This window comes from Schistocerca americana, chromosome X (assembly GCF_021461395.2).
Source record: "Schistocerca americana isolate TAMUIC-IGC-003095 chromosome X, iqSchAmer2.1, whole genome shotgun sequence".
NCBI lineage: Eukaryota > Metazoa > Arthropoda > Insecta > Orthoptera > Acrididae > Schistocerca > Schistocerca americana.
The window spans coordinates 280,618,684-280,720,252 of record NC_060130.1 but is presented as its reverse complement, the minus strand read 5'-3'; the positions used below and the strand labels follow the sequence as shown (position 1 = coordinate 280,720,252).

The 101,569-nt window shown below is 42.4% G+C and overlaps 1 protein-coding gene across 1 annotated transcript; it reads left to right on the top strand.

Moving 5' to 3' along the window:
* The first annotated feature begins 13,201 nt into the window (after nucleotides 1-13,201).
* Nucleotides 13,202-68,950, top strand: LOC124556664. Its single transcript, XM_047130634.1, has 4 exons — nucleotides 13,202-13,365; nucleotides 21,616-21,810; nucleotides 46,489-46,745; nucleotides 68,566-68,950. Exons 1-4 carry the CDS (start codon nucleotides 13,309-13,311, stop codon nucleotides 68,822-68,824), a joined length of 768 nt encoding a protein of 255 aa, XP_046986590.1. The 5' UTR covers nucleotides 13,202-13,308; the 3' UTR covers nucleotides 68,825-68,950.
* Nucleotides 68,951-101,569: the final 32,619 nt, after the last annotated feature.

The window sequence follows — 101,569 nt, the reverse complement described above, 5'->3', positions numbered from 1 at the left end:
TCGATCTTCCTTTACGAAAACCCATTTATTCTTCACGTAAATATTACTGTTAATCTGTTGTCCAACTTAGCCAGTGACAATTTAATAATATAATTTCTTCAAATAATTCTGATGTGCAACGGCATAATGCCAAGGATCTGCCGTCTAGACCTTCCGATTTCATGCTTGAGCGGCTTATTGTCCTGCTTCGACAGGTAGTCCTATATTTACCAAACGTTAGTAAAACAAACATTATATGAACTATTATGCCAGCATTTCAATTCAATCAGTTAGAATGCTCCAGATCTGAGCTAAAATGGTAAGTGAAGTTGTGTGGATGTCGTGTTAAAAATCACCTTTTACTGTGATTACAGCGTTTTGTCCAGTATGGACTTGTTGCTGCATATTTCCCTTTTATGCCCACTAGCTTCCTTCACACGAGTATCTGTCATAGCAACACTTAAGTGTAAACTGAAGGCCAACAGAATGATAAACCTAGGGACCATCATTCTGTCCTTTTAGAATTCGCTCACATACTGATATAGCATTCTTTGATGTCCATGAGGTATTCTTGCTTACAGGTTTCCTTTCATTTGACAATATGAGGCGTCCATTGAGCTGTTTAGCAATAACCTAATACGCTAAAAGTTCGATCCCTGGTGACCTACAGGGCGGGAAACTCCTTATAAGATCTTGCAAACGCAAAAGATAACGTATTATTAAATGGAAATTACTAAGGGCAGCCCAGTCATGGATGAAAGCACAGGTGCCACACATCACATAGATGTATCAATGAACTACAAAGTAAACTTGTGGTCACTATAAAAATTTGGTTTATTACCATAATACATCACAAAAAATTATTTACCCGCTAAATCAAGCATATAAACATTTAATAAGTGGACAACAGGTCGTAAATATGAACTACAGCCATAACAGGTGGAACATGAAAGAATAATCTGAAACTATGTCATGGATGTGACCAATGATTTAAAGGAAGAAGCCCTGAAAAGCAAGTATGAACAGCAACAGATTCGCCAAAACTCATGATGGATTCGACTAGCAGGCTTCAAATGCTAGAGCTGCGCAGTTGAACCCTGTTGCAAATTAACTAGGTTCACGTCTCCCTCAGCTCGGTGACGGCTTCGATAGCACATACTTTCCACCCACTCTTAAATGGTCTATGTTTGGAAGACAGCTGCAGTAATAGGTGGAAATTCTGAGTGCAGCTTAACCTCATTAATCTGCTTTATGTCAAAGACCTCTCTCGCTCTCTCTTTCTCTCTCTCTCTCTCTCTCTCTCTCTCTCTCTCTCTCGTGTGTGTGTGTGTGTGTGTGTGTGTGTGTGTGTGTGTGTGTGTGTGTGTGTGTGTGTGTTCCTACAGTGAAGTGCGTTTGTGATGGTGCGCCTGAAGTAAGTGCACCCATAGATCTCTCTGAAGCAAAAGTCCTCTGACTTTACTCACTGGATTCAGCTAGTTCTGGGAGCGTAAGGATCTCGCTGGCTAATTCCAGCAGATCTTGTGAGTTCCGACAAATAATAATTTTGTAAGCTAGTTTAACAAATTTCTACCATCGGGGATTTTGTCATCATAAACCAATAACGGTGTTATGCAGGAAGGTAGCCAGAAAATCTCTTAAACTGCATGGCAGGTTCATCCCCGGCCAGCTATAGCTCACAGATATGCACAGTAAAACGCTCCTTCTACCTAAATAATTACTGTGAGGCAATCACAGCCCCTATTACTTAGATTCAAATGAACGTTCCTGTGTGGTGCAACCAATGCATGGTCCCACTGTCTAAAGCTCCACGTGTTTCACCTAGTTTTCAGATCCTATCTTGCCAAAAGGAATTTCTACTAGCATCTCTCACAACGCAGTTTTATGGAATGCAGCCGCGCGGGGTAGCCGTGCGGTCTCAGGCGCCTTGTCACGGTCCATGCGGCTCCCCCCGTCGGAGGTTCCAGTTCTCCCTCGGGCATGGGTGTGTGTGTTGTCCTTAGCGTAAGTTAAAGTTATCTTTAGTAGAGCGTAAGCTTAGGGACCGATCCCCTTAGCAGTTTGGTCCCATAAGACCTTACCACAAATTTCCATTTTATGCAATGCACGATGCCCTCCTACTCTCCTGTTGTGCAGAGATGGGAGACTGTGACTTCGCTGTCCTATACCTGCTCATGGCTGGCTTTCAGCCCTGAACAAGCTTATGACACTCTGTTCCTTCTAGCCTCAGGCTGTGCTCACCACTGGATACCTCCAGTTCCAACCCCCATTGCCATTCGCAGCCAATGTTGTGGATGTATGGTAGACAATATGTGGTGCGACGAATGCTGTAAACATCATTGGCCATTTGAGGCCTCGCACTCAGAGGGTTCCTTGTAAGTTAACTTCCCTGTCATGAGGTAGCTAAAGTAAGCTCCCAGGGCTGCAGAAGATAACAACTTCCCCTCACTGTACTAAAAGGAAAGGGGAGGAAGAAGAAGTAATTAGCTGTGCAATTATTGGCAGTAGCGAATACTGTCTGCACTTTTCATGCATCGTTGAAGAATCGAATATACTGGCTATTGAAGTGTGCATATTACATTATAAAATAGGTTACGTGACAGTTTTGTCATAAACTGCCACTTAACAATGGCCCTACAGTGACAGAGCATATGCCAACTATAAACATTCTGGTCAGACAGAAGACATCGTTTCTGGACCTTTGCGAGTACTATATATTTTTAATCCTAATATATTTTTGCTGCTTTGCTATTCTACAAATCTTCTGAGCATTATTTTAATTGATCTGGCTGTCTTTATTTCTACAAACGTTAGTGTATTTTATATGTATTTTTTTGCCTTCTCACTTTCCTGCTTATTGAAAATCCATAAAAGACAGCGTATTATAGAAGTATAGTACCACCATTACGTAACTGCTTTCGTTATTGATGTAAAGAAAATCATAGGAATATGGATAATTCTCTTTTGTCTGACAAGAACCACGTTAATCACTTTCTTTCAACCGACTGGCAAACAGGGCAAAGCACTCACAGTTCCTGTAAGGAGCTAAAGGTGCTGACAGACTTCTGTGAAACATTCTTGGTATTATAAGCTTTCAAGACATCTGTTTCACGTTTCTGCACTGATCATCCAGAAAGTTATGACCACCTACTATCGATATAAACCCGTCCAGGCGATATCAGCGTCACCTGCCGGGGAATGTCTGGTAGTCAAACACAGGCGTGGTGCAAGTAGTATCAGTGAGCGTGCTGTCCGTATGTAGAATGGGGAAGGCTCGCGATCTGTCTGAGTTTGACCGAGGGTAGACCGTGATGACCCGGAGGCTCGACACGAACATTTTAGAAACTACACTATTTATCGGGGTTCGAGGAGTGCTGAGGTGACTGTCTTCAAACCAAGGTGAAAGCACGGTTTCGGCAACTAAGACTTACATTGGCACGTGGCCATCGACACGGGACGGTGGGGCAGTGGCAGAGCGTTGCATGGTCTGTTGACTTCCGATACCTTCTTCATCATGCCGATGGAAGGGCGCGAATCCGTCGTCTTCCAGGGGAACAGCTCCTTGACACCTGTTCTGCATAACGGAGACGAGCTGGCAGCGGCTCCATTATCTTCTGGAGAACATTCACGTGGACATCCACGGCTCTAGTGGAGCTCGTGCAAGGCACCATGACGACCAAGGAGTATTGTACACTGGTAGCAGACCACGTACACCACTTCATGACGATCATGTTTGCCGCCGGCAGTGGCGTTTTTCAGCAAGATGAGCCGGCCGTAGTGGCCGAGCGGTTCTAGGCGCTACAGTATGGAACCGCGTGACCGCTACGGTCGCAGGTTCGAATCCTGCCTCGGGCATGGATGTGTGTGATGTCCTTAGGTTACTTAGGTTTAAGTAGTTCTAAGTTCTAGGGGACTGATGACCTCAGAAGTTAAGTCCCATAGTGCTCAGAGCCATTTGAACCATTTGAACGAAAAGAAGTTCGTCCGATGGAGGAATTACTTACTCATTTGCACATTGCACAACCCATGTCCGTTAGTACTTTAGAGGAAATTTTGGGATTTAATCCAAAATGTTGTTACGTACATTTGATGAGATCGTCATGTTAAAATCTTCTTGTAACTTGCCGGACAAGTAACAATTACAAAATTTCTTTCTGTCTAACAGGTTCATGCTACGCAGTGTAGTTTTGTGGACGTTCAGATTAACTAAAAACGATGTGTATAGAAATTACTGGTATCTCTTAGTTTCTCAGAAATGCTGAGAACACAGATTTCAAATTAGTGGACGGTGATGCCATCACTCACAGACTGCAACAAGTGAATTATCTTAGAGATCGAAGTTGAACATACAATATATAGTTCAGTTATAGAACGAGAAGAGAACAAAGTTCAGACATTTATTGTTCAATATTTATGATAGCTAACTCGTATATTGCGAAAAATATATTGCCTATGCTGCATGGACTTGTCTATTTATGAAGAACGAAACCACTGCAAATTATTTGTATGTCGTTGTACAGTACCTAGATCTCTTATTCGTTGAGGAAATAAAAACTGAACAATTTAAGTGTTACGTTGTACACATAATCTTCTGATAACGACAACAAACTGCATTCCAGTACATTCTATGACTTGAATGTATGCAACTTGTTGTGTGATGTTTTTCATGGCTGTCTTATCTTTCACGAATTTTCGTTATTTACACACACTGGTCAAAAAGCTGGGCAATCAGTCAAGACACCTTGATGCAACCGGAGGAGGACATTCTGACTAGGGCAGCTTGGAGTAAAACAACGCAGCATTGACGCAAAAGTTCAAAATTCCCTTCCTCTCACCTGAATAGATCAGCTATGGAGCCATGGAGCAGTGTTTAAATGTTAGAGACGTCAGTACTGGTGCTAATATTTAATTATAATTGATAAATCTTTGTTTTGTTCTTTTTTTGGTACGCTAAAAATAGTTGCACATAACTAATGATTAAATATAAATCTTGAGAGATAGAAGTTATTGGCTTTTTTTTATATATCTGTGCTCTACTTTAAAATTGTGGAAAGGGCTCTGTGGATTTCATATCTCGTGTTTGCTAAAATACGCTTTGTACTATGAATCATATCTTCTGAGCTTAAAAAGTAAATTTCTGTGTATGATCGATTTTTAACACACGAAGTAAAATGTGTTTTAATCTCCTAAAAGTACTATCGTCTCAATTAACAAAACTCGAATATTTTATTTTCGTCTTTAGAGACGGGCCGTAAAAGTGCCATGAGTGAATGACATCCTAAAAATAGAATTTCTTATATTCCTATTTGATTTGAAATTTGGGAGCTATGGTATACTTGCAGCGTCGGTGACTTATCTATATATTATGGAAACGTGGTTGTGCCTTGAGCAAATACAGATTATTTTTGTTTTAACATCAGATGCACTGGACAAAGAAGGGCTAAGTACGCTGCTCACCTTATGGATATGGAACACAGAGCAACAGACGTAAATACGAACTTCATAATTCTTAAAGGCAGCAATAGCGCTCCACAGAAACTCATAATAGAAGAAAGTTACCTTATCAAAAAGCCATAGTGGAAGGAAAGAAAATAATGAATGGATTCACAGCACTCTGCAACGGAAACCACCTGTTCTCAGCTCTAAAAAAGTCGTCAGGAGAAGCGATTGTCACCGCAAAATTCGAAATTACCGTGCCGAACACATGGGAAAAAATGGGGGAACATATGATATCACAGTGACTCTGTGTTATGAAGCATGAACAAGCCTCAAAAAGTAATTATACTCAGTTTATATAAGTACCCACATTCCCACTCACCAATTTACAAAGCCCATTCGTAATCAACATCTCTCCACAGAATTTTCGAAAACTAATTCTTTAACTTAACAAACGATAGTTAAAGAATGAAACAACAATTCTTTGTTGACAACAAACAGGGTATAATGACAACAGTACTACAATATAACATTAGAAAAGCAAGAAAAGGCAAATTTTTCATTTTCGACAAAGTATTTTGACTAATTATATAACGTAATGTTGAAGAACCCTGATTATTTGCAGATGAGAAACTGGAGCAAAACAATATCATCTGCAAATGCCAGACTGACACATTAACATCAATATGTAATACCAAGGTATATATCTGTTCTGTTAACCGTTTTCAGCTAACACTGATATTCGTGTAAACACCATATTCTAAAATATTTGTTATGTATTGTGATGTAAAAATTCTTTACGTGTTATTTGACTGAGAATAAATGATCGTGCTGTAGATGGAGAAAGTTCTACGAAGCATGTTTGGGTATTAAAACAAGAATAATTTGTTTTCTCAAGTCAAAACCACATTTCCATAATAATTATTACGAAGCAGAGGCGGGCAAGAAGTGAGCTTCAACCACAAGGTGAATACTGACTTTTCTGTTTACTGCAATTATTCACGAGTGTTTTCATTTTATAGACTTTTTTCTTTATTACTTTAAGAAAATCCGTGTACAGGAGCTGAATACGGATAGATATTAGTGAACGCAGTTGTACGTCTCAGGAACCTGGTTTACCAGATTATGTGACATGCGCGCATTGGCGGAATATTTGCTGGCCGGAGGTAGCGAGACGTAGCAGGAGAATGCAAATTCAGTGAGCTTTACGCGCAGTAACAGAATGGTAATCCCCACTGTTCTCTATTGCCTTCGTCAAGGAAGGCTATATACACTTAGGCTGATGGTGTTTGCTCGCTAGCTGCACGGAGAAAGTAGACGGCAAGAAGTAAGGAAGATTGGGGTTTAACGTCCCATCGAATTCAAGGTCATTACAAACGGAAAATAAGCTCGGAATGTTTCAAGGATGGGGAAGAAACTCAATCGAGCCCTTTCAAAGGAACCATCCCGGCATTTGTCTGCACCGATTTAGGGAAATCAGGGAAATCTACGTCCGGATGGCTGGACGCGGATCTGAGCCATGTCCTCCCGAATGCGAATCCAGTGCGCTAATCAAAAGTCGGAGGACACTGAATATTGGCATACCGAAGTGGGCGCAACGGCATTAGAAAGATACAGATTCATGTCCCGCCATCCATAATTAGATTTTCTTTTATTTTCCTAAATGGCACCAACGGCGTAAATGGCAATGGGTCTTTTAACATGACTGTGGGCAGTTCTCCCATTCCACTGTCCAGGTTAGTTAGTGTTCCATCTGCAGTGACCTCAAATCGACGGGACGTTACTTTTAGCGTTTTTCCTTCTGAACTGAGCAGTACTTTTTTCATTGATGGTATCGGTTTAGTGTCGAGCCTAAAAATCTACACATTTTTACTATATGTACAGAACATGAAATCGGAGCAAGTCCAAATTTTTCGCAAGACTCGTCTTAATATCATGTGAGATGGATCAGCATTGGTGACCGTGCGAAACATATATTTTAAAGTTTCCAAGGAGAGAGCGGACCCTTCGTGTTCTGCCGTATGTTGCTCTGTTTGACAACTTTTTGTATTTTTTTGTTTCGTTTTCTCGTCATAATTGAACTGAGTTGTTGGGAGACGTGCAGGGAGGTGAGCATATCATACCACTGTTACACCATGGTCACTACACTCCATAGACTGGGATTAAATCCTACTGAATACTTGTGAAATTGTTTTATGAACCTTATGTCTGATTATCCTATAACTGTTGTAGGCTTGGAGAGTGCACCTCTTACGAACTTCTCATCAGAAAATAATCAAAAGGGAACGACAATGAGTTGCTACTTCGCGGTAGATGTGCAACATAAATGAGTAAAATGATCGTAGTTAGTTGTGATTCACCCTCTTATGAGCTACGCTACTTTCGTTAAGTTTATCGTCTTGTGTGTGAACCATACAGACAAGAGATAAAGGGAACTACAGGACTGTATCATAGTACATCTTACTACATTTGAAAGTAACACTTTCTATGAATTAATTTTCTCTTTGTAAACGTACTTTCTTAATATATTCTATCCACAGCTACCTTTAAGTGCTGAACGTTAGGGAGCTAGCAAATCGTTTTCGGAAGTAATCTTGCTCAACCATTTTGTTGTCCGCAATGGTTTATGACGGTTCCTGCTAGAAACGTGAAGTAACGAACTGAGAATTATTCAATACTCGGATGCGGAGACAAAATGACGCGTCCGTGTGGGGAAAAATGTCACGGTCCCATACAACTCTGTGAATTTACAGCTTCCTTCTACATATCTTCGTAAATAATTTAAATCTGCCTCTAAAGGATGGTTCAAATGGCTCTGAGCACTATGGGACTTAACAGTTATGGTGTTCAGTCCCCTAGAACTTAGAACTACTTAAACCTAACTAATCTAAGGACATCACACAACACCCAGTCATCACGAGGCAGAGAAAATCCCTGACCCCGCCGGGAATCGAACCCGGGAACCCAGGCGTGGGAAGCGAGAACGATACCGCACGACCACGAGCTGCGGACTCTAAAGGATGAAAACAGGTAAACAGAATCGACCTTTATATTTTCATTTTGTCAAATAATATTCACTTAGTGGACAATTGATTTGGTACTAGTACTGAGGGTTACAGGCATGGTCAGTTAACTTGTTCAGTATTGATTAGTCTAACTAGTACTTCTTCTATAGAAAAGATCCAAAGAAGAGCAGTGTGTTTCGTTACACGTTTATTTAGTAAGCGTGAAAGTGTCAGCGATGCACTCATTCAAACGTTACGAGAGAGCCGTTTTACTTCACATTGTGGTTTACTGTTAAAATTTCGTCGGCCGAGGGGGCCGAGCGGTTCTAGGGTGCTAGGCCCTACAGTCTGGAACCACGCAATCGCTACGGTCGCGGGTTCGAATCCTGCCTCGGGTATGGATGTGTGTGATGTCCTTAAGTTAGTTAGGTTTAAGCAGTTATAAGTTCTAGGGGACTGATGACCTCAGAAGTTAAGTCCCATAGTGGTCAGAGCCATTTGAACCATTTTTTTTTTTTTTTTTTTGTTAAAATTTCGACAGCATGCGTTCCGAGAAGAGCCAACCAGTATACTGCTCCCTTCTACGTATCCCTCGCGAAAAGACCATGAACGTAAAATTAGAGACTTTAGAGCTCACACGGAGGCTTACCAGCAATCGTTCGTTCCGTAGACCATTCGGGACTGGAACAGAAAAGGAGGTAAGCAACAGTAGCACGACCAGAGCGTGAAACATGTCAGTCGCACTACTTTTTCCGAATGTTACGGCACCATCAGGTATACCACCAGTGTATCTAGATGTTATTTCCTGCTGTTTACCTAATAAAAAATTTGTAGATAGTACATTCGTGTATGCATTACTTCTAGATTTACGACCATCTTCCATTGCGGAGCATAGATGTTGATGAGATGTAGAAAGAGAAAGAAGCTATAAGTATTGTCAGCGAAATTTTACAACATTGCTAAAATACGACAGAGTGAATGAAATGGAAACTATAAATCATCCTATCAGTCAGCAAGGTAAAAAGGAAAACTATCTCATACGTCAGAAAAACTCCCTAAGTTCAGCACTTGGTACAACCAAAGTTATCATTGCTTCTAAATCAAGAAATTGTACTTACATAAGGTAAACATTTGAACCTATCTGTAGTACGCTGAGCTGAGTACACTTAACCGTAGACTGGAAAAGGGTGAAAATGAAGAGACGTCAGCAATCCATGGGCATTATGGTCACAAACGCCAGAATAAAAGCATAAAATCTTCTGCGTCTGTATTTGTTACTCGTGATTTCGCAGTTTAGTAGTTCACTGAGTGTGCACGTCTTTTTATTGTGAGGTGCAGGGATAACGTATACTCTGATGTTATGGGAAATGTCACATTATGTTAATAGTGAACCGCAGCTATTTGGATGACTGTGATTAATATTTTTCAATGAATGGTTTTGTTTGTGTTGTTGTGGAAGTTTATAGTAATGAAAGGAAGGTAGAGGAAGGAAACTGATGCCTACTCTCGAATAGGGCCAGTCGGGTCACGGAGCGTAACATTCCCATCCAACAGACGAATCCTCATCATCAGTGTGTTATTTGACAAAGTAAAAAGAATTCCCAACTATAGCGGAAAATTGGTTGACTATGTGAGTAGGAATAATCCTATTCTAGCACATAACAGAGCATACTGTACAAAAATGGAAAGTTTAAGCGGAAAATATCTTTTGCGCACAGGTACATTGTATTAAAATTAACGCCATTCCATTAACTGGCAATGAGTATCTTAAAGCTGAGTAAATTGGTAGTGAGAAAATTACGGAAGGAGGAATAGGATGCTGATGGGAACTGGAGTTTGAGTATATAGCTTTCGAATACAAGCATAAATATATTGTTAATAGGAAATTTGAGACATAAAAAGAAGAATGCTAGCTCTATGAAAACTTAACACCTGTTATCTCACCGCAGATCTGAACTACAAGGTTTGTAATGAAACTAAAAATGTCTATTAAGATGATTTCACTTTAATAGGTACAATGTTAAGCAAACGGTGAACCACTGTTATGAACAAATGATGCGCTGGACTATAAATGCCTAGCCATTTATGTAAACGATACATGGATTCACAGGTACTATATTGTGAACAAACGGAAGGTGGTCGTGTATCAAGAATTATGTCAAGCAAAAGTACCGATCAACGTTTAATTTCTGCTAAGCATTTAGCGTAGAGCCTGACAGGGATCTATTTGTAATTAAAAAAAACTGAAAAAGAAAAGCTGTCAAATGTTTTGTGGAATGATTCGTATAAAAGTAAGAAATAAAATATTTGACGTGCCTCATTTTCTGTACATGATTTCGAGTACCATTTAAAGGCATGTCAAATGTTTCTCTAATTTATTTTATTTCTTACTTTTAGGCAAGTCATTTTACAAAATATTTGACTTTCTTTATTTTTAACTTTTGTTCAGAAAGCAGCAAACACAATATATTCCAGTATTGGTCGATATTCTATTAGTCCCGGCGGAGGTTCGAGTCCTCCCCCGGGCATGGGTGTGTGTGTTTGTCCTTAGGATGATTTAGGGCAAGTAGTGTGTAAGCTTAGGGACTGATGACCGTAGCAGTTAGGTCCCATAATATTTCACACACATTTGAACATTTTTTGATATTCTGTTATTATTAAGTGCATGTCCATTAAGAAAAGCAGAGAAGTTTCCGTTTATACTGTAATTTGATAATTAATTTATTTTTTCAACATGAAAGAAAAAATTCCGCAATTTCAACTGCAGTGTAACTTTTTATTCGCAAAGTAACTAGTTCCTGAAGAGATGAACTTCTTGACAATTCATTTACAAAGCTAGCAGCAGCTGTTCGTAAAATATTTCAATTTTCCCTCGTATCACGTATTAAATTTTTCTTAATTTCTATGGTTCTCTCAAGCAATTAAATCTTTTATTTGTAGAGCTACCTCTCACACTGATCGTTGTGATATCCCATATGTTCATTTCTCTTCTTTCGTTAGTCTATGAAAATTCCTACAAAAATGCATTGTGTGATTGCTAGGGAGTCTCGTTTTCACTCCGCTTGAAAATTTGATAAAAAAGTCAGACTGTATGCAATTGGGTTTTAGAGCATATACTGTATTCAAACATTATGAATCAACTCGAAGGGAACGATCTATTGATACGTAATCAGCATGGCTTCAGAAAACATCGCTCTTGTGCAACGCAGCTAGCTCTTTATTCGCACGAAGTAATGGCTGCTATCGACAGGGGATCTCAAGTTGATTCCGTATTTCTAGATTTCCGGAAAGCTTTTGACACCGTTCCTCACAAGCGACTTCTAATCAAGCTGCGGGCCTACGGGGTATCGTCTCAGTTGTGCGACTGGATTCGTGATTTCCTGTCAGGAAAGTCGCAGTTCGTAGTAATAGACGGCAAATCATCGAGTCAAACTGAAGTGATATCAGGTGTTCCCCAGGGAAGCGTCCTGGGACCTCTGCTGTTCCTGATCTATATAAATGACCTAGGTGACAATCTGAGCAGTTCTCTTAGGTTGTTCGCAGATGATGCTGTAATTTACCGTCTAGTAAGGTCATCCGAAGACCAGTATCAGTTGCAAAGCGATTTAGAAAAGATTGCTGTATGGTGTGGCAGGTGGCAGTTGACGCTAAATAACGAAAAGTGTGAGGTGATCCACATGAGTTCCAAAAGAAATCCGTTGGAATTCGATTACTCGATAAATAGTACAATTCTCAAGGCTGTCAATTCAACTAAGTACCTGGGTGTTAAAATTACGAACAACTTCAGTTGGAAAGACCACATAGATAATATTGTGGGGAAGGCGAATCAAAGGTTGCGTTTCATTGGCAGGACACTTAGAAGATGCAACAAGTCCACTAAAGAGACAGCTTACACTACACTCGTTCGTTCTCTGTTAGAATATTGCTGCGCGGTGTGGGATCCTTACCAGGTGGGATTGACGGAGGACATCGAAAGGGTGCAAAAAAGGGCAGCTCGTTTTGTATTATCACGTAATAGGGGAGAGAGTGTGGCAGATATGATACGCGAGTTGGGATGGAAGTCATTAAAGCAAAGACGTTTTTCGTCGCGGCGAGATCTATTTACGAAATTTCAGTCACCAACTTTCTCTACCGAATGCGAAAATATTTTGTTGAGCCCAACCTACATAGGTAGGAATGATCATCAAAATAAAATAAGAGAAATCAGAGCTCTAACAGAAAGGTTTAGGTGTTCGTTTATCCCGCGCGCTGTTCGGAAGTGGAATGGTAGAGAGATAGTATGATTGTGGTCCGATGAACCCTCTGCCAAGCACTTAAATGTGAATTGCAGAGTAATCATGTAGATGTAGATGTAGATGTAGATGTGGTGTCTCCGTTTTTTCTGACTCTGGGGCGTTAACACGGCGGTGCTGTCGTTCTGGCTCCTCTTGCCGGCTAATAAAATGCCCTTGCTCCTTTGAAACATTGCAACGACATTTTGTGTTTAACACAGAGCACTGGCGCTCAGGCTGAAGATGAAGATTAGTATGCAATCGTTTCCCCTTCTCTCGGAAGCTAATTTCTGACGGTAAAAAATTCTTACAACACCAGGATTCGAACGAGCTACCTCCGCGGGGGTTAACACAACACTGACCTCGCTTCAGCCACTGTTAGCAGGGAGGCTTGCGGTATCTTGAATAGAGCACGGGTGACGTGTCTCTGTGCGCCGGAGCCACGACATACAGCTGGCGGCAGATAGCGGGACTTGATGGCGAGCGATTAGTAGCACTCCGGCCGTGCCAGCGTTGTCCTATCAGCACATGTTACGTGGACTTCTGGAGCAGAGCCGGCGTCTTATCTGCTCACGCTTCTCCTTACGGGCACCTTCAATCGGCGTAGTGTACACGGCATGTTTGTAAAGGTGTTCGCTCTCGTCCTCATCTCTGCGCTGCTCGTTACTTCGCAGGTAAGTTCTCTCGAATAACATGTCAACATTCCATTTGACCTTTCCGCTGTATCTATGGAGCGTCACGACAGTAGCAGGAAACATATCTTACAGGGTATGAGGTTAAGCGTGATTTTCCTCAGCATTCTAAGCTACAATTGCAGCAAGTACCTATTTTCAGATTGTATCGAACGTTCAACGCAAAGGTGAAATGGTAACTAAAATGTTGCTGGTACTGACCAGACAAAAATAACTACTTGCGTGATGGACCACCGTGTTGTTGCTGTTGTTCATGCTACTGCTTAAAAGGAACGATTTTTTCCTTAACCATAATTATCCCACCAGTGATTAGTCACAACTGTATACACGTGCTGTTATTTGGAGCGCATGGTGATTTGTCAGCATGATATATCACGATCTACACATTGGACCCGTAGAACCTTGTATTTTCTGTGTGTTTCGCCCATATAAAGAAATAATATTACACAAGGAAGCCCTTATGTTCGCATGATACTTCATTTTCACCACAACTTAAAATCTATCATCTCGATGTCTATTTAAACTATAGTGAGATAATGATCTACAATGCAAAAAATGTAATTTTGCGAGATTTTCGCGTTTGTACGTAAAGGATAATTTGAAGTTTTTGGTTACGAGTTGATAGCCACGACGACTGTTTTATTCGACTATGTTCTAATCGGTACAATAAATGGACGACACACATTCCGCGGCCAGAAAGTTTTTGGAGGCGTATGTGGGCTACGTCCGAATGAAAAAGCTTTCTTCAGTCGTAATTACGTACAAAATATTTATTTATGTGATCACAGTTAAGTGAGAATGTGATACTACTAATAGTAATACTTACCTGGAGTTTTTAAAGCACATCTGCGAGTCTCCAAAGTAAATTATTCCCGAGTGGTCTCAATCAATTTTTAAAGAAATGTTTAGTGAAAATGACTTACAATAACAAGAGGAAGATAATTCTCGTAATAAAGAGAGAGAAACCTATAGTACCCGGTCCGATGACAAGATAAGTGGCGAACCTCCGAAGAGCATCAATCGTATAAATTTTTGGGAGTAATAAATGGCTCTGAGCACTATGGGACTTAACATCTATGGTCATCAGTCTTGGGAGTAATACTAACAAGCGATATTAAATGAGAGGAATCCAAAAATCAGTGTTACGAAGGTGAATGGAAGATTTAGATTTGTTGTAAGTTTGCTGGCGAAACGTTGGATGGATGTGTTAAGAACATCACATAAAATACGTTAGAAGTTACGAAGTGGCTTAATAGCCCTAAATTGAACGAGTTCAGTTGGCCGTTGTAACCCACTCGAAAGTCTAACAGAGATGCTCACGGAATTTAAAGGTGAATCCTTGGGAGAAACACTACGTTTCACTCGAGAAACTCCGTTGTGTGTAGAGTAGACTACGGAAATTCTACCTCTACAATTGTATAGCTCAAGTAGAAATCTTAAGAATCTTAGAGATTAAGGCTCATCTAAAGGAATGTAGGTAGTCATTTTTCTGTCGTGGAATGTGCGAATGTGATAGGACTCACTATTGGTAAGAAATGTCCTCCGCTTTACACAGCCCAGTTGGTTGTTAAGTATGTACGTAGATGTACATATTCAGTGCAATACTTACGAATAAATCTTAATTACTAATGTCGGAAGGTCGACATATTTATTCCTTCCTAGTGGCTCTTGAAGTATAGTTACTGCAGCACAAGCTGCAGAAGTAATAACTACACAGTCCTCTTACAGTTGACCTTGCCTATAGCACTGTTGAACTTCTAAATCATAGTGATTACTTTTGGCTGTTTAAAATTGCCCGTCCGGGCATGCAGTGGGAGAGGGGTGGGGGGAACTTTCAAAAAGCTTTCGGATCTTTGTTAAGTGAGATACACCAACATACTGCCCTGCATAATATAGTCCATACTTTATTTAATCTAGTTGTCAGGAAGATAACCTTCAGTTCAAACATGTCGTTCTTATAGAAATATTAGAAGAAAGCATCAGTGGATATACCGTTGTCCTAGACTCGCTAGGCACATGCTTTATCGTACGACCTCCTACAATGTTGATCGAAAGTAGCAAGGTTGGCGCAAAATGGAGGGAAAGCAAATGCTGCAGTCACAGTGAAAACTTTAAGGAACTTTGGCTGTAAGCGCAACACTGAATGTTCCCTAAATTCAAGGTACCACTAAAGCTATATTTAGCAATTTTTTTGCAAATCATTATGAATATTTTAGTTCGTCATAGGATACTTAACCCGTTCGGAGTGTAAATTGTAGATTTACGTCAGAGACCTCGTGAAAACTTGGACAGAATGGGAGTACGTCGCATGTAGAGGCTCTCGATATAAGGAAATGTTTCCACAGCTGTTCCTTGTTTGCTTCGGCTGTGCGGCGCTCACACGAGTGCGGCAGTTCAGCTACAGGGAGCTATTTGAGAATACAACTGCACTAGTCATCAATAACAGAGGCTGAAACTTCATGTAGTGTGTCACGGAAGGCATGGTGCATTACAGGTACGAATTCCTAATATGTAAACTGAAGTGTTGGCAGAAGAGCCAACACCGTGTTGCTAGAGGAGGCCGAAATGCACGCTGTTAAGCTCACGCAGATTGGCGTGAGGTCTGGAACATTACAAGGAAATGAGAACTTAGAAAAACGGACGCAGTTGCTGTAATACTTAACTTTAATCCACAATTGTAGAACATCTCTCTTGATTGTACATAATTTCCATTTTAATATACACTGGTAATGGCGCCTTGCTAGGTCGTAGCAAATGACGTAGCTGAAGGCTATGCTAACTATCGTCTCGGCAAATGAGAGCGTATTTGACAGTGTAGCATCGCTAGCAAAGTCGGCTGTACAACTGGGGCGAGTGCTAGGAACGTCTCACTAGACCTGCCGTGCCGGCCGAAGTGGCCGTGCGGTTAAAGGCGCTGCAGTCTGGAACCGCAAGACCGCTACGGTCGCAGGTTCGAATCCTGCCTCGGGCATGGATATTTGTGATGTCCTTAGGTTAGTTAGGTTTAACTAGTTCTAAGTTCTAGGGGACTAATGACCTCAGCAGTTGAGTCCCATAGTGCTCAGAGCCATTTTTTAGACCTGCCGTGTGGTGGCGCTCGGTCTGCAATCACTGACAGTGGCGACACGCGGGTCCGTCGTATACTACCGGACCGCGGCCGATTTAAAGGCTACCACCTAGCAAGTGTGGTGTCTGGCGGTGACACCACATAAACACTAGCTGATACAGCCAGAAACTGTTAGTGAGGGTGCTAGACAAGTACGCTTTGAGAACGACTGTAACCCATTGTTGATACTCCTTTACGTAACTGAGGCCTCTAAGACACACTTGTGACGGCGCTCGACTCGGAAGTAACTGTTTTGAATCTTCATATCAGAAGGATTTTTCATTGTCAATATTTGATCTATGAGTTAAATACAGATGGTGTCGTAACGTTCTTGATCAGACTTTCCAGATACGTCCTGCATTAAATTCTAAACCACTCTGCAGCGCTTGTGGAGTGGACTCCTGAGGTATTTTGCAGGTGATCCGTTCATCAGAGGGGATCTTGAAACGCATTGGTCTCCTCAGTGGCGTTAGTACTGACCAAACGACGTAACGCATTATTTAGCGCACTGAACTCGTATTCGGGTGGATGACGGTTGAAAATCCCGTTCAGCAGTCCAGAATTACATTTTTCGTGATTTCCCTAAATCACTGAAGGCAAATCTGATACGCACACGGCCGATCTCCTCACTCAATCTGAGCTTGTGCTTCATCTGTGATAATTCGTCGTTGACGGGACATTTAACGCTAATCTTCCTTATTTCGAAAGTAGTAAGCTATGTGCTGGCGCCGGGTTTCACACACGTCTCTTCTGTAATTATCGACACCTACCTACACTAAAGAAAGCCTTTCCGATTTAGGATGCCAAACCCTGGAGGATATCATCTGCAACAGTGTCATTTGCATTTACTATGTTTGGTGCAGTAGCTACAACGTCCACTTTTATGTAGGTGAGGCGTAATGCTGGGTATTAAAAAACTGACAAGTTACTTTATGTGTGTTATTGATTTTACGTAACGTGCGCAGATTTGCAAAATGGCACATGAAATATTGATTCCGTACTGATATGGCAGAAAAAATACGTCTATGAGTGTCGGTTTTCTGTGTGAGCGAGGTGAGTAGATCATCGATATCTAGGTACTACAGTACCTATGAAGAGATAAGCAACACACATGGCAATATGCAGACCAATTTCTCATAGATTCGTAGAAATGTATCCGCTTTTAAATTAGCATTATCAATTTCAAAGTACAGATACAGATTACCATGCCATATGTAGAAAATCATATTTTAGAAGTTACTGATCATAACAACGCCAACAGTACAACACGACCAGAGCGTGAAACAGATACCAGTCAGATAACAGTTTTTCGAATGTTTTTGCACCATCATATATACCATCGTTATATCCAGGTGTCACCCGGTAGAAAATCTGTAGATAGTACATTCGCATATTATTCCATCATGATTGTTTGTGAGCACAGAATGGTACCCATTTTTGTGGACAAACAACTTTCTGTACTGGTAATTGAAAAATTACCACAAACGGCGATGTTTCGCCAGTGCACGGGCATGACTATCTGAGAAAATCATTAGGCATGCCACAGAATGCGCTAGCTAGTATGTTCCAAAACGCCACACATAAGAAGGGGATTTTTCCGGGGGTCATATATCGGGTTCTATTGATGACAGAGAGGGAAGGTCAAGTGCTTTAGATAGCCTCTGGGCTAGGGACAATTTGTATACACAACGGAAAGATCATCTTACTGTAACTATCCTACAGTACACGGTTGACTTTTGAATATTACATACTACCTTCAGCTTAGGCAAATGGTACAACTGGTTGGTTCTTTTTGCATTAGATGTGATCTATAGTGTGCCTTAAGGGGCTTATCGAAGTACCATTTAGTTCATGGGCGGTTCTTGACAAAACCCGAACTACATGTTTTTTGGGAACCAAAAACGAGCCGTGGATTCGAAAACGGCGACGCACAGCAACTGACTGAATTTTTACGATATATTCTTACTATACTGATAGCGAACAAACTTGAAAATTTACTTGATAGCCCAGTCAACGAAGACCAAAAAAGATCAAATAGGGGAAAGCCTCGCGTAGTGGCAAATTTTTGTACATTGGTGGGAGGGTGTGTCATAAAGAACGCACTAAAAATACCGACCGGTGGGGTGTGAGCATAAGGTGGGAGGGGGCGGGAGTATTTAAAGGTTATTTTTTTATGTTTTTCTTTAGTAATTAGAATATCGCGGCTTCTAGAGAAAATGTTTTCCAGTACTGACTTAAGGAAGGCATTTGACACCGTCCCGCACGGTCGTTTAGTGAGAAAAATACGCTAAAAAAACGAAGGATTTATCAGAGCGGATGGGACGGAAATTGGTAGACGTGATTTACATGTGCAGACAAACAAACTATTACTATTTCAGAAAAATTGGATTATTTATTCAGGAGAAAGAGCTTCACAAACTGAGCGAGTCAATAACGCGTTGGTACACCTCTGACCCTTACGAAAGCTGGTTAATTGACATGGTTGCTGGATGTCCTACTGTGGCAGTATGACAGGAGACAGTGGCAGTTAAATGTTGCGCTGAATTAGTGAGTAAGAATGGGCAAATGGGAGTGGATGAGTCTGAGTGATTTAAGAGTGCAGCGATGGGCTAGTGGATGTGAGCGAGTTAACAGTTTGGGGAGATGGTGGGAGTATCTCCTGTCTCACAGCTAGCCTCCTTCGTTCTGTCCTACTACTACACTCTGTCACTATTTCCCTCTTAGTCTTTCTTACTGCTTCTATCTCATTCATTCCTTCCCACTGCTTCTGTCTCTTGTCAGTGTCAGTACCTCTCTTCCTCGTTCTCATTGTCGTAGACTCCATCTCTTATTATCACTAGCTATCATCCTACTCTACTTTCTCATTCTCGTTATTCCTCTCCCATTAGCACTTCTTCCCTCCCTCTTTTTCCAGCACTGTTCTGTCACGGTGAGCTATGTTCCACTGCCATTGTCTCCTTCGCTCTTCCTATGCCGCAACCACTGCCTACTATCTTCCAGTGTTTATTACTTTTCCTTCTCTTTCCCACTGCCACTGCCTTCTTCTCTCTCAGCATAAAAAGCGCTAAATGCCAAAATTTTAGGGAAAATTTTTAAAGGTGCTAAGGACGGTAGAATGAGGCCGCTGATACCCCATTTTTCAGTCGGTCTTTTAAAATAGGTGCATCAAGCATTTTTTGTGCTCCGATAGGAACATTTTTCCTCTGGTGAAAATATTGCACAAAAAGTATGGAGTAGGGCGATGACTCGTATTAGAAACAGTCGGGATTTTCCTTGAGATGTATTTTCTTGATAGCTGTCTTTGGGATTCTACCATTTTTCGCAAACTCTTCAAATTGGGGTTAGCAATCTCTGTATTGTTCAGTGTCTGTATAGTGTAATGCAATGGCCTTCAGCCATTCATGCATGTATGTCTGAAGGAACACATTGCCGACGGTCTACAGTCATACTAAATTGAAGAAATTTAATCGCAAATTGCTAAAATGATTCTACACTAGCTGTACAAATGATTAGCGACAGATGAAAAACTGTACCAGAACGGAACTAGAGCCCTTTAACGCGAGTTGTCAACTTAACCACTTTGGCTATCCATGCTCGCTTCCGAGACTGACGCAAAGTACCATACTGGCACGTATTCTGGCGGTTCCCGCACGGGGAGAAACATTGTTACTCTCGTCGTTTTGCCTTGCCGTGGTCTGAAATACAGGTTGATAATGTCTGTATTGAAGTTAAAATCTTCTGGGTTATTGCGTCACGTCATGTTTCTTCTAAAATGATGGACGTTTCGACCCCTCTGCTGGGATCTTCCTCAGAATCTTCTGGTGTCCACCACTACTAGAACAGCTAGTGTTCTAGCAGTAGTGGACACCAGAAGATCCTGAGGAAAATCCCAGCAGAGGGGTTGAAACGTCGTTCATTTTAGAAGACACATGACGCGGCCTGATAACCCAGAAGATTTTAACTTCAGTGACGACGGCCACGAAAGCCTGCAGACTTACATAATGTCTGTATAGTTCAATGTCTGTATAGTCTAAAGTAACGTCCTTCAGACGTAAAATATGGGTCGCTCTGCGAAGCGTGCACGGATAGCCAAAGTGTTTTAGGCGACCGCTCGCATTAAGCGCGAGATCCGGGTCTCACTCCATCTCCAACACAGATATCCATCTGTCGCTAATCATTTGTACAACTGGTGTATAATAATATTTGCAGTTTGGGAATACATTTCATTATTAAAAGTAAGTTACAGATTCTGCAGAAGAGATATCGCACAGGAGTTTTTTTGTTGAATAACACCTATAGCGCGAAGCGAAACCGCAAGAGCTGTATGATGAACACATTCAATCACTGATGATAAAATGATGATACAAATTGTCGTGGAGTAACTGTTACGTTATGTATGATTCATTTTTGCGGTTTAGGATTTCGTAACAGCAATTTTGTCAAATATTTCTATGTTCTTAATTGTACGTAGCTAGATAACAGAAATAATACACATCTTTTACCGACGCACTCATCGACACATCAGCAGAGAAGTCAGTAAGTAAGACGAATCTTTTTTCTTTAGGCTCAAGGTTTACCTATTATGGAGTTGGTGACAGAGACGTACACATATTATCACAGCATGTTACTCTAATGAGCGGAGCCATTGACTGTGCTACTTGTTTCTTAAATAGAAAAAATACTTTATGAAGAATAGGAACGTTGGAGGTGTGTGCTTGGGAGAAAACCCATTCATGTCACACCTACAGGTCATATGTAGATCTGAATGATGGATCACTACACTTCCCTGGTTTTTTAGCCTACGATTTAAAGTACATAACGCATCCTGAGATTTCGTGGGATTGGTTGAATATGCAAAGACAACTGCAGTGGATTTAAATAGTGCTCTTTAGCCCAAAGCAAATTTTAAAGTTATTTGCACATAAAGTACGTTTAGTTCTATTTTCGTTTCTTTATGTTGCTTCATGTAGGCTATGCCGTGTTTGCAGTTAAATTAAGTTAGACGGATACATGAGTTTTGGAGGAAGCCATACGACATGAATCAATGCAAATGTTTGCTCCTGTGGACTGTACTTAATGTAATGAGTTTCTGCGTAATTAAATCTTTGTCTCATGCTTCCTTTCAGGATGTGGAAACTGAATCTGAAGAAGGAGAGCCGGCAAAAAATAAGATATCAAAAGAGGTTATACTGCAGAAGATAAATGAAGAGAAACGTTTCTTGATCGATAACTTTGAACATGTGCGCGCCATGACGGAGAGCTTCGTGGAGCAGATGAAAGAGTCCGTTCAAGTCTCGTTGCTGAAGGAACTTAATCAACTGGTAAGCAACAGACCTTCTGCAAGGCTTATGAAACTGATAAATAAGTCACTCTCATTCTAGAATATACTTCTCGTCTTTCAAATTAAGTCACTATGTGACACATTGTGGCACATCTCCTCGCTAATGGGAGTATCTTTGGAGAAACGCCAATTTCTTCAAATGCTGTGTACGTCGGATATCCATCGTAAGAATAATATATTCCATTTCTTGTGTTTATATAGTTTTTCACTTCATGCTTTTGTGTGTCGGTGGAGTCAGTGCACGACTATTCGTGGGGTCTCCCACACCATGTAAAATGTCAACTGTAGCTGATTTCTAATTTCGTTTTAATCTTACGTTGGTGCGATAGTCCGACACAGCTAAAACGTGTCACAACATAAGTAAAGATTTGGATAATGCACTATCAAGCCCTATTTGAGTACCTCGTTCTACGTGAATAGACATCAACTTTGGGGCAGCCGTGGGACGGATCACTCTGTGTTTGCATTGTTCCACAATAAGTAGCTACGTTGACGGCTTAATCTATGGTATTAACGATTCTTGTTTCACACGCAACAATTAGTTACACAACATAGTCTCCCATCATTTATGGTGTCCTTCTAAATAATTGTCATACATTTATCAACCAGTAATGGGGTTCGAATACCAATAGCTGAAGGAATTCTTTGCCTCTGAAACGCTTATGGCAACACATTTTACCCTCCTACATCATATACTATTTTAGTTCCATAAATACCTGAAACACAAAAAGCAGTACAACGCTAGAGGACAGTATCGATTTGTAGAATGACCTGCAGAGGATTGATGAATGGCTGTTGACCTTGATCGTCAGTAAATGTAACATATTGCACATAGACAGGAAAAGAAAGCTACTGATGTACAACTACACTGTTGATGAGAAACTGCTGGAAATAGTATCTACCGTAAAATATCTCGGAATAACTATCCAGAGCGATCTTAATTGGAGTGGCCACATGAAACTAATGTTATGAAAAGCAGATGCCAGACGAAGATTCATAGGAGGAACCTTAAAGAAATGTAACTCATCCACGAAAGAAATGTCTTCCAAGGCACTTGTTGGACCCATTCTTCATCAATATGGGACCCTTACCAGGTATGACTGATAGAAGAGATAGAGAAGATCCAAAGAATAGTGGCGAGTTTCGTCACGAGATAGTTTAATCGGCGCGAGAGCGTTGCAATGGTGCTCAACTCCAATGGGAGACGCTACGAGAGATGCGTTATGCACCACAAAGAGGTTTATTATTGAAATTTCCAGAGAGTACTTTTCAGGGAACAGTCGGACAACATATAACTTCCTCCAACATGCATCTCGCAAAATGACCGCGACAAGAAAATTCGAGAAATTAAAGGTAATACACATGTTTACCGACAAGCATTATTCCGACGCACCATTCTCGAGTGGAACTGGGAATGGGTATCAGTTAGTGGTACCCTTCACCACACACCATCAGTTGGCTTACGGAGTATGAATGTGTTTGATTTGTTCACTGGTTTGGATTATTCTCCGAATAGCTACTGCAATCTAAATCCATTTTAAACCCTTTACTGTATTCATCACTTGGCCTCCCTCTACAACTTTACACCATTCTCTCTCTCTCTCTCTCTCTCTCTCTCTCTCTCTCTCTCTCTCTCTCTCTTCCCTTCATCACTAAATTGACAATTACACCCTGTCTAACGATGTGTCCTATCAAACGATCCCTTTTTTACTAATGTTGTGGCATAAATTTATTTTCTTCCTCATTTCGATTCAGTACCACATTTCAAAAGGTTCTGTTCTCTTCTTGTCTGACCTGCTTATCGCCCACGTTTCACTTCGGTACATGCCAACACAAATTCTGCTTCAGAAATGCTTTTCGTACTGTAGTCAGTCTGCATTTTTATATCTTCTCTACCTCGTCCATCATGAATTATTTTGCTGTCCATATAGTAAATCTCATCTGTTACCTTATCTCAATTCCTAATATAATTCCTCCAGCATCGCCTGACTAAATTTGATTACATTCCACTGGCCTTGTTTTACTTTTGTTATTTGTCTTACAACCTCTCTTCAAGACATCCATTCCATACAGCTGCTCTTTCAAGCCTCTTGCTCTTCTGAGACAATTACGGTATCATCGCAAACTTCAAAGTTTTTTTCTTCTCCCTGAACTTCCATCCCCTCTCCATATTCCTCTTTGGTTTCTTTCAGTGTTTGCTGAAGGTACAGATTGAATAACATTGTGGATGGGCTACAACACTGCCTCACTCACTTCTCAATCACTGCTATCTTTCCATTTCCTCAGACTCTCATAACTGCAGTCTGGTTTCCGTATAACTTGTAAAGATAACCCTTCGCTCCGAATACTTGATCTCTGCTACCGCCAGAATTTCTGGAAGTGTATTCTAGTCAACACTGTCAAAACCATTCGCTAAATGTACAAATTTTGTAAACGTAAATTTGCTTTCTTCACTCTATCTTCTAGGATAAACCTTAGGTTCAGCATTGCCTCGGATGTTCCTACATTACTCCGAAACCCAAACTGATCTTCCCCGAGATCGACCTCCATCGGTTTTTCAATTCTTATTTAAATAATCTACATTTATACACATTGTATTTGCATGGCGCACGATACCTTGTGCCGTCCTGTTCTACTCGCAAATGGTGCTGGGTAAAAACGATTGTATGTATGTCTCCGTACGAGTCCTAAATGCCGGCTGCTGCGGCCGAGCGGTTCTAGGCGCTTCAGTCTGGAACCGCGCTGCTGCTACAGTCGCAGGTTCGAAACCTGCCTCGGGAATGGATGTGTGTGATGTCCTTAGGTTAGTTAGGTTTAAGTAGTTCTAAGTCTAGGGGACTGATGACCTCAGATGTTAAGTCCCATAGTGCTTGGAGCCGTTTGAACCATTGAGTCCTGATTTCTCTTAATTTGTCTTCACGGTCCCTAGGCAAAGTGTACGTTGGTGGCAGTAGAATCATTCTACAGTCAGCTGCAAATGCCTGTTCTCTAAATTTTCTCAAAAGTGTTTCACGAATAGAATTCTTGATTTCTGAGGTATTTCATCTGTCTCACGTATCTTGCACACCAGGTGGAATAGCTGAGGGTTTTCCATGGACATGAAACTCTTCTCGCTTTCTATAATATTACCTTCAAGTTAATTTCCTCAGTATAGCCTCCACTTTCCAGCTCTTCCTTCTTCCCTAAGTACTGATTTTTCCATCTGGTCTCTTTGACATTCATACAGCTGCTTCCCATTTCTCCAAAGGCTGGTTGGTTGGTTGTTTTGGGGGAAGGGACCAAACAGGATGGGGAAGGAAATCGACCGTGCCCATTCAAAGGAACCATCACGGCATTTACCTGAATCTCCAAAGGTCTGCCTAATAATTCTACAGGCGGTATCTATCTTTCCCCTAGTTATATATGCTTCTATAGCCTCGCTTGTCCTGGAAACATTCGTGCTTAGCTATTTTGCAATTTGTCAGTCTCATTTTTTTGACGTCTGTAATACTGTTCACCTGCTCCATTTACCACATTTTTATATTTTTTTCTGTTATCAATTAAATTCAACATCTCCTCTGATTCTGTGATCTCCAAGGATTTCTATTAGGTCTTGTAATTTTACTTATATGATGCTCTGCCTCCTTCAGTATTTTATCTCTCAAGGCCACCAATCCAGCTTCTATTGTATTTCTTTCCACTGCTTCAGACAATCGTTGCCTTATGCCTCTGTGGCATTCTCAACAGCTTCTGGTTGTTTCAGTTTATCTAGCCCCCCTCTTCTTAATAATGTTCTGTATGTAAAACCAAAACAACAAAAATTGTGAGAAGTCGAGCATTCCGGATAGTTAGCCCACAGGACCCTCATACGAGTGGATGATGGATCAGATCTCACTCTGCGCATCAGCTTCGGTTTTTCCGAGGCATGACTAAATCATCAGGTAAAGCAAATACCGAGATGGTTTCTTAGAAACGACACTGTCGATTTCCGTCCCCATCGCTTCCAAAGTTCGTCTTCGTCCTATGTCTCTAAAAAATCTTGTCGGGACGCTGCTCTCCCAATCCTCCCTCCTACTCTTGTGTAAACAGTTTTCAGCTACGAATTTATGATATTTAATAACCAGGGAATATTCACCCATTTCTGTGAAATACGTTTCTTTGCATTTCTACCCAAACAGGTTTGTTTTTCTGTGCCTCCATCACTGGTTCTTGGCTTTATCACGGCCAAAATTTTGCTTGAAATGCTGGGTTTGAAGCTGCGAAGAGTTCCAGACGGCAGGATTGTAGCTGGACCCTTCTGCAGTATATATTATTAAGGGAAGCCATAATTGTTGTACTTCGTCTCTAATGGTATCGCCATCGTCGGTACGTAAAGCACCATTGCACCCACCGTCACATCAAACCACTTATCGATTTGTCATGAGAGCAAAGTTGCCATCAATATGGCATATTATTGACATTTCGTGGAAGGACAGTATAAGATTATGCAGAAATGGACCGGTTGGTGGAAAGCAGAACTATTAGGAAAAAATTGAAAGTATTTGTGAATGAAATAGGTGGTGCGAGATTGATCAGTGGGATTATTCAACTAATTAAAGAAATAAAGTGAGACGTAATTTCCTTGATAAAAAAATGAATTGTATTCTGATCCATGAGAAAAAGCAGTAAGCTTTGAGAATATATAAAAACAAATGCTTAGCCAAAGCGAGCTGCATTTTCCAAAAGCCGGGAAAAACAGCCTGAAGTGGATATTACGAGGAGGATGAGCAAATGACACACTCGGTGTAATATATACTTTTGAGTCATGAATAGACTGTATATGAAAGAACATTTCAAAGGCACAGTCTGTACTTGGCCGAATAATTTGTGGATAATGAACTCGGCAAATACGCTTCTAAAACTTATCGTGAATGACCACCGATACACATGCATGTATGCACACACACATACACACACACACACACACACACACACACACACACACATACTTACTTACTTATCGCGAATGGACCCAGAAGGATCACGCAAAGCTTTCTGACGTCGTTTCTTCCATACTTCTTTCATTCGTTCTCCATGTTTTCTTTTTCTTTCTTCTGTCCATTTTGTTCCTGGTCTCTTTAGTGCTTCCTTCTCCGACAATACAATCCACTTTTCCACCTTATTTCTAAAAGTTTTTCTATCTTTGACATCTTTAAGTTCAATATTTGCTTTTTGTAAATCTAATTTTACTTGGCTAATCCATGGTGTTGTTGATTTGACTTTTTCTATGTAAGTGAGAATTCTGTTGGTGAGTCGTGTGGGGGGAAGTCTAGTGACATGTCCATAAAATTTTAATCTTCGCCTTCTTGTCTGCTGCCAGGTTTGATATAGTTTCTGTGGTTCTTCTTGATTGTATCCGGTATCCTTCTTCTGTTAATTTTGGACCTAAAATCTTTCTCATAATTTTGCGTTCTTCTTTTAGTATTTTTTCTAAATCACATTTTGTGTAGAGTGTGAGCGTTTCACTAGCATATAGTGCTGCTGGCTTAATTACTGCGCAGTAGTGTCTGATTTTTGTGTTCGAGGAGATGCATTTTTTATTGTATATTTCATGTGTCATACCATATGCTCTCTTCATTTTCTGTTGTCTGATCTTCTGTGCAACTTTCTCTCCTCCGGTTGGCTCCAAAATTTCACCTAGGTATTTACAATGTTTTACTCTATTTATTTTTCCATATTTTGTGTTCAAACTGTGTATATGGAATTTCGTACAGAAAAATTCTGTCTTTTGAAACGAAATTTGTAAACCTACTTTATCCGCGCATTCCTTAAGGATCTCTATTTGTTTGGTGGCGATTTCTTCATCATCTGCGAGTATGGCCAAGTCGTCCGCGAATGCTAAACAAGATATCTCCACGTTGTCTTTGGTTCTACCAAGATGGATTGGTTTCCAGTAGGATTGATTTTTTAATTCTTTTTCCCATTCCTTAATGACTTTATCCAGGACTATATTAAACAGAAGTGGAGATAGCCCGTCAGCTTGACGTACTCCAGTTTTTATGAGAAAAGGTTCAGAGATTTCTCCCCTGAATTTAACTTTAGATACAGTGTCTGTCAGTGATTCTTTGATAAGCCTTAGTGTTTTGGAGTCAAGTCCAAGTTCCTCTAAAATGTTAAACAAAGATTGCCGGTCACTTGAGTCATAGGCTTTCTTAAAATCTACAAATGTACAAATTATGGGGGCATTTCTAATTGCTTTGTGTTTTAATATTGTCTTTAAATTAAATATTTGTTCTATGCATGAGCGACCGGGGCGGAAGCCTGCTTGATAATCACCAATTTGGCGTTCCAGCTGCTCTTGTGTTCTTTTCAGCAGGCATGTTGAGAGAATTTTGTAGGTGACTTGTAAAAGTGAGATTCCCCTGTAGTTATTGACATTTGTTTTGTCTCCTTTTTTATGTAACGGGTGAATAAGGGCACATTTCCAATCCTCTGGTAATTTTTCTGTTTCCCATATTTTTGTTATTATTTTTGTGAGCTCTTGCAACGTTTTTGGTCCTAGGTTTTTTAATAGCTCTGCAACAATGCCATCTTCGCCAGATGTTCTATTATTTTTTAAGTTTTTAATGTGACATTTGATTTCTTCCTGTGTTGGTGGTAATGAATCCGGTTGAGCGTTGGCACTGATTTCTTTGGGAAACCTTAAACTAGGTTCTGGGCAATTTAGTAGGTTAGAAAAATATTGAGCCAATACTTGACAGTTTTCCTGGTTTGTTAGGGCTAATTTACCATCTGGTTTTCTGAAACATAAATTTTGAGGGATATATCTTCGTATTTTATCTGCGAAAGTTCTGTCGAAGTCTCTTGTATTATAGTTTTGGAAATTTTCTTCTATGGCATCCAGTTGTGCCTTTGTGTACTTCCTTTTTGATTGCCTAATAGATTTTGAAACCTGTTTTCTAACCTCGTTAAATAAATGTAGACTTTCTTGTGATTTTTTACTGTTATATTCTTGAAATGCCTTTTTTCTCCTTTCCAATGCATTTTCACAGTCTGAATCCCACCAAGGGTGTTTGAATATCTTTTTCAAGGGAATAGTTTCCTTAGCTATTCGCGTGATTTTAGAATGAAATTCTTCCCATGTGTTTGCCTTTTCCTTCTCCCATTCTTCTTTTACTTTAGATTCTTTAATCTTCTTGGTGTCATATTTCTGTATTTCTGTTTTCTTCTGATGACTTCTTCGTGCTGTAAACTTGATTTTAATTCTAGTTAGGTAATGGTCTGAATCAATGTTTGCTCCTCTGCGTACTTGGACGTCGTAAATTTCTTTTTGTACTGAGTATGAAATCGCCACATGATCTATTTGAAACTCGCCAATTTGTTGTATAAGAGATCTCCATGTCTTTTGTTTTCTTGGACATTTTCTTAGAGATGTTGACATTATCTTCAGGTTATTCTGCTTACATAGTTCGACGAGCCTTGTACCATTTTTATTGGTAAATTTATGTGCAGGATATTTGCCTACGGTTTTTTGGTGGATTTTCTCTCTACCAATTTGGGCATTAAAATCGCCGAGTAGAACTTTTGTATCATCTTTTGGAATCTTGGCCATTATATTCTCCAAATTTTCCCAGAACTTTTCTGTTTCTATGGGGTTTTTCTTGTTGTCTCCGTTTGTGGGAGCATGAATATTAACCATTGTGTATGTTTTGTTGGCACATTGTAAGCGCATCGTCATTATCCTATTATTTACGGGAGTAACTTCCTTGATGGAGCTGAGCACGCTCTTGTGTATGATAAACGCCATCCCGAGATGGGGGGCTCCTCTTCCGATTCGTTTATCCGTCTTGCTCTTAAAGATGCGATAGTTGCCATAATCTGATGTTTCTTCATCTGTAAAACGTGTCTCCTGTAAAGCTAGTATTACTATCTTTTGCTTTTCAAGTTCTGTTGTAAGGTTTAGAAGTTTTCCTGGTTGGATTAATGTATTTATGTTAAAGGTTCCAATGTATGTAGGTGTTTTAAGTGGAAGTTTGCCAGAGAGCTCCGAATTTCTCTGATGTAATCGTGTAAGTCCAGGTTCCCCAGAATCCGAATTCCTGGTTGCCATCTGTTGATGGGTGGATTGGTTACCACCTGGGGTAATGTTGTTATTACTTGCACGAGTCATACTTGCTTGTAATCAAGTTGGTCCAGTGTTTCCACTGGGTGTTTAGAACCAGGGATTGTTAGTTCCTGGCGCATTATGACCAGCCGCACATTGTGTGAACAGACGCTGACCAGGATGCCGATGGTTCCCACTTCAGACGCGTCCTGGATTTGGGTGTTGACAGTGCTTATTGTAATGGCGGCACTTACTCGCCATGACACAGCAACGTCTTCGGGTTCTGTGGTTTTTGAATGAGTGTGACCCTTGCCAAAAGTCACCCTCCCACACCCTCGTGATGCTGCCGCCTCGGTCCGGGACTGCTTATTTGGGTTTCCCCTTATTCGCAGCTGTCCACCATATCTGATGGATCGATCGCTATCCGCCACCTGCGACCCGCCCTGTACCTGAGGCTCGGCTAGGGCACACACACACACACACACATATATATATATATATATATATATATATATATATATATGTGTGTGTGTGTGTGTGTGCGTGTGTGAATATGAATGTACTATCTGTCAGAGAGGGGTTGAAAGTTTTGGTGTTCAGCTGATTTGAGATTTGGCTTGAACGTTTTGTCGGGGATTCATGGACAAGTGATTGGAAAGAGGTTGGGTGGTATTCTTATTACGATAATATGCCTCTGTTGGAGTGTCACTTAATTATTTTATCTATTATTGCAAAAAATGTCATGTGTACTTCATAATTAAACAGGGTTTTCTTTTCTGCTTTGGTTTTCTGCATGTGGCAGTTTTCTTACAGGGTTAGGATGTTTTTTTTAATTGTTAATTCTAATTATTTTCATGTCTTCTCTTTAGAGGCTAGTTTTTGATTGTGTTATTTTAGGTGTTCTACAACTGAGGGGTGGTCTGTCCCATCCTTCCAGACGTTCATGTGTTCTCTGTATTTGACATCAAATATGCTGCCTGTTTGTATTTTGTATCTGCCATCACAGATGTTACACTGTAATTGATGTGTACATGTTTTCTGGTATACATCTATCTCTTTTGTCAGTTTTGGGATGTATTTTCGAATAGAACTATCTGTTTGCATGCTATGTTTACGCCTTGTATTTTGAAAATGTTGGTGTTTTTATGTGTGAGTTGGTGTTTGCATCTCATTGTGTACTTTCTTATGTTTTCTCTTATATTTTCCTGATTATTCGGTGTAGTTGTTACGGTATTGAGTGTTTGTGATTGTGTTTGGTCCTGTTGTATTGTTGTCTGTGGTTTTTTGTTATATGCTTTTATTGTATTTTTAATTGCGTTGTTTACATTTATAACCATTGATTTTGGTTATTTGCATTATTATGTCATGTTCTTTTTGGTAGTTTTCTTTGTTGAGTGTCACTGTGTTGAGTGTATGGAGCATGTGTCGAAGTGCTACTTGCTTTTGTAAGTGTGGGTGGTTTGATGATTGGGGAATGAGAATGTCAGTCATTGCGAGTTTACAGTAAATTTCAAATGTATGTTTATTGTTTCGTTCTTTGATTGTTATATCCAGAAAGTTAATTTCGATATTATGTTCTCTTTCAATTATAAATTTTTCATTTTTATGCATTTTGTTGCTGTCAGTATGTAATTTTTCTGTTTTTGTGGTTTGTGGTTCATCTATTAAGCAGAGGATGTCATACATGCACCTGAATCAATATAATATATTGTATTCTTTTGCTACTGTTTTTTTGAAAATGATCTGTTTAATGTGGTTCATAAAAATATTTGCTAAGGCTCCTAAAACTGCGGAACCCACTGGTAATCCATCCTTTTGTACATCAAATTCATTATTGAATTGGAAGTAATTTTGTTCTGTTATGAGCTATATTAATATGAGCATTTCATTAATCTGTTCATTGAGTTGACTATGTGTTTACAGGTTTTTGTCTACGATGTCTATTGTTTCTGGTACTGGTATGTTGGAATACATGCTTTCTACATCAGATGACGGGAGTATTGCTGTGTCTTGGGTTTTTATATCTTTTATTTGTTGTATTAGCTGTGTGACGTTTTTAATGGGTCTGTCTTCTTGTACTTCAAAATTTTCAAATATTAATTTTAAGATATGTCCTGAAAGCTTGTAAGTGGGAGATTTTTCTGAAATGCAGTATCGGCCTCGCAGGGAGATTCCATTTTTAAATGTTTGGTAGGCTTCTGAGGACAGTAAGAGGGAGATTCATTTGTGTCAGATTTCCTTCATTCGTGTTATACAGTATGGTATCTATATTTTTCTGAATGTTTTTTACTTTTGCCTGGAATCTGTTTTGTGGGTTTGATTTTAATTTTGTGACGTTATTTTGGGAGATGAATTCTTGTGTTTTTTCAATGTATTGTTATTTAAAGTTCGAGTCTCGGTCGGGCACACAGTTTTAATCTGCCAGGAAGTTTCATATCAGCGCACATTCCGCTGCAGAGTGAAAATCTCGTTCTGGTATTGTTATTTGTCTATACGTACTACTGTTTACCCCTTGTCTGCTTTCCAAATGATGACATATTCATTTTGAAGTTTTTTGCTAAGTTTTCTGAGTGTTGCAGATTTTGTGTGAGTGTTGTTTTTGTGCTGTTATTTCTTCGTGTTGGCTCTGATATTATGGATTTCTTCTTTTACTAGTTCTCTAGTTAGTACAAAGTTACCACTTCTGTTTCTCTCCTATGTCCCCTTGCAAACATACTTTTTGCTTTTATAATTAGATTCCCTGTGTAATCTTCAGCCATTTCTGAAATTTCATTTTATTTTAATCCTTTCTCCAATAGGTTTATTTGTGTAACTGTAAGGTTTACTAATCTTCGGTAGAATTTGTGTGTGTGTGTGTGTGTGTGTGTGTGTGTGTGTGTGTGTTCGTTGGTTGTGTTTACAGTTATTGTGTGGTGACTGAAGATTCTTGAGTTAACTAATCTTTCTTCGATGAACTGTTTCCATTCTTTGTACAGCAGTTTTTGTGTGGCTTTCGGGTAGATCAGATGGGAGAAAACATCAATACTACTAATGGTGTTTCCAAGTTCCAAATGTGTCTTATATAACTCGTAATTTAGCTCCTCTTTTGTAATGCATAGGAATTTGATTTCGAATACTGACCACAATTTCTGGGCAGCACACATTGCTTTTTGGGCGTTGAGTGAACTGTTTCACTGATCCATACTAACGTCCATTCTCCAGTATGCTCCTTTCTTGTAGTGATAACACCGGCCACATCTGCTTCAAACCATAATAGTAGTCTTACCATGCACTGGCTGATTTTGAAAACAAGCAAGGGCACTGTAAGGCAGCTATTGTGTTTTGAAACAGACGTGGCCGATGTTACCACTACGGGAAAGTTGCACCCTGTTGAATGGATTTTAATATGCAGAACTCTGATGATGTCCCATATGTCCTCCACTGGAGACAATCTGCTGATCCAGAAGATCAAGGCCATATGTCGACACTCTGTAGGGTCTGTTGAGTTACAACAGAGGTATTTGGACGAGCGTTATCTTGTTGGAAAACACCCCTTGGAATTCCGTTCATGAATGGCAGCACAACAGGTCGAATCACTAAACTGACATACAAGTTTGCAGTCGGGGTGCTTGAGATAACCAAAGGAGTGCTCCTACTGTCATACGAAATCTCACCCCTGACCATAACTCCAGGTGTAGGTCCAGTGTGTCTAACACGAAGACAGGTTTGTTGCAGGTTTCCTTCTAACCAACACAGAACCATCACTGGCACTGAGGCAGCACCAGCTTCCATCAGGAAACGCAAACATCCAGTGAGCTCTCACTTGACGCCACTGAAATAGCAAATGGTGGTGGGTTGGGGTCAGAGGAATTAACGCTAAAGGGCGCCTGGCTCGGAGCTGTCCTGGAAGTAATCGATTTGTAACAGTTCGCTGCGTCACTGTGGTGCCAACTGGTGCTCTACGATGCGCCAGAGCTATACGCCGAACACGATGGTCTTCTGCGTCGGTAGTGCCACGTGGTCGTCTGGAGCCCGGTCTCCTTGCGGCCTACATTTTCGTGAAGACCGCTGCCAGCAATCACAAACAGGGTGTAAATTTTAAGCTGACAAACCGGAATAACTAGGAAAATAAGCTTCATACGAAAAAATGTGTAGAATCCAAAGTTGATTATTTTCGAAGGAGACATCTTCTGCTGCTATGATTAGCCCGCCATCCCAGCTCCCTGGGGATGAGGCGGGAGGCTACTTTAAAACTTCAAATAGGAACTCCCAATTTTTACTGCAGAATCAGATTCTACATAAAAAAATTACGTTCATTTTGCCTTAAACATTTGTTTTGATTCTTGGTAGTTGGCGCTGTAATTCAAGAAAATCCATGTTCTCATTTTTGCGTGGAAAATGGTTACGGATGAATAAACAATATTCTCTGCCTCGTGATGATTGGGTGTTGTGTGATGTCCTTAGGTTAGTTAGGTTTAAGTAGTTCTAAGTTCTAGGGGACTGATGACCATAGATGTTAAGTGCCATAGTGCTCAGAGCTATTTGAACCATTTTTGAATAAACAATACTTATTTACTTCGTAAATTTTGATTCGCTAAAACTAAAACTCTCCCTCTTTCCCCATAGGGTGGGGTTTGAGAGAGAGGAATTAGAGTTTTACAAAAAAATGGTTCAAATGGCTCTGAGCACTATGGGACTCAACTGCTGAGGTCATCAGTCCCCTAGAACTTAGAACTACTTAAACCTAACTAACCTAAGGACATCACACACATCCATGCCCGAGGCAGGATTCGAACCTGCGACCGCAGCAGTCGCGCGGTTCCGGACTGCGCGCCTAGAACCGCCAGATCACCGCGGCCGGCAGAGTTTTACAAATGTTGACTCAAACAGTTGGGAAAAAACTAATATTTGGGTCAACATTTGTAAAACTCTAATTCCTCTCTCTCTCAAAACCCACCCTATGGGGAAAGAGGGAGAGTTTTAGTTTTCGCGAATCAAAATTTACGAAGTAAATAAGTATTTTTTATTCATCCGTAACCATTTTCCACGCAAAAATGAGAACACGGATTTCCTTGAATTACAGCGCCAACTATCAAGAATCAAAGCAAATGTTTAAGAAAAAATGTACGTAGTTTTTTATGTAGACTCTGATTCTGGAATAATAAATGGAGGTTTGCATTTGACATTTTAGAGTTGCCTCCCGCCCACCCCCAGGGGGTTGGGGTGGCGGGCTAATTTTAGCACCAGCAGATGTCCCCCTCGAAAATAATCAGCTTTGGATTCTACACATTTTTCCGTGCGAAGCTTATTTTTCGAGTTATTCTGGTTTGTCAACTTAAAATTTACACCCTGTGTAGTGGGTACATTACTGCCAAATTTTTCAGTAGTATCGCAGACAGAACAACCAGCTTCTCGTAGCCCTATTACACGACCTTCTTCAAACACAGTGAGGTTTTGATAATGGCGTCTTTGTTGCCATATGTAGAAACACGCCTACCAATTTTCATTTGTGTCGCACAACTCCTTCTTGGTGTTTAGATTTTTTTCATTTCATGGGTATAGCGTTCTGTGCACCCACCTAAACACACCCCACGCAGACAGTCTCTTCAGAAGGCACACCTTTCACTGATGGTAGATATATGGTAACGAGTTCTGGTTTCTTGGAAGATCAAAACAAATTTGTTGTCACTGTTCCATATAAAAGAGATCTCTTTCCTGAAAGGAAACTTCCTTACATTGATCACAAGTCAACGTGACATGCCACTTCTAATGCTTCTCTGAGATTCGGGTAGTGTGCGGTAGTCATGTAGCTAGGCACCTTGGATACAGCCACATGCATGAAACCTTTTGTGTGTGGTGCTCAACGCTGTCACACCCTTTGTGATTATACAAAATGTAGACTGTAGTTGTGCTGAGGTCGGTGTCCTTCCATCATAACGCTTAAGAGCAAACATGGTACATCACCGCATATCTTTGGCTGTGCATCATTAAATCTGTGATCGGAAGTTGCTGTCAAAATCTAGGAACAATACAACGAATGTTCAACTATTCAGCGGCTTATGTATTGAATTAGGTCACCCTGAAAAGTACGAACAACCGTCCAAGCTGCTAGTTTGGCAAATGGTTCATTAGAGCCATTTACACAAAACGTCTTGCGATAAGCTCACGGTTGTCTGTTATGTATACATGACGAAATCGGATTGTGGAGCTGCTGCTACGTATGATGTATTTCTGTGCAACGCTGCTGTTGTAACAGTATGTTCACATTCTCGTTAACTGCTTTACCACTTACAGAGTTGGTAAATTCTCTATATGTAATCCTAATACTTGTATATTATTGTTTTCCTTTTTTTAAAAAAGAAAATTAACTGTTAGAGCGTTCGTCTAATACTGTAATAGAGACCCTCCATTTAATAGCTTCTTTGACCAACTTTATTACATGGTAAAGCTGCAGTTCTTATTTACAGGAATTTTCTTAAATTTCACGGCACAATGTCAGTACTAAGATAGTACTAGACGTCAACTATCTATTTGTACAGTTCTAGTAAATTTAGCAGTAGTTGTTCGTGGGCTGTAAGATGTTGATAATGACATCTCACATCAGATGAGTTACATATTAAGTGAATCTGGTGGCCAGCATATGAACTGTAATTCAACATAATTCTTCTCAAATTACTGTAGTACGATTGTTGTATTGTGTAGACAATTGCTGTACATCAATGGAGGAGGTCAAACTGAGGTTGGAAATACCAGCAACGAAAGGATGCAACCGTTAGAAATAATACTGATGAAGATCGTAGAATTCACGGCGCCTTTTGAAACTAAAGCTTGTGCTTTTGGGAATCCAGATGATTATGATCCTTACATTTGTACGTTCCACAGTGCACGTGCCTAGAAAGTGTTGTTATTGAAGACAGAATATCCACACAGAATAACCTATATCAGGTAACCACTTCATAAAGTACATTATTTTCGTTGAAGATGTTGCTATGCTTTTCTGACATAAGCGACAGTGTCACTGTGTTATGAAATGCACCTGTACTATGTGATCAAAAGTATCCGGACACCCCAGAAACATACGTTTTTCATATTAGGTGCATTGTGCTGCCACCTACTGCAAGGTACTCCATATCATCGACCTCAGTAGTCATCGTGAGAGAACAGAATGGAGCGCTCCGCGGAACTCACGGACTTCGAATGTAGTCTGGTGATTGGGTGTCACTTGTGTCATACGTCTCTATGCGATATTTCCACATTCCTAAACATCTCTAGTTCCACTGTTCCCGATGTGATAATGACGTGGAAACGTGAAGGGACACGTGCAGCACAAAAGCGTACAATCGATCTCGTCTGTTGACTGACAGAGGCCGCCGACAGTTGAAGAGGGGCGTAATGTGTAATAGGCAGACATCTATCCAGACTATCACATAGGAATGCCAAACTGCACCAGGATCCACTGCAAGTGTTGTGACAGTTAGCCCGCCAGGTTAGTCGTGCGGTCTAACGCACTGTTTTCCGGGCGTGAAGGCGTGCCGGTACCCGGCACGAACCCGCCCGGCGAATTAGGGTAAGGTCCGGTGTGCAGACTAGTCTGTGGATGGTTTTTAAGGCGGTTTTCCATCTAGCTCGGTGAATGCGGGCTGGTTTCCCTTATTTCGCGTCAGTTGCACTATGTCGGCGATTGCTGCGCAAACACTCTCCACGTACGCGTACACCATAATTACTCTACCACGCAATCATTGGGGTTACACTCTTCTGGTGCGAAACGTTCCCGTGAGGGATCCATTGGGGGCCGAACCGCACAATACCCCTGGATTCGGTGTGGGGCTGCTATGAGGTGAGTGGACTACTGTATCCTGTTGTGTTGAGTACCACTGCGAGCTACGGCGAGGACGAAACTTGGGTTTCAAGGTCGAGCGGCTGCTCGTAAGCCACACACCAGGCGGTAAATGCCAAACGACGCTTCGCTTGGTGTAAGGAGCATAAACAATGGGCGATTGAACAGTAGAAAAACGTTGTGTGGATTGTCGAATCACGGTAAACAATGTGGCGATCCCATGGCAGGGTGGGGGTATGGCGAATGCCCGGTGAACATCATCTGCCAGCGCGTGTAATGCCAACAGTAAAATTCGGAGGCGGTGGTGTTACGGTGTGGTTCAAATGGCTCTGAGCACTATGAGACTTAACATCTGAGGTCATCAGTCCCCTAGAACTTAGAATTACTTAAACCTAACTAACCTAAGGACATCACACACATCCATGCCCGAGGCAGGATTCGAACCTGCGACCGTAGCGGTCGCGCGGTTCCAGACTGAAGCGCCTAGAACCGCTCGGCCACACTGGCCGGCTGTTACGGTGTGGTCGTTCGACACGATCTAGCACCTGTTCATAATGCACGGCCTCTGGCGGAGTGGTTACACGACAATAACATCCCTGTAATGGACTGGCCTGCACAGAGTCCTGACCTGAATAGTATAGAACACCTTTGAGATATTTTGGAACGCCGACTTCGTGCCAGGCCTCACCGACCGACATCGGTACCTGTCATCTGTGCAGCACTCTGTGAAGAATGGGCTGCCATTCCCCAAGAAACCTTCCAGCATCTGATCGAACGTACGCCTGCCAGAGTGGAAGCTGTTATCAAGGCTAAGGGTGGGCCAACACCATATTGAATTCCAGCATTATCGATTGAGGGCGCCACGAACTTGTAAGTCATTTTCAGCCAGTTGTCCGGATAATTTTGGTCACGTAGTGTACCTGCCGTGAAGCTCCAGTTATACGAGTAACAAATTAAGGCGAACAACGTGCTCCAGAGCGCTTGCTTTCATAAGCATTCGGTTTCACTGTCAGGTGCTCCAGTGACTACCACCTACACTGCTATACAAACGAGTAAACCTCCGCTCCCATATTGCTGAATAAGGCATATCCCTCGTATTTTGTAGTCTATTAGTTGTCCCATCATTATGTATCGTAATTCAGTAGATAACAGTGATGGCAACTGTAGACAATCAGAAAATCTCGCCGTCTGACCGTACTTGTTAGCTCATCCGGTATAACCTGCCAATCTTTAGAGACCCTTAAACCTAGAACTATTTTCCATTTTATGCACGCCGAGTCCGAACGATTTCTGTATAATCCTGACATCTACAGGATGGGTCCTCGTCCGGGCTGACCAGAGCCGAAAAGTGCCAAGAGACGAATGGTGATCACTTTTAGCATCTACTATAGTCAGGTTAGTCCTGTATTTCCTTTCGTCTGCTGTGTTACTTTGTACCCTGGAACTCTGTTCTCTCGGCCACTTTTATTTGCCCCACTCTGTATTATGTTTCTATTAGACTGTGCCTAGCAATACTCAGTTCCACCGTAGACACATATTCGTTATGTTTTGGACAAGCGTTATTGTTTCCTAGACATACAGTAGAAAAACAGTAACTTCTCATCTGGAATATTCTCAACATTCAAAATGTGTAAATAAATTGCCTCGCGCAGCTACACTTATTCTTACCACGAGTCAGTCTACAAGTGTGAAAATACGTCTAAAGCAGTGTTACGGATGATACTCTTTGATAAAAATCGTGTAGAGTTGCCGGTGGTCGCTGGATATTTCGGGGCCTCACTGAAAAACTTGGCGGAATGATAGGTCACACACAGATTATTTTTGGCTAAGAAACGTATTCCTCTTAACATACAGTTTGAGTTAGGCGCATGAGCGTCTGTCAGATGCTGAGAATGTGTAACAGTGACTGTCAAGCACATAACGCACGTGGTGAGACTACAGCATCTGTCCAGACCAGCCCCAGCGCAATGGAAGAGAGAGTAATAAAACTAATCATTTTATTGTGATCACAGACACGAGCACCCAATAAAACTGTGAGTGAATTGAGGCCAAACAGAGTCCAGTCGGTCAATTGATTAACAAGTCGTCAGTCTTAAATACTCAATTATTACTACTAAACTAGTTTTCCCAGGTCCGCAGGCGCTGCAGAGCTATTGTCTACATGGAGAATCATCGGTTGCAGGGGGCAGGATAATTTTGGCATTCCCCGTTTATTTAATATAGGGGACGCTCAAGATGACGAAATCTAGCTTGTTTCCCTGGCCGTTATTTCGAATGCTCCTTGAAGCCACATGGTGACGGAGACATGAAAATTCTCCTGCCATCTGGGAATCCGCGCCATTTCGGAACACCCAACTTGAAGGCAAGAACTCGGTCGTTCCAGACGGCCAGAACAGCGGTACGCTAACAAATCCAACTATTGTTAAAGTGGCCAAAATGATCTTTTCGTATACTGCGAATGTGCAATGCAGCTCGCGGAACGAGTCTTCAAATAGCTCGGAGAGCAGCTCTCCATCGCTTTTCGTTGCAGTTACTAATAGTGTCGACGTCGCGAGCTTCATCGTGCAGCAGTTACCGCCATTTTGTGTCAAGTGTTATGTTCCATTTCCTTGGGAGCAGCCTTGTGTTACGCAGGTTGACTGTGTTGTTTGCAGTTACGAAGCAGGCTGCAAGTAAAACTGTTGCGGCTGGCCGGAGTGGCCGAGCGGTTAAAGGCGCTACAGTCTGGTACCGCACGTCCGCTACGGTCGCAGGTTCGAATCCTGCCTCGGGCATGGATGTGTGTGATGTCCTTAGGTTAGTTAGGTTTAAGTAGTTCTAAGTTCTAGGGGACTTATGACCACAGCAGTTGAGTCCCATAGTGCTCAGAGCCAAAACTGTTGCGTCTGTGCTGTCGTATATTTACGCCGCGAGGTACCGGCGCTGCAAATTGACATTTATCGTGGTAAGATCTATTGTTCGACTCCTGTTACTGTGACCGCATTCTTGACCCATAGCTTGCTTCTTTGTTGTAATGATTCATGTTAATTCATTTTGCGCTCTCTGTAGAGAATGGTCTTTATTATGAAGACATTAATATTTGCGTGAACTTTTATTCTTTTGACTTATCCTACAGAAAGTCCATTTGTTCGTCTAGTGGCTACTTTATTAAGAGTGATACGTTAGGAAACTTGTGACAGGGGTACCTCTCATTTATGTATCCATTTGTGAATAGATGCATTGCTAGATGATACTGAATTTCATTGGTTTCTAGCTTTCGCGTTGTCCCTTTAATCCATTTTTTACTAAGCGGTGAAATACTTGCTGTAAGAATCAAAGTCCGACGTCTGGGACAGGAGATCAGCAGTCGAGTGGTTTGCTACTGAACAATGATAGTTGGTACAATTAATTCAGATACTTAAGAGGAGAGATAACAGAGACCCCATCCATAGCTATAACTATTAGCCCAACAACCAACACACACGGTACAAATGAAAAAAATTGGTACAAATTAAATTTACTCAACTCATACTATAATAGATTTGAATGTTCAGAATGGTTCAAATGGCTCTGAGCACTATGGGACTTAACATCTGAGGTCATCAGTCCCCTAGACTTAGAACTACTTAAACCTAACTAACCTAAGGACATCACACACATCCAAGCCCGAGGCAGGATTCGAACCTGCGACCGTAGCGGTAGCGCGGTTCCAGACTGAAGCGCCTAGAACCGCTCGGCCACACCGGCCGGCAGATTTGAATGTTTTCAGACACTCCGTTCTGAGCCTCCTTATAAGCTTGGTACCTTCGCGTAAATGATACTGCCTGACCCTCTGTAGCTGGTACATGTGTGCATTATACTCTTCCATAATTTTCAAGCGGTTACCTAATCTACGCCTTACTACGGGCCACAGAATTCATACAGACGGTAAAAACTCTGTGAGCACCCTACTCTCACCACCCAGAGTCGAACCCATGTTCCGAATCTTGATATCCCGAGAGTATCGTTAATTGCGCTCCACCACATAATAACACTTGTTCAAGTCGGTGAGCTCGAACAATCTGTAACCTATGCTCGATCTAAAAGGTCAAATGAAAAGAACTCGTAAGACAAAATCATCAAAACAGTTAAAAGTTAACTACAGTGTGTTCCGTTTCACGAACAACTTACTTCTCTCCTATATATTCTCGTAAGTGACGAGCTAGAAAGGATATGTTCATTGATAAAAATAATTCTTCATGTGTACCCTATCGCCCTTAACGCTTGTAGGTGAGGTCGAAGACACCCTGTTGGCGCCGACAGACATTTCTCGAGTATAGTGGTGTACATAAATTAACGCCAACCAATTTGTGGACGACATGGTGAAACGCCACTGGAGGTAGCGATTCTCGAGACCAAGACGTTTCCAATTCCTGGAATTACAACGTGGGGAGATATTGGAAGGGGCAACAGGACTGATTTCTTATTTTAGTAAATATAGAAACCACCCACTTCGTTACCTATTTTTATTTAAGATAATACGTGTTTCGGGCTTTCACCCATCTTTCATTATCATAATTCATAAACTATCGTTCAAAAGTTTTCGAAACGCCCTGAAAGGAAGACAAAAAAGGTACTTTCCTCAATGTCATGCTCAACATGACGTTTAAGAGAATTGTTCCACGTTTTTAAAAATGGAATCGTTCAAAACATAACTTTCCGTCGGTATGCTGTTCAGATTCCAAGCATAGCATGCCACTAATTTTGTGTTTTGGTGGCATAAGATTAGTTTTCCTCACTAGAAGGCGTTCATGGGACGACAACAAATCTGTAAACAGGGTTACAGGTAAGAAAGGGGTATACAGTTATGCACGAGATATAAAAGAGTGAACTTGTGTGAGTGCTCAGTGTAAACATCGAAAATTTGGCGAAGAAAGGAGATTCCAACAGAGGAACGTTCTGCAATTGTGTCTTCACGTTGAGCCGGTCTTACCATGCGACAAACAGCGCGTCAAGAACATATTTCGTCCATTATATCTTGCAGAGGCATGCGGATACTGGCCAGAATATGGGCCGACATCGAAAGAGTAGGCCAAATGTCACATCAAAAAGTGATTACATATATATAGTGGTCACAAGTAAACGTAATCACTTCAAAACAGTGCCAGGTTTAGAAGGACAATTCAACCATAATAAGGAAAAGCGGGTGAGTGTAAGTGTAGTGAGAAGACGTCTCCAGGCAGTGAACCTTAACGGGCGTGTGGCGGCTAAGAAACCATTACTGACGGCTGTTAATAGGGAGAAGAGGCTACACTGGGCAAGATGACATGAAAATTGGGCAGTAAATCAGTGGAAAAAGGTACTTTTCATTGACGAAACCAAATTTGAGGTCTTTGGCACAAAGCGACGCAAGTTTGTTCGGCTTTTGCCAGGATAACGAATGTTACACCAATGAGTATCTCCAACATTACAGCATGGAAGGGCTTCCCTCATGGTCTGGGGATGTTTTGGAAGTGGTAAGACTGTTGATGTTGAGCAAATAAGCGGAACGATAAAGAGAGAGGGTTACCATCGCATTCTACAGTACCATGCAAATCCACGTGGCAGACGTTTCATTGGCAAGAGATCCGTCCTATAGCAAGATAACGATCCTAACCACATTAAAAAACTGTATAAAGCGCATTTGGCAAATTTAGAAAAGAAGAAGGAACTGAAAAATATGATACAGCCGCCTCATCCTATTGAAATGCTTTGGGATCACTTTGATAGAGTAGATAAATCAAGACCTATTACCAACGTTAATCAACTCTCGACCAGACTGCAAGAGGAATGGTGGCATATCACCGAGGAAACTCTGTTGATGTCGACAGCGAGAATGCCTCGCGTACGCAGAGCATTGATTAAAGCCAAAGGAGACTACTTTGAGGAGAGTAAAATTTGACTTCATGTATTTGGTTTCAATAAAAGATTATTCCAAAATTGACTTATGAGTATTTCTAACATTTCTGGTTTCATTTGCATTTGTATTTTTCCCTCAAAATCACTAATGGTTAAAAACCTTTGAGCGATAGTCTGTTTGAGTCTTCAGTCAGTACATGTTTCGCCGGCCGCGGTGGCCGTGCGGTTCTAGGCGCTGCAGTCCGGAACCGCGGGACTGCTACGGTCGCAGGTTCGAATCCTGTATCGGGCATGGATGTGTGTGATGTCCGTAGGTTAGGTAGGTTTAAGTAGTTCTAAGTTCTAGGGGACTGATGACCTAAGATGTTAAGTCCCATAGTGCTCAGAGCCATTTGAACCATTCAGTACATGGTTCAAACAAACACCGACAGTAAACTGGACGCTGCAACTGCCTTGTGCAAAATAACAACTTTGTTTAACTACTACACTTTGCGAGTGGTATATTTACGATGTATTGCTGTACTTACTTTCTACTCTGCTTGTTGTTGTTCTATATAAAATATACTATATTTTTCTTTTTTATGGTATAATATATAACGCACTCATTTAATAACCATATAAAATTCTCAGCACATTCATGTTAAACAGTGTCAGATCTTTTTAGTCATACGGAAACCGTAAGCAAGATATAACTTTGACTATAGCTGACCTGTGAGTAAAATGTAATCTTTGACCATAGATGTATTTTCGGATGTAAACAAAGAATGGCGAATACAAGGCTGTTTTAGTGCTAAACGGAAGTACAAAAGAGTTTGCTCCACATCCATAAGGGTGAGGATCGGAAAAACAACAAGCAGAGAAGAATGTAAGTATCCTCGACAGCAATACGTCGTATATAAACTACTCGCGAAGCGTAGTAGGTAAGCAAAGTTGTTATTTTGCACAGGGCAGTTATAGCGTCCAATTTGATTTAGACGTTGTAACTACGTACTGCACGAAGACTCAAATCTATATTACGCTAACTGAAGAGATATGAAAGCCCAAAACTAGTATCAACTTAAATAAGAATACATAACAATATGGCGGTAGCTGTATTTATTAAAATAATATATTACACAGCCACGGAGCTTAGCTGCGATTAAAGTGGATAAATTATTGTGAACTGTCTTGGTAATTGTTGATGGGATGTTGAATGCTCCTTGGTATGTAGCAAGAATTCACTTCATGACCAGGGTACTAAATAACATTTTCCGGAAAGATAAAGCAAAACCCAACATTGCAGTTCACACCACAAACGCCTTGTGGAATGTACGGATCCTTGACTGGCATTGCCTTTCCCCTGATTGTCACTCATAGAGCATGTCTGGAATATCACCTTTCAGCCAGCAGTGCGGTGAAGTGAGACTAACATAGCAAGAAATTCCCCAAGATAATATTCGGAAGCTGTTCGAGTCCCTGGCTCAACCAGTACAGGAGTGTATTCGTTTCTCCAGGTGGCCACAACTCATGTTGATGTTGACGATAGATATCGATTCCGAATATAGTGGAAATTTAACCGTTTCATACTCGTTACGTGATTAAAATTACCTCTAAGTTTAACAAATATGGGTCTGGTGCTTTACGGTGTAACATTTTTTTCCCGTCAGTGTAGATTCAGACACTTGTATTTTGAAAACGTCTAGATATACAGTGAGAACCAAAATTCACGCACGCGGTTGCAACAGCGCGATTCCCAGTACACAACAGTACAGAAAGGACGCTAACAAAATTTCGTCCCGTCCATGTTTTCGGTGGGAAAGTCTAAAGGCAATTTAACAACATTATAACTTCATGTACGACGAGTATCTTCATTCAGTACTGTCTGGTTGTGTTGCACGGTTAATGCAGTGGGTACTGTTTCCCGACGGTATGCTAAGAGTTAGAGAATTCGATTCCAGGTCTAAGTAAATTTTTTCTAATTTTTAGCTGCCGCACTAATTGCTATACAACAACTACAGCAGCCCCTACATGAAACAGTATCGGTTACGTAATACTAACACAATAATGAGAGAACAATGCTTTTTATTATTCCAATTTTAAGGACATGTTTTGCCTTTAAACGTTTACCGTGTTCTAGTCCTTGCATTACACCCTTCCATGCCTTCCACCCGTAGTGAATATAGTACGTTTGTTTAAACTGTCCTCATAGATTTTATAGTTGTCATTATCCTTCGACAGTTAATTTATTTATAATTAACTATGATCGTTTCTGTCATGCTTGACCAATAATTATTGTGTAGTACACCATTATTTGGCAGATGTCCGCCCCCGGTAGCTGAGTGGTCAGTGCCACAGAGTGTCAATCCGAAGGGCCTGTGTTCGATTCCCAGCTGGGTCGGAGATTTTCTCCGCTCAGGGACTGGGTGTTGTATTGTCCTAATCATCATCATTTCATCCCCATCGACGTGAAGTCGCCGAAGTGGCGTCAACTCCAAAGACTAGCACCCGGCGAACCGCCTACCCGACGGGAGGCCCTAGTCACACATTTGGCAGATCAAAGTTAGAAAGAGAACTGAATATTGACCTGGATTCGAGCTCCCGAACTTTAGTATTATAAAGCAAAACTAGCCACTGCACGAACGAAGCAGGACAGCTACAGAATATTGAATGACGACACTTGTCACATTTGCAATTACAGACTTGCCGAATTGCCTTTCTTTGACATTCATTTTCTACCGAAAGTATGCAAGGAATGACATTTCATTACAGACATTTTTATATTGCTATTATACAACGAGTCGTGCTGAGACGTTAGAGTGCCCGAATGTGTTCGCCCTGTACATGGAGTAAGAATGCCAGAGAGAGAGAGAGAGAGAGAGAGAGAGAGAGAGAGACAGAGAGAATATGCTTGAACAACGAATGAGACACATTTGTTGGGGCTGCAGCTATACAAGACGCAGGAGCTGGCGGAGGACACGTTGATCGAGGCGGAGGACGCGGGCGTGCTGGCGTACGAGTGCGTCACCAAGCTGGAGGAGAAGGCACGCGCGCTGTCCCCCGACGGCGTGGAGCGCATGCGGCTCTGCGTCGAGGACGAGGCGCAGGAAGGCTTCCGCCTGCGCGAAGACGTGCGCGTCGCCGTCGACACTGTAGCGCCGCTGCTGCTCAACCTGCAGCGCAAGTTGCTCGACTGCATCGAGGAGTACGTACGCACGCCTGTGCCTTTGTCCAGTCTAGCGGAGGCGGTCTGTGTACCGCCAGTGAACGATTTTTTTTAATTTTTCTTCTTTCATTTTGCTGTAGAAGAACAAGTGAACTTGTGGAAAGCCCAACGTCCTCAGAAGCCTTGTAATACTTAATTAACGGGTTCCCGGCGAACTGCAATTTCTTGGACGCATTTGGATCATTTTTATTCATTACTAGCTGAGCACCTGTCTTTGCCCAGGTATATATTTATTCCAGTCTTCTGTTAGTCCATCACTGTCCACCTACTGCTCCACACTTCTAGCCCATCTTAGCCCATTCCCTTAAGTGGCACAAAATGCATATACTATATTTACAAATTTATTTATTTCTATTCAAGAATTCATCTATGGTATAGAAGGAGTTGTTAAGGAGATATGATTTCAATTTATTTTTGAAGCTATTACTGCTGTCTGTCAGACACCTTATTTCATCTGGTAATTTGTCGAAAATTTTTATAGCAGCATACTTTACAAAGATAGGTTGAGGAAAGGATAGTGTAAGTATTTCTTTCTTCTGGTATTATAATCACGAATGTCACTGTTGCTTTTAAACTGGTCCGTGTTGTTGTGAACAAATTTAATTAGTGATTAGATGTATTGTGAGGCTGTTGTAAGAATTCCCAATCTTTTAAAAAGGTGCCTACAAGATGTGCGACTATGAACCCCACACATTATTCTAACCACTTTCTTTTGAGCAGTGAATACTTTTTGTCTAAATGTTGAGGTACCCCAAAATATTATTCCATATGACATCAGAGAGCGAAAGTATGCAAAGTATGTTAGCTTACTAATTTCTGTATCCTCAAAATTGGCAATTATTCTGATCGTAAAAGTTGCTGAACCTAGTCGCTTTAGAAGATCCAAAATATGAATTTTCCAATCAATATTCTCATCTATATGTACAACCACAAACTTAGTATGCTCTACCCTGTCTACTGACTTCTGTTGATGTGTTATATTTATTGATGTAATTGTACTTTTTGCAGCTGAAAATTGAATGTCCTGTGTTTTTTCAAAGTTTAGAGCAAGCCCATTTGCAGAAAACCAGTTAATGACTTTTCCAAAGACCTTATTTGTATCATTTTCAATTTGATTTTCTTTTACTGGATTAATAATGATGGTTGTATCATCAGCAAACAGTGTCAGTTCAGCTTCCTGTTTCAGATAGGAAGGGAGGTCGTTCACATATATCAAGAACCGAAGGGGACTCACGATTGAACCCTGTGAAAAACCTAATGTAATTTCACCCCAGTTATATGAAGTGGCAAAGTTATTTAAATCACTTGATCCATATAAAGAATCTTTTTGCTTCCTGTCCTGTAGGTATGACTTAAACCACTCAATGCTATTCCATTTATACCATAGAATAGTAGTTTCTGTAATATACTGTCATGGTTCGCACAATCAAATGCTTTGGACAAGTCACAGAAAATTCCTATTGGTAACATTTTATTATTTAGAGACTCTATTATGTGGACAGTGAAATTGTATATTGCTGTCTCAGTGGAACAGCATTTTTGAAATCCGAACTGTGATTTACTAAATATCCCATTACTGTTGAGATGGCTAACCACTCTTGAGTACATTACTTTCTCGAAGATTTTTGAGAATGCTGTAAGCAAAGATACTGGCTGATAATTATTGACATCTGTGGTGGCCCCCTTTTTATAGAGAGGCCTAACAATGGCCTATTTTAACCTGTGTGGGAAAATACCTTGAGTTAGTGATGCATTACATATGTGACTCAGAACATCAGCTGTAATTGCTCCACATTGTTTTAATATCTTATTAGGGATGTAATCTACTCAAACAGAACATTAATTTTTCAAAGATTTAATAATTTTACTTATTTCACAAGAGGTTGTTACGCGAAACTTAATCTGACTAAATTTTTTCAAAACAGACTCTTCCATGTACTGCCTAGCTTTTTCTTTTAAACTGTTCTCACCAAGAACCACTTAAGAAACGGTTGTTAAATACATAACTACTTGTGTACTATTGGTTAGGATGCTCTCGTTCTCTTTAACAGTAATACAACCTACCCCAGTGGTTACTTTTCCTGTCTCCTTTCTAACAACATTCCATGTTGATTTTACTTTATTGCCTAGCTCCAAAGGAGATTGCTGATTCGTGCACCCACAGTATTCCTTTCCTGAGCATATGTAATATGTGTACCAAGTTTGGTTGGAATCGATGCATAGTATAGGAGATATGATACATATACAGGATGAACGTTAATAAAACCGACAAACTGCAGGGACAGATTCCTGACTGGGAACGGAAGAAAAAAGTCCTATGAACATGTGTCTGGAAATGGACGGTGTGCGTGTACCGATAGCAAACCGTCCTGGAACACAGTACAGAGCTGTATCGCATCCACGTCGCAACAGATGTTCAGAGTGGCCTTCATGGGATTGCGGGTGATAGGGATTGTAGCGGTTGTCATGCGGGATGCACATAATTTTACTTTGGCTTACACCATGTTGATGGGCCACTTGCCTGGAGCTTGTACTAGGGTTTGTCTCATGATCCAGTAGAACCTGGTCCTCCAAATCTGGTGTACGCACAGTCTGCTGCCTCCTGCACTTTCGTTTATCTGAAAGGACCCATTATCACAGAAACGTGGTACACCCGTCCTGTCTATCGTCCGTATCCATCTGCTTGGTCGTATACAAACACCATCTCGGCTTGTCCCTGGCATGAATGCCGGACTATCCTGCTGCTTGCAGTACGCTGCGTCAATCACACAGCCTGCAACACGTAAGGAACAGACGGCACGTGGTCAGAGGAACTGTCATTCGTCAGTGTCATCTACCATGGCAACGATGTGTTTCCGAACACATGTTTATAGGACCTTTTTTCTTCCATATTCAATTAGGAAACCATCCGTGAAGTTTGGAGGTTTTATTAATGTTCGCCCTGTATACATACATACAATTTTATGATATACGGGGTGTTACAAAAAGGTACGGCCAAACTTTCAGGAAACATTCCTCACACACAAAGAAAGAAAATATGTTATGTGGACATGTGTCCGGAAACGCTTACTTTCCATGTTAGAGCTCATTTTATTACTTCTCTTCAAATTGCATTAATCATGGAATGGAAACACACAGCAACAGAACGTACCAGCGTGACTTCAAACAGTTTGTTACAGGAAATGTTCAAAATGTCCTCCGTTAGCGAGGATACATGCATCCACCCTCCGTCGCATGGAATCCCTGATTCGCTGATGCAGCCCTGGAGAATGGCGTATTGTATCACAGCTGTCCACAATACGAGCACGAAGAGTCTCTACATTTGGTACCGGGGTTGCGAAGACAAGAGCTTTCAAATGCCCCCATAAATGAAAGTCAAGAGGGTTGAGGCCAGGAGAGCGTGGAGGCCATGGAATTGGTCCGCCTCTACCAATCCATCGGTCACCGAATCTGTTGTTGAGAAGCGTACGAACACTTCGACTGAAATGCGCAGGAGCTCCATCGTGCATGAACCACATGTTGTGTCGTACTTGTAGAGGCACATGTTCTAGCAGCACAGGTAGAGTATCCCGTATGAAATCATGATAACGTGCTCCATTGAGCGTAGGTGGAAGAACATGGGGCCCAATCAAGACATCACCAACAATGCCTGCCCAAACGTTCACAGAAAATCTGTGTTGATGACGTGATTGCACAATTGCGTGCGGATTCTCGTCAGCCCACACATGTTGATTGTGAAAATTTACAATTTGATCACACTGGAATGAAGCCTCATCCGTAAAGAGGACATTTGCACTGAAATGAGGATTGACACATTGTTGGATGAACCATTCGCAGAAGTGTACCCGGGGAGGCCAATCAGCTGATGATAGTGCCTGCACACGCTGTACATGGTACGGAAACAACTGGTTCTCCCGTAGCACTCTCCATACAGTGACGTGGTCAACGTTACCATGTACAGCAGCAACTTCTCTGACGCTGACATTAGGGTTATCGTTAACTGCACGAAGAATTGCCTCGTCCATTGCAGGTGTCCTCGTCCTTCTAGGTCTTCCCCAGTCGTGAGTCATAGGCTGGAATGTTCCGTGCTCCCTAAGACGCCGATCAATTGCTTCGAACGTCTTCCTGGCGGGACACCTTCGTTCTGGAAATCTAACTCGATACAAACGTACTGCGCCACGGCTATTGCCCCGTGCTAATCCATACATCAAATGGGCATCTGCCAACTCCGCATTTGTAAACATTGCATCGACTGCAAAACCACGTTCGTGATGAACACTAACCTGTTGATGCTACGTACTGATGTGCTTGATGCTAGTACTGTAGAGCAATGAGTCGCATGTCAACACAAGCAACGAAGTCAACATTACCTTCCTTCAATTGGGCCAACTGGCGGTGAATCGAGGAAGTACAGTACATACTGACGAAACTAAAATGAGCTCTAACATGGAAAGTAAGCGTTTCCGGACACATGTCCACATAACATCCTTTCTTTATTTGTGTGTGAGGAATGTTTCCTGAAAGTTTGGCCGTACCTTTTTGTAACACCCTGTATACGGATTCTATTTGGTATTTATTTCGGGTACGATAAGTATCACAGGTGTGGAATTTCCATTAATGCTGATGACAGACTTCCCTAAAATATCCATTTACATATATGTGGTGTCTGTTCTCTCAGACATGTCCAAAAGGACGGCCACTATTTTGATTCTGCAGCCATTCTCAATCGAGACATAAATGAATTAAAGACATTAGCTGCCAGTATGCACTGCTTTGTATCATTGGGGAAAGTTGAAGATTTGTGTCGTAGCTTCAAAGAACAGACACCATATATATATGTATATGTTGATGGCGGTCATTCTTCCCTTCGGTGCAGATGCACACCAAGTACGGCAGTCGGCGAGATGCCGCGAGTAATGAGGATAATGAGCAGGGGCAGGGGCACTACGTCAGTAGTGTGTGGTATAAGTTGAGAATTAGGATCTGACGGAAAGGGGGATAGGGCAGTCCGTGTCGGTGTTCTGACTACTGTGTGCAGGTGGCGTAGTGGTCAGTGCAGCTACTTAGTAAGCAGGAGACGTGGGTTCGAATCCCATTCTCGCACAAATTTTTAATTTGCCCCATACCTATAAATCAGTCCCCACTGGCAACAAATGTCTTCAACTCCTTTGTGTCTTGATTCTTTTATTTGGCTTATGACGATTTGGGTTCTTGTGCACTGGTTTGCTTCAGCTCCTTCTTCATAAGTGCGGTTCCAAGGGGTGAGGGGGCGTTATTAGGTTTATGACACACTTTAAGACAGTGGTTATAATGCTTCATGTGTTCTACATGGTCTCCGCCTACAATGCAATAGCGTGAAACAGACAGGAATGTCCTTCTTTGGGATGCTGTGAAACGCACGTGTCACTTTGGCTTGAATGTTGGTTATGCACTTGACAGACTACGGCTGCATGTCCACGACTTAACACTGCCGCACACTGTTGTTTGCAGTTGTTAGTTCAAGCTTCCACCATAGTTGCTGCACTTACGTCGGTTATGTATCATGAAAGAAATAAGCCTGGGAACTTTTTGGATGGACTGTCTATATTAATTTACAAAATTTTCAACCACCTTTTGGAGACTACAGTGCCATGAGAACTACCTCTCGTAAATGGTAAGGGATTATAAAAATATCACAAACTCGGTTTAAGAGAAGATACTTTCCATTTGCGTTGTTGAGCGTTACCCCACATAGATTTGCGGCCTGACTGGATGTAAAAACGTTTCAGCCAGGAAAAAGTGTCCATTCACAGGCTGTGGTCATACCTGCTGCGATATGGGTCGTGATCTGGAATTGACATAACGAAGGAAGTCGAGAGAAAGCAAGACAGAAGGGAAAGACGCTCCGCTAAGAAAAGAACTAACGGGAACGCTGACTGTTCCGATTTATATGCTCGTACTGTCATAGTCCATAGTCCGCAAACCTGTGTTCACAATCTTAGAGCTCAGTGAAATACTGATAAACGTGACTGCAGACACTGTTTAATATTGCATAAATTACGAAGTTGTCGAAGTTAGGAAAGTTTGTTATTATTAAGAGAATGAAGGCTTTCACGGACAGTAATAGCGATATGGCTGATTTGAGCTTTATAGGTATTACGCCGTGGTCTAAGACATAATTCACTGTCTAGCTATAATAGCGAATTTTCTTGCTGAAAAACTCTTGTAATTAACTGTGGTATAAGACTCAATCGTGTTCGTGTGGTTTGAGGACCACTAATGTCGATGTCTTGTTCATTAGTTTCGTCTAATCTGAACACATCCGGAACGTTATTTCATGTAAGCTCTATAATCACAATTTACGGGAGTTGTATGTAAACATCCACCGCCAGGCACCTCTGAAACAAACCAGCGTACAAATGATTCATCTGCTTGCCCGATCTGTCGGCAATCATATGCCTGTACATGCAGTGTAGTGTAAGTCATAACAGCAGACTGCTAACGTTTTTCTGACAAGGAATGCCTTTGAGCGTGAGGTCGAAAGTACAGTCTTTAGTAAGACTCATTTGAAAGTGCTGTGTTGGCAATTATGACAGGAAAAATATTAGCTGATAATGAATCACCATGTGCACCAGGAAAGCGATAGAAAATTGGTGCCCAGAAGATGCAGAAATTAACCTTCTGTGGGCTTTATGTATTACAGTTCACAAAATGGAAGTCGTTGACATTCAAGAAATGTTCAAAACAAACCATTAACTTGTACCATAAACACCAAATGAAAAATGGCGCGCCACAGTGATCACAAAGGTTCACACAATCAAGATAAAAGGCGAACTCCTTGGGAGTTATAAACCGTGCAGGACGTTTAGTTAAGTATCAACTCTTGTTGTTGTTGTCGTGGTCTTCAGTCCTGAGACTGGTTTGATGCAGCTCTCCATGCTACTATATCCTGTGCAAGCTCCTTCATCTCCCAGTACCTACTGCAACCTGTATCCTTCTCAATCTGTTTAGTGTATTGATCTCTTGGTCTCCCTCTACGATTTTTACCCTCCACGCTGCCCTCCAATATTAAACTGGTGATCTCTTGATGCCTCAGAATATGTCCTACCAACCGATCCCTTCTTCTAGTCAAGTTGTGCAACAAACTTCTCTTCTCCCCAATCCTATTCAATACTTACTCATTAGTTATGTGATCTACCCATCTAATCTTCAGCATTCTTCTGTAGTACCACATTTCGAAAGCTTCTATTCCCTTCTTGTCCAAACTATTTATCGTCCATGTTTCACTTCCATACATGGCTACACTCCATACAAATACTTTCAGAAACGACTTCCTGACACTTAAATCTATACTCGATGTTAACAAATTTCTCTTCCTCAGAAATGCTTTCCTTGCCATTGCCAGTCTACATTTGATATCCTCTCTACTTCGACCGTCATCAGTTATTTCGCTCCCCAAATAGCAAAACTCCTTTCCTACTTTAAGTGTCTCATTTCCTAATCTAATTCCCTCAGCATCACCCGACCTAATTCGACTACATTCCATTATCCTCGTTTTGCTTTTGTTGATGTTCATCTTATATCCTCCTTTCAAGACGCTGTCCATTCCGTTCAACTGCTCTTCCAAGTCCTTTGCTGTCTCTGACAGAATTACAATGTCATCGGCAAACCTCAACGTTTTTATTTCTTCTCCATGGATTTTAATACCTACTCCGAATTTTTCTTTTGCTTCCTTCGCTGCTTGCTCAATATAGAGGTTGAATAACATCGGGGAGAGGCTACAACCCTGTCTCACTCCCTTCCCAACCACTGCTTCCCTTTGATGTCCCTCGACTCTTGTAACTGCCATCTGGTTTCTGTACAAATTGTAAGTACACTCCTGGAAATTGAAATAAGAACACCATGAATTCATTGTCCCAGGAAGGCGAAACTTTATTGACACATTCCTGGGGTCAGATACATCACATGATCACACTGACAGAACCACAGGCACATAGCCACAGGCAACAGGGCATGCACAATGTCGGCACTAGTACAGTATATATCCACCTTTTGCAGCAATGCAGGCTGCTATTCTCCCATGGAGACGATCGTAGAGATGCTGGATGTAGTCCTGTGGAACGGCTTGCCATGCCATTTCCACCTGACGCCTCAGTTGGACCAGCGTTCGTGCTGGACGTGCAGACCGCGTGAGACGACGCTTCATCCAGTCCCAAACATGCTCAATGGGGGACAGATCCGGAGATCTTGCTGGCCAGGGTAGTTGACTTACACCTTCTAGAGCACGTTGGGTGGCACGGGATACATGCGGACGTGCATTGTCCTGTTGGAACAGCAAGTTCCCTTGCCGGTCTAGGAATGGTAGAACGATGGGTTCGATGACGGTTTGGACGTACCGTGCACTATTCAGTGTCCCCTCGACGATCACCAGTGGTGTACGGCCAGTGTAGGAGATCGCTCCCCACACCATGATGCCGGGTGTTGGCCCTGTGTGCCTCGGTCGTATGCAGTCCTGATTGTGGCGCTCACCTGCACGGCGCCAAACACGCATACGACCATCATTGGCACCAAGGCAGAAGCGACTCTCATCGCTGAAGACGACACGTCTCCATTCGTCCCTCCATTCACGCCTGTCGCGACACCACTCGAGGCGGGCTGTACGATGTTGGGGCGTGAGCGGAAGACGGCCTAACGGCGTGCGGGACCGTAGCCCAGCTTCATGGAGACGGTTGCGAATGGTCCTCGCCGATACCCCAGGAGCAACAGTGTCCCTAATTAGCTGGGAAGTGGCGGTGCGGTCCCCTACGGCACTGCGTAGGATCCTACGGTCTTGGCGTGCATCCGTGCGTCGCTGCGGTCCGGTCCCAGTTCGACGGGCACGTGCACCTTCCGCCGACCACTGGCGACAACATCGATGTACTGTGGAGACCTCACGCCCCACGTGTTGAACAATTCGGCGGTACGTCCACCCGGCCTCCCGCATGCCCACTATACGCCCTCGCTCAAAGTCCGTCAACTGCACATACGGTTCACGTCCACGCTGTCGCGGCATGCTACCAGTGTTAAAGACTGCGATGGAGCTCCGTATGCCACGGCAAACTGGCTGACACTGACGGCGGCGGTGCACAAATGCTGCGCAGCTAGCGCTATTCGACGGCCAACACCACGGTTCCTGGTGTGTCCGCTGTGCCGTGCGTGTGATCATTGCTTGTACAGCCCTCTCGCAGTGTCCGGAGCAAGTATGGTGGGTCTGACACACCGGTGTCAATGTGTTCTTTTTTCCATTTCCAGGAGTGTAGCTTTTCGCTCCATGTATTTTACCCCTGCCACCTTCAGAATTTGAAAGAGAGTATTCCAGTCAACAATGTCAAAAGCTTTCTCTAAGTCTACTAATGCTAGAAACGTAAGTTTGCCTTTCCTTAATCTAGCTTCTAAGATAAGTAGTAAGGTCAGTATTGCCTCACGTGTTCCTATATTTCTACGGAATCCAAACTGATCTTCCCCGAGGTCGGCTTCTACTAGTTTTTCCATTCGTCTGTAAAGTATTCGCGTTAGTATTTTGCAGCCGTGACTTATTAAATTGATAGTTCGGTAAATTTTACATCTGTCAACATCTGCTTTCTTTGGAATTGGAATTATTATATTCTTCTTGAAGTCTGAGGGTATTTCGCCTGTGTCATACATCTTGCTCACCAGATGGTAGAGTTTTGTCAGGACTGGCTCTCCCAAGGCTGTCAGTAGTTCTAATGGAATGTTGTCTACTCCCGGGGCTTTGTTTCGACTCAGGTCTTTCAGTGCTCTGTCAAACTCTTCACGTGGTATCATATCTCCAAATTCATCCTTATCTACGTCCTCTTCCATTTCTAAAATATTGTCCTCAAGTACATCGCCCTTGTATAGACTCTCTATATACTCCTTCCACCCTTCTGCTTTCCCTTCTTTGCTTAGAACTGTGTTTCCATCTGAGCTCTTGATATTCATAAAAGTGGTTCTCTTTTCTCCAAAGGTCTCTTTAATTTTCCTGTAGGCAGTATCTATCTTACCCCTAGTGAGATAAGCCTCTACATCCTTACATTTGTCCTCTAGCCATCCCTGCTTAGCCATTTTGCACTTCCTGTCGATCTCATTTTTGAGACGTTTGTATTCCTTTTTGCCTGCTTCATTTACTGCATTTTTATATTTTCTCCTTTCATCAATTAAATTCAATATTTCTTCTGTTACCCAAAATTTCTACAAGCCCTCGTCTTTTTACCTACTTGATCCTCTGCTGCCATCACTACTTCATCCCTCAAAGCTACCCATTCTTTTTCTACTGTATTTCTTTCCCCCATTCTTGTCAATTGTTCCCTTATGCTCCCCCTGAAAGTCTCTACAACCTCTGGTTCCTTCAGTTTATCCAGGTCCCATCTCCTTAAATTCCCACCTTTTTGCAGTTTCTTCAGTTTTAATCTACAGTTCATAATCAATAGATTTTGGTCAGATTCCACATCTGCCCCTGGAAATGTCTTACAATTTAAAATCTGGTTCCTAAGTCTCTGTATTACCATTATATAATCTATCTGAAACCTGTCAGTATCTCCAAGCTTCTTCCATGTGTACAATCTTTTTTTATGATTCTTGAACCAAGTGTTAGGTATGACTAAGTTGTGCTCTGCCCAAAAATCTACCAGGCGGCTTCCTCTTTCGTTTCTTACCCCCAATCCATATTCACCTAGTACGTTTCCTTGTCTCCCTTTTCCTACTGACGAATTCCAATCACCCATGACTATTAAATTTTCGTCTCCCTTCACTATCTGAATAATTCCTTTTATTTCATCATACATTTCTTCAATTTCTTCGTCATCTGTAGAGCTCAACTCTTAAAGAATGCATATCATATTGGTGTAACAGGGTGATGAGAACTGATGGAATGTGATGGCATGCAAACGAATGCGAAACAGTCTGGCGTGGAACTTAACGTGAAACTGGCTATTATTTAAGGCGTAGCTGTAGATTGTGCGATAATATATTTTAAAGGCACGGAAAAAACAAACATCCAGAGACTGAATTTGTCCAGCGATTCCAGGTGGCAGGAATTGCAATGCCACACACATTTCAGGAGGGATTGTTTGCTCTATAGGAGTATGAGTTTTATACGCAGTCCAAGAGTGAAGCAAAAGCATGTCATTTTGACCAGCTGTTGGCCAAAAGCATTGCTCATACCGTAACTATAGTTCTCTTACGCCCATTTCCCCACTCTTGCTTGAATCGTAGTTGACAGAGCCCCTCTAGCTTCTCACCGCGCAATAAATAACTTTCTAGCCAAGTTACCACCTAGATTAACAGTCGGCATAATTGTATACAAATGAGTTGAGGCGTTGATGTTAGTTGATCTTCACACAACCCTCTTGGTACCTGTAATTTCCAGGGTTCCTTTCATATGCATTTCGTCTTCAAATCCCGACCGGTCGAAGTTGAAAACAAATTCCTTACTGAAGAATCGGGTAAGTCTGTTTATCTCATTTACAACTTTTTGGCCCGAGTCCACAGTTTACTGTGCATAGTCAAGTTGACGCTTTGTTTGAAATTTCGTTATCTTACGTATTCCAATTCTGTAGCACTGTATGAAGTTGTGCAACCATCCACTGCTTCCCTCGAAATCACCGTAATCTATGTCGTGCGCAATTTGATGTGCATAACGTAATAAACCACTATCAAGCACAACTCCCATAAATTGTATAAAGCATCCTTAAGGCGCGTAAATTCCAGTTTTTGTAAGAAGTGCGCCTTGTGCTCTCTTGAATATCCACGGTTTTTCTTATGCACTACACGATCATATTTCAGCCGACTTATTCGAAATCTGTTTATAACTTTTTTATTATTCTTATGGTTCGGATGATCTTCCATGTACGTAATTATGTTTAGTACTCGCAACTTGGACATCGATTGTTCTTTAGTAAGTTTCGCTGAAGACAGGATTTGTGGATCTCTGTCCGACAAGGATGATAAACTACATGGCTCCACACCTGTTTCAATGTCGATGTCACTTGTTAAACACATATCATCATCATTGTACTCCTTGTGCACACTGTTCGCACAGTTGAGCATATACGACACCACACATTCCACTGATTCATGCGACTGCCACGGTCGCAGGTTCGAATTCTGCCTCGGGCATGGATATGTGTATCGTCCTTAGGTTAGTTAGGTTTAAGTAGTTCTACGTTCTAGGGGACTGATGACCTCAGATGTTAAGTTCCATAGTGCTCAGAGCCATTTTTGAACTGATTCATCTGTCACTTCTTTTACACTTTGTGAAACTCCTTGGGTTCATTTCTGACGATATGTGAACTTCGGCAACTGTTGTAGATATACACTGATGGGACAAAAGTCATGGGATAGCGATATGCCCTGTTATACACAAGGTATAACAGGACAGCGCATTGGTGGAGCTGTCCTTTGTACTCAGATGATTCATGCGAGAGATTTCCGATGTGATAATGACCCTACGACAGGAATTAACGGACTTTGAACACAGAATGGCAGTTGCGAAATTTCAGGTATTGCTTCTCACAGACAGCACAGTGGCCTACGGCCCTCACTTAACGACCGAGAGCAGCGGCGTTTGCATAGAGTTGTCAAAGCTAAGATACAAGCAACAATGCCTGAAATAACCACAGAAATCAATGTGGGACGTACGATTAACCTATCCCTTAGGACAGTGCGGTGAAATTTGGCGTTAATGGGCTATGGCAGCAGACAACCGACGCGAGTGCCTTTGCTAACGGCATGAAATCGCGTCTACTGTTCTCGTGACCATATTGGTTGGACCCCAGACGACTGGAAAACCGTGGCGTGGTCATATGGTCCTGATTTCAGTTGGTAAGAGCTGGTGATAGAGTTCGAGTGTGGCGTAGATCCCACAAAGCTATGGGCCGAGGCTGTCAACAAGACGCTATCAAACCTGGTGGTGGCTGCATAATGGTGTTGGCTGTGTTTACATGGAACTGAACTGATCATTGACTGGAAATGGTTATTTGGCTACCATTCATGAACTTCATGTTCCCAAACAACGACGGAATTTTTATAGATAACAATGTGCCATGTCACCAGGCCACATTTGTTCGTGCCTGGTTTGAAGACCGTTCTGGCCAATTCGGGCAAATGACTTGGCCACCCAGATAGCCCAACATGAATCCCATAGATCATTTATGTGACATAAAATCCTGCACTGGCAGCACTTTTGCAGTTATGGACGTCTATAGAGGCAGCATGGCTCGATTATTTCTGCAGGAGACTTCCAGCGAGTTGTTGAGTCCACGCCACGTCACCTTGGTGCACTACGCCGGGCAAAAGGAGGTCAACACATGACAAGACTCCCGGCGTACTTCCTCAACTTCATCTACAGCGAATCAATGTTTTATTAAGCGACTCAGCATATCGCAAAGTCGATAAGGATCCTACTACCCGAGTGGTGTGTAAAACAGCAGAACTTCTGACTAACAGTTCCTTACCAGAGGGGGTAATTAAGAAACTGAAACCAAATAGTTCAGTCCCACCTAGGCTATATGGATTGCCGAAGATCCGCAAGGATAACGTGCCATTACGTCCAATTATGAGTAATATTGGAGCAGCCACCTACGACTTAACAAACTGCTTGACGTCTTTGTTCAAACCAATGGAAGAAAAATTTCCACATCACTTAAAGAATTCTTGTGATTTCATCAGCAGACTTAAGTTATTGCTGCTGCAAAGTTATCAATTGTTGGTCACTTTTGATGTGGTCTCACTTTTTACAAATGTACCCCTTGTGGACTCATTACGTCTCATTGGCAATAGGTTTGGAGCTGACATTACAGTGCTGTTTGAGCACACCCTCTCCTCTAGACATACTTTATTTATCAACGAGTTTTATGAGCAATCACACGATGTCACCATGGGGAATCATTTACCTCGCCTGGTGGCCAATCTTTTTATGGAAGATTTTGAGGAGCGAGAACTCGCCTTAGCCACTTTTGAACCAACAGTATTTTGGCGATTTGTTGACGACACTTTTATAGTTTGGCCTCATGGTTTGGATCGTCTGCGAGAGTTCCTACAACATCTGAACTCCATACACGAAAACATAAAATTTACTCAAATGGTTCAAATGGCTCTGAGCACTATGTGACTTAACAGCCGAGGTCATCAGTCCCCTAGAACTTAGAACTACTTAAACCTAACTAACCTAAGGACATCACACACATCCATGCCCGAGGCAGGATTCAAACATGCGACCATAACGGTCGCGCGGTTCCGGACTGAAGCACCTAGAACCGATCGGCCACACCGGCCGGCATAAAATTTACTATGGAGTTGGAGAAGGAGCGACGTAAGAGCGATGGCACACTTGGTCATTCAGTATATAGAAAGCCCACTCACACAGACATTTACTTGCAAGCCGCTAGTTGCCACCGTCCGCCACAAACGATGGGGGTTTGGAAGACCATGATTCACCGAGCCTACGTCATCTCTGACACCGATAGTTTGCAAACGGAACTGGAGCACCTGCAGACTGTGTTTCAGAAGAATGGGTATTCGTCCCAGCAAGTGGAGAGAGCGCTGCAGACCTGTAAGCGACAGAGCAAAGAAGAGGAAGAGGCCTTTAAAACTACTGTCTATTTACCATATATTGGTAATATCTCTGCGCAAATAGGCAGAATACTAAGAAAATACCAAGTGAAAGCAATCCTTAATCCTCCTGCAAAAATTTCGTCGCTGTTGGGATCTGTGAAAGACGACCTAGAGTTGCGCAAGGCAGGTGTTTACAGGATTCCGTGCGATTAAAATGGCTCTGAGCACTATGGGACAACTTCTGAGGTCATCAGTCCCCTAGAACTTAGAACTACTTAAACCTAACTAACCTAAGGACATCACACACATCCATGCCTGAGGCAGGATTCGAACCTGCGACCGTAGTGGTCCCGTGGTTCCAGACTGTGGCGCCTAGAACCGCTCGGCCACCCCGGCCGGCATTCCGTGCGACTGCGGCAAATCTTATATAGGGCAAACGACGCGTACTGTGTAGCATTGCATTGTAAAAGATCAGTGGCATACTCACCTCCTTCCGCCTTGTAAGTCTTCCATTGCCGAACACTGTATTTCCGTGGTCATATAATCAATTAGAGTGGGACCAAATCTGTGGCCCATATGTCTATCTTTTGTAGTTGTGTTATTAATGAATCCGTGGAAATACGACTGTCTGACAGTGAGTATCTTATTAATAGAGACGGAGGTTTTCAATTGAATTCGGCATGGAATCCAATCGTTGAAAAACTTCGTGTCCTCCGTAGCCGGCGTAGTTCCGTGATGGAACCGCGGGAAGACAATCGAATTGATATCGATGCGGCGAGTTTTCACCACGGGGGGCGCGGCACAGCAGAATCGAACGCGCTCAAGTAGCCCACGAGTAACGCCAAGTGAATCTATCACGCACGTGCCGGCGGGGCCTTACATACCAGAGCCCAGTGCGCTTTCGCCAGCATCACCTGAAGGTGGCCAGAAGACTCTGTGCCGAAATATTGTGGTAGGAAGTTACAGGCATCCGGCAGTTCTGTCCGCAGCTCGTGGTCGTGCGGTAGCGTTCTCGCTTCCCGCGCCCGGGTTCCCGGGTTCGATTCCCGGCGGGGTCAGGGATTTTCTCTGCCTCGTGATGACTGGGTGTTGTGTGCTGTCCTTAGGTTAGTTAGGTTTAAGTAGTTCTAAGTGCTATGGGACTGATGACCATAGCTGTTAAGTCCCATAGCGCTCAGAGCCATACAATACAATACAAATCCGGCAGTTCTCCCGAAATTTTGTAGAACAATGAAGTGATTGCTTCGTTTATCGTTGCCATTGCTCTGCTTTGTATCAACACCACTATCACTGTAATACTGTTGTGAGTTAATCGTTGAGTAATCAGTTCAACTACGCTCCGTAGCCTCATGCTGTGCTCACCGTCGGATACCTGCTCCGTGTTGCTATTTGCAGTGAATATTATGGTTGCATGGTAGACAATATGTGGGACGTCGTAGGCCGTAACGTCCCTGCCTTTTGCGGCCTCGCACGCAAGTGGTTCCTTGTCAATGTGGTTGACTGATGGTATGTTTTCGAATTTTTGTACAAGCGATTCGGCTTTGTTCGCCATATTTCGACATCTGGCTTTGTTGTCTTCTTAAAGTGCTCTGATGTGTGTTCTAACGTGTGCCACTTCAAGTTAGTATTTCAAAAATCTAGTGTACATACATGCTCTGCAAATCCTTGGGTCAAATGGCTCTGAGCACTATGGGACTTAACTTCTAAGGTCATCAGTCCCCTAGAACTTAGAACTACTTAAACCTAACTAACCTAAGGACATCACATACATCCATGCCCGAGGCAGGATTCGATCCTGCGACCGTAGCGGTCGCGCGGTTCGAGATTGTAGCGCCTAGAACCGCTCGGCCACCCTGGCCGGCTGCAAATCCTTCATACAGTGCGTAGTGTAGGGCGCCCTGAATCACAGATAATTATTCCCTCTTTATTCTAGTCTCAAATGGAACGATTTAATAACGGCTATATGCTTCTGTCTCTAGCTGGGACCCATTCGTTGGACATTACTTTTGTTTTGGAAAGGTTCATGTTCAAGCCAACCAGCTGACATTCCGATGCAAGATCTATAACTAAGTTTTGGAGCTTTGCGAAGTCTTTGGCCAGTAAGGCAATATCATCAGCAAATCTCAAGTTCGTAAGCTTTCTTCCATTAATTCTAATTCGCTTACCTTCCCAGCTCAGCTTTGACATAGCCATTTCCAATACAGCAGAGAACAGTTTTGGGGAGATGGGGTCGCCTACTACTAGTCTACTAGAAGAGGTCAGTGAATACGTCTACCTTGGCCAGATTATAAATATGAAGGGAGACATAAGGCCAGAAATCTATCGACGCATCAAGCTTTGCTGGCAAGCATTTGGGAAGAATTCAACAGTATTTAGATAAAAAATGCCAGTAAATCTGAAGAAAGCAGTATTTGATCAATGCATTCTTCCTGTGATGATGTATGGCTCTGAGGCATGGACACTGAACTCATTTACAAAAAGGAAACTTAGGACAGCACAGAGAGCCATGGAGAGATCAATACTGGGCTATACAAGAAAGGATAGGAAAAGGGCAGATGACATCCGGTCTGTGACGAAGGTTAATGACATCTTAGAGACAGTAGGTTCCTAGAAATGGCAGTGGGTCGGCCTCGTCGCAAGAAGAAAAGACAACAGATGGACGAAGCTAGTACTGGAATGGAGTCCGAGAGGGCACCGGAGGCCTAGAGGAAGACCACCAGACAGATGGGACAAAGACATCAAGAAGATCGCTGGTAACACCTGGCAGAGAACTGCCCAAGGCCGTCCCACTTGGAGAAGACTGCTGAAAACCTACCTGAATCGACGACTCGAAGAGGCCACATCATTTAATGATTGAATTGGTTGATGATGATGATGATAATGATGATGATGATGATGATATTGATGATATGCTTCTGTAAGAGTTCTGATTTTTCCTATCTTCAATCCTAACGTGAGATGTGAATCATTCCACTGTCTATCGCAGATGTAAGTTCTGTAAACTTCACATTACTGTTTTGGAAAAAGAATGTCCACACACCTCTGAATTGCTTCGATATCTTGCTTTCTTCAGATTATCGTGTTACACAGTTTATCACGTTAAATTTACATGGCAGTAGGTGTAGAAACCGTTGTACTGATCGTCACATTTTCCAAGAACTCTCATTGCAAACGAACATTAACAACAGTTAACACGGCATTTATAGAAGTGTACATGGGTCGTAGCTATTAGTGAGGTCATGTTCGTTGTGGGACAGTTTTAATTTATTCAGTATGGAGGACCGTCCACCCACGCCTGCCTCTACCCCATGGTGTAGGTGTGGCAACATCACACTTATGAGGTGTCCGATGACGTCGTGAGTTTTTCTCTGTTCCCGCTCCCTTCCCTCATTTTCTCAACCCACCCCACTCCCACCACCCTCCTCCAGTCTCCCATCCCGCACCTGGGAAATGGAGGAAAAACCGGTCAGTCTGTCCTGAGCTGAGGAATCTGAAGGACATAGGGTGGTTTTTTCCTTATTTTTGGTGTTATCCTGTTGGAAAATTACATTGCATTGCTGAGTACATGATAATACTAATAGCAATAACAATAATAATGATAATAATACATTCATTATTTTTTAAAAATTCAGTTTGCATATCGATGGTGTGGAAGGATGTAGGGTACTCTCTTTATTTAATGTGGGTGAGAAATGAAGGTCACTATACATTCAACTACCTAGTTTCCACTGCTTTTCAAAGTCATCCTCCTCCTATAAACTCCCCCCCCCCCCCCTCAATCCAAAAGTCACACACCTCCTTCACTGTAAATTGGAGACTCTCTCAGAATGTTTGACTGGGTAGAGACTATGACAGCAAAATTCTTGTACAAAAATTTTTATTAATTTTTGCATATACATTTCCACACAGAAAACAACTATTTCTTTATTTTTATTTGGTGTAGTTTTAATAACATCCAAGTCAATTTGTAACTTATAATTTAACTCTACATCTGAAATATAAATTTCATATCCAACCAGTAATTTGACAAGTAGAAAGACGGTATGTTCTCGAATTCTAATACAGATCTAGTTTTTTCTCTGTAAACTATCTCCTTTATGGCCTCAACAGTTATTTCCGTTCCTTCTTGCAGTTCTTCTAGCCGAGAGCATTCTAGAATTTACATTTTTCCTCTTGGTTTCTACATAACATATTTTTTTAAAACACTCCACGTTGTTCTGGGTGTATATTGACAAATCATCAGCTCCACATTCTCGCGGAATTTCCGTATGGAACTTTAACTTCACAATTTTTGCAAACTAATTACCATTAAATGTAGTTACTCTATCAGTTTTAAACTCTGAAAACGGTTGCTCTGCTGCTACGTGTGCAACAATGAGTCCACAACATTTAGAAACAATGTGACCATCCTTTTTAAGCAGATTCAGATGGGAACGGAGCTTTACAAACATATTTTTCGAGTGTCCTTTAATATAGTAAACGTTCTCGTTACTGACATTTCGGCCAGTACTCCAACATATGACCACTTACCACTGATATTTACAGTAAATGCTGATATCTTGTATTTTACACTTGTGGCCATACTTTTCCAAATGCTGTGTTTAAAGTAATATGTTAATCTTGCCGGTACATCTGCCATGCCTTCTTCTTCTTGTATTAGCAGTCTGTATCCATCCTATGTGGTAGTCGTTTTCGTCATATACTTCAATTTTCGTTTTTGCCTGAACCTCTTCTGTTTCCAATTTTATTTCTCCTACACTTAATCATTACCTGGACTTGAAGAAATAATTTCTTTAATAGGGAATGGCTTAAGTCTATTTGACACAATGGTTCTTTTTTTTTACGACTTGTGGTATAACATTAGTTACAGGAAGCAATGTCTGAAATACCTATATGTGATGGTATTGTGGAGAACAATGTCTTGGATTGTTTCTCCTGCTTTAATATAGCACTTCCGTACAATAACTATATCGTCTTTGTTGGGGCCTGTGTTAAGAATCTTTACGTAGTTTACAGGTAGATAATTAAAACTGTATGCAGACAGAACATAATTTATAAGATTTTCTCGGTCTTGAAAGCCTGGGAGGTTTATTTGTACACCACTCAATTTTCGGGTGTTCTTGTTATCCCAGTAGACAAGCTGCAGAACGTTGTTAAACACCACACTTCAACTATTCTGTAAATTATTAGTTAGCCATCACCAAATGAATGTGATTGGCACAGAGTAAAATGGAGCACATAGAAAATACTGATTGTTAGAGTTTAAAATACTTGAACAAGCTCCAACAGGGTCAAACACACGATCCATTTTGTAGTTGTACACTATAGCCTCCAGTCTGGTAAGAGGACGTAGATGTTTCTCGTAGTTGAATGTCTGGACACTTTATAAAATCTATGAAATGGTTACCAGTAACTTTGTTCTTACCTGGCCTCGTGATTTGAAGTATAAAGTTATTATACATATTTAGCATACAATTATACAGGATGAAAAGTATTTAAACCGACAAACTCTGGGAGGTTGTAGGGGACATCAAAACAAATATTTTTCCCTAATGTCATTTTTTCCTATGAGTAGCATTTAAACCGGTAGGTGAAGATTTCTCTGGCAGCAAATTAATTGAACCAACAAGCACTTTTCCATTTTTTTGTAACCAAGAGACAACACATTAACACAACCCAATTTCAATTACAGTAGATTTTCAAAAATGCCTCCATTGACACGTAAACAAAGGTTACACCGTCGGATCATGTTCTGTCTGACACGGGCAAAAACCCTATCCGGACAACCAGATCCTCTTCTGATGCAACAGGAGTAGCGTAAACAAGGTTGCGCATCTCTCCCCACACAAAAACGTCCAGAAGGGACATATCCGTTGAGAAGGCCATGGTACAGGACCACCTCTGCCAATCCACGTTTCTAGGAACCGTCGGTTTAGGAATCGGTGCACACGACGACTGAAATGTGCTGGCGCCCCATCTTGTTGGAACCGCATGTGTTGTCTTGTAGGGAGCGGGAGTCTTCCTGGCAATGCTCTTGTGAGAACATTGTAATAGTGCCTGCCATTTAATGGCCTAGGTAGGAGATATGGCCCAATTAAACAGTCCCCAACAACACTGACCCACGCATTAACGAAGAACGGCACTTGATGAGCGCTAGTAACTGTGGCATGTGGGTTACCCTCACTCCAGACATGCGAATCGTGCATGTTGAAGACTCCATCATGCCCAAACGTTGCTACGTTGGTAAACAACACAGAGGATGCAAATGTAGCATGCATTTCACACTGTTCCAGGTACTACTGCGAAAACTGTGCTCTGGGTGGATAATCAACTGGTTCGAGGTTGTGGACACGATGTAAGTGAAATTGACGTAACAATTGCTCTCGAGGGACTGTTCTTACATTCGTCTTATTCGTCCCCATGTTACGTGCAATTGCACGACTGCTGATTGAAGGATTCCGCTCCACATGCTGCAAGACAGCTTCCTCAAATTGCAGCGTTCTTACCGTGCGACGGCGTCCCTGTCAAGGTAATCTGCTAAATGACCGGGTCTCAGGCAGACGTTGGTGCACAGCAGCAAAGGTCGTATGATGCGGGATACGGCGATTAGGATATTGTTGTTGATAAACCCGCTGTGCAGCTCGTCCGTTGTGGTGCGCTACGTAGAACGCACCAACCATATCAGTGTACTCACTCGGGGTGTATCGTTCCATTACTAAACAGAGACAATACACTGCTACACTGGTGGAGAGCAGTTGCCTACAACTGAAGAGTGTAATACGGCCTCTAACAACTGAAGAGCGTAATATGGCATCCACCGGTTTAAATAATCCTCATAGGAAAAAATGACATTAGGAAAAAATATTTGTTTTGATATCCCCTACAGCCTCCCAGAGTTTGACGGTTTAAATACTTTTCACTCTGTAGATCATCCACCTCAAGCAGTCTATTCTAGCTGTCTTATCGTTGTCAATCACATTCTTGCTTCCCTGGTCATCTCCTTCCATAAAGAATTTGTGGTTTGATGTAAAGTAGTCGCAAATCTCGACTTTATTAAAAATACTGGCAAATCTTGCGCTATGATGAAATCCAAAAGGTAGTCGATTACACGTAGCTGCTACAATATTCGAGGCAGCCCTATCATTAGAACATTCATTTTAACATCAGCTAATTCTACTTCGTATGATGGGTAAAGAATGAAGAGTGTTTACCTTTTTGTATTTGGCAGGTCTGAGAAATCCGATCCGTCGATGAGCGAAATGGAACACATAACGAAGTGCGTGAAGTCGGAAGATGTGACGTCGGCGTCCAAGGAGAAGGAAGTGGCGGACAAGAAGCTGGAGAAGCAACTGCAGCGAGCCCGCGAGAAGCAGAAGCGGGGTAACCGCTGCCTGGCCGACGTCATGGACCAGATGCGCCTCGAGTACGACGCAGTCCGCCAGGAGATCCGGGCTTGCGCGCAGCCTGCGCCCAAGGAGGAGCTCTGACCCGCAGATGCTCCATCTATATTATGCTCTCTCTGATTTACAATAAATCCAATCATTTTACATTAAAATTTTTGCCCCGTAGATATGCTGATTAATAAAGTGTGAAATTTTTTGTAGTTTCTTTGCTACATTTTGTTGCATTTTGTCACGTGTTGTGAGCGTGGGATTGATCTGAGATGTACCCTTTCCCTGTGGCTCCTGCAAGATGCAATTACCACTCCCACACTACTACAGAAGGAAGATAGACGCTCCTAACGTTCTAAAGAGAAATGCCTGAAAAACTTTCAGCAATAAATATCTTCTGGAGTCGTTCGCTGTAAGGAAATGACACAAAAATTCACACAATTTCTTACGTAACTAGTGGGATACTTGGGTACTGGAGTAGTGCGAAACTAACGAAAATTATTATTTATTTGGCAAAAATTCTGAGAAATCACAATGGCACTTTTAGTTACGAATTGAACATGTTGTTTCCGGGTTCTTTTCGGAATGGGAAGTTACCTCTTAAGGATAGGATTCGCTAATGAAATTTCTATACAAAGTTTAAGATTGTTATTGACTTGGCAGAATGGCTGAGAGCCACACCTACTCAACTTGAATAATTATCCATTAGAATGTTGCTATGTACGGTCGAGGCTGCCGCGTGTGAAATGCAGTGAAGGGTACTGCTGTGGAGGAAATATGGGGCTCGCAATAGCTGTAGCGCACAATACCGTAAGCTGCGATGACTGTTGTCTGCGCCGCTCGTTGCTGACAAATAAGATAACTCTCCTTCTATCTAGATTGACCTTCGCCAATCAAACTCTCCCTACGCCTTGATGAAGTCAAGGACTCCTATTCTCTCCTAGTCTAACTATTGGCGTGGCACACCGGTCAGATAACCAGTCCACCGTGATACCACTCAAAATTTGCTCGCAGGCGTTTAACTATAACTCTGTCCGTTCACACCGCACAAAAAGTGTGGCGGCCAACACAGTGAACAACGCTTAATCGCAAAGACTCAATATAGAGTTGCACTTCGATTCGCTCTCAACAGAGGTGCTCTCCCAGTGAAGTACTGAGGAGAGACTTGTTACTCGCTCTTTGAGCACATGTACGAGCGCGCATGCTCTCGTTACGTGTTCTCGCTCCAAGAGCGACAACGGAACGGTCCCTCTCCATGCCAGACGTGAAGGGATATATCTTTCGGTCTCTTCCATTACTCCTTCAGCTCAGGGCATCAGAAACATTGTCTGCCAATCAGCGTTGCTCTTCTAAAACGGGAGAATGACGTATCGTTTAACGCGACCAATCCGGAAATCTGTAGTATCGGCGTTTGGCGTTTGCTGTCTCCCTGTGAAAATCTCTGAAACTGCGTGCTATGTGTAGAGAATGTGTAGGGTGGCCGCTGCCACACTATGTAGCGGAATTTGCTTTTAAGCTGAACATGGGGTCGTCCTTTCACTCGGGCAAACGCTGTCTGCTCTACGGGCGGTCACCGGCCGATGTAGATGGGTTGGGACCGGCCTCCTGGCGTGCGGTTGCCTCTCTCGAACTAAAAGCTCCTGTGACCGTCGTGTCTTGAATGTATGTGTGAATACCAGTCTCGAGTATTTCAACCACGGTGCGCACTTGCGATTTATTAGTTATTTGCATATCGTTTACATGAATTCATACAACATTGACTTTATGTTATCGAGTTTGAGTTCGAATGAAGCGTCTTGATGTGCCAGTGTGACTGCCAGAAGAATTTTATTCTGGATCAGCGTGTTATATACACTGCTCAGCCAGAACATTACGACCACTGACCTACTATCGATATAAACCCGACCAGGCGATGGCAGAGTCACCAGGCGAGGAATGTCTGCTAGACAGACACAAACGTGGTGCATTCAGTATCAGTGAGGGTGGTGATCGTGTGTAGAGTTGGGAGGTGGTACTATTTGTCTGAGTGTGATCGAGGGCAGTTTGTGATGGCTCGGCACGAGTATTTCGGAAATCTCACGACTTGTCGGGCGTTCGAGAAGTGCTGTGATGAGCGTCTTCAACACGTGGCGAGACCAAGGTGAAACCACGTCCACAAGTTGTGGGGTTGGGCGGCCAACCATCATTACACATGTCGAATGTCGTAGGCTGGGCAGACCGGTAAAACATGACAGGAACCGAACTGTGGCGGAACTAACATAAGACTTTAATGCTGGGCAGAGTACACGTTTGTCTGAACACACAGTGCACCGAACACCACGACATCGACAGCTAAGACTCAGTCGAGCACCGGAAGTTGGGGCAGTGCCAGAGCGTTGCATAGTGTAATGAATCCTGATAACTTCTTCATGATGCCGATAGGAGGGGACGAATCCGTCGTCTTCCAGGCGAACAACTCCTTGGTAACTGTACTGTGGGACAGAGACAAGCTGGCGGCGGCTCCATTATACTCTGGGGAACGTTCGTGTGGGTGTTTATTGATCCAGTGGAGCTCGTGCAAGGCACTATGATGGCCAAGAAGTATCGTACACTGGTTGCAGGCCACGTACACCCCTTCATGACGATCATGTTTCCCGACGGCTGTGGCATTTTTCAGCAAGGTGATGCACCACTCCACAAGGCTAGGGTTCGAGGAACACAGTGTCGAGTTCCAGTCGATGTCTTCGCCCCAAACTTGCCAGATCTGAAACCAATAGAACACATCTGGGATGTTATTGAACGTGGGGTCAGAGCTCATCCCCCCTTCTCCAGAATTGACTGGAATTGGGTAACTAGTGTGTGCAGATGTGGTGCCAACTGCCTTCAGTGACCTACCATGGCGTCATTGCTTCCATACCATAATGTGTCGCAACTGTTATCCTAGCATATTAGCTAGGTGGTCATAATGTTCTGGCTGATCAGTGTACTTCATATTCTTGTCAGTATACCAGTAGCCCACTGACGCAAAAGAGATAAATATACATCCATCCTGAAATACTGATTGCAAGATTAAACACGATAGTGTTACATGCAGATATACATAAATGATCTGACAATTGAATTTCAGAATATGCAAATTATACCCATTTTGCAAATGGTAGGAATGAAATGAGTCGCAGTTAACTTACTGTATTAAAATAAATTAGTTGGAGGACTGACTTGAATAGCCTTCGCAATAGGTAAATAGCAAATAAATTCAAAAGTAATATGTATGGATACATTCACGTTTATTATCGTCGTTCACAAAAAAAAATGGCTCTGAGCACTATGGGACTTAACTTCTGAGGTCATCAATCCCCTAGAACTTAGAACTACTTAAACTTAGGTAACCTAAGGACATGACACACATCCATGCCCGAGGCAGGATTCGAACCTGCGACCGTAGCGGTCACGCGGTTCCAGACTGTAGCGCCTAGAACCGCTTGGCCACTCCGGCCGGCATCGTCGTTCACAAATCAACAATAAAAATATAATCTCAAGTTTGATTTGAGTGGGCATAGACAAGTCTCAGTAATTAGGGAAGTAGTGGGACGGCGGAGGGGGATGGGTGACCGATAAAAGTAGACAGGAAACAGACTACTGTCTTTACACAAAATTGAGGAAATGTCTACTTTATGGTTACCCATCAAGGATGGTTAAGAACATGTGACTATTCATTCATTTTAAATACAGAAAACTGCAATCAGTCAGTTTTTTCTAATAGTTATTAACTCCATGAACCGGTTTTCGAACCTTTTCATGAAAACCAGTAGCTTTTTAAAAATAGTTATTTAGCCCATGAAGCGGTTTTCTAAACTTTTATTGGCCATGAATTCTTCATAAGTCATCGGTTTAGTCGTCCATTTTCAAAACATGGTTCAAATGGCTCTGAGCACTATGGGACTTAACATCTGAGGTCATCAGTCCCCTAGACTTAGTACTACTGAAACCTACATACATCCATGCCCGAGGCAGGATTCGAACCTGCGACCGTAGCGATCGCGCGGTTCCAGACTGCAGCGTCTAGAACCGCTCGGCCACAGCAGCCGCGCGTTTTCAAAATAGGAGAATGACTCGATTAAGCACTCGAACTCGCACGAGAAACTAGAAGAAATCAGAATGAAGAAGACAGTAATTTGTTATCATTCGAGTATTGGCAGGAGCATTACTACTCACTTTTGCACAAATGCAGACAAAATCGATTCATGTAGCACTTCCGTATTTATTAGCAGGAATACAAGATGAACTCAGCAGTACACTTTCCAAAGAGTAGAGAAGCAATACAATTTTTTTTACTTTCATATGTTCTTTCTTGCAATTACCAAAAATCATCATCGAAAGAGAGCAATGTGTGCCACACTGACAATGCTGTGCTGAGCAACAAACATTATCACCTCTTCAGCTCATAAGCACAGTCTAGTGGTAGATTCTTTTCAGTTACTTTCATAAAGGAACACTGCCAACGTGCACTGCAGATTCTTGTGTTAAACTCCTAGGACGATTAAAGCAGAGTTCAAATTTTTCTTTGGACGTGTGGAAAGCAGCGCATAAGGGATTATAAAGACATGTTAGTTCAATTTTTTACGAGCAGAAAAGAATATTGAGATGAAAGTTCAAACGTAATACACAATTGCACAAAATCAACAAAGGTGGCACTGCAGTCTTTGTATGAGTTACAGTTGCTAGTTGCCAAAAAGAAATCACCTTATACTGCAGCTGAATCTCTTGTTATCCCTGGTTCTTTGATTACAGCGAATAAAATGTTACACAAAAATCCAGCTTAAAATAATCAAAACAATTACGTATTCTGACACAGATTTAAGACGTAGAATTCATGGTAAGGGCCAATGTATTGTTGATCAAACAGTGAAATTATTGAAATCGACAAAAGATTTGCGATTCAAATCGATTAAATTGTGATGTATCTGAGGATGCTGAGCTACTTATATACACTCATGTTCAGAAAAAACAGAAAACTTTGAACGACTAAAATTGGACGTTCGTATTCACAGGACAGGTACATTAGTATGTTCTGCAGATATGATTAGCATTTGAACCATGTCGGCACATGGGTACAAGGTCGACATTGATATCGCGGGGCAACACCACCTGTCGGTAAAATGTGCCTGCGGCTCTCGTTGTCGATAAAAACCGAAGATAATGGATCAGTGTGAATTGAGCAGACTTGCAGGACGGCTCACAGACATACGCGCGAATCGTACCGTCAAATCAGTGAGTTTGAAAGAGGGCGCGTTAGTGGAATGAGAGAGTGTGATGCATCTATACGGGAAATTGCTGCTCCTGTAGGACCAAGTGTTTCGGCAGTGCAACGGGTGTGTGCAGAATGCGTGGCTGAAGGCCGTAGAACATGACGAGACACCCAAGTCGCACCACCCAGGCCACGTCCAAGAAGATCGACACCTCATACCAGTGGTATTGCAGGGCAGATCTGCGTCGTCGTCGGCTCTGGCACAATAGTGGGAACAGTGTAACACATCTTGCACTTTCAAGGAAGACAGCCCATCGCTGTTTATTACGGCATGGGTTACTTGCGCGTCGTTCACTTCTCCGCCTATCATTGACGAATTTGCAGGAACGTGCTAAACGGCAATAATGTAAAGAACGATGTCAGTGAGGATAGGGGTGGCATCAGATAATGTTTTCGGACGAATCCAGGTTCTGTTTGTTTGAAAGCGATGGCCGTATTTTGGTTCGCCGCAGACGGGGAGCGGCATCACAGTGACTGCATTCGCACAAGACATACAGAGCCAACTGAAGGCCTTGCAGTGTGGGGTGCTGTTGGGTAGAACCTCAGATCACACTTGGTGCGTGTCCAGGGCACTGTGACTAGTGTGACCTGACGCCATTTTTCAGCAAGACAATGCACGACCAATTGTTGCTGCAGGAACACGTGCCTTTTTGGTGTCACAGGATGCCAGCCTTTTGCCCTGGCCCGCCACATCAACAGACTGCTCGCCAATCGAAAATGTGTGGGATATGGTGAAACGACAGGTGCAGCGCTGTGATACATCGCCAACCACCACAAATGAACTTTATAACCACGTGAATGCAGCATACATGGCTATACCACAGGAAGCCATTCGTGACTTATACGCGTTGGTGCTATCACACATGGAACAACTTATCGGGGACCATGGCAGACCCTGCGCCTACTAGGCAACAGGACACATGTTGAAGCGAGGTGAGTGAAACGCTAATCGTTTCTGCAGAAGATACCATTGTACATGTCCTGTGAATACGAACGTCCTAATCTCTAGTCGTTCAAGATGACCTGTTTTTTCTGAACATTAGGGTACGTTCGGCATTTTGACGCTGAAAAAGGTGCTATTGCTGATGAAATTCTAGGATTTAACGAATTACCAGAACATACAGCATGAAAGGATATTTTTTTAAAATCTTTATAATTTTATACAATTAAAATTAAATTTGCTATGGAACTTGCCTATATGCTTGGCAACAGATGGTGCTGCATCACTGACAGGTAAAAGAAAAAGGGTTCCTGTTACTCGTATTGGTTAAATTTCAGAAAAAGTGTTAGTAGATGGGAGCTACGTACACTCAACTGTTTTTGGACACAGAGGTGCGCCGATTATCACGGGGACGCGTATTGACTCGTCTTTTTTAACTGAAGAAATGGGATAAAATGTTTCTTACAGAACAGAAATCCGATTTGGTAAAGCATTTTGAAGATGAAGATTGGATATGCCACTTACCTTATTTGACAGATACATTCAACAAATTTAGCGATCCCAGTCTTCAACTCCAAGGTTTTGACAGAAATATTTTTAATGCTCGTGAAAAAATAAAGAAGTTTTATAAGAAAGTTTTATTTATATTGATTACATCAATAAAAGGAATACTGCAGTTTTTCCAACTGTGTTGAGACATAGTGAATAAAATGAAGTTAGTATTATTGGTGGACTTTTGAAAATACAGTAGAGCGTCGATTATCCGAACGTCGGTCAACCGAACGACCGCTTAACCGAACTGTGTACTCTCTCACCCTACCGTCCATCATCCCCCTCACTCCCAAACCAAGTTTCCCACAGTAGTCGCCTCACTGGGCCACCGCTGGCGGAACATTGCTTCTAATTGGGCCTTCACAAGGCGCTGCTGACCGGCCGAACCGCCAGTCGCTGTGTTTCAACAATCAGCACACTTCTGTCGGTTTGGCACTGGCAGTAGAAGTAGCGGCAGTATCAAAGCTGTCCACAGCAACAGCTGCGCCAGCTTAGAGTTGAGGCGTGCCGGAGCGGCAGTTTGAAGGATTGCGCGCCCACAAGAAGAGCTTCGGTGCAAACAGTCACCTTCTGTTCTCTGTTTCGACCACTTGTGTGCTGCTGCGTGAAGAAGAGAACTTGACTATACAAAATGCTTAAACGTAAAAGTGTTGTCCTTTCTATGAGGGACAAGTACGAGATTATTACTATATATTCCTACTGAAGTTGCCTTTGTATGTTACTTTGTAATACTAAACGAGATGCCTGTTTTTTTATGAATAAATTTACTGTACAGTACTTCGTTTTGGCGAATAAACATGTACAGTTCGATTATCCGAACAAACCAGTTTTCCGAACACCCTTGTCCCCCAATTACTTCGGATAATCGACGCTCTACTGTAGTCAAATTCTATGTACAAAAACTCAGATTACAGGTTTTAAAGTGCTTTTCAGACAATGAGAAAGACGATAATACACAAGAACGGATTAGGTATTCGTTTTTCACCACCGCCATCAATTCCTCTGGTCTTCCGGCAAAACAAAAGAAAGTCTTTTACAAATGTATGTTGACAGTTCACTGAAAATATAAATGGTTCAAATGGCTCTGAGCACTACGGGACTTAACTTCTGAGGTCATCAGTCCCCTAGAACTTAGAACTACTTAAACCTAACTAACCGAAAGACATCACACACATCCATGTTCGAGGCAGGATTCGAACCTGCGACCGTAGCTCAAAATGGCTCAAATGGCTCTGAGCACTACGCGACTTAATTTCTGAGGCCATCAGTCGCCTAGAACTTAGAACTAATTAAACCCAACTAACCTAAGGACATCACACACATCCATGCCCGAGGCAAGATTCGAACCTGCGACCGTAGCGGCCGTGTGGTCCCAGACTGTAGCGCCTAGAACCGCACGGCCACATCAGCCGGCGCTGAAAATAAAAACTGAAAACATGTCAGTTTATCATTTCTGGTGATACGGACGCAAACAGTATTCTGAATTTGACGACACTGCCATTACACACATTCTCCCATTCCCCCTCTACTTGCCGGCCGTAGTGACCGAGCGGTTCTAGGCGCTACAGTCTGGAACCGCGCGACCGCTACGGTCGCAGGTTCGAATCCTGCCTCGGGTATGGATGTGTGTGATGTCCTTAGGTTAGCTAGGTTTAAGTAGTTCTAAGTTCTAGGGGACTTATGACCACAGCAGTTGAGTCCCATAGTGCTCAGAGCCATTTGAACCATTGAACCCCTCTACTTATCTGAGTGAGTAGGGTCTCTTTGGACTAACAGCAATCAAAGTGAAACAAAGAAATTGCTTGATTCTCGCATTAACATGGATTCAGCCACAAATAGAGGAGCTGGTGTCCAGGAAACAAGTTCAACCATTTCATTAATGGCTCAGAAAAATATTCAAATTCACATAATTTGTGTGTGTGTGTGAGTTTTATGTACAATATAATTCCTGTATTTATTTTACACATTTTTAACATAATACTGCTTTTTGTATTCTTTAATAAGTTAAGTTTATAATATATTTTAGATATGGTTGTGCATAATTTGAATTAAGGATAACTCTAGGGATAGGCCAAGTGCCTATGCCTAGGGGTAAAGGATGGAATAGAAAACTGTTTTGGGGGGTATGTGGAGGAAAACAGGTTGAATATCACTATTGTATCCGACCTGGTATGACGAGAAATGTAATTTATCCGACCGGGCGACACATATCCACTGACCCTCAATTCTATCCCGATCACCTCGTGCTCACTTATCACTCCAGACGTAACAGACGATGTCGTTGTATCAACATGGAAACACGTAGGGGTTATCTGCTGCGGAGCTCAATGTTCAACAACCTATGCTGGACAGTGTGCTTTAAAACACTTGTGATTGGACCAGAATAGTACTCTGTCGTCAGATCCGCCACGTATCGGCGCGCATCCTGCTTTACAGGTGAGGCAAGCCTCCGGCCTCCATGTTTTTTTGATGAGATGTGGACGTTGTCTGTATGCAGCCCGCTGAAACATTGCACTTGACGTATGCGTTTTACGTTGTCAGCGTAACAGTTTAACAAATGAAGAACGAGAGGTGCGAACCCGGTCGGTGTGGCCCAGCGGCTCTGGGCGCTCCAGTCCGGAACCACGATGCTGCTACGGTCACAGGTTTGAATCCTGCCTCGGGCATGGATGTGTGTGATGTCCTTAGGTTCGTTAGGTTTAAGTACTTCTAAGTTCTAGGGGACTGATGACCTCAGAAGTTAAGTCCCATAGTGCTCAGAGCCATTTGAACCATTTTTTGAGGGGTGCGAGAAGCTAAGTGTGCGGCCCAAACCGACCGCATTCCCGGCTTCGTTCTGCGTGAACGTAAACATGCGCTGTGTTTGATTTCTACCATTCGCTTGAGATGGACTGTGCTTTGTTTCGCTGTGATTTAGAAGTTCTGACACTTGGAAAATGCCACCGAAAAGACTTCGTTCGCCCAGAATCTTTTGTCTCAAGGTGTGGCGCTAAACATCCAGAACTGATGAATTTTACGAATTGGAGGAAGAATACGTAAGTATACATGGATAGCTATCAGTTCCTGCCGATGAAGTTATTCAACGAGCATCATAAACTCTTGGATTAGTGTAAGAACAGTAGTAAGTCAGAGAGTGTTATTGCAAAAGTTATAAGATGTAGACGAGAGCCGGAACGATTCCGAGCTATCTGGTTCAAGTAACATATATTTAGCCATCCCTGGAAAGAAGGAAAAGCAGTCTCCTTCTGTCACTGACTCATATTCTTTTCAGACTGATAGAATTCACAGGCATGTTTCTGCTTACTATAGCAGGAAAGAGTATCCTATAGGCTACTATAGTGAAGTTACTAGTGTCGTTAAAAGAAAGTGAAGGGTGGGGAAACATCACAAAAGATTGTGCTGAAAATATGGGTTCCCGTTACAAAACGGTAGATGGACGCAGCATTTTCTTGCACAAAACTGTGGGCAAAGACGTTCATTTCATAATATAGAACGACGAAACGTGGGCTAACACGGGGAAGCTGTCAGTAAATGCTGGACTGGTTACACTCCTAGCAGTAGCGGTCTTTAACCGACGAGAAGAAGAGCTACTCGTAGATTAATTGTTGTCCACGCAGGCTCTTCCAGTGGTTTTGTCCCTGATACACATCTAGTTTTTCGGTCCAAGAACCAGTTGAGTACCATGAGGACATGGACACCATACAGTTTGTTCAGTGGTTGAGGGAAGTTTTTAACCAGTTTCCTGTCCCTACACAGTTGTAATGGACTGTGCCTCATATCATTCAGCGATACTGAAAAAAGCCCCAACCACAAACGAACGGAAAGACGTTATGATGCAGCGATTACAAGCGCTAAATATTACTGCTGATATAAATATGATGAAGCTGCTTTTATACTCACTTGTCAAAAGAAAATAAGTCTACGACGCCTACACATATAATAAATGAAATCGCCAAGGAGCAGCATCATACTGCAACAAGGCTGACACCATATCACTGCTATTTCAACCCCACTGATTTGGAGTGATCTTGAAGACGTACATAAAGACTATAAAAGTCCTTTACGGAGGGGGAAAGGCTGTTGGGTGAAGCTCTTGCGACTGTGGTTGCAGCCTCGTGGAGCAAAAAGATCGAGCACGTCGAAAAACTTATTCGAGCAGCACAGACAATGGAAGGTATCATCAGTGATTATGAACAGCTAATGATTTGTCTTGGCGATGACGACGATGAAGACGGTTTTGACGTTGATTGCGACAGGAGTGACGATAGGGAGCTGGATGGAACTGCACCATTGTCGCCGTAAACTGGTGAGTTAAAAGCTACGAATATCGGTTATTTATTGCTTCACTGTCATTATAGGACGTTGAGCGAGAAGTTACAATATCGACTATTATTTAGTTTCTAAAGTATATACCCAATTGAACTGAAGACATCGGCCATCGCCAAATCCTTATTCTCTGTATCTCTTTCCTACATTATCGAAAATGTGCGCTTTGTTACAGTTATATCTGCATTATTATGTGATTGTTTATTTGCTAGTATTGTAGTATCAGTTCAAAAACGAATTCTTGTATACATTGATACTGCTCAATAGCTTACATTTACGAGAGGGAACGGAACACCGTATCGACTGTTATGTGTATAGAGGCTGCTGTTGCAACATTGCTATTGGAGCATAACCCACTTAACTTGAAGTAACGCTACAGAAGAATGCTGAAGATAGGGTGGGTGGATCATGTAACTAATGAGGAGGTATTGAATAGGATTGGGGAGAAGAAAAGTTTGTGGCACAACTTGACTAGAAGAAGGGATCGGTTAGTAGGACATGTTTTGAGGCATCAAGGGATCACAAATTTAGCATTGGAGGGCAGCGTGGAGGGTAAAAATCGTAGAGGGAGACCAAGAGATGATTACACTAAGCAGATTCAGAAGGATGTAGGTTGCAGTAGGTACTGGGAGATGAAGAAGCTTGCACAGGATAGAGTAGCATGGAGAGCTGCATCAAACCAGTCTCAAGACTGAAGACCACAACAACAACAACGCGAACTGTCAAGTGCAACATTTCTTCGGCGCAAGTTATACTCATGGATTCACAGTCCTACAATCACACTCCGTAGATAGTCACGGGAGTAGCGCGCGAACTGTTGACCAGTGTCGCAGTTTCCGAGATGATCGTTCCCAGGTGCCAGCCCACAATAATTCACCCTCTACAATAAATTTATGTATTCCCGTCAACGATCACAAAACAGTTGGTCCTTAGACTACCGGTTTCAGTCATCAATGATCATCTTCACATCTGTAGCGAAAATGGGAAAAAGATGTACAATAGTGGACAGATAATATTTTAAAACAATAAAATATGCCATAACGGAAACTTATTGCTTTCATGGATTTGGAAACATACCCTGACGCGGCCTATCCTAATACAATAAAGCCACAGTGGCGTCGTCACTAAATATACGCAAAATCAGCTTAGCATCGTGTCGCATATTTAAAATACAGTCTACACTAGGCCACAGTGCCGGTAGATTCATCCTGCCAATAGCGTTACTGTTCATAACAGAGTGCAGAATAGTAGCCACAACATAACGGTAGTGCCGTAAGCTAGTCAGATGTCGCTGCTTTAAGTCTATACATATATCGCCATCAGAAAATTGTACGGAATGCAGTAAATGAAGAGTACATTAGATAAAGTCTATAGTGGGCTTTCCAAACGTACAAGTTATTACAGTTATAAAAATGAATTGAGCGTATGGCATCGTTGGCCGGGAGTCCACATCCGGTAAAGTTCGGCCGCCGATTGCAAATCTTCAGTCGACGCCACATGAACGACTTGCGCGCCTGTGATGAGGATGACATGATGATTATGACAACACAATACCCAGTCTACGAACAGAGAAAATCTCCCACCCCGCGGGAATCAAATCCGGGCCCCTTGCATGGGAGGCAAGCACGTTACCACCCAGCTAAGCAGGCGGAGGTTACAGTGATGAAATGTAATAATTAAAATCACTGTTAAAGTTAAATTTGAACATGTTGAAAGGAAATGGTTAAGTGATAGCTTTTGATTCTGAGACACTGCTGAGGCGAAATGAAAAGAAATGTCGTGTGGTGAAGGCCTCCCGGCGGGTAGACTTGATCGCTTGGTGCATGTCTTTTGAGGTGACTCCAATTCGGCGGCTTGCGCGTCGATGAGGATGAAATGATGCTGGTGAAGACGGCACAAAAACCCAGTACCTCAGCGAAAAAAAGTCTCCAACCCAGCCGGGAATCGATCCCGGCCCCCATTTCAGTCATAGTTGTCGATATCGTGGTGTTAACATTGGCACATGCAAGGGTCGTCGGCTGCGGCGGCCCATCGCTAGGAGTGTTCGGTGCACTGTGTGTTCAAACACACTTACACTCTGCCTAGCATTAAAGTCTGAAGTTAGTTTCGCAACTGTTTGCCACCTGTCCTGTTTTACCAGTATCCCCAGCCTACGACGTCCAGCATCTGTGATACGGGGTGGCCGCCCAACCCCACGACGTCTGGACGTGGTTTCGCCACGGGTTGAAGACACTCACCACAGCACTCTTCGAACACTCGACAAGTCGTGCAGTTTCCGAAAGGCTCGTGCCAGACCTCTGGGTCATCACAGTCTACCTTCGGTCCAAATGAGATAGGTCGCGCGCCTTGCCCATTCTGCACACGGACAGCACACTTACTGAAACTGCACTGAAGCGCCAATGAAACTAGTATAGGCGAGCGTATTGAAATAGATATGTAATTAGGCAGAATACGGCGCTCCGGTCGGCAACGCCTATATAAGACAACAAGAGTCTGGCACAGTTGTTAGATCTGTTACTGTTGCTACAATGGCAGGTTATCAAGATTTAAGTGAGTTTGAATGTGGTGTTATAGTCGGCGCACGAGCGATGGGACACAGCATCTCCGAGGTAGCCATGAAGTGAGGATTTTCCCGTACGACCATTTCACGAGTGTGCCACGAATATCAGTAATCCGGTAGAACATCAAATCTCCGACATCGCTACGGCCGGAAAAAGATCCTGCAAGAACGGGAACAATGACGACTGAAGAGAATCTTTAAACGTGACAGAAGTGCAACCCTTCCACAAATTGCTGTAGATTTCAATGCTGGGCCATCAGCAAATGTCAGATTGAGAACCATTCAACGAAACATCATTGATAGGGGCTTTCGGAGCCGACGGCTCATTCCTGTACCCTTGATGACTGCGCGACACAGATCTTTACGTCTTGCCTGGGCCCTTCAACACCGACATTAGATTGTTCAAAAAATGTTCAAATGTGTGTGAAATCTTATGGGACTTAACTGCTAAGGTTATCAGTCCCTAGGCTTACACACTACTTAACCTAAATTATCCTAAGGACAAACACACACACCCATGCCGAGGGAGGACTCGAACCTCCGCCGGGACCAGCCGCACACATTAGATTGTTGATGACTGGAAACATGTTGCCTGGTCGGATGACTCTCGTTTCAAATTGTATCGAGCGGATGGACGTGTATGGGTATGAAGATAAGCCCATGAATCCATGGAACCTGCATGTCAGTAGGTGACTCTTCAAGCTGGTGGCGGTCGCAGGTTCGAATCCTGCCTCGGGCATGGGTGTGTGTGATGTCCTTAGGTTAGTTAGGTTTAAGTAGTTCTAAGTTCTAGGGGACTTATGACCTAAGATGTTGAGTCCCATAGTGCTCAGAGCCATTTGAACCATTTTTCAAGCTGGTGGAGACTCTGTAATGGTATAGAGTGTGTGCCGTTGGAGTGATATGGGACTCCTGATACGTCTAGATACGTCTCTGACAGGTGACACGTACGTAAGCATCCTTTCTGATCATCTGCATCCATTCATGTCCATTGTGCATTCCCTCGGACTTGGGCAATTCCAGCAGCACTATGCAACATCCCACACGTCCAGAATTGCTGCAGAGTGGTTCCATGAACAGTCTTCCAAGCTTAAACACTTCCGCTGGCTACCAAACTCCCCACACATGAACATTATTGAGCATATCAGGGATGCATTGCAACGTGCTGTTCAGAAGAGATATCCGCTCCCTAGTACTCTTACGGATTTATGGACAACCCCGTTGGATTCATGGTGTCAATTCCCTCCAGCACTACTTCAGACATTAGTCGAGTCCATGGTACGTCGTGGTGCTGCACTTCCGCGTGGTCGCGGGTGCCCTACGCGATATTAGGCAGGTGTACCAGTTTCTTTGGCTTTTCAGTATAAATGCACCGTACGTGTGTCTGACTAGCAGTCATTCCTCGTTAGGTGACGCTGCTATCGTCTGGACGGGCTTATGTCGATATTAGGTAGGTGGTCATAATGTAATGGCTGATCAGTGTTTCTTCCTTGCCGCGTCACGTGCCCGGAAAGCAACCAGCTAACATGCGATCTCGCGGTTGGCAGTGCTGATAATGTTTTGCCACATCAGAGTATCAAGTAAAAGACACTGATTGGTTACTGTTTTAGATGGATGTCCATTAAACAAATTGAGATGTGGTGCACAATATTCCAAACGCTGGACTCATGTCCTGCGGCAGTGAGGTTCGAATTTTCGTCCGGCCACTAAGAATGGGATTTATGTGGTTCCGTAGATCACTTAAGCTGAACGCCAAAATGATATCTGTGAAAAGAAGATGGCCGATATCCCTCCCAATCCATTTCCACTCCGACCAAGTTTCCGATGTGACGTTAAACACTAATTTTCCTCTCCTTCTCCATGTGAGAGAAGGAATACCACAAAAAGAAGTTCAGAAGTTTCAGGTCTTTTGCTGGAATTAAGTTTACGTTATCAAACGTAAAGAGGAAAAGTAGACCCTTTTACACAGCTAAAACCTTTGTGTACAAGTGGTTCCTGCATGAAAATGCATTTTATTTATTTATTGAAGTTCCAATGCCTTTCATATGAAACCACCGATAAAATTGCAACACAGAAACATCTAGTGGTTCACTGAGGTACTTCTAGGAACTTACTACATTGTAGCAGTCACTTTCAGCATTCAAAGCAACACTCGGCGCGGAGATTATGCTACGTGATTCTAGGAAATTGAGATATCTGTTTCTTTTTTTTTTAATTTTATAGTGATCATGTTGAGGAGATCATTGACAGTGAAAGTAATTAAATCTGAAGTTACTGCAGTGTAAATTTTAGTTGGTACTTCCGCTGTTATGAGTGTTTGGAAATGATACCTGTGGAGTTGTATGAGCTATTGAAATAAATTTGTTAAATTTTAGGCCCATTTAGCTTATTATTTTAGGCACTACGAGTTCAAGGAAGTTTTGAGTCTGGGATTTTGTGTAGGAAAAAATACGAATTTGCTTTCGTATATATCTCATGAAATGATAGGTGTTTGAAAACTGAACGTCTCACAACTTTAAAACAATTGATTGATTATTTTTTGCCAATTTATTCTTGCATTACTATAACAATAAAGGTAATTTTTTAAAATAAAAGCAGTCTCAGTTGCAAAATTGTTTTTGCTAATACTAGTAACACGTTTCGCACTTGTGATGTATTATCAGATTATGAAAAAAATGCCTCTGTAATGAGGAAAAGCTCAAAAATAAAAATAATAAAAAATGAAAAAATGCAGCAAAGGAGATTTTCATTCGCCAGCTGGCACAACAGGGCGTAAAATAAGAATAAAAATCATCTGGGTAAGGCATACTCGCGTCAAAAGTCTTATCGGAACGTAAAGGAATCTTTTGCGTTTATTTAAAAATAAAACATAACCGGCTCCTGTACTAGACAGCCAGTGTTCGGATTAAATAAAGTACTATAGAAAAGGTAATTGTGCGAAAAAGCCGGCCGCGGTGGTCTAGCGGTTCTAGGCGCGCAGTCCGGAACCGCGCGACTGCTACGGTCGCAGGTTCGAATCCTGCCTCGGGCATGGATGTGTGTGATGTCCTTAGGTTAGTTAGGTTTAAATAGTTCTAAGTTCTAGGGGACTGATGACCACAGTAGTTAAGTCCCATAGTGCTCAGGGCCATTTGAACCATTTTTTTGTGTGAAAAACTTTAAAATTATATTCCAGAGCGAAATCACCTCTATAAAATAATTGATTGTTTATATTTTGGCTATTTATTCTTGAATTCGTTGCTTACTATGATGATAAAGGGCAATTTAAAATTAATTTTTTGTATTGTTGGAACTAGAAGGGTTGAAATAGACACCGACTCGGCGTGTAGACTACAGACTCTACACTCATACTCTTCAGGCTCTTAAAGCTTTTCTTTCTGCATTTCTTTCGCAGTGTATTACTAACCAGTAACAAGAACCTATGTCGTATTTTGTTTGTCAGCGAAAAAAAGAACGAAAACTCTACTATAATTTATTACTGTGTTTGAAATTTTTTAGCCGAATATTGCGCTTTAGATTCTTTTCTTTTTATCCCCATTTGCAATGAACAGAGCCCTAAAACAGGTAGTAAAAAACTTACATTAAATCGTTTTCGAGCACAACGCAGAAAGGAGCGAGAAAGAGTGGGGGCGGGGGCAGAGGGAGCGAGGACTTCATTCGGGACCTATAATTCGTCCTAATTTTGCAAACAATAGCTAAGTAAATTGTTATTTAGCGTACACAAAGCGCAGAAAAATGATGTTTCCTCCTTTCTGTGGGCTCCTTAATGAATGGGCAGGTAAATGACAAGTAGCTGGGAATATACGTGAGCTTTCAGTCGGCGGGCTTCCTGCGGCGCGTGCATTTGTCACGCGTAAACAAAGCGTTCCAGCTGACTCTCCGCCATTGTTGCACTGCAGGGCCCATTAACAGTATTGTCGGCACATAGCAACCTGTTTAGTACATTCGTCGTGCTCTTTCGTCGCTCTAGATTCCTGAAAACGCCTTGTGGATACCGCATTTACAACAGGACAATTTTTAGATTTCTATTGGGTTATGAATTAGTAAAACCGTACTTCCTATCCTGATCATCAGATATTCATTATCACGTGTTCTGTCCTAGGTTCATCAGCCTCTGCAAGCCCCACACTCCCCACTATTTCTTCAACTCTTTGTTTTCCGAGTATAACGAATTTACCAAACGTCATCCACAAGCTGGTATCTTCTCCATTCCTGAACCATCCACGCATTAACGTTTTCTATTGAGCTTACATTATTATGCTGTCTGTCCTATTAGAATGCTCTTTTCTTGCTCCTGCTTATCCTTGGTAATATATTTCCTTCATAGATGCTTTTTAATAGTTTCATTTTTCATATTTTGTCCCTCAGATTCACTCTCTGTGTCTCCTTACAGGTCCATCCACTTTTCGAAAACGTCTAAACGCTTCTCTTCGCGTATTTATAATGTCTGTTTTTCAGTATCATATAAACTGCACTCCAGATGAAACGCTAAATAACCGTTTCCTTAAATACCTATACAAGGTCCAAAATTTGTTCATTAAAATTTTTCATTTGCCGCTGCCACTCCTGTTTTCACTTGGTCACTGTCTATTGCGCACAAAAATACTAAAAATGTCTTCCTGTATTTTCATTTCTTTCCTAGTTCTTACATACAGAATGTTTCACAGTTCATGTTACATACTCATCGAGGTTGTAGAGGGAACTTAGTAGATAGAGTTTTACGTAGCAACACATGTCCGGAAACTTCATCCAACGACGCTACAGAATGCCAGAGTTACAGGCGCCGGCTACTGTAAATGTATGTGTATACAGGGTGATTTTGAGATGATGTTACACACTTGCTAGGATAATGGAGAAGGATAAATGTATCAGTTTGAGGTGATGATATCTTTATCGGAAACGAACGAGTCGAAATTTATAAGTGGAAACCGTCCTGATAGCGGTGACAGTGGAACACTTGTACTGGTACTGTTGTTGCTAAGATTGTAGGGTATGCAACTTTCAGAGGTGGTAGTATGGACCAAAACAAGAAAAAAAATGTCTATTAAACGTGGTCTCTAAAATTCTTGTTCATCTTCACTTCTGTGAAACAAATCCCTTCTACTGAACAAGTGCTCATAGCTCTTAAGGTACGCATTTTAGAGCCAATGTTTACTAGACTTTTTCTTGTATTGGTCCATACTACAACCTCTGAAAGTCGTCTACCCTACAATCGTAGCAACAGGAGTACCAGTACATGTATTCCACTGCCAGAGGTATCTGAAAGGTTTTTGCCTATAACTTTCGACTCATTCTTTTCCGCTTCAGCGACCCTCACTCATGTTGGTACATTCATCCTTCTTCATCGTCCTATAAAGTTTTTAACGTCATCACGGAATCACTCTTATACATATACAATTACAAGCGCCGGCGCCTGTGACTTTGCTCTCTATAGCGTCGTTGGATGACGTTACCGGACATGGGTTCCTACGTAAAACTTCGTCTACTAAGTACCCCCTACAACCTCTAGATGTGTGTAATATGAATTGTGGAGCACCCTGTATATCTCCTCTGTCACTGCAATTCTCCGCAGTTATCCTCATTCTCGTGATCTACACTACTGGCCATTAAAATTGCTACACCAAGAAGAAATGCAGATGATAAACGGGTATTCATTGGACAAATATATTATACTAGAACTGACATGTGATTACATTTTCACGCAGTTTCGGTGCATAGATCCTGAGAAATCAGAACCCAGAACAACCACCTCTGGCCGTAATTTCGGCCTTGATACGCCTGGGCATTGAGTCAAACAGAGCTTGGATGGCGTTTAAAGGTACAGCTGCCCTTGCAGCTTCAACACGATACCACAGTTCATTAAGAGTAGTGACTGACGTATTGTGACGAGCCAGTTGCTCGGCCACCATTGACCAGACTTTTCAGTTGGTGAGAGATCTGGAAAATGTGCAGGCCAGGGCAGCAGTCGAACATTTTCTGTATCCAGAAAGGGCCGTACAGGACCTGCAACTTGCGGTCGTGCATTATCATGCTGAATTGTAGGGTTTCGCAGGGATCGAATGAAGGGTAGAGCCACGTGTCGTAACACATCTGAAATGTAACGTCCACTGTTCAAAGTGCCGTCAATGCGCACAAGAGGTGACCGAGACATGTAACCAATGGCACCACATACCATCATGCCGGGTGATACGCCAGTATGGCGATGACGAATACACGCTTCCAATGTGCGTTCACCGCGATGTCGCCAAACACGGATGCGACCATCACGATGCTGTAAACAGAACCTGGATTCATCCGAAAAAATGACATTTTGCCATTCGTGCACCCAGGTTCGTCGTTGAGTACACCATCGCAGGCGCTCCTGTCTGTGATGCAGCGTCAAGGGTAACCGCAGCCATGGTCTCCGAGCTGATAGTCCATGCTGTTGAAAACGTCGTCGAACTGTTCGTGCAGATGGTTGTCTTGCAGACGTCCCCATCTGTTGACTCAGGGATCGAGACGTGGCTGCACGATCCGTTACAGCCATGCGGATAAGATGCATGTCATCTCGACTGCTAGTGATACGAGGCCGTTGGGATCCAGCACGGCGTTCCGTATTACCCTCCTGAACCCACCGATTCCATACTCTGCTAACAGTCATTGGATCTCGACCAACGCGAGCAGCAATGTCGCGATACGATAAACCGCAATCGCGATAGGCTACAATCCGACTTTTATCAAAGTGGGTTGAGTGCGTTACGTGTCTCGACCTGCCGACGATTTTCACAAGATCTGCCTCCGACATATTCTTTTGGGTCAGAGTTGGTTCACAGGGGTACGATCAGATCTGTTACTCACGGATTTTGATGAGCCCTAGACATATACTAGAGCGACCTGTGCTGATTACCTAGCAAGTAACTTTTCTTGCAGTGGTTCCTAGTTCCGGGAAAACGGCCATTAAAATTTTGTGTGAACTCCTTATACCTGTTCCAACTCATGTTGCGACAAGTGAGCTTCGAGCAGCGGCTGAGATTCGCTGCCGCCGTGCTGGCGGTACGGGTTCAAATCTCACCTATGTAGTTTTTTCCGTCGTATAGAACATCATTATGTAGTCTACTGCCATGCAGAATTATTCAATGTAGTTATTTTCGACATAGCAATTGCATCAATAAATCATCATTACAGCAAACTTGTTGAAATGTGTAGTCCATTTGTTACACAATACGTTACAGAATCGTCTTACTTTCTATCACTTGCATCGCTTTCTGTGTTAGAATACAATTCCGGATATTTGTCGTAGGAGCAACTGAAACACAAATTCATAGAGCACCTCACACATTTAATGAGGCTACTGCCTTGCAGGCACACGTGTTAGTCAGATACCGGAAAACATAGTGCATTAGTTAGTGTAAAAAAAAAAAAAAAAACACAAAAAAAAACAAAAAAGAGATTCTTCTCTCTTAAATCAACTTCGGTGCCAACCACGAGTATTTCATCATTCCTATAAACTGTAAAAGCAGGTTCACTAAATAGACGCAGAATTAAAGGCAGTATTTTTATTATATGTTTCCTCAAAGCGATTTCTCTATTAGTCTTTAGCTAGTTGGGAGAATTTTGAAGTTTTCTCTTGAAAAGATTTTGATTTATGCGTCAACTCGTCAACTCTTTTCTGAACAATCCGACAAAATTTCCCGAATCGTTCTTGCATACGTAATAAAATATGAGGCAGTACCTTTCCTAGCGCTGTTATAGTATATTATGCTGTGAAGAAAACATTTTTTCTGCGCAGAGACGCTTTTCGCTCCTTGTTGCGTAACGAATCCATTACTGTACGTCCATTGGTACTGGCAGCCAGTTTGATCGGTATTAGTTACATAACCGATTTCAAAATCAGGAATGAGTACCTTCTTCTCTATCTTCAATGATATATAACTTCCTGTTTAATGATATTCTGTACGATGAAACTTAAAAAGTTACATAGACAGGATTTGAACTCGTGCCGCCCGCTTGGTAGCCATGAACCCTAGCCGCTGAACTACGCCGCTTAGTGGAAACACGTTTAACGTTACAGGTATAGCAAGCACTCATAATTTTACAACATTCATTTTCACGGTAACTAGTGGCCGTCGCATCAAAAACGGCTTGCAGGTAATCTGGGTAGGTTCCTCAACAACGAACCTAGACTCATCAAGATCCATGATCAATAGGTTTGATGGTCCCCTGGTCAGTTTGGCTTCTATGAAATGGAGCTCTGGTGTATCGTATTCCTGGCTCGCTTAGAACGTGTTAGGTGTCAGGGGCACTAGTTTACACACGTCCTACAAACTTACCTAATTAGAAGTTTAAAGATGATTGTCTCCTTTATTTTTATGAATGTTTTCTATTCTTTATTAACATTATGACAGTTTCATGTTAACTTACGTTGCCACTCGAAGAGCAGTAGTTGTTTTCTTCTAAGTTAGTCTGCGATAATTAGTAGCCATCCTTATTCCAAATGCTTTAAGTATTGAGTATTTTAGGTAGCCCTATTTCGACTACATCGTGTTTCTTAAAACCTCTGGTGATAACTGTTTGAGAACGAAGCTTTTTAAGGCTCTAACTTGATTTGAAGTAGCAATGCGCGTTTTGTAATTGTTTTAAGAAGGTAAATGTAAACGGCGAGATAGATCTGAGACTTTTAAGGTGTTTCAATCTTGGCATTGTCAACTGGCTAAAATGAGTTCAATTTGATAGATTGCTGCATAAGTAATTCTGTTCTGTATTTTCTTGTAATAGCCGTGTTTTGAGGTCACTATGAGCTGTGTCCTGTATTGTATGGTTAACTGTGCAAAGAAAGGAGGGGGGAGGGGCATCTCTTGATTTTGATTTTTCGCTTAAGATTTTACGTGATTGACTGAAATGATTCCTGAACGTTGTTGCATACTTCTCAACGTGGCACCGAAATTTCAATAGATGCTACCTAGGTTCTAGTTCCTAACGTTGAACTGTGCTGCTGATTTTTGTGATACCGATACTGATCTGAATGGACAACTTGTACTTGGCCAGAACTGACCCCCTCCAGGCCCCCCAGAAGAAAAGTTATCTAGGCCCCTGCTTAATCGTCACAGGACTCTGTCATTTAATCTGCCAGTCAGCAATGAAGTAGATCAACAGAACTGATTTCTTCATACATACCTTTCCTATCTCCCTCTAACCCCATCTCCCTGTACGTTACACTATCCAATACGAACGTAATACTGTGCGGCGTCGTTTCTGTACGATCTTCAGAAGGCAGTCTGTGTTCTGTACGAGGAAAGTTAAACCCACATTGTTTTCTGTTAAGAAAATTCCAGAATTTCAGCAACATTTCGGTTGCCACAAGTCACGGTGGAGAGTGGCCAGCACTCTGAGAATCCCCCTTCGTCCCTACGTATTAGTGGCAGGTAGCTGCATTTCAAGCTGGCCACCTCGCAAGATGAGCACGGCTTTAACGGCAGCTTCGTGTCAGGGGGTAATGGCAAGTTAAACGCCCGCGTTTTCCTCGCTGGTGGGCATTCCGCACAAAGCCGCGCGACGACAAGCCATTCCGTATTCATTACGACACCATTAAGAATTTAAGCGACGTGGAGCTAAGACAGCGGTAGCGCTTCCTGCGGAAGTGCTGCACAAGTCGCCGCTTTGTCCCTACCGTTGTGGGACCCCCACCACCGACCTACACACCCGCCACCCCGAGGCTTTCTACGACACACCGCGTTACAAGGCACTTCTCGAAAGCATCCTCAAGCGTCGAGATTTCGCATACAGTAAACACCCAAGAACCGTGGACCAGTGTCAGGTTCTGTTCTCAGGCGGCAGTGAGTTTACCGCTTCTGTTCGCAATCTGCCAGTTCTACATCTACATCTACATCTACATGATTACCCTGCAATTCACATTTAAGTGCTTGGCAGAGGGTTCATCGAACCACAATCATACTATCTCTCTACCATACCACTCCCGAACAGCGCGCGGGAAAAACGAACACCTAAACCTTTCTGTTCGAGCTCTGATTTCTCTTACTTTATTTTGATGATCATTCCTACCTATGTAGGTTGGGCTCAACAAAATATTTTCGCATTCGCAAGAGAAAGTTGGTGACTGAAATTTCGTAAACAGATCTCGCCGAGACGAAAAAAATGGTTCAAATGGCTCTGAGCACTATGGGACTCAACCGCTGTGGTTATCAGTCCCCTAGAACTTAGAACTACTTAAACCCAACTAACCTAAGGACATCACACACATCCATGCCCGAGGCAGGATTCGAACCTGCGACCGTAGCAGTCCCACGAGCGACGAAAAACGTCTTTGCTGTAATGACTTCTATTCCAACTCGCGTATCATATCTGCCACACTCTCTTCCCTATTACGTGATAATACAAAACGAGCTGCCATTTTTTGCACCCTTTCGATGTCCTCCGTCAATCCCACTTGGTAAGGATCCCACAACGAGCAGCAATATTCTAACAGAGGACGAACGAGTGTAGTGTAAGCTGTCTCTTTAGTGGACTTGTTGCATCTTCTAAGTATCCTGCCAATGAAACGCAACCTTTGGCTCGCCTTCCCCACAATATTATCTGTGTGGTCTTTCCCACTGAAGTTGTTTGTAATTTTAACATCCAGGTACTTAGTTGAATTGACAGCCTTGTGGATTGTACTATTTATCGAGTAATCGAATTCCAACGGATTTCTTTTGGAATTCATGTGGATCACCTCACACTTTTCGTTATTTAGTGTCAACTGCCACCTGCCAAACCATACAGCAATCTTTTCTAAATCGCTTTGCAACTGATACTGGTCTTCGGATAACCTTACTAGACGGTAAATTACAGCATCATCTGCGAACAACCTAAGAGAACTGCTCATATTGTCACCCAGGTCACTTATATAGATCAGGAACAGCAGAGGTCCCAGAACGCTTCCCTGGGGGACACCTGATATCACTTCAGTTTTACTCGATGATGTGCCGTCTATTACTACGTTCTGCGACCTCCCTGACAGGAAATCAGGAATCCAGTCGCACAACTGAGACGATACCCCATAGGCCCACATCTTGATTAGAAGTCGCTTGTGAGGAACGGTGTCAAAAGCTTTCCGGAAATCTAGAAATACGGAATGAACTTGAGATCCCTTGTCGATAGCGGCCATTACTTCGTGCGAAACAGCAGCAGTGTAGTTCATGGCAAAAGGAGGTGAGCTTTTAATCGATTCTGAGCTGAATGTGGCTATAATTTTTCACACAAAATAGTTTCTCTCAAGTAATTAGAAGATTATGATTGTATATAATGCGTCATATTCATACGAACATTCGTAGAAAAATTTGTTACTGGAGCAGAAAATTTGTGGTTTCCTTTACATAGCTTCCTGATGAGTTATTACACATTCAGAAAAATTTTATATGTATGGTAGCCATTTTTTTCAGGTCACATAAATTCTCACTGGTACCATATGTGGTCGATAAGTATCAGGGAAAATATTTTCTGTGAACAAGGACCTGCGATTAGTTTTTTCCACTGAAAATTTTTATGGTTCTACCATTATTAGCTTACTCTCCAAAACTGTTGCTGTACTGAGTAATATTGTCTGGTGAATTGTTTAGAAGGGAATTGCGTGGTTTATTGTTTCCCTCCAGGTGGAGCATGTAATGGAGTGATTTTCTTTTCCCGTTGAATTGAGTAAACTGAGATAGTTGTCAAGAAACAGTGTTTAAACTTTAAACTGTTGCCCCACTTAATCAGAGATATGAAATTAGCCTAATAAGTAAAATGAGGATGTTGACTGGATTTCGAGTATTTGCTGGTAGTTTATAGACTATCGCACTGCCACTACACTGGTTGCCAAAAAGATGAAAAACACAGAAGGGAGAAAAAAATGAAATGAAACCTCACGGTTTGAGAGTGTGTATGTGATGTTATTTTACTGATTATGCACTACTGACCATTAAAATTGCTACACCGAGATGAAATGCAGATGATAAACGGGTATTCATTGGACAAATATATTATACTAGAACTGACATGTGATTACATTTTCACGCAGTTTGGGTGCATAGATCCTGAGAAATCAGCACCCAGAACAACCACCTCTGGCCGTAATTTCGGCCTTGATACGCCTGGGCATTGAGTCAAACAGAGCTTGGATGGCGTGTGGAGGCACAGCTACCCATGCAGCTTCAACACGATACCACAGTTCTTCAAGAGTAGTGACTGCCGTATTGTGACGAGCCAGTTGCTCGGCCACCACTGACCAGACATTTTCAATTGGTGAGAGATCTGGAGAATGTACGGTCAGGGCAGCAGTCGAACATTTTCTGTATCCAGAAAGGCCCCTACAGCACCTGCAACATGCGGTCGTGAATTATCCTGTTGAAATGAAGGGGTTTCGCAGGGATCGAATAAAGGGTAGAGCCACGGGTCGTAACACATCTGAAATGTAACGTCCACTGTTCAAAGTGCCGTCAGTGCGAACAGGAGGTGACCGAGACGTGTAACCAATGGCACCCCATACCATCACGCCGGGTGATACGCCAGTATGGTGATGACGAATACACGCTTCCGATGTGCGTTCACCGCGGTGTCGCCAAACACGGGTGCGACCATCATGATGCTGTAAACAGAACCTGGATTCATCCGAAAAAATGACGTTTTGCCATTCGTGCACCTAGGTTCTTCGTTGAGTACACCATCGCAGGCGCTCCTGTCTGTGATGCAGCGTCAAGCGTCTCCGAACTGATAGTCCATGCTGGTGCAAACGTCGTCGAACCGTTCGTGCAGATGGTTGTTGTCTTGCAAACGTCCCCATCTGTTGACTGAGAGATCGAGACGTGGCTACACGATCCGTTACAGCCATGCGGATAAGATGCATGTCATCTCGACTGCTAGTGATACGAGGCCGTTGGGATCCAGTATTGCGTTCCGTATTACCCTCCTGAACCCACCGATTCCATATTCTGGTAACAGTCATTGGATCTCGACCAACGGGAGCAGCAATGTCGCGATACGATAAACCGCAATCGCGATAGACTACAATCCGACCTTTATAAAAGTCGGAAACGTGATTTCTCCTCCTTACACGAGGCGTCACAACAACGTTTCACCAGGCAACGACGGTCAACTACTGTTTGTGTTTGAGAAATCGGTTGGAAACTTTCCTCCTGTCAGCACGTTGTAGGTGTCGCCACCGGCGCCAACCTTGTGTGAATGCTCTGAAAAGCTAATCATTTGCATATCACAGCATCTTCTTCCTGTCGGTTAAATTTTACGTCTGTAGCACGTCATCTTCGTGGTGTAGCAATTTTAATGGCCAGTAGTATAGTATCAATCCAAATTTACAAGGAACTTGTATGTGACAACTTATCACAATGACTGGTGAGGATGCATGCACCGATTTTAAAAATTGACAAGCGGAACTACCCGCCTCTGTCCCTTACGCAGGCAGTTATTCGGATGGGCATTTATTGATAGTGGTGTTAGCGATATCGTGCCAGATTCTGTCCAACTAGCGCGTTAGATTGTCAAACTCTAGAGGTTGTTGGGGGGGGCTACCCATAATGCTCCAAATGTTCTCAACTTGTGAGAGATCCGGTGACCTTGCTGACTAAGGTAGGGTTTGGCAAGCGTGAAGACAAGCAGGAGAAACTGTTGCCATGTGCGGGGGGGGGGGGGGGGGGGGCATGATCTTGCTCAGATGTAAACGAAGACTGCACTGCAATGAAGGGAAGGGCTACGAAACGGGGCGTAGAACATCGTCGACCTACCGCTGTGTTATTAGTGCGCCGCAGATGATAGACAAAGGGATCCTGCTGTGAAAAGAATGGCACCGCAGACTATCAGTCATTGTTCTCAGGCCATATGGGGGGCGACAGTCAAGTTTGTATACCATCGCTGTCTGGGGGGTCTCCAGACACGTCTTCGGCCTGGAATCCCACTGACTGAAGTAGAATTGGCTTCCGTGATGAGTCCCGCTTCGAACTCAACCCCGATGACCATCGAATTTGTGTCTTGAGATGCCTCATACAGCGGCGGGATACCAACCTGACTGTCGCCTGCCATAAGGCCCAACAACTAGGAGTGATGGTGGGGGGTGCCATTTCTTTTTGTAGCAGGACCCCTTTAGTTGTCATCCGCGGCACTCTTACAGCGTTTTGTTGCCCTTATCCAAGCCGTTCTGGGGTTACATTTCAGCAAGATAATGCCTGCCCACACACTGCGAGAGTTTCTACTACTTGTCTTTGTGCTTGCGAAACCCCGTCTCGTCCAGCAACGTCGCCGGATATCTCGCCAATTGAGGACATTTGTAGCTTTATGGGCAGGGCTCTCCAACCATCGAGGGGATTTTCACAATCTAACGCACCAACTGGACAGAATGGTACACGATGTCCCTCAGGAGGACACCCAGTAGCTCTATCAATCAATGCCATTCCAAGTAACTGCTTGCATAAGGGCCAGAGTTATACGAAACCGTCGTTGACTTGCTCAATTTTTGAAGCTTTTTCCCTTTAATAAATCATCCATTTTTTTTCTGAAATTTTAATCATTTGTTTTACCGTACGTGTAAATCACATTTGCCGATTTCCATGTATGAGAGGCCAGACTATGACTGTGATGTTTCCGAAGATTTGAAACAGATGTTTAAATGAAATGATGGCACCCTAGTACATCGTGATTAGAAGTGACTGTCATGTTTCCGAAGATTTGAAACAGATGTTTAAATGAAATGATGGCACCCTAGTACATCGTGATTAGAAGTTTGGTTTGAATGCAAAAGAGGAGGTAAAATTCGAACATGGACAAAAACTATAAAAGTAGAACGATTCCCTTCTTCCTGTGACCAATCAATGTGAACGAGCATTCTGAACTATTAAGACATGCACAGATGAACAGGTTAGTGAAGACGCACAATGTTACGATGAGTGCTATGTTCTGATAAATGGAGGACATAGATTTTTTTGTATTCCTTTCCAATGATGCTGTGGTTTATGATGAAGTCTTGACCCACTAGAAATGGACTGTATTTGTTTGTAAATGCTATAATCTTGTATGCTAATGTCTAAATAATTTTTTTGGAGCTGTCTAATTAGTATGATTGTAAAACCATAGAGGATAAGTGCGTTAACTTCATGTGACGTTTTATACAGATTTTTTTCCCTTATGTCTGTTTTTGTAGGTTGCTGTTTCGGACTGTGAGTCCTGAAGGGGTGAGGTTCCTTGTGTAACTTGTACTTAATCAATGTTTTTCCTCTCAGCACGTGTTAGACGCAGATTTCTCTTAGACGTCCTGAATATCATAATCATGATGAGGTTTGATTTAGGGTTATAACAGAGGTAACCGAACCATGGAAATGCTTTTGTGCAAAGGTGCATTTGCATTTCGTGATCCACAGTTACTTAGTTACGGTCACTGGACAATCTCAAAGAAGGCAGAATACTACCCAGTAGATAGATTGGTTCCATCTAGGTACATTTGTGATGTATTGATGGGCAGTTTGACAGTTGACAGATGGACAGTTTGAAAAGTAGTGTCAGTGCTTGGACTTAATTTGTTATCCTTTAGTTGATTACTTTGTATACGACGCGAAAAAAACGATCGTGTAACGTATTGCTGTAATGCAGATGTTTCGTCCTGTGGTATGCATGCACTTAATAATGGCGTCAGCTATTGTCCCACCTTCATTTGCATTTTTTAAATTTACTGTTTATCGACAATTCAGTATCGTATGTTAATGTTAGTAATATTTCTCATAAATTCATTATGTACTGTGTAATAGTATTTATAACATTATTATGGTGATACATATTCTTGTTGCAAATCTAACTGTAACTTTATTGTAAATTGTAAACTGTTGTACAATACCTCTACCTGCTGCTATATTTATGACTGAGTGCTTGCTCATACGTTGGAGGGTTATTAATTTTTTGTTCTGTTTGCTGATTGCATGTATAAGAGGAGAACGAAGGGAAATGCAAGAAACAAAAAGACTCACGCACAACCAACAGAGCATGACCAATGGCTGAGGGACAGGCATTCGTTAGCGAAGCTCCGTTGCAAAGATAAAACTGACTCGAGACAAACAGGTTACTGTAGGGTCTACATACAGATTAGTGGCTATTTTTCGACGACCGTCTAGCCCTGTTAACGGAGCCTAGTCTTACAGAGCTATAACACATCTTCGACCAATGATTTATGATGCTAGTCTTCGCTGGGTGGTTCACTAGCTCACTACTGAGAAGTGGCGAAGGGAAAAGCTGCCAGTTGTCATTGCTGGGATGAGAGTTTGATTCCGATGAATGGTCTACGACAGTCAATACTGCCTTATCGTATGATTCGGCATTATCGCAGCAATCTACCTACTTATCTTCACCAGCAAATGCTTCAACAATTCACCCATTTTTGTTTTTCCAGAGTTGGTGTTATCTTCTGTCATCGTCAACTCCCAATTTGGGTCCAGAGTAGATGTTAAACTAAAAAAAATGTAGTGTGGTATCACGTGACGATACCTTCTGTCTTAGCAAAATACAAGTCATGCTAGATATATTATCATTATTTTAATTGTCAGTCACCAGCAACGAATCACTTGCTTCATAAGTATACAGGTTGTCAATCCAGTGTTCTCAAAAGAGGCACGTACTTTCAGACGGTCTGCCATACTCTGGCTGCTCTTTAATATATGAACAGCTAAAAGTAAAATTACTTCAAGATCAAATTCTTCTCTACAAATATTTTCATGTGTGTCAGTAGTCACAGTTACATTTTATTTATTTCATAAAGATTGTCATATAATTTGATCAGAGCATTTCATTCCAATTTCTCTGCTTCACAGATGTAAATTGTTTAATCTTCATTACATTCTATCATATAAGTTGATCAGAGCCCCCTTACTCTTATTGGTTTTCTGTTATTGAGCAGCTGTTCCCATCCAGACAGCAGCACTTCAGAGCACAACGTTTCATTTGTGAGTACCGCATTTTAAATGGAGTTTGTTCTACAGTTCCTCCGATTATAATATGGATAGGGACTGTGATAGCTATGTTCAGATGCGAACTGAGTTGGTGAACCTTCGCTTGCAGCTCAAGGTAATGCTGGCTTCCGTCACGCATTTGCGGATGTTGCCAATGGACATCACTGTGGGGGACTGGACGTGGGTGTCCAGGGTACGTCCATCACGTCCATCACGCCTCCCGATCGGTCCACTACAGTGATCATCCCGGATAATGCTCGCACTGATGACCCCTCACTTGTGGTCAACTTGAGGCAGGCAGCGAAAGACTTTCGAGGGGGCCGATCGATGGGCCTCCCCAGTTCGTCTGACGAACAGATTTCGGGCGCTATCTGTGGCTGTTAGTGACCGTCAGCTAGATGCAGTCGCTCGCCCCGTTCCAAAGGAAACCTTTCGGGCCGCAAGATCTGGGCATTCACATAGACTAGGTTTACTAGTAGTTGGGCTTCAGTGGAAGAAATATAGTGTGCACTCTACTGGGAGGTGTCATTCCCCCAAGTGCTTCTGGATGCCATGAGGAGCGCAAGGGTGCAGCCAACCGCAGGTGGTGGCTCGTATCGATACTAACGATGTGTTTCGCTTTGCATCAGAAAAGGTTCTCTCTGGTTTCGGACCGATTGTGGGCTTTTGGCACAAAGCTGAGTAAAGGGTCTGGACCAGAGGCTCAGACGGTTCCCCAACTGTGTAGGCTGCAAATTTCTCGACTTGCGCCATTGGGCAGTAGGGTTTGGGGTTCCGCTTAATACGTCAGCAGTTCACTACACGCAGTAGGCAGTTACACGGGTAGGGGGACTGTGTGAAATGGACTGGGCGGTTTTTTGGATTATAGGGTCTTTGGAAAGTGCAGAAAGGGCTATATTTTCAAATGGTGCAGAACGATACAGGGAGAATAGAGACATAGCAACAATCAGTATTATAGTTGTAAATTGTCGTAGCTGTGTTCGGCAAGAACAGAGCTCCAAGCTTTAGTAGAAAGCACTGAATCCCAAATCGTTATGACTGCTGGGAGTTGGCTAAAGCTGAAGATAAGTTCAATCGGAATTTTTACAAACGACTTACAGTGTTTGGGAAGGACAAATTAGCCGGCCGCGGTGGCCATGCGGTTCTAGGCGCTCCAGTCCGGAGCCGCGCTGCTGCTACGGTCGCAGGTTCGAATCCTGCCTCGGGCATGGGTGTGTGTGGTTTCCTTAGGTTAGTTAGGTTTAAGTAGTTCTAAGTTCTAGGGGACTGATGACCACAGCAGTTGAGTCCCATAGTGCTCAGAGCCATTTGAACCATTTTTGAAGGACAAATTAAATACAGTTGGTGGCGACGTCTTTGTCGCTGTTATGTTATGGCAAAATTGAAGTAGACAGTTTCTCTAATATAGGATGTATAGAGATTATGTTGGACTGGCTTTTTACCAACCCCCCACCCCCGACTCAGATGATTCAGCTTACTGTACAGTTCAAAGAACACTTGAGCCTCATCACAAATAGGTAACCCACTCATACAATTAAAGTTTCTTGTGACTTCGGTCTACTGTCGATATGTTGGTGAAAATACATGTTCAGAGTTGGTGGTAGGTATAAAACATCGTCAGTAATTGAACTAAATGCTTTCTCCGAAGATTATTATGAACAATCTGTTCAGGAGCCCAGTCGAATTGTAAATAGTTGCGTAAACATGCTTTTTAGTAACAAATAATCGTGAGCACGTAGGGACATCATGACGGATACAGGGATCAGTGACCACAAGCTCGTAGTAGTGAGACTGATCATCGCAGATGAAAATTCAGTTGACGGCTTCCTAAGAAACAGTCACCACTCCTTCCCGACTAACTACGTAAGTGTAGACCAGATGTGGCTTGAATTCAAAGAAATAGTATATGAGGCAATTGAGAGATCTATACCGAATACGTTAATAAAAGATGGTACTGATCCCTTATGGTACACAAAGTAGATCAGAACACTGTTGCAGAAGTAACGAAAAAAGCTTGCCAAACGTAAAAGAACACAAAAACTCCAAGGTTGGTGATGTTTTCCTGAAGCTCAAAACCTAGTGCGGATTTCAATGCGAGACGCTTTTACTAGCTGCGATCCATTGACATACTGACATCACGGATTCAGGAAACATTGTTATTGTGCAACACAACTAGCTCTTCATTCGCATAAAATAATGAGTGATATCCATAGGGGGTGTCAAATTG

Excerpts from the sequence above, each read along its gene's own strand:
- LOC124556664 (XM_047130634.1), top strand. The coding sequence starts at position 13,309 with ATGTTTGTAAAGGTGTTCGCTCTCGTCCTCATCTCTGCGCTGCTCGTT. Across the intron at positions 13,366-21,615 it reads CGCTGCTCGTTACTTCGCAG|GATGTGGAAACTGAATCTGA; the intron begins GTAAGTTCTCTC and ends GCTTCCTTTCAG. Across the intron at positions 46,746-68,565 it reads TTGCTCGACTGCATCGAGGA|GTCTGAGAAATCCGATCCGT; the intron begins GTACGTACGCAC and ends TGTATTTGGCAG.